A 144,179-nucleotide genomic window follows, 5' to 3' on the forward strand; every position below is an offset into this window, starting at 1 on the left:
CCTGAGGACCAAATCTATCACTTTAACACCACCTGAGAGGCTCTGAGCTTATGATCACAGATGCAGTATAGATTCATGCCTACACAAATCAAGCCATGCTTTTATATAGTAACAGTTTATGAACTTTTCTGATTTATAATTCTTTAAAACAGTGATATTTTAGTGTAATTTCTCTGTTGTATTATAGTTTTTGTAATATTTTGAATTATACTTTTTTAGACAATTGTATTAGTTTTTAATTTCGATAGAATTTTATATAGCCTTCATTTATTTTTTGTCTATATAGTTTTTATCCATTTTCATTTATCTTTTTTTATTTTATGCAGTACTTCAAGTTAAAGTAAATGAATATGACAAATGTTGCTTTGGCAACTGGCTAAAATAAGTTTTAGTTTTTAGTTTTATTTTATTTTCCATTAATGTTTATTTGGTTTCAAGTTACGACTCATCAACAAACTGTATATAATCGATGTACAATAAGAAGTCAGTGTTCATAAAGACAAAAAAGTGATCTACATTCTATGGTATTTTCTATGTTTAAATAAACCAGGTTCTAAACAAAACCAATGCTCTTCCTGGTGGGAAAACTGCATGTTAATGAGATGGTAACAGCGGAGTGTATTCCATGTTGATTTAACACCTCATAAATAGTCACAGTCGTACAGTGTAACTCCAGCAGATGTGTTCTGACTTCTCAGGATGACATTCTCCTGTCTTACAAATACAGATGGCAAGACACGTCATATTACTGCAACAGCCATCTGCCTTCAGGATATAATTAGGTCTGAGTTTGAGGCTGTGGAAATTGAAGGATTTTAAACATGTACATTAAAATACCATCTACTGATTAAAACATATCAAGAGGACGACCATCAAGATTTTATAAGTATATTTGCAATGAACACAGAGTAACAAATTTAGAAAAAATTCCCTGTAAACTGAGTTTAAAGGTTGAATAACAAAACTCAATATTAAATGAATTAATACACTAAATATGGGGGGTCTCTCACAGCAGTAAATTATGTGAATGCCTGGGTCAGGACCTGAAATGGGGTCTTTGCCAACAGAGAGATTGCATTAAGCTGTTTGGGCTACAGTTAACTAAGTCCATAGTGGATTAACCAGCTGAGATCTACTTAGAGGAATTTCACTAATATGCTTTCTCTGAGTAGACTGTCTGACTATGTGACATTTTGATTGTTTCGTTTTATTTTTTGGGGGGATTGTTCTCATCGAAAGTCAGGCCAGGTAAGCAGTGATGGACAGATTACTCACAAATTGTAGTTTAAGTAATCTAATCAAACTACTTTTAGATTACCTTTAGGTTCCTTGTGATCAGTTACATGATGTGTGTTAAGTTTTACATTGAGTCATACTTTTCCAAACTGGGGTTCTTAAAGGAACAATCATTTTAAGGTAGAAAGGATTATTTTAATAAACACAGAATAAACAATCTAAATACTACAAAATTTACATTTATAATTAACATCTCTGGTGTACTTCAAGTGTATGTGTGTGTGTGTGTGTGTGTATATATATATATATATATATATATATATATATATATATATATATATATATATATATATATATATATATATATAATTGTAAAATATTTTGCTGCTAAAGAAAAGTTTTGCTCTCCTTTTCTTAAACGCTTTCAGTTGTGGGCATTAAAATCACGCTCTTTCTTCTCATCTTTCTCCAGGGTCCTAATTATTTGTTTGACCTGGCTTTCCACAGGTGACCGCTTTTATAAAATGCCAAGTTATGATGTAGCGGCTGTATAAATAATTTATCATTTTTGCCAACCTAGCAGAAACTGCAGTGTTTTGAAATAAAATAAAAATAAATCTGTTTGGGAAAATGCATAACCATTGTATTTGACAGAAGAAAAAACTATATATAATAATTACTCAAGATTTCTGCTCTACGATATAAGTGAACAAACTGAATTGTATATCTGTATCAGTAGCTCAGTTACTTGTATTAATATTAATTATTTTTTATAAACTGTTCATTCTTGTATTTTGTATTCAACTGCAAATTAAATTCATGGTACAAATTTAAATTCTCCATTTCCAGTAATCATCTATCCCTTTCTCTCACTGCTTTAACAAACTGTAAAAATGATTAAGATTTTACCTGTAAAAAGACTGTAAATGCTAAAAACCCATTAATTGGTTAGCAGTAATTTCTCTGTATTTGTGGTCATTGTCTAGTTAAACCTAGTTAAAGGTTGGTCCATCAGTGATATCTGTATAACAGCTAATGAAATATGAAGTTTTACTGTAAATGTAAATTAAATCAATAAAATATAAAATGTTGCTACTGTATTTTTTTTATTTATTTATTTATTTATTATTATTATTATTATTATTATTATTATTATTATTATTTACAGTACATTTCTGGCAGCTTTTTCAAACTGTAGGAAGGAAATTCTACAAAAAACTATTTTAGGTGAATAATTCACACCATCCCAATGAGATCATCATCACTGAGGAAGTTCATGAAGTTCATTTGCTTGAGGCCTGTTTCACACTTCCTGTGTCTGAGAATAGCATTGTTTCACACTGACAGCGATTCAGTCATTTTCATCATTACTACTGTGACTGCACCGAGTATCTCATGGGGAGGGCAACATTTACATCCAAATGATCCAAAGAAATCAGATCCAAAAGTGAAGCTATAAACTGTTTAAAACATCTGGATTCAGTCATACTTACTGAATAGATTCTATTAGTGTCTCTCACTGTGCATTTCAACTTGCATCAATCTCAAAATATGTATGTTTTAAAACATTAGTAGAGTAGTTTGCTAAAATATATGTTGCTTCATTAAAGCATATTAACAATTATGTTGATAAATACACTAAAACAATTTTGTGTAGAATTTACTTTGAAACAGTTTCACTCTGAAATTGCTAGAAAATTTCACAAATAATTACAACAAGAAACATGAAAGTTTAAGACAGCATTTTTTTACAAACCAACTCCAGTGATATTTATTTTATTGAAAGCGATAATATTTTTTTACAGTGTAGGTCAGCAGTGCATTTTCAGTTTGTTTTTTATTGAGCTGAATATTGAAAAAAATATGCGCTGCACAAAAAACCTGCTTCTGGGACAGCGCAACACTGCTTTATATGAGTGCCCAAATATATAAGCATTGCTCACGCCTTACAGATGCAGAATATGTGGAACACACTAAAGATTTGGAGCATATGCTCAGGGCACAGAGTCATTTTACACATGCTTTTCATCCATAAAGAATAAACAGGACATTAATTGCAAGGTCAGTTCACCTGAAGCCCCTCTGGAAATCTCCTCATGTCACATCTCTGCTCAGGTCAGTGCCCTGACTGCCAGCAGAGGACAGAGGCAAATTCAGGACACACCACTGTGACTGCCTACAAACACCTTGAACAATATATAATTTCACTTATTTTAGGATGGACTTTATTAACAAAAAAATATGTTGGTGGTGATGGTCTCATAGGCAGTGTCCTGGCTTGTGGACCTTAGGGTTAGGGCTATATACATTTTTCTCCTACATGGTCACCATGATTTTGGATTATACCAATATTAGACCAGCAAGTAAAAATAGTGGCATGGCATTACAGTGTTTTCAGGTCATATGCATACATGCTCTAAAGATTTACTATTTCAGTAGCACTTTTACAGTATTCTTCTGCCCATATTGTATAAACAAATTATTATGTACAACGTTGTTTCAATCAATGACTTTTAGGTTGCTGTTTGATGAATGAAATGTGATGAGGCGGACAGGGTTATGAGGACACTGGATAAATAAATCTAATCCTAACCTTAATCCTAATGTTCCTAACCTTAACCCTAATCCTGTTAGGTGGCGCTTTGATTATCTGGGCATGATTTGAAATTTTCTGATCCAATTATTTTGTTCATATGGATCAGATTGCTTATTTCCTTTTAAAGATAATGACAAAGGATTATTTTTTTGTTATGTGTGATAAGAATTTTATAAGCATTTAAAGAGAATTGTATGAACAGATTTCAAGGTTGAATTATGCTCGCAAAAGAAGGACAAACCATATAGTTTTGTTAGCTGGACTACCTTAAAAGCACACACTAGATTTAATTTAGATCCACTCATGCATACACACAACTATAACTACAGTCACAGGCACAGAGGCGCTCTGTGAACATAAGACACAGTGAATTTGAGTGAACTGAGCTGTTGGAAGGTTGCCAGTGCTGACGAGATCCCTGAGGCCTGTGTTTGCCCTCCACATCACTCCAGGCTGCCAGAATTTCCCTGCTGTACTGCTGGAGCCCCATACTGATTAACAGCCAAACTATATAATTAAAAATGCATAATCACCTTTTGTCTCTGTGCACAAGAGAATCTCTTGCTAAATGTCTTGATGCACGTCTGTTCTCATTTATACAGACCCCCCGCTAACTAAAGGACATCAAAAGCCTGTTTGATCCCAAAAGCAAAGCTGAATGACTCACTGGCAATGTTTTGTCACAGTTAGAAAAATATATCAACTGTATTTTGGTAAAACAATTCACAATAAATTGATAACCTGCAACTATTACCGTAGCAAGCTATTTCTACCTGATTTAACTTATATTTTTACCAACATTTTTTTTTTTTTTTAATATGTATACATACTGGATGTTACAATTCTTTTCAGTGTGGCTGGTAAAATGAATACATTTGAATATATCCATGGCTACACAAGGTTCTAAAGTATTATCACACAAGCAAGAGTGCTGTTGTTCTAAATATCAGCTCTTTTGTTAATCACATGCAGCACTACATTGCAATTGATGTGTGATATTGGTAAATTCCTGAAGAATCCAGATTTTTGCATGTTATCAAGCAACAAACAGATCGGAACAGCATATGATACTGAAGTGGATCTTTAAAGTATTCTGTGCTCACTCTAAGTCGAGTTGAATCCCACTTTTTCCATTTCCATCTCTCTGCTCGCTAAGGAGAGAAACCCCAGGCCAAGTGATTTTGGAGAAAGAGGAAATGTAATCGGTTACTAACTTAACCTTGGTTTCCTTTCAGTCGGTTACGTTCGACGTTACGAACGGGATCTCGCCCGAGAGCCCAATCACCTTCAAGTGGTACAAAACGAGCCAATAGTACACAAAGTACCTTGGTCTGTGGAATTTGCATTGCGAGCTCCGCCCCGCAGAGCAGGTATATAATGAGCAACGCGAGCAACTTGCATTCAAGCTTTCGTTTCGGAGCCAAGCACATCGTTGCTGCTTCACCCGATTGCTACAAGCTAGAGTCAACTGGTGTTGATGTGACGGCACGATTCAGCGGTTTGTCTGGGTTTCCTGCGACAGCTCCCATTTTCCCCTGAGTGCTTCAACACCTCTGAAAGAGCTTATTTCCTTTCACAAAAGAGTACGGGCCTATTTGCGTCTTTTTAAAGATGTAATTTCGCCTGTATCTTTCTGGGTGCAGTCGATACATCGCTCATCATGACGGCCACGATCGCTGTGTCACGTGTCTGGGCATCCAGCACGCTGATATTGCGTTCATGGATGGCTCATGTTCTCATTGTGGGGACATGACCATCACGGCGTTGAGATCGAGACTCAATTACCTTAAAAGGCATAGAGTCCCCTCTGCCACACCCCGGTTGAGTTTCCGGATGAGTTTGCTGGACCCTCCCAGGCTCCTGACATCTCATTTGGGGCTCATGAAGAGGACCGTATGTCGATCGCCGCATCACAAGGCGGGCTTGAGTCCTCGGGAGATGAGGATTCGGCTGCGTTGGCACCCTCGGAAGTGCCAGCATTGTCCGAGTCTGATTTCAAGCTGAAGGCCGTGCTTTCCCAGGCAGCAGAGAGCATTGGGCTTGAGTGGAATCCTCCGCCCTGTCCAGAGATTGGTTCCTGGGGGCTGCTCATGCAGATCACCAGCACCCCCTTCTGGTTCCTTTCTTCCCGGAAGTGCACCAAAAAGTAACCAGTTCATGGAAGGCACCTTTAACTGCCCGAAACTGTTCTGGCACTTCCTCCACCCTCACTGCCCTCGATGGCATGGCGGCCAAGGGGTATGCTGGGATTCCTCCGGTGGAGTGTTCTGTTGCGATGCAAGTGTGTCCGCAGAGCGCCTCCACTTGGCATGGTGGTCCCAAACTGTAAGTTCTTGTAATTTACATTTACATTTACATTTATTCATTTAGCTGACGCTTTTATCCAAAGCGACTTACAATTGCTATATATGTCAGAGGTCACACGCCTCTGGAGCAACTAGGTGTTAAGTGTCTTGCTCAGGGACACATTGGTGTCTCACAGTGGATTCGAACCTGGGTCTCTCACACCACAGACATGTGTCTTATCCACTGTGCTAACACCACCCCATGTCCCAATTTCTCATCCAAACTTGTAAGTTCTCATCCACGCTTGTGGCCAAGGCTTGAAGAGCTGTGATTGGGCTCAGCTCCTCAACTCCCTGGTCTCCCAGGATGGCCTCTTTGGCGACACGGTTTTTTTGGCGACAGAGCTTTGCCCAGCAGTTTTCTGCCACCCAGAAGCAGTCTGAGGCCATCAGACACATCCTGCCCACGCAGCCACCTCAGCCTGCTCGTTGGCTGCGGCCTCCTCCACTCCCGCTCGGCCACAGCAGCAGCCTTCACCCAGGCCGCAGCGAGGAGATGGCTGCAAAAGGGTGGTGCAACCCGTCTCTGCCCCTAAGCCTGCCAAACGCCAGGCCAAGCGGCATTCCTGAGACTGGCAGCCCGGAGTTGGAGACGTCAGCTCATCAGGAGATGGTAGCAGGACCAGTCCTTCCCCCGGAGGAGGGCCGGGGGAGAATTCAGTACCGGTGGTACCCTAACCTTCACTAAAAGAGCTGTTTCCTCTACCTCCGGGTCCCAAGAGGCCACGAATGACAGTTGGCGATGTGCTTCCTCGCTGCTCTCGTTCTCCTCTCCCCTTGCCAGTTTCCATGCAAAGCTGGCTCAAGAACGCTTCGCCTTCTCATGCCCTCTTTGCTACTTGGAGTCAGAAGAGTGCCCGCACTCACCCCCGCTAAGGGACACTATGCCTCCCATGCCAGGGCTGTCTGCTCCACCGTGCTGCCCCACCGTGTTTACGCCTGTAGTCCCCTTGACCCCACTGGTGCGGTTTGGTCTGGCAGAAAGGTGTGAAGGCTCAAATATACTGCCAGTATTTCCAGGCAGTTGATGTGAAGGCGACTGGCCAGCTAAATGGCCATAATACGTTCTGGCATGACTGCCGTCCTCATTCAGGCTGACTCGATAGCTGTTCCCAGGAATGATATCCACTGGCTTGGGGACATTGTGCTCTTGGCAAAATTTAACCTGAGTCCCAGACATTCTAAGTGGCTGAGGAGGAAGGATCTGTGAGATGCTAGCTCATTCTCTGACTGGGCCAGGATGAGATTTAGAATGTGAATTTCCATCTGTCTCTGCAGGGAAAGAATAGCATCCATGCAAATTGTAAAAGTGGGAGAAGCTATGGACATTCAAAGGGGAAGGACAGTGTATTGATACACTACTCCCTTGAAGGTGGTAGGGGGCTATCTGGATGTAAAAGTAGGCATCTTTCAGATTCGGTGAAAAGAATCAGTCCCCTGGGCATACTTGCAAGAGGTTATGCTTCAGTGTATTCATCCTGAACAGCCATCTCATGAGGGCATGGTCCAGGTGACTCTGATCAAGGATTCCTTTTGGGGGAAGAGGACATATCGGCTGTAAAAGCCTGACTCACTCTGTGCTGGGGGAACCTTTTGCCAGCAAATTCATCACCTTGGCATGCCGGACATGTTTGTCCTTGGCAAAAACACACTATTTTAAAGGTTCAGTCTGAGTCCTAGACACCTCAGATGGGATAAGGGTAACATCCCATCAGTGTTGAACTGCCAAATCCTCAGACTGCACTAAAATCAGCCAGTTGTTGAGGTAATTCAGCACAGCCAGGGCTGTGTCCTTGTAAAGGTGCAAGGTCAGAAGGCTAGACCAAAAAGAAGTACCCCAAATTGGCACACTCCACCCCAAAACTTCCAGTGCATGTGAAAGTAAGTGTCCTTTAGGTTTATTGTGACAAACCAGTATAGAAGAAAGATTTGGGTTACACTTTATTATGATAGTCAACTTTATACATTCTACTAACTATAAGTAACTTTTTGAACACTACATGTCAACTAATTTTCATTAGTTTACAACTACACTTCCACTAACTCTCAGAGTAGACTGTTAGCTTAGGTTTATGGTTAGTAGAATATTTGATATACTTGCAAAGTTTCTCATAGTCAGTATGTTATACATTGTGTACCATTCAAAATAAAGTGTTAGCAGATATTAAGCAGACAGTCTACTAATACACTAGACTGCTAGTTAACATGTTGTTTCAAAGTTACTTACTGTTAGTGGAATGCCTAAAGTGGGCTATCAAATAAAGTGTTACCAGCTCTTTTGTGTGAAGTAATAGTGAAACACCCGGTAGGAAATGGTACCTGCTACCTGAAAAACAGGGTTTAGTCAAACAGACCCCTGAGGACATCCAGTAAATATGTACCGGGAAATATGTAAGGGAATTTTTAATGACCACAGGTGCATCTTTTCTGAAGGAAAGTTCCAGTATTTATAGAATAGTGTCCCCATCACTATAGTGGAGCATTAGGACTCACTCAGACTGCTGGGTAAGTACATCCTGCTGCCTCAATAACGCCTCTTCCAGCAGCAAACTAGTTTTCCCAGGAGGTCTCTCAACCAGGTTACTGGCCAAGTTCAACCCTGATTAGCTTCGGTGGATGACCAGTCTTGGGCTACAGGGTGATATGGCTAGGAAGAACAAGAAAGCTTTCTTCCTAATTTTTTATGTTTGAGTTGTTGAGCCACAAATGCCTCTTCACAGCTATCAAGCCATCTGCTTAGTAGCCTGAAGGGCTAATTCTGTGGCCCTACAAAGCTCCCTCGCCACTTTTAGGCTTTAATCCCTAGCCTTCATCCAAGTCTTTTAGCAGGTCAGCCTGGTATGCATGCAAAACAGACACTGACCAGCCACCACATAATCCTCACCAACTAAACTCAAAGTTATTCTACAAAGTTTAGTCAGCAGGGAAGGCCCCTGTCTCCAGGAGATCTAGAAAGAACCTAGGCAGCCTACAAAGAGCATGTGCTCATGTATTACTCTCCACATGTTTTTGTTTGCAATCCCAATCACCCTGTTGATGAATGGAAGAGCCAGGCCTCATAAACTCTGTTGATTTGATCTGCCAATCTACAGGTAAACCAGAGAGGGAATTATGTCTGTTATGTGTATGTGTGTGTGTGTGTGTGAGAGAGAGAGTTCTGCAGTTTAAACAAAGCTCCATCATTTACTCTGCTCACTAAAGCTTCAGTAATAATTGGGATCGAATAAATGGAGCATGATTCGTCAAACCATTCAAATATGGATCCCAGGCAAGCACAGAGCAGCTCCTGATACTAGGAAATTCAGTGACAAGGAATACAACAAAGATGAAGCAGAACTAAGAAATAATTATCTTATAGAGCTGCACATTCAACATTTAAAACCCCAAGAGAATGTGCTTGCAAAGAGATTAGATTAGATTTTTTACATTTTACAAGAAAATGTGGTCCATGCTGTGCAAAAGTATTTACCATAATGTTAGAGTTGCTGGTTTCTAGGGTATTGCCATGTTGTTTCTAAGTGGATACTGCCTATTACAGGTGAAAATGAAAATTCATATTTTGAATTTTGGTAACCAACCAGTTTTGGTGCCCATGACTCTCACTGTATGGACAAAAAACCCAAAGACATTTCCCAAAATATCTACTTTTGATCTCTATATTTTAGTATCCAGACATGGCTTGGGTCTTTCCTTCTGTGTAAATTTCTGGGATTTTTTTTAACCTGTTTAATCATCTGTCCTTTTTTTCAACAAGACACACAAGCTGATGAATCATCCATGTTTAATAATAATTGTGGTGGTTTTAATCTCAAACCTTCACCTTCTTTCCTGTTCATCTCTTTTTATCTCTTCTCCTGTCCTGCATATGATCTTGTGATGCATCCCGTTTCTCTCTGCAGTGGAGATCACTGCCAGACTCCTGCAGAGGCCCAGATGAGCAGATCCGAGCAGATCTCCACAGGAGCCTGTGCTGCAGACCCAACACATGTGGATGGCAGAAATTCACATCTCTGCATTGCTGCGTATGCTCCAAAGGACGTCTTCGGTGTGCAGTTCATTTAGCTACAGCAAATATTGGGCCTAAACACAGCTGTGTTTTGATTCACTTGCTGATAATATGAATAATTTCTTAGTATTTCACGGCTCTGTGGAATACTTGATTCTGATTGGCCAGTCACGACATTTCAAGGAATGTCATCCCTCAATAAAAAACGGTAAAAGCTGATAACACAGGCTCATCCAGGTAACTGAAGTTGCCGCTGTACTCTTGCTATGAACAGTTTTTATGCGTTTGTTTAGCTAATAAAATAGTAAAACCCGATTCAAAATGGTGGACAATTATTTAATTATGTCATTTTGGTTTTGTGGACTCGCTCTCTCGTTTCAAACAAACGCATGTGCTGCCATTTTGCTACAATTGTTTTGTACACTGTAATGTATTATAAGATAACTAACAAACTGATTTTTAAATATTTTCGTCTTAACTCTTTTATGGCCTTAATTATTCATGTGGTGAAATGTTGTGTAATAAGTGGTTTGACTGCACTGTTTCCCTTAAATTACATCTAGTTTGAACTTGCCAGTTGCTCTCAACTGCTGTTCATGAAAGCTTTGCGTTCACATATTTCAACTCAAATCAATATTTAGTATCCAATTATTTACTTATGTGGCAAGTAGTTGTGTATTTAGCTCCGCTTCACGTCGGGGTCCTGATCACCCTGTCAGGGTTTATTCTGAGATAACAACCAGCTGGATGTACATTATCCCTTACTTAGAGGAGTATGCTGAATGAAGCATCGCTATTATTATTATTAATTATATATAGGGTTAGAGATTTGGACAAACTCCTAACACTAAGTGGCATGCACCTTGTACTGCAGTCATTTAGTCTTCATACAGATGCTGAATATGTGTTTTACATCGACACAGCTATTGAGGTGAATTGAAGAAACACTGAATTGCTTGCTCATGTGTTTCATTCACTGCAGCTTCACAGTGGACATCTTGTGTTACACTGAAGTAGAACAGTACAATATGTCCATTATAATATCCATAACATTAAGTGAAATCAGAGAATATCATATTTCTGGTTTAGGAGGCATTACAGTATTTATAGTGCTGTGATCCATCAGTCAGAGACACGGGTGCGAACAAAGATACTCAGAAGCAGCTAACTGGAGAAGGGTACATATTTACTGGCTTCATAGCCAAACCATTTCTAATGTAAAAGAAACTCAGTCAATTTTTAATTAGTATTATATTTACAGGACCTTTTCATTACTTTCTTTATTACATTGTTTAAAAGAAAATGTCTAGCTTGCCTATTTGTCTTCAATGTGACAGTCAAACTAAAATAACAATATGAACTACGTGTGTGCTATATAGCAAGATTTCTGTGGACATAATGTACAGTAGCTTTGTGTGTGTCAAATCTTATTCAACAAGATTTATCATTTCAGGTTTGACGTCAGCATCGCTGATTCTCATGGGGCTGAAATGCATTTTTGAAATATGCTTTTAAGTTTTAATGCTGGTACATTCAGTAGAATTTGCCTCAGGAAATGAAGTACCCTGTTCACTAAAGATATGTGTATAAACGTTTAAAGGCAGAACAGCACAGTGTTGTGCTCTAAATAGAAGCGGTGCTGACTGGGAGCTGGTGCGATACTGCAGCTTAGATGTAGGTTCAGTAATCTGTTTTTTGGGAATGTCAGCCCGAGCTTTGGAGTTTATGAGACACATGACTCAGCAGCTTCATTGAAGGGATGAGTCAAGGAAATACATACACTGGTATGCTGCATTATGGGGATGTGATCAGGCCTCGAAAAAGCATAATTCCTTATGGTTATGACAGGAAAGAGAGGAAGTGCAGCAAGAGAACTTTTAGACGAGCAAAATATGAATACACTTGTTCAGAAGTGTGTTTTTTGATGTCAGTCTCGAGAAACCTAGCAAGTGTCATATCAACTAATTAATCAGCAAAATAAATCTGTTGAGAAAAGTCCCCAAACATCACATTATTGCACCAAATTTATACATTTCATGAAAATTATTGTAAAATTATTTGAATTGTAAAAGAGTTACTCTAATGTTATCATAATAGAAGTAATTATTAACATTAACTTTAACATTAACATTAACATTAAATTAACATTTCAATCTGGTTTTAAAGCCCTACACAGTACTGAATCTGCTCTTTTAAGAGTGTCAAGTGATATTTTCACTGAAACTGACTCTGGGAAATTAATGGCCTTAGTCTTATTAGATTTGAGTTCTGCATTTGACTTAGTTGACCATGAGGTCCTGTTGCGACATCTGGAGACATCCGTGGGTTTTAGTGTTTAGTGTTTTCCGTATTGGTCACCAATCCTCCACTAGTGTACCTCTGAACTGCGGAGTCCCACAGGGATCAATCCTCGGCCCCATGTTGTTTATTCTGTATCTGTTATCTCTGGCTTCCATCTTTAATAAATATGAAGTATCCTTCCATTTGTATGCCGACGATACTCAGATTTATTTTCCTTTAAAACATAATGATAAAAATGGTCTACAACCCTTGTTTGCCTATTTAAGTGATCTTAAACTTTGGCTTTCAAGTAACTTTCTAAACCTAAATGAAAATAAAACTGAAATAATTGTCTTCGGGCCAAAGGAAAACTGTGTGTTTGATGTTGAGCGTGGTTCTCTTGCACCGTATGAAACCCACTGCGCAGGAAATCTGGGCTTTCTGTTTGACCACAACTTAAAATTTGAGAAACAGATCAGTGCTGTTGTAAAGTCATGCTTTTTTCAGCTTCGCCAACTCTCTAAAGTGAAACCGTTTTTAACTCAGAGTAATCTTCAAATAGTGACTCACGCATTCGTAACATTACGACTAGACTACTGTAATTCACTTTACTTTGGTCTATCTCAGTCTTTTCTCTCTTGCCTACAGCTAGTGCAAAACGCAGCAGCTAGACTCCTCACTGGGACACGCAAGTATGAGTCGATCACCCCTATTTTATTCAAACTCCATTGTCTACCTGTTAAATTTAGAATTGATTTTAAAATTTTACTTTTTGTGTATAAAGCTCTTAACAATTTGGCCCCTCAGTACCTGACTGATCTGCTCTGTCCGTGCACTCCTTCTCGTACTTTGAGATCCAGCGATCACTGTCTTCTCATCTTGCCTAGGTCCAGGCTTAAAAAACGAGGTGACCGTGCTTTTGCGACTGCAGGCCCAAAACTTTGGAACAGTCTGCCTCTCTATATCAGACTGGCTCCTTCAGTTTCCATCTTCAAATCTTCTTTAAAGACTTTTTTGTTTTCTCTTAATAAATATTGTATTGTATTGTATTATAATACAGTAAAAATACCATATAGTAAAAAAATGGTAGTGTGCTTGACTAATTTCCTCAATAACAAAATGTACAGTACAACCAATTAATTAATGATCAAGTTAATTTAAATATTTACAAATTAAAAAGGCCTAACATTAAGATAATTCAAGGATATTACAGTATTGTGCTAGACTGCCTTTAATGTGTTCTGTACATAAATAAAAATAACTGTTACTGTAATTTTACATTGTAATGCAACAAAATATTACTTTTACTAAATGGTAGTGTGCTTGACTCATCAAAATTATGTTTTAAAAGTTTTAAATAGTTATGTTGTGTTTTTATGTTATTTTAATTCTCTTCTTTATTTCTTTTGTCCATTTACAGTAATAAGGGTTTTATTTGTGTCTTCACAGTCTGTTTCATTCTTGCTTCTAACAATGTCATAGAAATCAAGTCATAGTTGGTTTATTTAATAATGTAAAAGAGCTTATGCTAGTTACTGTAAGTGGACATTGAGGACGGGTCAAAGTTTCCCTGCTTTATAGAAGAGCTCCTGGAAGGACACATGACTCCTGTGGCTGTTTTCTGTCGTCGTTATATAAAAATATTCTGAATCTTTTATTTATATTCATGTATTCCATTTCAAAATAAGGTATAGTATATTGAAACATTTTTAACATTTGTGTTAAGATAATAATCATTTTTCAAAGGTAAGCAACAAAAATGACAAAAGCCAGTGATCATTTTCTCTGAAATACTCATGGTGGCTATGGCACAGATGTATGCAGGGTCCTCAGGGGAAATCCAGGCCGGAAATAATTATTTGCTTAAAAGAATGAATGTGAAAGAAGTGTTTGTGGCATCCGACACAGCGTTGGCTCAGCTCAGCTCTAGTTGAATGTGGCTGTGCTGGGCTGCTGCTGGTGATTGATAGAGGCCTGCATAAATTCTAGCCTGAAGCAGAGGAGGAGGGAGGCCTGATGGGAAATGAATCACACCATAAAACACAATCCAATACCAGAGGAGGGGAGCGCGTTCAGTGCCATAAACTGCTGTGCCAAACTGGACACCAATTAGCGTTCCTCTGAGGAAACGATTCAGCCCGGCATCATGTCTTCAAATCTTTCTGGTTTGTAAATGTGACAGTGACTGTTTTAAATGGGGTTTGTACCACTTAACCATAACCCGCCCTCAATTTTGGATTAAACATTAATATTAAACAACATGGGGGGGGGGGGTACTGTAATCAGTATTTATTCATATTTGAAGAGTTTATTTACAAAAACTTTTTCTTCTTGTTTTATTGTGTACTGTTGTGTTAGTTTTTTCAACCAAATCAAAATAACCCAACTGCAGTTTGACTAATATTAACTGGAATGCACAATGAAAAAAAACTTAACTTTTGAGAATTTTAGAAAAACTGAGTTTTCTGTTTTAACAAAATTAACTCTTTATTTATTAATATTAAATACTGTTAATAAAAATTCAACTGTTCATTGTAGTTCATGTCAGACTAGGCCCATTAAATAATATAATAACATTTTACAGTAAGGTCTCACTTGTTAACATTGATTAATGCATCGGCTAAAATAAACTAAGTATGCATTTTACAGCATTTATTAGTCTAGAATCATAAGTTAATGTTAGTTAATAAAAATGCTGTTGTTCATTGCTTGTTCACGTTAATTCAAAGTAAGTGCATAATATTAACAGATAATATTATAATATTATTATTATATAACAGATACAACTTTAATAAAAACATTTTTTTTAAAATTAAGTATTATTCATTATCAATATTTTAACTAAAAAATTACTAAATCATTTCAAAATCCACTAAGTTTTATTTCCTTATTTCTTTGCATAAGTGATGCATGCAGTCACACCCAGCGCCTCCTCTCTCACCCCTGCAGCGCTGCAGAGGACATCCCCGCTCCGTCCCACTGCAGCTGTTCCTCAGCGTCACGTGACTGCAGCCCTCGCTCTGACAGAGACCAGCTCTCAGCAAGCTGAGACTCACAGCTCAGTGCAGTTTCCATCCTCTGTGAAGCAGTGACACAGCTCAAGATCAATTATGTAATCTTCAGTTGTATGCCAAACTATTAGATTGGGAAAGCAAGAAGATCCACATTATTATCTCATTTGGAGTGTTTGATGGTCCATCTCCAGGACTGTGGGCTCTGTAGTTCTGTGTAGGAATATGACTTCTAAACATGATGTTTTAAAAACTAGAAGCTTTGTATCACGACTTAACAACCTCAGAGCTCATATGATCAGTCTGTGTCGAGAGTATTATGTGCAATTGTCTCTGTATGGAGAAAATGACTGAGATTTTTACTTCCAGAGCTTCACTTCACTTACATCTGGAATGTTGTGCTCAACTGTGATGACATCAGAATGGTTCGTTAAGGCATATACATATACACTAAGTAATAAAAAAAATTAAAAAAAAACATCAAGCTGAACACTGTGTCAATGCTAAAGAAAGAGCCCCATACAATGATGAAGAAGGCATGTTCTAGTGTTTTCATGACATCAAAACTCATTGCGAGCAAGTATGTGGAAAATAGGTGATAAATCATACAGGAAAAAGTGTAGTAGACCAAAAGATACATCTCATTGATAAGCAGAGTGCAAATGGTTAATAATTCAAAGTTTACAGCTCATGTCAGGGTATATTCTTTAGTTCGAAACATACACTTTCAATGGTGTCTGCGGGATGGTTGGCAATAGTTGTGGTGCAAATTTAATAATTCAGGGATCAAACATTGAATATTGAGTGATTAAATAATAATTATAAAGTTGAGAATTTATACCAACAAAACTATTTTTTAAATAGGTTAAATCAGGTGAATAGCTCTTTAGGGTAAAAACTGCAGAATACCTTTTTACTGTCAGTGTGACACACATTAATGTATTTAAAATGTCTCTTTAAATTATTTTTACATTTAAATTTGTTCATTTAGCAAATGCATTTATCCAAAGTGACTTACAATTGGGGAATACATCAAGCTAATCATCTTAAACAGACACATGAAGTGCTCGTAATACCAAGTTTCAAGCATTGTGCAAATAAGTACAGGCTAGACAGAGAAAGATTAAAGATTTTCCTGATAGGAGTTGGAAGATCATTCCACCAGCCAGGAACGGTGAACGAGAATGTTCTGGAAAGGGATTTTGTATAAGACTGATAACCAATGTTTTTTGTAGGATTATTTGATATATTTATGTCCATGTTTTACATCATTCAGGTGGTGTTCAGAAATGCTCTGTAAATCGGCTTTCTGGTGGGCCAGTATTACTTGTACGGATTCAACGTGCCCGTCGTGTACGAGTGTGATAGATACCCATGCAATTATATCCATTATTGGACATTACAAGATTACAGCCTTGACGAGTTTTAATCTTTTAATGTCTTTATAAAATATGGACACTCTTTGGGTCCCACTTTTATTAGGTGTCTTTACCTACGAGGCAAAAGATTGGTGGTGCGGTTGGGTTCAGGAGCTGGTTAAAGTGCAGAGGTAGGGTCAACACTGTAATTATAGATAACTACAGAAATCAGTTAAAGATGTAATTTTACATGCAGATCTTTTTTTATTATTATTACAATGTAAAAACCTGTCTACACAAAATAAGTGCATTGTATCTACTGTGTAAATTAAATGTGAGTATATAGAAGTTAAGTACTTGTAATAAAAAGTGATTCCCATTTTTGTGACACAATTCAACTCTTAACCGTAAATGAACCCTGTGTTAAACAGGGACAAACTGCCAGGCATCCTCTTCAAGCTAGCTTCCCTCTGTACAAAACAAATCCCTATATGCATTATTTCTTAACCTCTTTTCCCATTTTGTCTTCCATCTGCTTCCATTCACTTGCTCAGTCTGTTTGGCCGGCTCTAATCTTGTTAGACAGAGAACAGCTTTTTTAGTGATTAGGGTTGGTCATCCGGTGAATTTTATTGGCTGGCAATGGTGCGTATCGTATACATTTATCAGGAACAATTGGTCTGGCTAAGAGGGCTGCTCGCCTCACCTGACAGCAGAGAGAGAGAGAGAGAGAGAGATTGCTTTGGTTGACAGCAAATTAAAGATAACATCAAAGGAAATTATTGATTTGTCAGTTTGGCAGTCTCTAATTGGAAACTATCAGCTTGATTTTCAGCATTACATGCTAATTACAGCATTAGTCTGCATCTTTTACCAGTCGTTGGGTTTGATCACAATCATTAGGGCATTATGGGATTTAATTGCTCAGATGAAGATACCGCAACAGCCGACAGATAACCTATATAGTTTTCACTTAATTAAATGTTTCCATTACTACTGTAAGCCCAGACTGTGTGTGTGTGTGTGTGTGTGTGTGCGTGTGTGCGTGTGTGTGTGTGTGTGTGTGTGTGTGTGTGTGTGGACGCGTTGAAGCTCTCAGAGTAATTGCTTTCGTCACACTAGAGTCAGATGTGACCAGGTTAAGCCTTGAATCTGTGATCCTGAACCGCTCCATATAATGAAAATGTGTTTTTATCATGTCCTGACAAGGATAAAACATCCACCATCATCTTTGTGTTGCATATATTTTGTGGCCTTTGGCTTATTTTGATCATAGTGTTATCATACTATGTGTCAGTCATTTTTGGGTACTATTACATCCTATTCTCATTAATACCACTCTTAAAAATAAAGGTTACAAAAGGGTTCTCTTTTTCCACATAGATGACAAAGAACTGTTTTTGGTTCCCCAAAGTACCTTTTCCTTTCTTTAATTATTATTTTTAATTAATTATTTGTTTTATTTATTTATTTTTTAAGAAGAAGAAGAACATTTTAATTAGAAAGAACCTGTTTCCACTTTAAAGAAGCTTTTGTGGAATGGAAAGATTCCCTGGATGTTATAGGTTCTTCCCTGAACCATCAGCGAAAAACCTTTATTTTTAAGAGAAAGAAAACTTTTAACTAATAAAGTGACCAAAGGGACATTGTCATATCTGATTACACATTCATGTTATACAGTAATTTCTGTTTTTATACATGCAAAATAAATTCATAATCTACTATAACAAAATGCAGAAATACAGATCATTTTGACTGAGAAATCCAAGTAACAATTCCACTCGTGGTTCCCAGACCTTATCAATGACAAATCGAAAATACATTCAGTAATATTTTTCATTAAATACAAATGAACGATAATAAGATGGGCGTGTATTTCAAATGAGACATTTCTTTTTATTTATAGCTCTTGGGTTTTCTTAGGAAATCTATCAACATCCAACGAATTACACAATACTTTGACAAACACTAATATACACTAATAATATACGAACCCATCACCTCGGTTAACAGTCATTATATAAGATCATTCTTTGACATTTGTGCTACTTTTGTATATCCAAACTAATACACACACACACACACAAACACACACAAAGTGTACCCACTGAAGAGATTTCCAAAGCCCATGTTCAGTGATGTGCAGGTGAGAGCAGTTGTGCATTGCAGAGTTTCTGCGCAGCCCTTCCAGGACACTGCGGTTCAATGAAATCTCAGAGGAGCGGCACGAGTGTGTGTGTGTGTGTGTGTGTGTGTGCACGGCAAGAAAACAAAAGATCAGGCTCATCACTTTTATCACCATCTTTGTAAAGAAGTGGATTTAATTCACAGTATATCATCCATCTTCATTTCATTCAGTTTACACATGTACCATCCTCAAGACCACAAGGACTGGAGGCTCAGAAAGGAACAGCCCGGCGTTTTCTGCGTTCACTACATGCAAGGCCCTTTTTATCAATATGCAAATTGATCAGGATAAAATAACAATGTATATGAGGTACTGCGACATTACACACTCATACCGTCGTTTGCTCTCAGATGATGGCGCTCCGGGGAGAATCGCCTCCTTAAAACAGAAAAAAAATAACACCCTACGGATCCCCTCATTTGTGTATCTGCAGTAATGGCATCCCATGCTAACGTGTTTGATCACCTCAGGCCTGCAAACAAGATATTTTTGTTGGTTTCAACTGCAGTGGAGACATCTGAGCGTGCACAATGCATTTCAAGAGAGTCTCCGTTTGTGGGTTTGCAGCACACATGAAAGCAACTGCATCAACTGACCTCTCACATGATGTATGACACATCAGAGCATGCAGAATTACATTCATACATAACCCAATCATTTTGTCATTTAGGAGGAGCTGTAAAAACACCAGCTCAGCTCTTGCAGAAAATGCACGGGAGAGAATGAAAGACGTTGAGGGGAGGGAGGGAGGGGAGACTGCAGTACATATAAGGCAGGAGAGATACCAGTTCATGTTTTATTTAAGCTTTGCTCTGTCAGTCCAGTACAGTCTTTTGAGCTCTGGTCTTTCGTTTCTCAGTAAGGACCACAAAGTTGTAAAAATCTCAGGAGTCCTGGAATGCTTATCCAAGGAAAGAGGAATTACTGAGAGAAAAGGGAAGATTGCACTGTACAGCCAAGCCATTTTGTTCCCGTCCCCACCGCCCACCCCTTTTCATAACAGCAAATGTCCATCTTCCCAGGGGTCATCCCATCAGGTTTTTTCTGAGACGGTCGGTCACAAACTGTTCTTTATCCTCTGTGACCTTCAAGACGTGTCAGTTCTTAAGCGTCTGTAGGGTGGTGGGGTGACATATCAATACTCGAGCAAATGCCGCATAGATTTCATCCCCTGAAATTGTCTTGAATATAAGTTCTTAAGCATGCAATACTTTCCCTTCAAGCTCAGAAATGCAGAGAACATCTCCTCTCTGTGCACGCATTAGCTTGTCATAAATATATGGTGGCATAATCATAAAGAACCATTCAAAGAGGAGAAATTAAATGACATCTTAACGATCAGAAGTTAAACAATAATGCACTGGACTCTGTTTCTGAACAAAGCCTTAAACCAGTTTATAATGAAATCACACGCCTGTTTAAACACACTTACATTGTCACTGAGAGTGGAAGAGATATAGCAGGCGTGGGATTTTCACTTAACAAGTACATAACCTCCCCCAAAGAAAAAAAAAACTATTCTGCTTACAAATATTGCTGGAAGTGCTGGGTGAAAAACCAGCAACAGAGCACAAAACATTGCTGAAACACTGTTCTGTCATTTGTTAGCGAGAACAGACGGCTGCCCTATGTAGAAAAAGACCAGTACTTTATTTCCACCCGGCCGTTTTTTAAATCAGAGAGAAGGAAGAATCTATATTGCATTTACAGCAAATAGAGCCAAAGCAAATCTGGACGCAATAAGCATAATTTAAGCAATAAATCTGCTTTATGGATATGGATATATTCTTCAGAATAGATTTTATATGTATATATGCATATATTTATATACAAGTATGGCACTTGATTACACTTAAGCGCGAAAAAACACATTACAAATGAAAGCAGAGGGCGCTTTGGTGTTGAAATTAAGGAAATCATCACAGACTTTAAGCGTTTGCAGCAAATCCACCCCTGCTCACGCACACACACACACACACACACACAAGGACATGACAGCAGATTTCCAATGGAGCTCATCACAAAGCCTACGTTAAGGTCAATGGTGCGGTACAGGCAACCAAAAGGAAAGAAACCGTAGCAGATGCGATAGTGTTTAATACATGGATGGTGTGTCGAGACTCTCCCGATGTGCGATATTATGTCAGCATCATGTTCACTTTTTAGTGCAAGACGCATTTACTCCGTTCAAGTACAGTAGAGCAGCTGGTTCGGTCACACTTCACATGTCAGTGCTCATGGCACAGCAGTTGTCATGGAGCCGCTTGTTTTTTTACTGTAATGAATCATATAGCATGCATTGTGTGCAACACGGACACTGTCATGTCAAGTGTCACCGCAGCTTACAGAGAGGCAATACGCATTCAGGTATCAGCATTTGCTCTTTGTGTACATCTCAGAGTACAAACGTTTCTAAAAAGATGCATTATTCTGTAGTGAACCACTTTACAAATGTGTTTGTCGTCCACAGTTGCCAATGGAGTCTTTAAAACAGTAACAAAAAAGTCCTACCCCATGTTCTTGCAATACATGAACCTTACGTGGCGATGGGACTCATCCACAGTCTTGAACTCGGCGGTGCGTGGGCTTTGTGTTCTTGTTACGAACCCGTTACACGTAGGCGGAGTCACTGGACTGAGTGCGGCCGAAATTGGGCATACTCATCCTGGGCAAATCCTTGTTCCGGATCTCATAGATGGACTTCCTGCGGGCCCTCACGCCCCTCACAGCCGCTTTGATCTTCCTCCAGCCCAAGTGATTGAGCTCGGCCAGATTGAGGACCACGCAAAAGCCACTGACCGCAAACATGAAGACGAGAAACACGGTTTTCTCCGTTGGTCTGGACACGTAGCACTCCACCTCTTTGATGCACGGGTATCGATCACACTCGTACACGGCGGGCACGTTGAATCCGTACAAGAAATACTGGCCCACCAGAAAGCCGATTTCCAGAGCATTTCTGAATACCACCTGGATGATGTAAAACCTGGAAATGCCCTCCTGCCGTCGCATTTTGGACTTGCCCGGTTTCTTGCCCGAGCTGTCCATTTCTTTGGCCTCCAGACAGTCGGGCTCAGCTTCTTTTGTGTTGTTCTCTGTGTTATGCATTACTCCGTTCATGATGGTGTTCTTGATCTTTTGGTTCTTGGCCTCCTCTCGTTTCAGGGAATCCTGTTCCTTATTATCCAGAGAGAGGAGGACGGTGGCTGTTGAGTAACGTCGCTCCTTTTGCTTGGCTGACTGATGGACCGAGTACGTGATGAAGCACAAACTCGGCGTACAGACCATTATGATCTGGAAAACCCAATATCTGATGTGAGATATGGGGAACGCTTTGTCATAGCATGCCTGGATGCAGCCCGGCTGCAAGGCGTTACAGACAAACATGGTCTGCTCATCATCATACACTGTCTCTCCCACTATAGCTACGATTAGGATCCGGAAGATCACCACCACAGTGAGCAGGATCCTAAAGAACAAGTACACAGAAAAATAAATGTGTCAATATATGAGCTTGAGCTGCAGGGAGCTGTCCGGTGCTGAAACCGGGCTGTGCATTGTTTCGCTGTCACTGAACGCTGCATATGGATTATGCAGATAGCACTTGGGATGTCACGTTTGATACTGTAAATTTTTGTGAATTTGAGCATGGTGTTTCACAAACCATCAAACATCCCTGCATTGCCTTAACTTAAATACAAAGCAAACACAATTAAATAGGAAAAGTTGAGTTAAAACATAAGGGTAGGATGATGCCCAGTGCTGAAAATGTGGTGCATTCTCAACCCATGAATGCTTTTATTTTAGTTTCAATTAAAACATTATGCTTTACAGACACAACGTGATTGGCATATATTTCCCTTATGTAAGTGAGAGTTACTGCGCACAGTTGGCAAAAAGCATCACTTTGACTCAAAAGGTGGCTTCAGATAAAGCAATAAAATAAATTAATACAAATAAATGTATAAGTGGCAGGTTTACTCGTGGGTTATTAGGGAGCTGAATACATTCAGGTGCGTTTGCAACCAATGAACGATGCATTTCAGTCACCTTTCACTGTGGTCCAATAACACGATATTTTACAAGTGCGTTTTATTGCCTTTTTTATTTTGTTTTATTTTCTACGGCATTTGAAGAACATGTAATAGGCGGTAACCCCTTTTTTCACACCTGGCAAGAAGCATCGCTCTGCGTTCAAACGGGGCTTTAAATGAAGCAAATATTAAAATACATAGGAAAAAAATAAAGCTGTCAATAGTTCAGTGTCGTTTGAACTAAAGGGTGCTGTCCAGTGCTGAAACCAGTATATTTTTCATATTTACTACGCAAACATTTTTTGCTAGGTCAGGTTTTTTTATCCTTATGGTGTATCCTTTATTTTAAAGGGTGAAATGGGCGACTACGCCTGTTGGCAAGGATTATAACGTTTTTCCCTACCCAAAATGAGCTGAATCTCGGCGTCAGATGCACTGACATTAGCTCTTACCTTCCGATCATAGTGGAGTGCTGCTGGACAGCAGCCTCCAAGAGCCTCTCTAGTATGGTCCATTCCCCCATCGCTGCTCATCCGCAGACTCGGCTCCAAATCCAGGGAAAAGCGTGAATATTTCCTCCTACTGTCCGCCGTTATGAGCTGCGCCAGCTGTGGCAGTGCTGATGCTGGAAGATGCCACACTTCTCCTCGTCTTCCAGACTGGAGTGGAGTCATGTGAGCCCTCCTATCTTCGATCTCCACATCAGATTGATGGTGTGGGTGGAGGGCGGCGGGCTTTAATATGGCATCAGTGCCGTGGAGAGCCCTGCTGCGTCATATGGGGCTTTATCTCGAGCTGCCAAAACGCGCTGTTTTCATATGTGTGATGATGTTCATACTCTGGGAATGAAACCGGATTCGGTCCGGTGATGGTGAACTCATGTCATAGTAAGCAGGGCAGAGATGACCTCCACCTTTATTTATTTAGGGGACATGAGGCTCATACTTGTTGCTGTATATTTTGAAAGGCGACGCAGCTGTTGGAGCGCAAATGTCCTTGAATACAGAGAGGACCTTTAGCTCCGCCCTGTTCACGTGAAGCAGCAGTGTAAAACAGCGCTGGGGCTCTGGACACTGTGAGGTGAAAGTGTCAGCTGATTCTCTGTTTAAGTAAAGACACTTTTGGACCCGCCCATCGAACGCCCGTACATGCGCAGTTTCAAACCATCAAACCATCTTTTTTGCAGTTTGACTATTTTAAGGAAGGACAGTGTCCCCGAAGATATTTGTTCCCTTTGACAACCACAAATTGTCACAATATTTTATGTCTTCTTATTTTAACGCTTTATCAATTATTAACCCAAGTCTTGATATGCATATGCTTGGTATCTTTAAAATAAATATGCCCTTTGCATTGATGGGATACCTTTTGAAGACAAAATGTGTCAAATTTTATGTCTTCATTTTTTTAACACTTCATCAAATTTTCACCTCATGTCCTGATACCATGCTTGACATCTTTCAAATAGACATAATTTTCATTGATTTATTTTGTAACTGTGGTAATAGCATCTGCTAAAAAAACTGTATTGGTAGCTTTTGAGATGAAGATATTTTAGTTGGAAAAGGAGAAGTCGTGGCCTAATGGTTAGAGAGTCGGACTTGCAATCGAAGGGTTGAGTTCGAGTCGAGTCTCTGTTTTCCTAAACACTCTCCCACTATACACACAATAACATATTCCTGCTCCAAACCCACACTGTAGGCTGAACAACATTGATTTCATTGTCAATGCCAACAATGCATAAAATGTCCATAAAGAAAAAAAAAATCTTTATACAAAGCTGGCAAAACTAGACCAGTCCCAGAAAACTGGAGATTACTGTTCTTCCTAAATAAAATAAAAATTTCAGGTTTCAACACCAGCCCCATTCTGACATCAGGAAGAGGAAGAGATGAACAGCTCAGCATGAGAAGGAACAGGCTGCTCACATCATAAATCTGACTGGAATATTCAATGAAACAACTGACTGAACAAAAGATAGTGCCAAATTAGACCAATATACAGTATTGTTCAAAATAACAACGAAATAGTTAATTCATTTACATTTCTTTTTTTTTCAGAAACAGCATATTTGAAATCACCTCACAAGTTCTCAATTGGATTAAGGTCTGGGGATTGTGCTGGCCACTCCAAAACCTTAGTTTAGTTGGTTTTACTCATTTACTAGAGTGTTTAGGGTCATTGTCTTGTTGAAACAACCATTTCAAGGGCATGTCCTTTTTCAGCAGAAAGCAACATGACCTCTTCAAGTATTTTGACAAATGCAAACTGATGGATGATCCCTGGTATGCGATAAATAGGCCCAACACAATAGTAGGAGAAACATGCCCATATCATGATGCTTGCACCTCCATGCTTCACTGTCTTCACTGTGTACTGTGTCTTGAATTCAGAGTTTGGGGGTCGTCTCACAAACTGTCTGTGGTCCTTGGACCCAAAAAGAACAATTTTACTCTCATCAGTCCACAAAATGTTCCTCCATTTCTCTTTAGGCCAGTTGATGTGTTCTTTGGCAAATTGTAACCTCTTCTGCACATGCCTTTTTTTTTAACAGAGGGACTTTGCGGGGGATTCTTGAAAATAGATTAGCTTCACACAGACGTCTTCTAACTGTGACAATACTTACTAACTCCAGACCATCTTTGATCATCCTGGAGGTGATCATTGGCTGAGCCTTTGCCATTCTGGTTATTCTTCAATCCATTTTGATGGTTGTCTTCCGTTTTCTTCCACGTCTCTCTGGTTTTGCTCTCCATTTTAAGGCATTTAACAGCCTATATTTTTTGCACCTCTTTATAGGTTTTCCCCTCTCCAATCAACTTTTTAATCAAAGTACGCTGTTCTTCCTTAAATAGCGGCCACCTGATTCACACCTGTTTCTTCACAAAATTGATGAGCTCAGTGATTGAATGCCACACTGCTATTTCTTTTTCAACACACCCTTTTCAACTAATTGCCCAATTGCACAGCCTTAAGAGCGTGCATATCATGAATGCTGGGTCTCATTTGTTTTCTGAGAATCTACTGCATCTACTGGTAACTTGCTTACCACGTAGCAATAAAAAATATACTAAAAACCTGGATTATTCTGGTTAGTCACATTGTACTGCTATTATTTTTAACAATACTGTACGTCTAGCTAAGAAAAAAAGTATTACATTGTTCTTCCTTCAATTCTGAGTGATTTGCTTTGTTCATATATCAGTCAGTAAATCACATTTCACAAATACACCAAAACACTGGTCTTTTTAAAAAAACAATCATTGCTGAATAATACTGATGCAATAACAATCTTCAGAATATTTTTTAAGAAAATGGACATGAATCCACACACACTCAGTCAGGAGGGTAGTACTGTACGTGTCAGGGTTAAATGAGAAAAGCAGTGTGGGGTTCATCACATATGGCAGAAGCACAGCGAGGCATTCAGGCCTTTTTCCATCCTTGATCACACACACAAATGAAATATTTAGAGGCCGATTCCAACCACAGCGGCTGTCAAATGTGCTTCCTCCACCGCACGCTGCGAGGCAGCCCTGTGCTTATGGCTTGCATTGCCAACACAAACTTGAAATTAAAACCAGACAATTTTGGCTGGTGAAGGTTCCCCTAAGGACTGCTGGGAAGAAAAAAAGAGAAAGAAGGAGAGAGAGAGAGAGGGGGAAATAAAAAGATAGAGAGGCTTTGGACAGACAGAGGAACTGGGTCTTGTGCAGTCATCACAGTATTAACTATTATCTAAAAATTGTCTATTAACAGACCAACAGATGGAAGGATAGAACAATAGTGGATGGACAGACGGACAGGCTATTGGATGGACTGATGGATGTCCTGATGGATGGGCCGATGGATAGATGGATGGGCCGATGGATCGACTGATGGACAGATGGTTGGACTGATGGTTCGGCTGATGGATGGACAGATGGATGGGCTGATGGTTCGGCTGTTGGATGGGCTGATGGGTGTGCTGATGGGTGTGCTGATGGGTGGACTGATGGATGTCCTGATGGATGGGCCGATGGATCGACTGATGGACAAATGGATGGCCGACGGATCGACTGATGGACAGATGGTTGGACTGATGGATGGGCTGATGGGTTTGCTGATGGATGTCCTGATGGATGGGCCGATGGATGGGCTGATGGGTGTGATCATGGATGGACAGATGGATGGGCCGATGGATCGACTGATGGACAGATGGATGGGCCGACGGATCGACTGATGGACAGATGGATGGGCCGACGGATCGACTGATGGATGGGCTGATGGTTCGGCTGATGGTTGGGCTGATGGTTTGGCTGATGGATGGGCTGATGGATGGGCTGATGGTTCGGCTGATGGTTGGGCTGATGGATGGGCTGATGGTTCGGCTGATGGTTGGACTGATGGATGGGCTGATGGTTCGGCTGATGGTTGGACTGATGGGTGGACTGATGGATGGATTGGATGATGGATGGATGGATGGGCTAAAACAGGGTTCCTCAAATCTTGCCCTAGAGGGCCAATCTGCTGTAGCCTTTAGCTCCAACACTTATCAACCTCACCTACCTGTGATTTTCTAATTATCCTGAAGACAATGATTAGCATGCTCAGACGTGCTTGATTAAGGTTAGAGCTAAACTCTGCAGGAAAGTGGATCTGGTGGGCCAGATTTGAGGATCCCTGGCCTAAAAGGATGGACTGATGGATAGATGGATGGATGAATGGACAGAATGATGGATGGACTGATGAATGGGCTAATTAATGGCTGATGGATAGAAGGATGGAATGATGAATGGCTGATGGACAGATGGGCTGATGAATGGACGGATGGACGGATGGACTGATAAATGGCTGATGGATGGACGAGTTGATGGACAGACGGATGGACTGATGAATGGATAGGTTGATGGATGGACTGATGGACGGGCTGTCAAATGTGGGCACTGAATGAGCTGCTGGAGAACTGAAGGTTTCTCTGGTTACACTGCTTGGATCTGCAATTCATGATGGTTCTTGACATCTCTCTAATCTGACACTACAGTCAGTCTCCAGTTACTGCCTCCATACAAACTCAGCACAATCCCGTTTGAACTCTCATTTCCTCTCATATCCTTAATCTATGGATGAAAGTGAGCTCCGATTCTTCATAGATGAAACTTAACATGTCCTTTAACCTGCCAACAGATTTAAAAATAGAAACACTTCCACTTTAAATTTCATCAGAGATGATTATTATTCTCAACACTAATGTTCTATTTCATCATCACTCCTAAAACAACCTGCCCTCAGCGCATCACTTGGTACTTGCATATTAAACTTAAGAAAAACAAATGTCATTTTGGTAACTTTCACTAAGGGATTCTCACTATTAACTAGATCTTTAAATCTCTCCCCCATACCCAAACTTAACAACCATCTTAATAAATATTAATACGCAGTAATCGGGAGTCTATGAAGGCATAAGTCATAGTTAATAGTTTGTTAATAGTCAAGTCACCTTTATTTAGATAATGCTTTTAACATTACAAATTGTCAATGCAGATTTACAATATTAAATAGGAAAATAGTGTCAATAATGCAGAAGGACAATAGTAAACACTCAATTTTCAGTAAAGGGCAGTTCATCATTCATACAGTGACTTATTATCCAGCTCAGTTCAGTTCAAATAGTAGCTGTACAATGAAGTCGATGATATTGCTGGATATGAAGTGACCCCAACTAAGTAGGTCAGAGGTGACAGCATCAAGGAACCAAAACTCCATCAGTGACAATGGGAATTTTTTATTTTTTTGTAATTGACCCTAAACTAAAGGCAAACTATTTATTTTTTTAAAGAAAGCTTTATGCATTTTTTTCCCTCTCTTTCTCCACAGCGTTCAGAGCTTGACTTCCTATAACCACTGATATATTTATTTAATCATTAAAATCAGGGGATCTTTCAGTCTTTCTACTTTCCAGCAATCAAGAATTCAATATATATATATATATATATATATATATATATATATATAGAGAGAGAGAGAGAGAGAGAGAGAGAGAGAAAGAAAGAGAGAGAGAGAGAGAGAGAGAGAGAGAGAGAGAGACACACACACACATATATATGTAATTATAAAATAATTTTATTTCAAGTAACAAATCAGTTTTAGTATTATTCTGCAGTACATGGAGCTGAAAATCTGTTTCTTCATTAATCTGTGATAATGGGAATGTTTCAGTTCTAAATAACTATTTTACATTCAATCATATTATTGCCATATCGATTCAAAAATAATAAATGCACAATAATGCACTGACACAAACGTTTACTTCTGCACTTTCTTGTCCTGAAAAGGACTGTTTTGTGGCCTGTGTGGAGACTCGATGGATGGTTTTGAAGAACTGCATCTTGCATTTTAACAAACTCTTCTTGTAATACTCATGTGTTTCAACATTGTGAACTCAAGACACCAGTACCAGAAAATTTACATTTTTCATAGTCAAACAGCCTAAGAGAAAGAGATACAGAGAGGAAGCGAGCGAGCGATACTAAGGCTTTAAGAAAACATTATGTTGTAGTCACAGAAAATCAAAGGCACAGTAAACTGTCAAGAACAGTTCATGTTGACTATTAATACAGCTGAAGTGAAGAGACGTGGAGGCTGAGCATTCTTAGCTGTTGGTCTCAGCACAGTGCTGTGCCATGCTTCATGTTCTGGGCACACTTTCTGCCCAGATTGGCCCCCTCCATCAGCAGGTCGGCCAGCCGATCCAGACCCAGGCAGACGGTGAGAGGGGCGATGAGGCCATACAGACCCCCCAGCATAATGCTCAAGGGCCAGCCGAGAAACAGCAGCACCAGCAGCCAGAAGATGCCCCAGAAAAACGAGCCGAATGACATCCTCTGCTGCAGGAATACAAAACAGCTTTTTAACATTTCATCCACACACTACTACTCTTTTTCAAAGTCAGTGCATTCACTTCACCAAGCAGTGCTGTTCTCCAGCAAGAATTTGGGTTTTAATATTAGGATGCAAACACACTCCTGCCTTCAGAATAATAATACATTGCTACAACAGAGTTTCAGAGCTAATGAGAGCAGTGGTTAGGAGAGAGTGAGATCAGATACATCACTCCCTTAAAGGAACATTTCACCCGGAAAAATGACAATTTGCAGAAATCTACACAAACTCATCTACCTCCTCGATGGCCTGTGTTTATTCATCAGATTTGTAGAAATGTAGGATTGCATCAGTGTTTCATCAATGGATGCACTTCAGTGAATGGGTGCCGTCAGAATGAGAGTCCACACAGCTGATAAAAACATCACTATCCACACTAACATCTGTAGAAGACAAAAGCTGCATGTTTGTAGCAGACAAATCCATCCACATTTTTTTTTTTTTTTTACTTTAAACCATCACTTCTGGCTAAAATACAAATCCATAATATTGCTTCCTCCAGTGAAAAAGTGGCCTGGTGTTAATCAGGAGAGAAATCTGCACAGACCAAGCTCCATTTACAAGCCAAAACAGCTCTAAACCAATGTGGCTGGATTTTGATGTGAGAGACAACAGGATATGCACTTTCTCTCTAGAGGAAGCATTATTATGGATTATGGACTCATATTTTGTCCATAAGCAACAGATTTAAGTATAAAAAAAACAAAATGTATTGATGTCTTTGTTTCTTACAAACACGCAGCTTTTGTGCATCACTTATTGAGATGTTTTAATAACCTGTTAGATTGTGACGGCACCCATTCACTGCAGAGCATCTGTTGCTGAGTGATGCAATGCTGAGTTTCACCAAATCAGACGAAGAAACAAGCTTGAACTTCGATGGCCTGAGCTTGAGTACATCTGGATGTAAATCTCACTGTGATTTCACAGGGTATTTTTCTGCACAGGTGGCCAAATTCCTTCAGAGCATCTGAGAGAGCACTGAATGGAGAAACCAGCTCTCAAAGGTTAGGTCAGGAGCCACAGTACATCAGGACACACAACACTGATGGAGAGCAGTGCAATAGTAATGCAGTATGTCATGTTCATTTGTTGAGTAAAAACAGCCGTTAGTTCACAGTGCATTAACTAATTATACAATTTAGTTTTTTAAAAATGTGTAATTAGCATTACCTTAGATTAATAAATACTGCAGAAGCATTTTTTATTGTTCGTTCCAGTTTAACCTTATTTTAAAGCATTCATATAATGCATTGGTTTGTTGTGACGAAAATGTTTATTTTAACTATTTTTGTTAACTTTTTTCAATTTATTTATTTTTGTCATGAATTTGCAGCAAACTTCTTCACTTTGGAATCATTTCAGTTGATTACAGACACTGAAATATATTTAGGTTCAATAGGTTTACCTTCATGTGATTTGTCTTAAATGACTGAGCAAAAAGTGGCACATCTTACCCCAACCTCACTCCTCATTTTAATATTTAACTGATAGTAATGTAAATAAAAGTAATTTCCCCCATACCGTAATGCCATTGAAAATGTGGGCTTCCAAAAGAAAAGACTTTGACTCTTGTGCACTAAATGGTAGGTTTAATGGTATTTTAAATAAATGTTCATAAAATGACACAATTTTAAACCAGAAGGCATGTGATCAGCGTGCGGTCTACTACAGTAACTGACAGTAAACGCCCAGGCTGGTTTGAGGAAATCACATGCTGCTGTGTCAGTACATTCTGCTCTGGACTGTTTCAAGTGTTCAGCTTTTAATGAGACCATTTACAAAAACATTCTTCAAGCTGATAAAACACGACATATAAAACTCTCTTTAAATCCACATTGAAGGTTAAATCACATTTAGCTCACCCTGGTGTGTTACTGACCAAACCTGCTAGTCTTGAACATGAAAATGAAAGGACTTACTGGGAGCGACTGTTGAGCTGCGTAATAAGTTGTTCTTGAAAGCTCTGTAAATGTTTCCTGGAGACCCTGATGAAGACGAGTTTCCAGCAGTCTGTCACAGCTCTGGCAGCGCTCGGCTCAGGCAGCTGGAGAAAGACGTCTTTCACAAGTTACACAACCAAAGCATTCATGTGATCTAACCGCAGATATGTGCTCAAGTTCACAGGGATATCACCAGCTGCTAAAGCTAAAACCATTCAATAAAATAATTATTTCTGATTTGTTAAAGTTGAAGCACTAAAAAATTATTACTTAAAACATTAAATGAATTTTTTTTACAAGGTTTTATAAACTATGTTAAACAATACAAGTAAAACTAACATAAAAAAAAATCTTAAATAAAGAAAACTTGAGTTACACAGTGTCTAATGAAAACTGGCTATTGGGATACAAAACAATAAGACTTTAGGGGAAAACGATGGTGTGTTAAATAAAAGGCATGACAGTTCATTTGTAATGAATTTTTTATTACAAAAGATGCATGAACATTCAACACTCAATGTTCATTAACGGTAATTATCTTAAAAAAAAACAACAACAAAAACATTTGTAGGTGAATGAGGTTGTCTAGGCCTCTTCATCCTCATCACTGTCTCCGCTGTCGCTGTCTCTGCCTGGGTGTTCAGGCATTTTGGTATGATCCTGCTCTTCTTCAATCTTCGCCTCTCCCTCCTCTTCCTCCACATTCTTCGTCTGTCCCTCCTCTTTCTCCTCAATCTTCGTCTGGCCCTCCTCTTCCTCAGCGGCCGTCGGATGCTGCTCTTCACTGGGAGTCTGACTCTGAGTCTCGGGACGCTCTTCGTCGGCCTCCATGGGCTCCTCTGAATTCAGCAGCTGACGAGGAGGATCCAGGAGCTGCTGCTGCTGCAGAAAGAGAAGCAGTAAATTAATCATTAACCGTGATTCAGACACTGTACCGTTTGACAGAAATGATCCCCAGTTTGAGTTAAAATTGTTGATGCATCTTCATTTTTCCGCATCTCATTGTTAACTTACAATGCATTTGCCTGCATCTGTAATATTTTGTCCTCTTAATAAAACATGACTCAAAATTCAATTGTAACATTCTGGACCCTAAAATGAGTGTTAAAACTATTTTGAAACAACAGTGAAATTAATAAAAAATAACAAAAAAAATAAGTTTATATAAACCTCATATTTAAGCACAGTCAATGACTATGACCATGTTAATTTCATTGGTCAGAACAAAAGGAGCAGATGGGCTGAATGAAAATGCAAATTCATTCTCTGGCAGTAAGAAATGCAGAACAGTTAGTTCATTACACAAAGTTAGAAGCACTACTTTATTGAGCATCATACAACATACAAAATGCAGTTAAACCGTCTTTAACGTCACTTCCCTTCAGTTAAACTGGATTTGCACAAATCATGTGAATGGATGGTGAATTCAATGTCAGAATGGCAAATAACTTTAAAATCCCCATTAAAATCGAATGATACAAAAAATGATATTTTGTTATGAACCTTTAAATGAAAATTTAATTACACTACAAAAATAGTGGGCTCAAAACCGAAAAGTTTCCATTGGGACCTTGCTTTGTTCATGGCGGAAGCAAAGCACCAGTTTAATGTGCATGAGGTTCTGACGTTCAAAACAAGACAGTCAAACTACAACAGACAGCATTTTACAAACGCTACAAATCAGACTCAAAGCTCTTACTAAATTAAGTTATCTTTATTTTAATAATAACAATTTAATAATTTTTTTAAGTGTCATCCACAAGTGCTTAAACTTTAAAGATTGTTGTCTGATAACCTCAGGAGGAGAAACTAAATATTATATGAGCTGCTTTATTTTCTATTGCAAATTTTGCTATGTAATTACCAAAATGGGTTTTGTTTGTCAGCAGGAGTTAACTCACTGGATCATTTATAGTCAAGAGAGAAAACAAATAAATTGTTATTGCTTAGTCACATGACACCAATTTGTGCTCTATTCAAGGGTAGCTGCTCACACGTCCGAGCTGTTTAAAGCTCTGCATCATACGTTAGAAACATGAGCACACTTACTTGTCTGTGCTGCTGCATGCTCTGAATCATGTGCATATACATGTTGTAAACCAGGTTAGCCATCTCCGGCATGTCCTTGATCACCTGATCAGGCCGGGCTGAGCGCTCCTCCGTCTGGATGGATGGACGGAGAGAGAGAGAGAGAGAGAGAGAGAGAGAGAGAGAGAGAGAGGGCACAGTTCAGCACAGTTCTCCAGGAAACGCTCAGTCACAAGACTCACATTTAAAACAATGTGTCAACATGTATATGTTTTTTCCAGACAGAGAAAGAGAAACCTGACTGATACAATTCAAACCTACTGATGATATAAAGACTAACTTCACAAAAACAGATGCTTTGCCAAACACAAATAGCTTCTGCTACACGTGTTATAAAGCTGCAGGAGACTGTGTCTTAGAGATAACGTCACATGACACACACACACACACTCACAGAGCTGTAGTATTCATGGGGCCGGATGTGCAGCTGCAGGGGTCGGGCGGTCAGCTGGTTAAAGGCTGGCGTCAGCTCGTAGCAGTTCTGGAAAAGAGACACTCGAGCAAATATGTAGAGTCCGAGCCTGGCACGAGACATGGCCACAACCAGACGCCGCACATCTCTGAGAGAAGACAAAACATCAGTCACTTCATATTTTGTTTACACTTCAGTTTTAAAGTTAGTCATTTTTTATTATTTTTGTTTTAACATGTCAATATAGAATTCATAATTTTTTACCAATTTTAATATTTAGATATTGTAGTACTTGAACTTAAACTAAACAAAAATGAAAATGTTTAATTAGCTGATATAATAAAATTAATTAAACATTTTTAACATTTGAATTTCAGTTAATATTTATATTAGGTAACAATTTAGAAATGGTTAATTCATGAATTATTTAATTGTTGTTATTTAATTGCTAATATTTTAAATCAACAGCTTTAAATATGCCTTGGTCAATTTAAAAAGTGATTTGTTTTGTTCATATTTATTATAATTAAATATTTGACGCCCTATTCACGTTTGGTGTGAACGCAGCATTAAGGTTCAATTTTTCTAAGATTAAGTTTTCTAAGTTGAGATTTATACATCATCTGAAAAAATTATCTTTCCATTGATGTGTGATTTGTTAGGAGGACAATATTTGGCAGAGATACAACTATTAGAAAATCTGGAATCTGATGCAAATAAACATAAAAAAGAAAAAAAAGAAAAAGAAAAAAAGAAAATCACCTTTAAAAAGTCGTCCAAATTAAGTTCTTAGCAATGCATATTACTAATCAAAATTTAAGTTTTGATATATTCACGGTAGGACATTTACAAAGTACCTTCATGGAACATGGTCTTTACTTAATATCCTAATGATTTTTTGTTATAAAAGAAAAATCAATAATTTTGACCCATACAATGTATTGTTGTCTATTTCTACAAATATACCCCAGAGACTTAAGACTGCTTTTGTGCTCCAGGGACACAGATATAATATTGTTATACAATAATATAACATTTAATTCAAGCTATTTTCCAAGGCAAAGCACCTTTCTCATTTAGTTTAACTTAACAAAACTGAAATAAAAATTAAATATGGAGATATTTAGAAACAACAAAAACTAATAAAAATGACAAAAATAATATAACAAAATTACTAAACCTTTAAATAAAATGAACATAATAATCTAGTATTTCAATGATAGCAAGAGAACACTGATTTGCTACATTTAACCACACTGTTTTAAACCAGAATTGTCGTAAATAAGTCCCATGTGATTTTTGTGACATTAAACTATATATTTTAATAATAATTGAACAGCCACAGGAAGTGCTCACCTCAAATGTCCTACAGCTTTGGTGCGGACCAGCGAGAGGATGATGTAATCGTTCTGTTGACCCTGGAACCTGTCCACTGTGGTCACCTACAAGACAAAGGGCAGTCTGTAAACAAGCAATGAGGGTTTATTTGAGCTCCTCTGCACGGGTTTAGTGCTAGCTACTGTCTGATCAGATCTAGATCTCTGATATCATGGACTGCCACTGCATCCTGCTGAAAGCATGATGAACGAAACCGATTGAAACTCTCCCTCAGGAGAGAACGTGTGTGTGTCTCTCAGAAAGTGATCAAGGCAACAGGTCTCCTCCTCTAGCTCAGAAACTCTAACTTTTACTTACTGAATCAGCAAATATCATCAACTCACACAAACCCAGCCACCAGTCAAAAAAGTTCATTACATTTCATATATGCTCTCGGGCCTGATGGAAATTTAGGCTGCTCAGCTGAAACTGGATCTGTGGACGACGTCCCACATGAACACACACTTCTTCTGTGACAGCAAAAATGTCAAGATAGAAATAATTTAATATTTGATTTTCTCCACTGGATTCGACACATTCTCCCTTAAACCAGCCCAGCAGTGTCTGGATCTGCTCATGGCATCACGGCACACAGCCCAGTATTCGATGTCCTGTGGCTGGTGTTAAAACAGCCTGGCGTCTCATTATCATTCTGCTCTTCCTCGGTCTCTGTGTCTGGATCTGCCTCTCAGCAGATGGTGTCCGATGTGAAATTCATCAGCGAGTCTCTGTGCCCGCTCAATACATGATGTGCATACTCAAGCAAGACTGGCCCATTTCTGTCCTGAAGAAATGTTAAATGCTAATAAACGACTGAGCTGATCTCATCTTCAGCAGAGCAACCAGTTTAACCCCTGCAAAGGAAAAGGAGTCTGCTACAGGCCTTATGCACTATGCTATTACAATTAATCAGCTGCTGACACCGATTAATCAAAATACCTTCCATATCTTACAGTTCATCCAAAAATTTAAATTGTCATTTACTTAACCTGTTTGAAATTAATTGGTCTTTTGAACATGACAAAGTTCATTAAGGCTATTTAACATGCACGGTGACATTTTACCGTTTATAAACTTAAAGTCAGTTTAATAGTATTGAAATTAAAGTTGAATATGGTATTTAAAAAAAAAAAGGTTTTAATTGCTTCAATTATTTCTATGAATACGTTATCATATTTTTTTCATCATAGCATTTTTTACGAGCTGTATTCATTTAGCATTTTGCAAACCATGCACACACTTTTTTTCTTTTTTAAATCTATTAAATCGCTCACATAGCTCTAACAAGGTATTTATTTATTTTTTATTATTTATTTTTTTGAGGAATGTGCCACTTTCAGGGGAGTCACATCATCAGAGTTGCAAATTAACTCAGAAATGGAAAATAAGGGATAATTGAGATTCTCTCTTTTATCCTTTATTTATAATGATTATTTTTGTAGAAAATAAGTGTTCATTCTTTAATAAAATAAGGGACAGAATAAGGGACGATCCAAATATTTGTAATGTACATTAATACATAGGCCTATATCTGCCTGCAGTTAGTTATCATATTTGTTTTGATTCACCCATTTATGTAGGCTACAATTATTCTAAAAATAAAAATAATGTCATAAAAAATGCCATCGGCCTGAATATATTTTATCATTATAGAATTGAGGTATTAATTTAGGAGGTGAAAATACTGTGAAATTACAAATAGCATGGGATTTTAAGGTCTATGAAATATCAATCAATAAAGCAAGTTTTGAACTAAAATATTTCAACCATATAGCCTGTGAATAAATCAAATGCATACTTTTCAATGAAATAACACAGACTGTAGGTTGCTTCTGGTGTTTGGATTTGTACTTCAATATATTGAGCTCTGTCCATCATGCTTTTGAGCAGCTGACGGAGGATTACACTTGGTCTTAAAGCCTTCCTCAAACGCCTACGTTCACAAATAATGATTTTCACAAAAATAATTATCAATTGATTATTTGTTATTATTTTTGTCTTGTTAAAATAATAATATGGGCCGCGAGAAAATAATGAATAGAAAGAGTGCATACAGCATATTTCAATTTCACATATATTCATATGAATATTTAAGACACACTGCTGCTGCACAAAGAGCATATTAAATAACCCACAGTAGATCTATACAGGTGGAGCTGGGGAAGGTGTAGGGCTTCAGAGAAAATCTAAAAGCGCACGGCTAGAATCTCAAGTAAATACTAGCCAGCCGTATAAATGCAAGGATATATGCATTGATCTGCTCTTTTTACAGCAGGTTTAGTTTACAAATAACTGACAGTCAGACGATTTACATTTACAATACTTATTACTAAAAACTGCATTAACTTGTCATGCGATCAGTTCTTGGTTCATTTCGAGTCAGTCATGAACAATTTACTGATTCAATCTGATCAGAGAGAGTTCAATGAGTCGTTGATTCGAGAACAGCTGCAATTGAAACGAATCATTCAGTGTGGTTTGAGAACAGATTCAACTGGTTTACTGAAAAGAATCAGCTGGTTCACTATTTTGACATCAATAACTATTCTCAGAGCTGGTGTCGATTTCGGCAAAAGTCTGACATTATGCTTTGGAATGTGTTTTTTTTTAATCCACTGAAAACATTAAGGATATGTTAGGAGACCTACTATATCAGGCTCAAAAAATGAATCCTATGACCTCAGAAGAGTCTGAAATTGATCATAGACAAATTTTATAGTCCCATTTACTTCCAACGTATGAAGAGCAGTTTAGCATTGTTACATTTCTATACATTTTTGTGCCACAAAGTAAATGATGACACTTTTAAATTGAGTCTGTTCCAGTGAACCACAGAAGAATTGTCTTCATTACGTCTCCTAGAGGCAATGAGAGTTGTTCTGCAGTCTTGAATGCTCATAGATGACTGCCGTTCACACAGACATTTCATTTATTTTTTAGGCTTGTACTCAGCAGGACCTTAACACGCTTTAGTGAGTCTGTCTGCCAATCACCCTCAACAACAAGCTACAGCAAACCTGCCCACTGCTACAAAAGAGGCAAAATAGTGAACGCTGGGCAGAAAAAACCCAACTCATTTATAGCACAGAACAAGCTGTTCACACACATTAATCCAGTTTACTCGGCCATGCATCAGCATCCAGGGTCACCGCTTCTGAAGATAAAACATGAACTCGTGGTATCAGCTGCTCTTACTTTACTGGGCTGTCCGAAGAAGGAGTTGCTGGCACATCTCTGGTTGATGACGTCTCGTATCAGGTGTTTCTGGCCGTTGTAGGTGGTCAGTATGCTGATGCGTTCAGGAGGATATCCCAGCAGACGCATGTACATAAAGAGTGCCACCGCATACTCAGCCTCCGCTAGATTCTGCAAACAAACACACACGAGTTCATAATGAACTGACAATATATACAATATTACAAAATCAAACCTTTTCAATTAATGTAATCATGATGTCATGACACGAGTAAAAAACAGAAGTAACAATGTTTTTATTTTAGAGCTCAAGAGAAATCAAAACAGAAAGCAAGGAAAGAACGAAAGAGAATTAAACAAACTAGACTGAATGATCTTGGTTAATGTTACTGATTATCAATGTAAATTAAATTTTTTTGTGGTTGATTTTACTGCAGTATAAAGACAACGTAATAAGGACATTTACATAACAAACAGCTGTATCTGAATTAACTCCTGAAACCATGCACATTCAGCTTGTGTACATTTAGTATTGCTCTGTAAACCTGTTCACATTTGAACATGTATTAATGTAATAATGAACGAACACTGCACTTTTAAGAGCACTACACAAAGCTTCAAAACACACACACACACACACACAAAAAACATTAAATTAGTGAACCCTGAAAAAATCAAATCAAAAAAAGGCTAAACCTATGTGTTGAAATTGTAGGTGGAACTTAAACTTTACCTAACAGAGCACTGCTGACACGGCAACAGCTCCAGTAGGGCACTAATAAGGGTACAAACCTACTAATAAGAGATGCTTCTTCAGCAGCTGCAAGCACTGACTGCGCAAACAATGTCCTTTCTACTGCTCTGTGAGAGGCTAATTCATACGGCCCATTAGAGCAGCGCACGCGTGTGTGTGTGTGTGTGTGTGTGCATGGATACTGTAATGAGGACAATCCCCTCCAAGACCCCAGTAAACAGTAGCGGAGCACACTCGTGTGTCTTGCACACTGTTTGCCGTACACTCATCACTTATGAACAGAGTTTGAGGAGCTTCAACACAAACCTGCCATGATCCTCAAAAAATCCATGCCATGAAATTAGGCTTCGTCTTTCCTCAACTTAACATAAGAGGATGTCACTTTTTTGGTATATGAAGTTCATATTGACATTTTACCATGCTTTTAATTGAATCTTTGCTATTTTACAATTATATAATTTTTTTGTAATTTTGTCCCAAATCCACACCTTCCATTACAGGAATAACCCATTATAAAAATATTGTTAAACGTTAATTGTATAACATGTAATTTCCGCCACAGAATGAATGAGGATGATTTCTGAGGTGTTTTGGAAATGACATGTTTATGATGATTGAGGGCAGTGTTGATGATTCTTGTAATGCATGTGTATCACAGTCACCTGATAAAAGTAGGGGTTGGGTTCAGATTCACCCACGCCGTTGAAGTCCTCCACGTTAACGAGCTGGAAGTCGAAGGTGAATCCAGGGTTCGGTGCCTGGAACTCAGGCTGGAGCTGAACATGAGGGAGGTTCCCTAGCTGCTTATAGCGCCAGTTATACAAGTTACACAGACTGCAACACACACACACACACGCACACACACACACACACGAGAGAGAGAGAGAGAGAGAGCGTCAAAACAGGACACTTCACATCAAAAAGTGTATCTGAGGACAGAACAGCTCTGCTCTGAAGCCTAGAGAACCATCTAACTAAATTTCTTTTTTTAAAGCATTATATCTTAGTTTACACAAAACATGTATTTGCATTATTATAATTATTATTTTATATTATTGCGCTGCTTTTATCAGCTGTTTGGTCTCTACAAACACTACAAACACTAAACAAATCAGAAGTGCCATCACAAAAGCTTCAAAAGTATCTTCCAGTCTGAGAAATGGACTGACCTGGCACGTGCTCGGCCCTGGGCGTCCAAGTCTACAGTAGGGACACCCAGACGCACAAAGCGAGTAAAAAGTGACTGCTCCATGTTTGAGTACTTCTGAAAGGCCATGTTCTTGATGACAGGAGGCAACTGATGATGATCACCAATCATAATCCAGCGTTTGAGTCGACTGTAACCGTCCTCTGGATTCTGTGTAACACAGAGACAGAAACGTTTGAGGAAGCAAGGTTACGTTACGATGAGTTAAAACAACACCACGACTCTTACTAATTGTGGTTCATGTATCTAACACTCTCTCACTAAATGTGATGTGCCTTTTGTAGCATTTCTGCTTTCGACATCCTTTTGTAATGTGATGTCCTGAATCCAGAGAACAAGTCCCTTTTATTACCAGAATAACTTCTACAAGGACAAGACTGCTGTCTTCAAGTGTGTTTTCAGGCCCATTGTGACACGTATGATGGATTCTGGAGACATTTCACTCCTAGTCATGACTTCCAGCTTGCTGATTTTAACCCTTATGCGTTGTTGGGGACGTTTTCGTCCACTAGGGGGTAAAGTTGAGACTTATTTCGGCCACAACTTTCTATGTGTTTGCGCTAATGGAATGATTTTTGGTGACAAATCTTATTTTGACCCATATTTTGGGAAAATGCTTTGAAATTTTTCAAAAACTCAACGGTACACTGTGGGCAAATTCACTACCCTTTCGAGTTGTTCGTGGACGAAAACATCCACTAAATTAAACTGCTGTAAAAATGTATCAGAAAAATATTTGTTTCAATTTTTTTTGCACAAATCTATTAATCAACCTCAGTCCTGATCAAAACTACCAAACATTAAAAAAAAATCCAAGATTTGATCTAAAGGGTTAATGGTCCCACCTAGTGATCAACTGTAAAAATAACAAATTTGACCTCTTCCCAAAAGGGAAAACCACAAACAATCAAGAATGCATGATTACATGGTGTCGTTATAATGTCGTTATAATCGAAGTCAATGGGGCGAAAACAGCCACCAACAACAAATGAGGGTGAAAAAATTGAAATCTAATGCTGCACAAAAACTAAAAATGCCTTAAAGCCAATGCTGCTACTAATCTTTTACATGCCCAAGACTGTTATAAAAAGTAAAAAAAAAAAAAAAAAAAAAATCCAGCCACAATTACTTTTATATTGAAAAGAAGTAATTTTGCCCATGTTTAACAATATTTTTATTATATATTAGCTTGTATTTAATTGACAATAATGGCTGTTTGACAGTTTCCGCTGAAAAATTACAATAACATTTAACAATGCACAATTTAAAATAATGTAATTTAATAACAAGACATCATATAACACACCATAAAACACAACACAACAACACAATACAACATATAACATTATAACATAACGGCCTGGTTTCACAGACAGGGACTAGACTAAACTAACTAACCAGGCTAGACTAAATTAAGCCATAGTTCAGTTAGGACATTCAAGTTATTTTTATAAACATGCCTTAGAAAAAAAACATTGCTGGCGTTCATTTTAAGACAAAATAAAGGCACTGTTGTAATTTTAAGATCAGTCAGAGCAAATTTCTTTCAGTTGTAATAGCTCAGACTTAGATTTTAGTCTGGCATTAGGCTTTAGCCTTATCTGTAAAACCAGGGGAACATAACATAACACCCAAACAAGATTTTAGGAGAAAGAGGGTTGTACCTGTAGCAGTAGCGGGATGAAGGTCTCGATCTCCAGGATCTGAGCTGCCTCCTCCATCAGGATATTATCATACTAGAGAAAGATCGAGCATGTGAAGATTGAGGCATGTGAAGATTGAGGCATTAGTGTTAAGTGTAGACTAAAAGAGTGAATCAGTTCATGTAGTCCATTTTAAACGACCAGATAAAAACACTGATTCTCGTTTGTTGTGATGTGCACTACATCAAAGGCTTGGACATATTTCTTTCACATATTTCATAATAGTAGCAAAGCAATAAACTGATAAATGGGGAACTGCTGACGTCCTCTGTGCCACTGATACCTTGAAGCCCAGCTCCACCAGGTCGTGGCGTTTGAGGGCGGCGTGTGTGCAGGTCATGGCGATGATCTTGGCCTCTTTCACCAGCAGGTATTTGGATCTGTCCAGTCCACTGCGCAACAGCTCAAACGCCCTGAACTCCTGCAGAAGAACAGATGCATTCATGATCACCTCGCTGCTAAAACTACACAAACAAACATCGTAACCACAGCTCCTCGAACTCAAATCATTAAAAAAATTAAACCAGTCAAAGTCAATGACTCAATCAAAAAATGTGAAAGCTAATGCATTCATACAGCTGACATACTGAGTGTTTCTGACACTTCTCCCTGCAGAATGATCAACTTTAGCAGCAAGAACAAAAACAGCTCAGTTTCAATCAGACGGTCCAAACTGAGCAAAAACTTAGCATTTGGTGCAATCATTTTATATGACAAAACAGTAAGATGAAATTGTGATGCTTGTAAAGTAAATCAATGTGATATTTATAAGCAGATACTTACATAAAATTATAATTATTAGTCATCGCTCTATATCTCCAATAATAGCAAAGAAATCTGCAGACCAAATATGACACTATAGGTTTAAATGTGGTGAGTCATCACAATATTTTAAATGACTATGAATTTCACAAGGTGAGGTTGGCGTTTAAATCTCTAGCACAGGAGATTGTGTTTCTTTCTACTTCCTGTCATGTGTTAGAAACAGCATCTCTGGTTTCCTCTCAGCATGGGCGGCTCACACAGTCATTGAGTATCTGTTTCTGTTCAATCTGTGCAGTGAAGAGAGGTTAACCCAGCTGGATATTTTCAGGACCGCATCCACTGGGAAATGAATATTTGATGCCCTTCTGCATTAATATTAATCCAATCAAAGCATCAATATTGATGAGGCCACGTTTCAACCCTGAGTCTTGAGCAGTGACGCTTGAGAGACAGCGATGTCTAAACAAACCCAAACACAGCAGCACTGCGGCTCTGACGCACTTTATCACAGGAGCCGGATGAACACACAGGATGAAAGGACGAGAAATCGGCATCAAAGAAAGGGGCATGCCAGAATAATGATCTTAAAAAAGATAGGAGGGAGATTATTATTGATGGATGAACAGACGATAACAAGCTCTGATCAGAACAAACACGTGCAAACTAGAGGTCAACCGATAGTGGACTTTACCGATACTGATACCGATACTGATACCGATATCGGTAGCTGGATTGGACAACACTGGATGATACTGATTAATCAAGTGATAGATTTTTAAATAACTACTGAACAAAAATTAAAATAATGCTTTATACCGTATTTTCCGGACTATAAGTCACACTTTTTTCATAGTTTGGCTGGTCCTGCGACTTATAGTTAGGTGGGACTTATTTATCAAAATTAATTTGACATGAACCAAGAGAAATTAGCGCCCTCCAGCCGCCAGAGGGCGATCTATGCTGCTCAGTGCTCCTGTAGTCTACACTGAAAACACAGAGAGCCCTCTCGCGCCTGGAGATGGTAATGATTTCTGTAAGTTCTTGGTTCTAAATAAATGCGACTTATAGTCCAGTGCGACTTATAGTACCCCCGAACCAATCTAAAATAGTCTGAATATAAACACTTATTATAGGTGCACCCTAGTGATTCAGGACAAGCCAAAAACACGGTTTAGAAAATGGATTCATGGTGTACTCGCTTATTATATACATTTTTCTACATTTTGAACACAAAGTTACGGACCGCAGCTCTGATTGGTTGTTTTTTACCGGGAGCGGTCTGTAACTGCAAAAGGCAATAGGACACTGGGAGGAGCCAGAGGAGCTTGATTTTTTCACAGATTATCGGTCTCATATTCTACTGTCAGGACATAATGACAGGTTTAACAAATGTGTAAAAAATATATTATTTTTTTTTTACAAAAGTTCCCTACAGCACCTTTAAACATCTTTATTAGAGCCACAGAAAGACAAAGGCTTTGCTAAAAAATGCACAATACACAATTTTATAGCCAAGGGTGACGTCATAATGAACATTAATAATGATTTGGGACAAATTTAATGTAATTTAAGAGAACTATGTGAATGGCGCTCTGTGACATCTGTTCTTCCTTTTTAAATCCCACTCAATGCAGAGCAGCCTCACGTGTCAACACAAAATACATGAGTCTCTAGAGGACGCTCTCGCAATCACACTGTATAATGACACATTGTTTTTACACTGTACTATTTATTAGGCTACAACTTCTCTATTTCTAGATAAACCTGTCCCTACCTAAAAGGTGCTAAAAAAAACACTGTTTTGTTACTATGCTTTTCTTTTTCTATGCACTTCTCTTTACCAGAACAAGCTGCAAAGTGCACAAGACTTCAATGCCGATAGTAAAAGTTCTGACTGTTAGGGATGCATCGATCCAATACTCAGGATCTGTATCGGCTCTGATACTGGCATTTTCTGATGACCGGGTATCAGTCAGACGAGACTGATACAAATCTGATATTGTGTGTATACTGTTGTGTTATTGTTGAGCCGCAAGAAAGGCAAGGCAAAAAAAAAAAAAAAAAAACCCAAAGCACCAAACCGATTTTTTGCAGCTGTTCCATAGTTCAGTGTGAGGTACAGATTAATACTGAAGTCATTAAACTCTGGTTTTAAAACTGAGGTTTAAACTGTTCAAAGAAAAGGCTCAATAAACTAACACACTGATTTAATACACTACGTATCAAATATACTAGTATACTAGTTCACCGAATCAGACTGAATCGTTTGAAACTGTTCGTGTCTCCAGTAAACATTAATCCACAAATTAAGTTATTCACTTTTTAACGTGGCTGAAATAAACCAATTATATAAATTAGTAATTAACTTACTCTATATTGCTGCTTTATACTGGTGCCTTTAGTATTATAATTATTTGTCCTATCTATCACATGTTGCTGCCTTTATTACTGTGCTATACATTTAAAAGAAACGTGTTTTTGATTTCTATATAAATGTATTCGAGTTTACATGAATGTATTTTACAACAATACAAAGAGCAATGTGTAACATTTTACCAGATTGTAGACTTATTCAACTTGTGTAGATGAAATATTTCACTAGATCTTTCTAAATTGTGCGCCTTTGATTTTTCTAGAATCTAGAGTATCTTTTGCTGCTGAACTATCCACTAAACTAGTTTATGATAGTATTTTTTCATAGATTGTGATTATATATTTTTTCATTAAATCAAGTTGTGTATATGTAGTAGATCATGTTTAACACACAAAGAGTGACGATCAGGTCAACACACAGAAGTATAGAAATTCTATAGAAAAACGAATTTATTTCTGTGATGCTCCGCTGTATTTTCAGCAACATTCCTCCAGTTTCAGTGTCACATGATCCTCAGAAATCATTATTTTATACTGATTTACTGCTCAAGACATTTCTGATTATTATCAATGTTGAACACAGTTGCGCTGCTCAGTATTTTTGTGGAAACTGTGATGCATTTTATTTTTCAAGATTCACAGGTGAATAGAAAGTTCAAAAGAAATGCATTATAATAATGTGTCCTTGTTGACCCCAGACTTGAATAGTGGTCTTTATAAATGTAGAGTAGGATAAAATCCACCATAGTTAACCCAGTTTGAGCCTTACCTCCAGCTGGGTGAAGATCTTGCGGATGTGGCGGTAGCAGCCCTCGGCGATGTCCATGTCCTCCTGATAGGACTGGCCTTTGAACACCGGCTGAGGAGCGTTGGAGAAGTACTTATGGAAGGGGAAGTGTGACGCCACGTCCTCCGTCTTCACCTCTCGGCCGGGTTTTGGCTTGACTTTACTCATGTATTCCTCCCAGCGTGACATTACCTACAACACCCGAGACACACACACAGATAGATAGCATCAGCGCCTGGGGATTTCATGGGACGAACTCATTAAGAACACTTGACTGGACACACAGCCTCGTCACAATCCACACTGAATTAATCTGTGATGGTCCGTACAGATCCCCTGAGGTGCTAATATCAATCTCCAGGCCACAGCGTGATGGATCGAACCACAGCGAGAGATAAGAGCAAAACAAATGAAAGCAGACCTGTGTGAAGCTCAGCTCAGATCCACATGTCAATGCTGCGCTACAGACCAGCAGTTATCATTAGTGATGCAGAATGCCATCAAAACTGAAAAGTTTTTAATTTAACCGGAAGCTGAGACCTAAAACTTTTTTTTTTAGTTCAAAAAAGTTCTACTTCCATTCGTTGAAGTAAACATGTTCATACGGTGGTTGTAATAACTAGTTTCAATGACAGATTTATTGAAACATACAGCAATAAAGATGACAGGTCGAGTAAAAATATGAATGTGCATGAAAATGTAATACAACGCAATGAGGTTTGTTATCAAACTGACAGAATCGGAAAGCCAAGACTGTTTCATATTAGTAGCAGAATTGTAAAATGAATAGATGTGATTAAGATCATTTGATAAAATAGTTGCAGATCATTTTTTATTTTGGTGGGGGGTGTTTCATATCCTGTTACAGATGCTGCTGAATATACCTCTTTAAATGGTTTCCTGGTGCTCATTGCAACTGACATTATCAGCATCGGCAAGATAAGCTGTGGCAGAAATCTCTCCTCAGAAATATCTACCTCATGCTACCTCAAAACATCCCTATTTTACAAGACCCTGGTGGTTGAGGTGTTGAACTAAGATTCCAGTTCATGCTGTTTCTCTCTAATAAATGGGATTTATTGGCTGGTGGCTCAGATCACTGGGAACTACAACATCCAGGAGCAGCAGCTTCCCTCATGAACAAATGCTTCTCAAGGTCTCACTTTGTGCACGACTCACTCTGGTGCAATATCTTTGACTCACTCCTATTTATTCATAATCTTTAATTATTGTTATGTCTTCTTGTTGCATTTGTATGTTTGCAAATTCCTGCAAGCACACTTGGCAATAAGGCCCTTTCTGATTTTCATGTATATCATATGATGCTTTTTGTTTTATTTGCAGGAAACAAATCATGCAGTAGTGGTACAGCACAGCAAAAGAGAGGCACAACTAAATATAACATTTTTTGGTATTAAAAAAAAGTTTTTTTCAATAAGAATTATAATCATCTGCATTGTAAATTCAACTAATTAATTTAACAGACTGTCAAAAGTCACTGTACGTTACTGCAAAACTTACTACTATTACTTTTTTAATGCTACCTTAGTAAGATAATATTTTATCTACCATATGCAATCTTTTTTCTTCAAATAACATGGGATTTTTTTTTGCTTTCAGAGCAATCTGAAAGCAGATGCATGAAGCAGATTCTGTGCAGAGGCAGTGGTGTGTGATTGAGGTTGTGCACCTGGTAGAGGTAGAAGTGTCCAGCAGTCTCACAGGTGTAGGAGACGTCACCGGGAACACCCAGACTCTCCTGCAGACGGGCCACCTCCTGCAGGAGCTCCAGACGACGAGACAGAACATAGTTCACTCTTCCATACCTGACACAGACCAGAAGATCATGTTCCATGAAGATATTTTGTAAATGTCTTATTGCAAAAATATCAAAACTTCATTTTTGATTAGTAATATGCATTGCTAAGAACTTCATTTGGACATCTTTAAAGATGATTAAATGCTGAGATGCTCCCTCAGATTCCAGATTTTTAAATAGTTGTATCTCAGACAAATATTGTCCTCCTAACAAACCTTACATCAATGGAGAGAGGATTTATTGAGCTTTCAGATTATGCATAAACCTCAATTAATTTTTTTTTTTTTTACTAAAAATAATTACTGATTTTGTGGTGCAGGGCAATATACTGTATATTTATTAGGGGTGTAACGGTGCGCAAAAATCACAGTTCGGTACGTATCTTGGTTTTAAAGTCACGGTTCTGTTCATTTTCGGTACAGTACGGGAAGAAATGCAAACATTAAACTGCAGGTTGTTTATTACTATACACTTTTTTAAAAAGACTTTTTATTAAAGTTTTTTAAGTTTATTAAAGTTCTCCACTAAATAAAATACTCTCAGTCTCAAACACTGATCTATATATATATAAGTGGATCGCTCATCGCGTTCTAAACTGCCAGCAGGCAGTGAAGCCACCGGAAGTGTTCGATCCGCCATCTTACTAATCCCTACCAGCAAAGAGCACCATTGAGTTACATTCAAACCGCTGTCCTAAAATAACTCGATTAGAAGCTGATCAGTCAAACGGGACTCGTTTTTTACGTTATGTGTAATAAAGTAATGTTTACTTCAGATGTTATCTGCAGTGTTTACGGTCTTTTTGGAAAGGATAAGCGATATATTTAAACCGTTAAGGTGTGTCTGCTGCGCACTGACGACAGAGGTAACTGATCAAACACAAAAAATTGCTTATTTCTTTATCAACATAATTATTTAGGAATTATTAAACATGAACGTATTAGTATCAGAAATTGATTTTGAATAGATTACAATGAATTATACAATTATGTTGTTAGTATTGCTATATACATGAAAAGCTTAACTTACTATCTTGGAAATAAAGCTTTATAAAGTTTATGTCTTTAAATTACTGTATATAGTCAGTTATTTCTCTGAATAAATTGAGATTTCAGAACGAACACTTTGTCGTTTGTTATATGTGTTGAGGTCGTCTGTCTGATGTTTATCATGTTCATGATGCTCGCTACTGTAATGAACGTAGCTTTTTAATAAGTAGGGGAAATTCGCAACATTTTAAAAAATAACCGTTTACATGCCTAGGGTGTTAGCATTGTAATAATGTACAGAAATACTTCAAATTTATAAATTCTGACTTGTTAGGTGATGTTTTCTAATTAAAATCAAACAATTTCCTAATTCAATGGAACGTTTTCGCACACTAGGGATTACCAATATGGCGCCGCGGCGGCTTCACTTTAATGACGTCATGAGCAATCCAGTTCTATATTATAGATCAGTGGTCTCAAACCAATATCATATAATAAAATATAATGAAAAATATAAATGATTACAGTGCACCATTACCAATCCTAGATTGTAGGCCAGCTCATATTTTAAAAATATAACTTTTCCAAAGTGTAAAGTGCAGCATCAGCAGTTTCAGTTTTTAGACCTGCTCAGATTTCGTTATTGCATTGGCTCGATCGGAATTAAGAGCAAAGGTCTGTTCAAATGCTGACGGGAGCTGCGATTTGAATTACAATAGTTTTTTTTCCTAGTTGTAGTGAGTTCACACTCACGTGATGCCTTTTGAAAACCTTAGGCCGGTGGCGCACTGGCATATTGCACCTGTCAAATATAGTCAATTTTGCCGTCAATAGACCACCGCTACTTTTTGGGGGAAAACAAACAGATTCCCCTGATACAGAACTCGCTCTAATTTCTTTATAGAAAAAATACACACTCTCTTTGCGGGCCGAGGACTGTGAGAGGTATTTAATGAAGCTACTGGATACGGTGTTTACAGAGGTGTCCCTTTGAAATGGTCGAAAACTGGATTAATAACCCCACGCAGTGGCCAAATATGGACATCTAACGTTACCATTATCTCGTGGAATCACCAAGTAGTCTATTTATTTTCATTAACACACTCACAGTATGATAAACTAGACGATGAGGCCATGTCAAGAGGAGTCGGAGGTTTACTTGGATCATATTTCATTTGATTTAAGCTACTGACAGTTTTGTTGTAGTTAGAAATACGAAGCTGCTAGTAGCTATGTGATTAACGTTAGCTCTCATTAGGCATGCTACCTTGGTTGTTAACTGATTTTTGGTTTGAAATATTCACAGGCTAGGTCTAAACAATATAAATATTATACAATATCTGTTTGTAATTGTTTCTGACAGGCCTGTACACATCACAAACAATGAAAAACAAAAGGTCCCTGGAGCGAGTTCTGTATCAGGAATCCGTTTGTTTTCCCCCAAAAAGGGGCGTTACCCTTTGATGACGCAAAAGTAGCGTTGGTGTATACTGTTGACAGTGTCCTTTATCAGTAGGCTTTATATTTATGCTCAACATGAAGTATAGAATACCGAAAGCCCTGTACCGAAACGGTCCGGTACCAATACATGTACCGTTACACCCCTTAATATATACATATATAAACATTTTAGAAAATAAACTTATTGAACACTTTTATAAAATACAGGATACAAGAAGACATTTAGGGTTTGTTCACACTGCTGTGGTGGCTCTGTTTGCGTAGTTCATTTGAGGGAGTGTGAATGCCACCCTAAAAACAGCGGACAGAGACTGAGCATTATAGTTCACATTACTTTTCTGGTGTTGCATGAACATGAATGGCTAGCATCATGTTACAAACAACATACAAACAACTTGAGATACAAACAAGCCATTAATTCTTTCTCACAGCTCTGTTCAGTTCAGTCGCCCTATTCGGTTTTGGAGGATGCCTGTAAGTTTAAGCCAAATGTGGATTCATTTCTTTCGACAAGGGGACTTCATGACCTCCATCTTAACATCAGAAGCCTTCTCCCTAAAATTACAGAGATATGTCTCAGTAACAGCAATAAGGTGGGACTTATGTTTTACTGAGACATGGTTGGACGACTACATTAACCCTCTGAAGTCTAAGGGTATTTTGGGGGCCTGGGTTAGGGTTTACTCAACTACAGAAAACAATATATTAGGGCTGAAATGATTCCTCAAGTATCTCGATTGCAAAAAATGATTGAGGCAAATTCCTGTGCCTCGTAGCCTCTTTTAATTTATTTTAAATCTCATGCCAGGTTCTTTCACAATAATTTTTTTTAATGTGACAACGCGTTTATGTCACCCACAAAGCAGAAGGAGACACAAGCGCTGCGTCCAGAACTTAATTATATATGCAGGTACTGGCGGATACAAGAGGACGAGAGTCTGTACTGCACATGGGATCAAACATTAATGCTGTGTAACGTGGGAACAAGCAAAACAAACACACCATATTTATTATTAACTACATCTGATGTTCAAACATTAACACCAGAAAGCAGCATGTCTGAAGTCATCTGCTTTGACTGAATCACTCTTGTTTGTTTTCCACTGCATTCTAGTTTAGCGCTGCGCAAATAATCCAATGCGTTTATCATGTGTATTTCGTCAGCAAAGCCGGTTTCTTTGATTAGCAGTAAATCATCTGCTTTCAGATGGAGCAGCATTTGCTACACAGAACCGTAGTTCACTGACAAGCTACACGATATTGTGTACATAATCACAGGCGATTCATCGCCGATAATAAACGCGATATTACGTAACTTGTCGTTCACTTCTAGGTTTCAAGTGTAACCGACACTTGCCATCGTTGGGCTGAATTTAAGTTGGACTTGCATTACTGATAAATGCCTTTTCGTTATTGCCACTTTATTTATTTCTGTTTTATGTTGGTAACTTTTTATATGTAAATTAACTACTTTTACAGCCCTAATTATAAAACATTATAACACACACAAAAAAAAAAAAGAGTTCTAAGTCCACAGTAAATCAGAACTGATTTGGCCCATGCCACTGCGCTGGTAAGTCATACCTGCCAACCTTGAAGAAATTTTACTTCAAGTACTACACCCCCCCTCCCCCATACACACACACACACACACACACACACACACGCTCGAACCTTACGGCCCACCGCCTATGAGATACCTAACACTATAATACATATTATACACATAATATCCTTTCACCAACTAAGATTTATTAGTTACTCCATAACATATACAAGTAGACCATAAATGTTATACAATTTCTGCAATCACTCCGAACATTTTGTACAGGAGGCATAGCCCATGGAAACTTCTTCCACCTGAAAATCTTGTCAGAAATAAAAGTAAACTGAGGACATTCTTTCTAAATAAATAAATCAAAACATTAAATAAATGTGCAAAACCAGCAGTTATCAATATCAAAATCAGTTTGCTAAAAACAAACAACATTTTTTTTTATAATTTTCCATGCAAAGTGTTTAAACTTCTGCATTGTTTAACTTGTTAAAGGTTGTAGGTTTGGCTTTTTTAAGTAGTGCATCAGTGAAAGTCTCTTTGTAACAAATGCTGCCTTTGGAGGCAATCATGACTTTTCTTGTCACCAGAGAACTAAACATCTCTGTGCTCATATTAATAGATTATTATTAATGTTGAAAAGAGCTGAGAATATTTTTTTTTCAGGTTTTTTTTCAGGGGAATTAATTGAAAGAACACCATTGTTTGTTACATTTGTTACAGTTACATTTATTTGTTACATTTATATTATTTACATCAAGCTTTTGAATGGTATATTATTGCATATTGTTATTGAAACTTCATAATGTTTCACTTGATTATACATTTAGTCAGGAATTATAGTTTGGAAAAAGTCTAACTAGTAAAATGTTTATACTTTATATGAAAACTACAAGTATATAAATAAATATTAAGAGACTTACTCATGTTTATGATCTCTGCTGAATAAAGTGCTTCATTCTTTTTTTCTGAGGAAATCCAAATCTCAAATACTCAACCACATCACATTTTGGGGTGACTTATATCTTATTCCTCTCATCGCGAAGAAAACAGTAAAATATCTGAAAAAAAATCTGAATAGAGCGTTCAGCGCGGGGCGTGGTCGAATTAGAAGATAATGAAGGGAGATGTGAAAAACGGAAAAGACATAGCGTTGTTTTCATATGGATTACTTTATCACAGAATATTTGTTTTCGGCGGCACTTGTTTAGTTTAAAAGTAGACATGCCAATCTTTCTATAGATATATCTCTCATGTCTCTTCGTTGAGTATTCACTGAGTTACAGTTCATTTTAATGACGTGTTTGTAAATGAATATCACAACAGACAAAGGCTGCAGACAGCACACTTTGTTTGTTATCTTTATTTTATGTGCACAAAGTTTTGTTGTTATTATGTCTGCATACAAATGAAAGTAGACCCTTTACAGATTCGATTTTGCTCTTATCTGTACGATCAAAACTGAAAGCGTAATTTACGTTCTTTTCGGGGTTATCAGGAGAAAATGACTCATAACGCGTATACGTGTTAACCGACTCGAGAGGGTTGAACAGAACACTTCAAAACGAAAGAAAACAGACTGCTCTCTGCTTATGTAACGTTAATCCGTATGAAATGTGCATTTCACTGGCGCGTTCACTACTGCGAAGATCGCGAGACAGCATCGTCAACTTTATCTTTGCAGTCGACACGACATTGATACAGAAAACACTTGTTTATTAATAATTATATTCATTAAATATAAAATATTCATAATCAATACTTTTGCCGGTTCTTTGTGACCGCTTTTAGGTGCGTTATTGGCAGGGCCACCCTTATATGTTAGCCTACATGAACGCGTGAACTGAACTGAGCTCGTCACAGCTGGACTGCTTGTTATGATGTCATGTCAAGTAAGCAAGCAAGCAAGCAATGTCAAGGTCATTTTTAATGTCCATAAATTCAATTAGGCTAAACATAGCCTAACTGTTACCTTTATTTTACGGTAATCAGCACCTGGCCTGTCTAAAACCTTCTAGATTTCAAGCCATTCCACCACTTTTCTAACTGCCAACTAAGCTTGTGGATAGGAGGGGCAGGTGGGCGGTGGGTTAACATGCAGCGCTCTGATTGGCCGAAAGCTTTTCACTCCACTTACACGCTGTGGATCAGCAGCAGAATCAGCGTCATAGATTGCATAGAAACTGAAATCGGCGAAATGCGAGAAGCAACAAAATGCGTACCTAGAGAGCAGCGAATCGTACAAGCGTACTTATGGGTCAAAATGCGTGCAGATTACGAAAAATGCGTACATGTTGGCAGGTCTGCTAAGTGTGTGTGTGTGTGTGTGAGAGAGAGAGAAAGCTGCACCTGCTGAAATCCTTCTCAGTCTCTAGCTCTTCTTCTCCATGTCCCATACGCAGAAGGTGACGCTCATCGATGTCTAATGCCATGATCTTCTCAAACAGCTGGTTCAGAGCCTGAACGAGACAAACACACACATATTCAAAAAACGGACATACATTAGAGAACGGTAAAAGTGATGTTTTTCCCCTATAGTCCCTATAATTTCTCACAGATGTTGAGATTGGTTTAATGGTCATGATTTAGAGCTGAAGTGACAGATTTGCGATCCTAACTGAATAATTTCTTCAGTAACAGTGCTGTGTGTGTGTACCTGATTCGAGTGTGTGACGATAAGCGTCCTCTGCTCTGGGAAGTTGTGGTACAGGTTGGAGATGATCTGAACAGCCACGTCTGTTTTTCCGGTGCCGGGAGGACCAACAACCTACAGCAAAGAGAGAGAAAGATAAACCCACAGGGAGAGACTGACAGACACAGTCATTACAGACTGAAAACCAGAAACACCAGTAACTGCAGGGAGACACAAATCTCTCTCATTATTGACCGGGAGGAAAAGAAGTCATGAGGCAAAGCATAGACCAGCATTTCTCACATTATAATAGTTTAGAAAACAGTAAGAACTGCATGTTGCTCTTGATAAAATGAGAAGAACTAAGAGTTAAATTGTCAGAACAAATTCATCTTGATAATGTCAGATAACTTTAATAGAAAGGCATGTAATGAATTAGGTTGAATAGTCGTCAGCTGTTAAATTTAAGTACACTATTAGATAATAGCAATTTAGCTCAACTAAGTACCAAGCAATGCTTAATTCTGTTCAGTCTGTGGTTTACAAAGATCACATTTGAAATTAAAGAAAAAACACTTCAGCAAAACATGCTCAGCTCAAAGTGTCAGGTTTTATTTTGCTATCCTCACTTAAAGTGTCCTGCACCCACAGGCACATATCTACACACACACACACACACACACACACACACACAAATGATTGAAACACTAGTGTTTTCAGCAGTTAAAATAATGCTTTATGTCAGATATTTCTATCTTTTGCTGTAGTGTGTCAGCAGGAAATATAGTTTAGATTTCCAAACATTAATTTAGTCATTAATAGTAATAATGCAGTGAGATGTTTGTGCTGCACACAGAGATGTGATCTGATCATCATCAGTCTGTCTGGAGTGACATGAAGAAACTGAGACAGACTCAATCCAGGACAACTGTGTCTCCGAGACGCTTCAAGAAACTGGTCTTGTAAAATGAAATTGAAACACCATTTTTTTATCTGGTGAAAATACTAGTGTTCTAATACTTTTAGCCACCACTTGTATATATAAGTAAGAACCGTGTTAGGTGTAACAGAGATGTCTTACCATAGTAAGTCCTGGCTGCATCCCTGCACGAATGGCTTCAATCTGGGTTGGTGTAAACTGGATTGTGTTTCTGTTTGAAGTGGACAACAATGGACGTCATTGTTTCCATCACAGGAAATGTTTATACATATATTATATAATTCATATAATATGAAGCTGGTCACATGTTTAGAACAAATTGGATTATGCACTTTCTCCGCAGCAGCTCAGTCTGTGTCCTCCGCTATATTTTCATATGTGCTTGTATCTATATCTATATAAACCATATTCGCACATCGTTAAAACAACAGTTACGATATATATATTGTGCATCCCTAGTTGGAGTGTCTAAAAGGCTTGTCCCTGAACCAGTGACCGTGAGCATGAGCTACACACACCTCTTGGGCTGGTTGTAGGGATACGGGCCTCTGTTGGGAATCACATGAGGCTCCACCACCAGTGCGAGATCTTCCTCATCTGGCTCCTCCTCCTCATTCGCTTTACGCTTTTTACCCTTCGCATTCAGTGCAGGGAATCGAATTCTGGTAGAGAAAAGAGAAGTAATTTCAATCCTTACACAACTATTCAACATTTGGAAGGAGCGTATTGACTGGACAAACATTTCTCGGTCTTATGCCTTCCACAGAATATATATATACACATTTAAACCACTTAATGACTGCTAACGGGATGTGAAGAGACTTTAAAATCAGCAGAACAATAAATGTTTCTGAAGACAATCACCTACGGCACCTTCCTTTTATTTGAATGCATGTTAAAATGTATCTCATCGTGTGATCAAAGCTAAATCTTGCACTGTAAAGCAGGAATACGCAGCATTTGTCCAATAATGATGATTCCTGACCTGAAAGGCGGGATCTGTCGAGCGGGATCTTCCTCGGTCACCTTCACCGTGTGATTGGGGAAGCAGGACTTCAGGTGCTCGATGGACAGGAAGGTGTCGTTGAAGTCCAGAGAGGAAATCTGGTTCGGCATCTTGGAGTAATGGGCACTTCCAGGATCTCCGTAACCCAGAATGATGTCGTGAAGCCAGTCGGGCACCACACACTCGGTGTTCATCAGGTTACGGATGGTCTCCAACACGGCCTGCACACAACCAAACAGATCCATTTCTGATCCTTGGGGATGGTCCAATCAACAAACCTCTGGTGTTTTGTGTTGATTAAAAGAAAATATCTACTTCCAGTCTGATTAAGCGCTTCATTTATTAGCATCATTAATACATTTATTTTTTTAAAGCTTTATTAATATTATAACAATCTACCATTTACTCTTTAGAAAATGTTATTTTAGTGATAATCATTGAACACATTCTCACCACAGAATTTACTCACAGAACTGCAAGATATAAAAAGAATAAAGACATAATTGACAGAACAATTTACAATTGACTTCATAATTATTATTTTTCCATTGTCGGAAGTAGGGATGTCAAATTTCGATTATTTCCATGATCGATCGTCGTTTAAATTAACGATCAATTAATCGTTAACCATAATACTGCAAAATGCGTCTATTGCAGGCACGCAGTCAGCGGTATGACAGGATGTGCAAAAGCCACACACACACACACAAAACGCTTTCTCACTTGAATTAAAGAGGTTTTAGTCTGAATAAAATGCTAGTAGCAGGATTATAAAATGAATAGATGCGATTATGATCATTTGATAAAATGAAGAGATTGCGCCATACTTTTGAGGTCATTTTACTTTGTTGACAGTTTCCAATCCCGCACGGAGAAGGCTGAACGCGCCTCTTTAAACGGTTTTGTGGTGCTCGTTGTTGTATTTTAAAGCACAATTACAATGTTTTCAACTGACATTATTGTATAAAATTATCCGAAATGTGGAGCGCGTGTGACTGCGCTGCACATTAAGTGAACTACATCGGCGCTGCTGCACCAAAACACAGTTGCTCACATTAATTTGATCCTGCTGGATTCTGTCCTAGAAAATGTCAGATTTGTAAAAATCCGGCATACAGCGCATTAGATCGTGACAGTGCATGCGTGCAGACGAGGATGAGCGAGCGCGGCTTCGCTAGATTTATTTGGAGGTTATTGCTCATGTCTCATTCGGCACAAATCGAAATGTTTCCATATTCGCAATGTATTTGAATGTTAAACTATTATTTATAATGTAAACTAGGCTTGTACTTAACACGCATTCGCATATAGACGGAAAAGATGATCCTCTTCATATGAGCAAAAACGCGCCCACACTTCTGTTTTAAATCCGTTAATCTTAATTAGCCTATTTAAGTCGGATATATTTCGCATAGCCGATTTAAAAAAAACAAAAAAAAAAACATGAAAACAAATTGTTATTTTTATTTTGGGCCTATTACTTAGTAGGCTATAAATTTTCCTTAAAGCATCCCATTTTGTTCCAGGGCTTAGAACCTGTGCCCTAGTCAGGTCCATGCAGAAACTTGTGAACGATGCTCTGCGTCACCGTTTAGTGACAGCAGTGAATGCTCCAGGAATGTGTCGGTCAGAGCGCCTATTAATCGCTGTTTTGAATCCAGCAATTATTTATTTAGAAATGATAAGATCTGATTATGACAAGTGTGGTATAAAAGCTTTGTTTATTAGAGGAATAATAGGTTAACTGGAAAATGTTAGATCGCGACCATGCTTTTGGACCCCATAGTCTTCATTTACGCGGCTTGGTTCTGGTTTGCCGGTTGGTCACGAATTTCCACAAATTCAGTATATTTAGGCATTGTTTCTTTTCCTAAATCTTCATAGTCTAACCCTCTAATTTCCCAGGTTTATTTTATTATCTTTCGCTTTTAATAACTGTTTTCGCATCTCTTACTGTGGTAAACATGGGAAGGGAAATTAAAGATTTCATGAATTAAGAATTCGTTCGATTTATTAATTTGTTCCCTTATTTCACTTAAATCATGGGTTATTTAGGGAACACAATTAATGAAACATGGACACTTGCCATGTACCTGTCCTGTCACTGTGTCCCGCAGCCCTGCAAAGCGCACAATATAAAACAGTTATCTGATGAAATGATTAGTAACTACATTTCTATTGCTTTTAATGTTGAAGAACTTTTATGTTGTTTCTATTTTAATGTACTTTAAAGTTTAAATCACATTAAAAGCTTTATTTGTACATTGTGAATGAATGATGATGCTTTTATATATCGTCACCGTCACTGACAGCCGCTCGCACGTATTGAGTGCGCATGAGCCGCACGCAGTCCAACATTGAATCGGTTAACCGACCATCGATAGCCTTAATCGATTGCATCTCTTATCGACAATTAATCGATCATCGATTAATCGTTGACATCCCTAGTCGGAAGCAAAAAAAAAGAAAAAAAAAAAAAAGAAAAGGAAACCGGGTCCATATTCACAAAATATCTTAAGGCTAAGAGTAGCTCATAATTCACAGATTTAGGATACAAGTTGTAAAAATAATGGGTGTGTCAGTCCTAAATGTGGGACTCCTACATTTTTGCTCTAAGAGTACTTCACAAAACGCTTTAGTGCTTAAACTAGCTCCTAAATCTGTGAGAGTTTAGGAGCAGTGAAGAGGAGTCCTAAGTCGCTAAGACTGAACCACAGTTGCCAGCAATCTGCCTCACGACTAGTTCTGCAACAATGCGTCGACGTCATCGATTACATCGACTACAAAAATACGTCGACGTGTGAGAAATGCGTCGAACCGTCACACTGTTTGTTTACATCTCGCGTAATGGCATAATGTGAATGGAGAAAGTTGCATTCTATCACAAAAACAGAGACCACTGTTATCAAAAGTATGGGAATACTTTAAACAGAGGACAAATAAAATGGCCCTTTGTTCCCTTTGCAAAACTGATATGGTGTACCACGGCAGCACAACTGCGATGCGCGAGCACCAAAGAGGAAAACATCTTGGCACTCTCAGGTGTCGGTTTAACTGGTTACCGTGTGATCTGGTGACCAACTTCCTGGTTCAGGTCTGATATTCTTGCGGCATTCTGGAAAGTTGAGATGTTTTTAACTCGATGCGGTGCGGACGCGCCTGGAAAAAACGAGCGCGTCGCAACCGCATAGCTTCCATTATGAACGCGCTTATCGCGCGCCTACATTGGAAATAACGAACTTGAGCGTACAAAAGACGTGATACTGTATGTGAACGGCCCCTTAAAAGACAGCGCGCCGCGAGACAACAGTCACAAACCACCGAGCCACCCCGAATCAGCTCCAGATCTCTGGAAACCATGCTAAACCATAGCAGAACCCTGACTACATTTTATGGTTTGTGATGCTAAAGAACATTTCATGACGTCTCAGACTACTGTAAATTTATGGCTACTGTAGTTTAATTATAAACGCTATCATAAACTCATATTTACCATAGTAAAATAATTTTCTTTGCCTCTTTATTATTTTATACTGTAAAAACTTCAACCACATTGGTTGAAAATGAATAAAGGTTGAAATATTATATTAGAAGTTGTACTTATATATATTTTTTGTAAAGTTATCCAAAGGATTCATTAGCTAATTAAAAAAACATTGGATTAATTATTTATTGTAAATAATCGTTAGATTAGTCGACAGAAAAAAATAATCGTTAGTTGCAGCTCTACTCACGACATAAACATTTCAGAAACATTTGACCATGATGAGCTTTTAAAAATATAGCGCCTTTGGTTTTGGAGGTTATCCCAACTCCAGATTACATCCTTGTTTTCATTAACCAGCTGGACAAGAAGTAACAGCGGTTTTCTTTTACGTTTGCATGTCTTACGATCAGTCATGATTACTCTACTCTGTTAATTAAAAGGCTGTTCATTTATTTGTTTATGGCAACATAATACCAGCCAATCACTGTGTGCATAGATAATAGGCTATATTGCAATTTATTGTCACATAGATCATAGAAAGGCCAATCGAATCTTCTGCTGCCGCTCAACAGTGTGAGTGTGTGTACTGGAGGCATATACGGGGAGTCGTCTGACCTTGAAGTTGTTCTCTTTGGGTTTGCGTCTCATGATGATGTTGAAGGTCTCGTAGGGGTCTTCTGCTCCGTTCTGGATGCTGTTGGTCATGTCCTGCTGGTACTGGTTTGGGTCGAGCCATATCCGAAACGTCCTGGTGTCACCTTTTAATTTGGGCTTCGGATCGGGACCTTTGCACAAATAAAACCATAAATTAGTCACAAGATGATTGCTCATTTGTGAAATCGCTCTGGGTAAAAACCTCCAGAAACAGTGAGGACCATCCAGAGATTCAGGTTTCAACATTGAGCAGTAAATCATCCTATGAAGATCATGTGACACTGAAGACTGGAGGAATGATGCTGAAAATACAGCGGAGCATCACAGAAATACATTGCATTATCGTATATTCCCACATTCTGTTCATCACACGGTTGAGTGAACTCTGACCTTCTTCTATGACGCGGCCCTTATCATCCAGCATGCCCTGCACCTCACAGCCTCTCACGTACACCAGCCCGGCCTGATCCACAAACGGCTGCCGGCGGTCAAAGCGTGTGCCGTAGAGCAGGTTGGGCCGCACCGTGATCAGAAAACACACGTCGTGCTTCCGCAGCCCTGCAGAAACCAGCGAAGATGTGAAGAGATGCAAGGAAGAACACTTACACTGATTTAACTGATGTGATCAGCTTCACTGGTACATTAACATGTCAGATACAAATTAAACATTCAACATTATAATACATTGATTGAAGTCAATCTCAAGTCCTGATGCAAAAAGGTTGTTTCATAGGAATATAGAATTGGGCAAATACTTCAAACAGTTTGTCAAATAAACTATTATAATTTTCATTAATATTTTGAATTAACATTAAAGTTTTATATTTTCTCTTCTCATTATAATTATGGTTGCATTTTTAGCAATTGTGTTGTGTATTTCTGTCCTTTTTATTAGATTTTTTTATATTAGTTTTATTTGGTTTTAGTTATTTTAGTACTTTCAAATAAAATGAAATAACTTTAAATTAAACTTCTTCTCTATGCTTACAGAGACAGATTCCTACCAGTACGACCCAAAGCTGAAAACATTATCATAAGCTAACCGCTGTGAATCAGGCTAAGGTAAAGAGATAGTTTTGGACACTGGATGGACATGTACTTGCTCAAAAATTGATTTCGGATCATTTTTAACCAAAAAAGGTACGGACTGTTATTAATGATAATAACCATGATACTGCTGGGTGCTTTCAAGGGTGTTGTGAAAGGTTTAAATGTGCTGCTAATGCTTGCAGAGACAGGGTCAGTCAGCTTTACCCTCCCACTCGTTTTTGATGTTACTCCGGATGTTGAGGTTAATGGTGACGTCAGCTCGGACACGAGCAGGCCAGTTCTCTCCGATGTTTGGCTTGGCCACCTCCACGATAGAAAACGAGGCTATGGTCTGTGCCATCCTAGCCCATCCTCCAAACACCACTCCTCCGTACTCAGACTGCCTGCGGGACACAAGTACACACACACACACACATAAACAAGACCTTCACGCAGTTAGCATACAAGCTGTACAGGGGTTGTCAAGCTTCAAAACTGACAGTAACTTAAGCTAGAAAAAGTATCCTGTGTGTATCCACATCAAGTATCTCGACATTAAAAAAAATAGTTTGACCACTATACGTTTTTTTACCAATTAAAATATTCTTGAAAACCGCCCCTTGATGAAGTCCTGAGCCAAGTCATGGGAAATGGCCTTTAGATGTTCATTTGAAATCTAGATCTTTTGTTAAAATGCTAAAAATGTTTTGCACTGAGAACAAACCATGGCTTCATCCGTAACACGATGTCCTCGATGTCCTGCCGGATTTCATAGGTGGACTCCAGACGGAAGAGGTTGAAGTTTCTCAAGAGATAGTCATGCAGGGTCAGAAACTGCAGGTTCAGCTTGGGGAGAGCTAAACAACCTGCAGAGTCACACAAAAAAGGGCAATTATTAGCATTCTGATTGACCAATCTGAGCGTAGTGTTTACCTGAACGCTAAATAAAGTGACGGGGTTGATAAACAGGTTTATATATCACAAGATTTTGATTGGATTTACTCTTTTGACAAGCACACACTGCATGAATATACAGAGTTTCCTGCTGTTGTCGCATGCTGTTTTAAAAAGCACAGGTGATATTAATCTCCTTCGGGTTCAAATTAGGTGATGACCAGCACATGAACTGTTGTGCAGTGCTGCTCACTTTAAAAAAAAAGTGCCCTTTCCGACACAAAAAACAAGGACTCTGAGTGAAAGGGGAGATTTATAATGACATGATACTTATTCATTACACTTTATTCACCAGGAAGAACAGCTCGTACTGTGCGTCACACGTCATTACGCTAGTTACGGCACATGCGCAGTCCTTTCCAGTTTGAGTTTTCAATCCGATCGGGTGTTTACATGTGACTTTATTCTGATGTGTTTCTGGTCTTATTACAATCAGATTAGTATGGTCCATGTAAATGCAGCTAGTGTTTTGGTTAAAAGTTTTCATTAAACTAAATTAAAGTGTTACAATCAATTTCATTTAGTACATTTCTAAAATAAAAACAGATGTATAATTTTTTCTAATTGCACATAACTTTATTTTCATACTTCAATTCTTTGTTGAAACAAACATTTCACTCATTCAAAACGGCTTCAAGCCAAAAATATATTTCCAGAAGATTCCTTTCAGTTGCAAAAATGTAGATGCATCACTATTAAAATGTAATTGTCAAATATAACTACAGGATAATTCTGTCTTGATTTACCCAACCAATTTTTTCCTGTAGAACAGGCAGCTTTTTTTTAATTAATTTTTCACAATTTTGCACAAACGGACACAATCATGGCATCAGTTGAGCATGGTGTTAGGGGATAGTTCACCCAGAAATGTAAATTCTGTCATTATTTCTTCTAATTTCCTCTAATGTTATTAATGCAAATGTATATGCCATAATAGTATGATGGTTAGATGGTGAACTCCTCAGATTCCCACCTTCTCCAGAGTAGTACTCGGTGGGAACGATGTTCTGGTCCCAGATGATACTCTCGGTGGGGTACAGAGGCATCTGGTTGAGCTGCTCTATCTGGGAGATTCGTCTCTCGTGGCGGGACACCTGGACAGAAGTGAGGAGCGTTCATGGGGTTAGTTTAGTCTTGGACAGCTCCTCAGTTATCACCCAATCATCTGCCCGCTGGACAAAGCATGCTGGGTAAACCTGTATAAGTCATGTATCGCAAACCGAGTAGTTCAAATGCCACAGTCTCAAAACTTTCTTAAAAGAAATTGTTATACGCAGTGCATGCATAATAAAATGTCTGAATGAACTTTTCCTGTACATCCTGATGGCTAGAAAACCTTTCTATTAAGTTTCTGTTCAAATCCTAATTAGCTAACGCTGTGAGACTACTCTGCAGAGAAAACATTAAACATTTTCAATGAGAAAACGAGTCGGCAGGCTCACGTGGGACGCAGCTTTGAGGAAATCAAATGAATTAATCAGGAGTGTTTGGGCAGCTTATCCTGTTGAAGCTTAATTAAGTGTTTTATCTGGTTTGTGACCTGCTCTGACTCCATTGTGGGCCGCAGCACAAGCACATAACCAGATTTCAGCTGCTCAACACACAAATGAGCGCCTGACACCGGCTCCATCAACACAGCGACAGCATTAAAGAGGAAATGCTCGAGTTCTTGATGAGATTAGGAGGGAGTAATTAACACACTGAAGCAGGACCACCGATGGGCCTGAGAAAATACACTATAAGAGTCAGAATTAAAGCCATTCACAGCCTCGAGCACTTAGCAATCATCAAAAACCTTTTAAACATGTTTGTCCCTCAACAATAAATCTCTGTGAGCAACGCTAAAAAAAAACTACATGGGTGAACTATCCCTTTAAACATCTCTATCTGATTACTACTGTTAGACCCACCTGAAAAACCTAAAAGCATTGTTTACTTTGTTCTATTGCTTGCAATGTGTTCATTTTCTTTTTCTTGTTTTTTCATTAGTAGTTAGGCTAGTAGTTTTTATTTTGGGGAAACAAAACTGGAATCTAGAACTGGTATCACAAATTCTGGTTAGAATACAAGATTACATGGGTCAAAAACATCAAATATAATAACCTTTTCAGCGGGAATAAATCTGTATTTCACAAAGCATGCATGGAATAAATGCATGTTTAAAATCCCCAGAGTGCGTTTTTATAGCATGTGAGAACATATAAAAAAATCTGCTTGCAAGAATACATGATCTATTGGGAAGCAGAAATATTATCCTTTGACATCACCTCTGTGCATGTCTAAAAACTTTCATTTGGACGTCTGGTGACACACACGTGCTGGAAAACAAGGTCTGAATAGCTGTTTGTGAGAATTGTGTGAATGTGGAAAAATGTTCTCAATCAGAAGTGTGTGAAGCTATGTCGTAAGCTTTAACCCCTTACTAGTAACCCCCCTTTTTTGGCATGGAGACCGAAATTACATACCCAAAATAAAAAGGTTTCTGCTCATGATTCTTTCTGAGTAGATAAATAATCAACCTTTGTTCACAAAGCTGACACTTTAAAGTTTACTGTTCAGGAATCAGAATCACTCAGACTGTTATGATAATAGAGATATATGAGCTCAAACATAAAAACAAAAATAAAAATATTAAAAACATATGTTTTAAATGTATTTAAAAAAATGTTGATGTAGGAAATGAGTTTGAAAACACAGTGTAGCTAAGGCCACAAGTCTTCCAAGACTTCATAAAAAATTTCATAATCGAATCTGTAAAACTGTGAATTTTATGAAATATTTTCTAAGGCCATGTCATGTGTGTTTTTAGAGAAGGCTAATCAGATTGATTTATGGCCCTTGTCATCTCTGTAAGATCTCACATGTAAACACTGCTGTGCTCTTTGTGTATGTTTCACTGTTGAAAACTGCCCGAATCATGATTGTATTGTTCTCACCAAACGGTTCTTTCACACCTCCGCCAAGTATGACACATTATCCGCATTATTCTTTTATCATTATTCTTTTGTTTTTATTCCACCTTTATTAGCCTTGATTGTGGTTTTTCAGGCTTTACAAAGCAACAAAGCAGCGATCTCACTTCAGTCTCTCTTTGCATTTAGCCCTTATTTATCAAAAGTCTTACTATAAAAATACAACAAAACATTTTCTTACGACCTTACGTGAATTATTGAGACAAAAAATGCATTATGAAGAAGAAAAGCACCTGCTATTAGTAGCATTGGTGCTAACGTTAGCATCAAGCTACATCTGACAATTTATGAAATTATTAGTACACTTTTACTCAAAACTCACTTTAAACCCCGATCGAGTGTTTATAATAACTTCCTTTAGCGATCAGGGGTGGAATTTGGTCGTTTACTGTTGTAAAAATATGTTATTTGTAGCCTTTTTCATCGCTGCACAAGTTAGCATTTCCGATGTACATTTTCGATTTTTTTTATAAAAACGCCCCAGATATCAAGAAATTCTCATACCAAGCTTTACTATCGTAATCGCGGGTTTATTATTCGGATATTTTGTGTGTACAGAGGTGTTTCAGTGTTGTTTTGGCCAGATAACTACCAGGAAGTGTGCAGGAAGCATGTGACACGATGTGGCGGTGTCCAGATATGACACTCTAAGATTGATGTTTGAAAGACCCAATCAGAGTCTGAGTCACACACCGCACGAGCTGTGACTACTGCACGCACACATCGCTGGGAGAGGCTGTTTATCATCTGATCGCGTAAATCCGTGGAAAATGAATAGAAATGACGATTCTGTCTGAAGAAATATGAAGTAAACATCAGTAAATATATCCATATATCTCCGCAGATATGCATCTTTGGTCTGTAAATCCTTATTGACGCTGTTCAGTGAGTCTATGTGAACACAAATAAACCGCTCTTGACGTGACTGAATATGAGTGAGTTGTGAATTTCTATTCAAAATGTGGCATAATACGGATTTATTATTTTGCACTCCTGACATAAATCACTAAATATCTGTCACTGCAACAATGTTTTATCAAAATATTGGTCAAATATCGAAGCTTGAGTCTTTAAACTTTCCATTGATGCACAGTTTGTCCAGATGAAGTAAGACAGTGATGTTTAATGTGCTGTGAAAGTGAAACAATAATAAACTGGGGCCGTCAGCGATGTTTGCACGCAAAGGGGTTAAACAGTCACAATAATGTGCCATATGTTGCTGTTAAATTAGATAAGCCTGTTTTTAATTATTACTTGTCAGTACTGAACAAAACATATTTATGGTCTACATTTCTCTCAGGTCCCCTGAGATCTTGAATTTGTTTGGCAAGCTACATTTAATGCATTCTGGTGCTGCCTTAGAATCTGGCCACTACAAAGTACAGCAGAAAAAAAGTAAACGCTTTTATATGCTTGTGGTATTTTAAGAGATCCCTACCAGTAGCTCCAGAAGGAATTCTTTATGGTAAGATGTATCTTGTCCATCAGGAAGCTCAGGGAGGAGACACAGGTATGCGGACACCCGGTGGAGGGTATTGGGACTACAAGCAGACAGAAGAACAGACAAAACTGAGTCACAGATGAACAAAAGCACACAGAGCCAATTCAAAGCAGCACCTCTAAGCAGCTCAAGAAGGCATCTCCATGCACATGTAATTTATCTAACATGTCATAAAAATCATATACAACCAAAAAAAAAAAAATCCATTTCACAATTTAAGTGTCTATTTTCAAACTATTAGCCACTAATTTCTTGATTTGTAATGTTCTCAGTATCTTGGTTAAGGAAATATTCCGATTTTTTTTTTTTTTTTCGTATTTAGCAATTAACTGAAGAAATAATTGACAGATTAATTGATTATTAAAAGAATCATTAGTAAAACATGATTGTGGGAACCCCATGTGGAGCTAAGGGACTTTATCAGCAAGCTCTGGCAGGAGCCATTAATCTAATGGAGCGTATCTCTCTCTCTCTCTCTGAAGAGAGAACACATCATCACACTTAACTGCTGTTACTCACCTGAGATGGCCGAAGTGTTTGGTGAGGGACTCTCGCATGTCCACAGCGGCCACATTAGACAGGGCAAAATCACTGAGCTCAGGGAAATGAGCGAACGCTGCTCTCTGAAAGACAAACACCAGTCAGAGAACTTCTGAAACATCCCACAGATTCAATAATCATAGAGCAATGAATCATCACAGACCACATGACTGCTCCAGAACAGACTCGGGTGGCTACCAATACACCAAAAGTGATACAAGAACCAACTTCTCCATTACTGAACCTGAGTGTTGCACATAACTTCAGACCACTGGATTTAGATCATCTGCTTGGGGCTTCTATGCTTTAAAAATATTCATTTAGGTAAAGGGCCATACTACATATTAATACATACTAGTTATTTATAGGAGAAATACTGGTGGTCCTGTGGCTTAGTGGTAGGGCATTGCATTAGCAGCGCAAAAGGTTATGGGTTCAATTCCCAGGGAACACACATCCTGTTAAAAAGATGAATAGCCTGAATGCACTGTAAGCTGCTTTGGATAAAAGCGTCTGCAAAATCCATAAATGTAAATGTAGATCAAATACAGTGCACAATATAATAAGAGTACAATTAATTAGCAGTAAATCCCCATCAACTGCTTTCCAATGGAGCTGCAGTTAATACACAGAGCCGTAGTCCACTGACACGCTACACTATATAGAGTTCATTTATGAAGATGAATTGCAGTTGATGGGGATTTACTACTAATCAAGGAACCGACTTTACTGACGAGATGCACATGATCATATCCTTCAATATATTATCCAGCCCTATTGCTGGGCAATTCTTACATTTTTTTTTTTTTTTTTTCGCGATTAATCATGATGAAAAACTAATAATGCATTCAAAAGTAGTGAATTGTGCACTTTTTATTTTAAAAGTAGGCCTACTGCTATATGAACTAAAGTGTAATAACATTTGGTTTGCAAACGCTTTTTATAGCAGTGTTTCTTTTACATAGCAGCTAAAATATTTTATGTGGCCTGAATCTCAACTTATAACACAAATGTAGTTCAATTAAATATAAAACAAGCTATTTGTCACTATCAGGACATTAACGTTTTTATAGAAAATATTTTATAGCTTGTTATAGAATAAGTTATGCTCAGAGCCTTGATCATAACGTTTCTACAATATTTAGTAGTAGCTTACTAATAAAAAAACTGTTATCGCACAATCAAATAATTGTCGGAGTTAATCAATTAGTTCTTAAATTCAAACCATGTATAAATCCCTCAGATGAGTGTGAGGGACTGATGAGGGTGTGTGAGAGACGGTTACCTGTAGAGAGGTGATTCTGTCGTAGTGAAGTGTGGTCATCTCTTTCTGTGTGAGTGCATTTCCTGTCTGATCACTGATCTCAAAGCCGGTGTAGAACTTCAACATGTCCAGGAGCTGAACACAACAACAATCAACAGTTCAGTATCTCTACATCTAACAGACGCAGTACTCTGTGTGTCTTTATGTGCTTAGGCCTGCTGTCATAGTTTTTGTCTTACTAATGTAAAGCATTCTTACGTTTGCAGAAAGGAGCTATTGTAATACGCTTACAATAACCATAGTACGTTAAATAATGAAAGCAGTGGCAGTGGTTGAAAAGGCTTTACAATTTGGGAAAATATTTAATGATTTTTATGCAAAAAAATTGTTTGCGCCATTTAAAAACTATAAAAAGCCAAGTCTGATGTGCTTGTTTGCAGGGATGTACAATTTGACCAATCGACTAAGTACAGAGAAACAAAAGAGGAAGGCACAGTGCTGTACCTGGCAGAAGAGGTGACCCTCTTTCTCCCGGTCTGTGAGGTGAGACAGCTGGCAGTTGACCACCAGATGAGCGTCATCCAACACGGTGTTGAACCAGCGGCGGGTCGGGAGGAGAGCCTGGCCAAGACCGGCAAGGTTAGAAACATGTTCACGTCATGTAGCAACGGACAAAGTGACAGATCATGTCTTCTGTATTCTGATGCACATCCGAGTGTAATGGATTATCAGAAAAGTAGAAATGCATCAGCTGTTGATTGGATGTTAAGATGTGGGTGTGGCACTCAAAAGTTGAGGCAGATGATCACAAGGGGCAGGGTTTGGAATGCCAACTCACCTCCAGGTCAATCATGAACTCGATGAATCTCTCACAGTAGTGAACCTTCTCCACGGGGACGGCGCCTAGAGCAACATCAACCACAAAACACATCAAAGCGGCGAGGACACATCTCATTTCACACAGACAGACAAACATGGCATTCTGGGGTGGATGCTGGATCTGCGTTCAGAGGGAAATGCAGTGAAGAGAGAGTGTGACAGTATTGTGATGGTCTCATAAACAGTGTGTGCCACACCATCTCCAGACTGAACAGGTGGATGATGGGAGGGGGGCACGTGGGCCTGTGTTAGCAGAGCGGTGAGAGGAGCCCACAGGAGAGCATCAGCTGCTCTGAAGCTGGGTCATGTCACAGGACAGTGAAAACAGAGAGAAAAATAAATCACTGCCTGAGGGGCGGCAGGAAGAACGAGGCCTTATGGGTAACAGAAATCAGTCCCATCTTAACTTGTAGCACAAATGCAGGCGAGGTCTTTTAGTGTCATTGTCCAAACATCCCCTTTAGCTGCTGCTTCATCTGTCTTTTTGTGGTCAAATTCTTACTGATTTTTATCAAGCAAACTTAAGAATTCGTTTGATTTCACTAACTAAGACCATGCCACAAACCAGCTACAAAACTGGGGAAGAGTAGAAAGAGGATGAGGGGGTCGAGGGAATGGGATGATGGTCAGGATGATCAGGGCATCTTGAATTGATGGCTCAGGGAGACTCAGGGTGGGAGTACCGTCTCTAATATATATTTAGGCCAGACAATGAGGACCCCCTGATACAACCTGATAGAGACATAATGTGGGAGAAGGTTGGCTGAATGGATGAAAAGGGAGGCGTGGCCCTGCTCCTGAACTATAGTTAATATCAATTAACTCCAAATTGTTAGTAGTATTTCCAGATGAACACTGACTGAACTGAAGCAGCTTGGATTTACTTAATTCTCCATCAATCATAAACTCAAGAGCTGCTTCAAGCGTTTCTATCAGATGAGCGCATCAGGTCAATTCGTGGTTGTCTCTCCCTTTTCAAGAGAGGAATAAAAGTCTTATTCAGACTATATTTACGTCATCTGGTGCTGATGGCCCAAACCGTGTCTGTCATCCCATTGGGGCTGTTGCGATTGAGAGTTTCAGTGCTGGGTAGCAGCACAGAGCTTATGTCCAAAGCGCCACCTCAACCACAAAGAGATAATGTGATTGACATTGGCTGCGAGCTGTCCGCTGCTGGAGAGAGTGTCGCTGCATGTTGGGGTGCAATGTGCGGTAGCAGAACAGAGAAAGGAAATCAATTCATTACAGGTGACTCGTGTCCCGGGAACAATGAATGCAGGGGCAGATCTCCTGTCAAGGGGGAACGCTCTGTACAGGAAATGGACTCTCCAAACTCAGGTAGTGAACCAGTTGTTGTAGAGGTTTGGCCGAGGTGCCCTAGATTTCTTCACCTTGCTCCAAAATACTCATTGTCCTCTATTATTCTCTCTGATGGGAGACGGTGCATCTATTGCACAAAGACCTCCTATCACAAGCGCATAGAGAGACTTTTCAACCGGCAGCGGACAAAGTGGCTCTTTGGGCCTGGCCTGTGAGAGGTTGAATTCAAGTGTTACGGGTTTGCCTCTGAGGATGATTGAAACTATTCAAAATGAGAGAGCGGTTTCGATGCACTCTGCATTTGGCGGCAAATGGAATGAGTTTGAGCTTTGAGCAAACGCAAAATGTTCCTTTTCACTGTTTGGTGGCAGAGGTGTTATGTTTTCTGCAAGAACTTTTAGGTGAGGGCCTAAACATCGATGTCTTTGGTAGCGTTCAAATTAGAGAAAGTCATTTTGAAAGTAATTGAGACTTCAAATAACATTTGCATCGATTGCATTGTTCTGCCAATAGATTATTTATCATTGAATCATTCATTCAAGAGATTTATTCAAATACACGAAGAAGACAAGTGAAGTAAAACAGCAGTATTTATCCAAGAGAAGCATTTATGAGTCATTAATTCTTTCATTCAAACCACTTTTCGATAAGTTAAATGTTAAATACTGATGTATTAAATATTATATTTGAAATACATATAACAATTCAAATTAATTAAATGCTTTTACATAGACTGCAGCCATTTTTGGACACACATTATTTCGTTTATTTCAGAATCGTGATCTCTATTTGATAAAAACATATTGTTAAGTTTGGAAATGATTACATCTGTCTTTATTCAATACATTATGACTTTTGGAGTTTACAATGCTTTAGCATTATCGGAAATGTTTGGACCACACAAATCGGAAACAATGCAGCCTCTAATGAAATCTAGAATGAATAAATAGTTCTGTTATATTAGGACAGATAATAAACTCTGAATCACTCTCAGAATCAGTGTCAGACGAACTGTCAAGAGACCAAGAGACATCGCTCTCTGCTCCTCCATCAGACTCTGCATCATCAATGTTCTCAAGCAAGGATAAAACCTCAGTGACAGTCATTTTCTTTCTTGTTGACATTTTGACGGTAAAGCTAAGTTTTAGCTTAGCAAAAGCATACAAAACTGCCAGAGAAAGGTTGCTAGGCAACAGCTACGCACATCTTTAACGACGGGAAAAAGCGCTGAGGAGATACAACGCCTGTAATATGTGCGGTCAAATTGACCGCTATGGCCATTCAAGGTAGAAATACTCAGAACTCTTTTGTGTTTTGTAATTTTAATAAAATAACAATGTTAAAATAAAATTTACATTAATTTAAGAAAAGTCATGGAACTGTAGTTATATGGGTTTTATTTCAACAAAGTTATTACATTGCAAATCTTTAAAACGGTCAAAATGACTGCCTTGGTAGTTCTAGTGTTAATTTGCACTAAAATATTTTTGTGCATATCTTCAAGTATGAGCTCCATATTCCATATTGTCTATATTATCACTATGTCAGACTATAAGCCATCAAAGCCTGGTGTATTTAATATGATACTCAACAAAAAAAACACACATGCAAGATTAGATTTTTCTGACTTATTTCTAATATTAAGCTTTACGAAGTTAAAATAGAACAGCTATTTTAAATGGAAATATTTTACAATATTACAGTTTTTGTGACCAAATTAATTTAGTCTTGGTAAGCATAAAAGACTTCTTTCAGAAACAAAAAAACACATACATGCATACATAAACACACCTATATGTGTGTGTGTGTGTTTTATACTGTAGGGGAAGGCATAAATACAATCAATGATATTCAAAGCCAAATATATGTATAATCACCCTGAAACGCTGGTGTGAATAAACAGGTTTACCTGCTGCAGGGATGGACATGAGCACCACCAGGAATTTCTTGATGAGGGAAGCGAGAAAGGTGCGCTCCTTCTTAGCTCTGTGGAAACACAGTTCATGAGACTCACAGGACACAGTTTGGAGGTGTTTCAGGTTTATGGGGCGTGAGGCTGTGTCTTACTGCTCCATCTCCTGCGGCTCCATCTTCTCATAGTTCTTCTTAATGAGGTTCCAGAACTTCTGCAGTTTTGGGACCTTCTTCAGTTCCTGCTGCAGCCTCGTCTGAATAACCACAAAATCCGGAGTCACTTTCAAAAATCTCAAATCTCAAAACATCAAGTATCCATGCATGAAATATATAGTAATGCATAAAATGAAAATAATATGTAATAGTGCATGTAATAAAAAAATGTAATAAGACAAAGTTATACTGAGTATAATATTGAGTTTTTGTACTGTAACGCATTCATTTTGTAAAATATGGCTGATGTAATGGACAGCAGGATATAACGCTCATTTAGGACATGAAACGCAGTAATATTCACCGGCAGCAGACACATCCACATGGGCAGAGAGACCAGCTTCTGCACCTGCTCACGGATCAAGTCCACTTCCTGTAGTCACAAAGAAAGAGAAAAATATCTTCTGTTAGTTCTGCTTTAACAGGGATGAAGCTGAACCTCACATCACATTAGTTCAAATACAGAGCTTTTGAAGACATTTCTTTTTTTCAGTTTGTGTTGCTGATCACTGGATGCAATCTCTATATAGTTCAAATCAAACACTGTTGTATCATCAATGTCCATGTGCTCCTGCCACTTACTAATGCTACTTGTCTTCTGTATGTGGGAAAAAAACAAACAAAAAAATGCACTTACCATTTATTTCCAAATACAATCAAATTCTCAAACAGAAAAAACCGAGAGTGAAAATGCAGATTCACTACAGGTGTAATTTTCTGCACTGGACCCTGTCACAGCATCTGTACTTGCACTATAGAAAGCATTCATCAGCTCATGACTCGTTAATAATGCAGAGTTCAGTCATGACGGATGCTCTCTGACCACAGCATGATTGCACCATCCCTAACATTTAATCAGGGACATTATAGGCCTATGATGGTCTTTCTATTGATACTCAAACAGAAAACCTTCCTCCACAGTGCATGCATAAACAGAAATACACACGATTAGCATACAAACACTAGACAAACTCATCAACAATGCAAATGCACCATCTGCTTTAGAATGGGGAGACAGCATGACTTAAATTAGCAATAGGGATGTCAACGATTAATCGATGATCGATTAATTGTCGATAAGAGATGCAATCGATTAAGGCTATCGATGGTCGGTTAACCGATTCAATGTTGGGCTGCGTGCGGCTCATGCGCACTCAACACGTGCGAGCGGCTGTCAGTGACGGTGACGATATATAAAAGCATCATCATTCAAAATGTACAAATTAAGCTTTTAATGTGATTTAAACTTTAAAGTACATTCAAATAGAAACAACATAAAAGTTCTTCAACATTAAATGCAATAGAAATGTAGTTACTAATCATTTCATCAGATAACTGTTTTATATCGTGCGCTTTGCAGGGCTGCGGGACACAGTGACAGGACAGGTAGTCTATTCTAGGGCTGCAACTAACGATTATTTTGATAATCGATTAATCTGTCGATTATTTTTACGATTAATCGATTAATCAGTTTATGTACTTATATTTTAGTTTTTTTCCATTTTTTCCCCAAGTAAATTATTAATAAAGGGTCTTTATCATTCAGCATAGATTTTTAAGAGATTTTAACCATTTTGCATTGTCATATCCTCATCAAAAATATACCTGGAGTTGTTTTATTATGTTAGTAATCCTTTGTCGAACTCTTCTGCAATCAAAACACTGACCCATACTCTAGCAAAATTCACAAGGAGATTTCAAATATTGTTTTCACCATGGCAGTCCTTAGAGCTCCTAAAGTAGTTTAACATCCCAAACAAAGCTTAAGGAATCTTTGGGAACATATTTTCACGAAGTATAAGGATAAAACAGAATAAAATTGCAGTGCATTGTATTTTATTATTTACTGGGAAAAAGCTTTATAGCTTATGCTGTGAAATTGTAAACAATCCTTCGAAAAAAAGTGCCAATGGCATGAAACCTGAATGGAACTCACAATTTAAAGTAAAATCCATCAGAAGGTTGTCCAGAAAAAAAAATTGGGACACACACAAAAAACCTGCTGTGTGAAAAAGAGCAGTGAATACTTAGAAAAGAAGTGCATTTTAAATATACTCAAACATTTACCTCTCTCATTCAGTCATAATTAGTCTGCACGACTGAATTATGAACTGGTAAACGACAAACTGATCACATAACATGTTTGTAAAGCTTTAAATGTTAACTGTTAAAAAGTAATGTTATCAGCTTTTACGACTAAACATTTGCAAACAACCTTGTACTGGAGAATCTGCACAAATAAAATTCTTAGGGGCCGTTCACATATCGCACCTAAAAACGCGTGGAAAACGCTAGTCGCGCCGCTTTCTCCTTCTTTCCAAAGCGCTCGGGCAGAAGCGCCCCTGAGGCGTCTGCCTTTGCTAAGCAACCATGACGTGCTCTCCATGACGTGCCCTCTGCATTAAGACCCGGAAATTTCAGCAAAGGATAAATGGATGCGGTGTGGACGGGCCTGGAAAAACGGGCGCATCGCACCGCGTCGCTTCCATTATGAGAGTGCATACTGCGCGCCTACATAGGAAATAACGAACTTGAGCACGCAAAAGACACGATATGTGAACGGCCCCTTAAACAGTTCAGTAGTGCAGAGTTTACAGGTTACTCTTCATTTTGAAGGCTCAAAGTAAAGTACTCCCACTTCCCGCTGAATGCTGCAGAGACGCTGTTCGGGAAGCACGTGACATAAAACGAGGCCAGCTATTGGCTATTCGCTACTTCACCTGCTGTACTGGCTGAGTAAAACCTCCGGTGGCTCATTACTGCCACACTTTGGTCACCGCAGATTTGAAATATGCACGAAATGAGCCGCTTATGGCAAATAAAATTTATTTAGCGACGAATCGATTACTAAATTAGTTGACAACTATTTTAATAATCGATTTTAATCGATTAAATCGATTCGTTGTTTCAGCTCTAGTCTATTCATTCCTACAACTTGTTAATTCATTCCTACGAATTATTAATGTGGCAATTGTCCATGTTTCATTAATTTTGATTCCTAAATAACCCATGATTTAAGTGAAATAAGGGAACAAATTAATAAATCGAACGAATTCTTAATTCATGAAATCTTTAATTTCCCTTCCCATGTTTACCACAGTAAGAGATGCGAAAACAGTTATTAAAAGCGAAAGATAATAAAATAAACCTGGGAAATTAGAGGGTTAGACTATGAAGATTTAGGAAAAGAAACAATGCCTAAATATACTGAATTTGTGGAAATTCGTGACCAACCGGCAAACCAGAACAAAGCCGCGTAAATGAAGACTATGGGGTCCAAAAGCATGGTCGCGATCTAACATTTTCCAGTTAACCTATTATTCCTCTAATAAACAAAGCTTTTATACCACACTTATCATAATCAGATCTTATCATTTCTAAATAAATAATTGCTGGATTCAAAACAGCGATTAATAGGCGCTGTGACCGACACATTCCTGGAGCATTCACTGCTGTCACTAAACGATGACGCCGAGCATCGTTCACAAGTTTCTGCATGGACCTGACTAGGGCACAGGTTCTAAGCCCTGGGACAAAATGGGATGCTTTAAGGAAAATGTATAGCCTACTAAGTAATAGGCCCAACATAAAAATAACAATTTGTTTTCATGTTTTTTTTTTTTTTTTTTTTTTTTAATAGGCTATGCGAAATATATCCGACTTAAATAATTAAGATTAACGGATTTAAAACAGAAGTGTGGGCGCTCCATAAATTCACAAAAAAAAAAAAAGGATGACAACGCATTCTGTTTGTTTGCTTTATTTTACAAGAGCACAAATCTTCTGTTTTTATTGTGTGTGCACAAATGAAAGTAAACACTTTTGCGGAAAATATATAAATATTTTTAATGTCTCAGCTGTTTCGATCGCCCCGGAGCTTGCTGCACACGTAGCTATATTCTAGCGATTCAAACTTACATCGCAGTCTGTTCATTATCAAAATAAAATGTCAACTAAACATTAAAAGGTTACACTGGTCAGTTTAAATAGACCGTAGTATACCGGTCCACTCTGCTGTTATGCCAAGGACGTTTTTGCTCATATGAAGAGGATCATCTTTTCCGTCTATATGCGAATGCGTGTTAAGTACAAGCCTAGTTTACATTATAAATAATAGTTTAACATTCAAATACATTGCGAATATGGAAACATTTCGATTTGTGCCGAATGAGACATGAGCAATAACCTCCAAATAAATCTAGCCAAAGCCGCGCTCGCTCATCCTCGTGCACGCATGCACTGTCACGATCTAATGCGCTGTATGCCGGATTTTTAAAAATCTGACATTTTCTAGGACAGAATCCAGCAGGATCAAATTAATGTGAGCAACTGTGTTTTGGTGCAGCAGCGCCGATGTAGTTCACTTAATGTGCAGCGCAGTCACACGCGCTCCACATTTCGGATAATTTTATACAATAATGTCAGTTGAAAACATCGCAATTGTGCTTTAAAATACAACAACGAGCACCACAAAACCATTTAAAGAGGCGCGTTCAGCGTTCTCCGTGCGGGATTGGAAACTGTCAACAAAGTAAAATGACCTCAAAAGTATGGCGCGCTCTCTTCATTTTATCAAATGGTCATAATCGCATCTATTCATTTTATAATCCTGCTACTAGCATCATTTTATTCAGACTAAAACCTCTTTAATTCAAGTGAGAAAGCGTTTTGTGTGTGTGTGTGGCTTTTGCACATCCTGTCATACCGCTGACTGCGTGCCTGCAATAGAAGCATTTTGCAGTATTATGGTTAACGATTAATCGATTAATTGATCGTTAATTTAAACGACGATCGATCATGGAAATAATCGAAATTTGACATCCCTAATTAGCAACAACCCAAAAATAGACTAACACATCTTTGAATTTAAGTTGTCATTATAACTGCTATTTGGTGTCATTTCTAAAGTGTTTTGTACTTGTTTCTTAAGTGCAGTTAAAAAATAAATAAAATAAAACATATTTCAGTGTGTTTGCTCTGTGCAAGGCCACAGTGCCACCAAGTGATGCGCCCAGGAAACAACAGCTCATTAGCAATTGTAGCCAAAATCAACAAATGCAAACACAGGAGGTTATTAACCACTGCTAATGATTGGTAACTAACCAGACTGTTGAAGCAGTGATCGAGGAAGAGCAGCAGCACGGTTTGCTCCTTCAGCGGCAGGCCGAGCTCCTCACCGGACAGACACGACTCCATCACACACTTGAAGAAGTGAGGGAAGTGTGTGGGCGCACGCTTAAAAACCTGAAGAGACAGAAATTTGGCTCAAACTGTTACTGTGGATCTGAAATCGGTTCTGATGTTGTCGTTAAAAATGTGTCAATGCAAAAAAAGTCATGCACCGAAACAAAATTTTTACCAAAACACCAAATCCGAAAGCAGTTTTCATTTAGCCCAAATACTGAACTGAAAAGAAAATCTCAGTAATTAAATCTGAATTTGTATTTTCAATACAGTGTGTCAAAATGTGTGCACATCAGTAGTGAATGTGTTGTAATCAATGTCATTCATGTACAGAAGTGTAACTTTTATTTGACATAGCATTGCAAGTGTTTCACATGCAATCTACCCATTCATCCACGGTTTAACACAAACCTCCCACGCTGGAACATTTTCTCTAAACTTCTCATTGACGATACAGCAGATGGACATCAGGTAGCCGTTACTGGAGGCTTCAGGCGTGTAGTTGGGCCACAGGTAGTTCTCCAGATACTGGCTGTAAAACCAACAGAGCATCAGCAAACCAGCAGTCCTACAGATCCACCACACAACCAGACCTGAGCGGAAACACCAACCTGAACTCCAACAGCATGATCTTTCTGATCGCAAATCTAAAAAAACAAACAGCCAACATGCATCAAAGTTTTTCCATTTAAAACAGTTTCATATAGTACACAAGACAACAGCAGCTCTGCTTTCACTAATTTCTACAACAAGCTCTTAGTGGAAAGTCTGACAGACTATAACAATAACAACGACCACAGTATTTATAATAATAATAAAGCAAGAACTAAACATAAAAATTCTTACTTTGATTTAAGAATCTCATTCTGATAAATGTCTTCAATGACCTGAAAACAGAAAATATTCAATTGTTATAAGTCACATCCTGAATTAAGCTAGTTGATCATTCACTGCATTGAAAATGCATTTCTGGACATACACAACAATACATGAACAGAAGACAACAAACCTTTAGGATCTATATTTCGAGTAATATCTCTCTTTATATATATATATATTCTGTAAAGTCAAGTCCTGCAGACTGAGGCTAAAGGAGGATTAAAGGTCAAAGCCTCACCTGAGGATCGAATGGTAGTTTGTTCTTGACATGAGGAGCCCAGTATTTGTTTGAAAGCTGAAGAGAGAGAAACACAAAGAGGAGTTAAGTAAGTTAAGCCCGTCTGGTGCTGATCTGAGTTGATAAAGTCCTCTAACTCACCTGAGTCACATACTCCGCGTTGATCTGAGACACCGGAGGCGCAGAGGTCTTCATCACCCTCGAGTCCTTCTGCATCATTCACACGATCGGTGACAAACCAGCAAACTGAACAAATATAATAATAATCCGGTGCCTTACGATCGCTACAGGCGTCTGTTTATCTACTCGATGCCTGAAAGTTTCATTCACATCTTTCAGCATTCACTGCTGAAAACCAGAATAGATTAAATATACGCTGCGGTGTGAACTCAATCAATTCAAACTTTGTTTATAACAGAAACGTCATGAAAACGTTGCGTAGCTTTAGCTGTATGCTAACATGTGCAACTGAAAGTGGCGGCTGATGACAACTTCCGCTTTCTTCTTCTTCTTTGGCTTTACACGACCGCTTGAGTCCTTAACCTCGCATTACTGCCATCTTCAGGTTCTTGTTATTTCCAATATACATTAGTATAATGTAGTTGTCATGAGTCCCGTTTTAGTCAGAAAGCAAATCATAAAATATTTCGTTCCTTGTTCACTTCTGCTCGTAGACTGTATAAAGATCCTACTGCAGTCCAGTATACTCTTTACTCCACGTCTTATTGGTCCTATTATTTCCATGTCATTTAGCATATCCATCCTCTGTAATATATTCATATTTTTTTCTACAATTAATAAGGACATATTCTATTTGGCACCGGTCACAAAACACAGCTGGATGTTTTCCCATGATATGAAGAGTGCTTTTTAATTCTTAAACTGGTCATAATAATCTCTTCTCTCCTGTTTCCTCCCTTATTTTCCACACTGCTGACTCTTTTCTTTAATCATATAAATGTCTTCCTTTTAGTTTTTCATCCCAGCTGTGGTGTCATTCTCAGATATTTTTCCCCCACACTATACTCTTTCCTTCTGATATTGAAAGACTGATGACTGTTTCTATACTCTCTTTTTGCAGTGCTTTCTTATCTATTTTGAAGCCGTTGGATGCTTGAATCTGATTGGTTGACGAACGTTCTGAGGTGTGCAATTATTTTAATAATTCAACGGCCCAGAGTCAGTTATTCCTTACACATTCAATCCATTCTAATGTCATCAAAATATCAAACAGCTCAACATCATAAACACTTAAGTGATCTGAATTCACCTGCTCTTTTTACTCTTCTGTTTGGAAACTACAATTGCACCACCTGTAACTCATGTTTTGGGGTCTTTTGATCCATCTGTAAAAAACTTGCTAAAAATTAATGTTATTTTTGGTTCACATGTCTATAAAATCCACTCACCAAATCAACTTGATAGTTTGCTATTTTGGTCTGTAATACCTTCAGATCCACTATTGGAGTGTCAAACCATACCAGAGTTGAACAAAACCCCTTTCCATATCCTCCCAGGTCACGTGCAGCATCATCTCCTGTCCAACCAAAACTACATTTTCCCCTCTTTCCCTTTTCCCAATTGTCTTGTAACACTCTTTTGGTTGGGTGACTATCTATCTGTCCCTTCAAATCCTGCTCCCCACTCCACTCCTGTAAGACACTTCATAATGTTCAATACATTTTTTACATTTATCCTCCACTTGTTAATGTGTGATCTCCATGTTAGTCATGAATCAAACCAAACCCCCCAAAAACTCTTTCCAGATTATTCCTGTACAGTTTCAGTTTAATATCTTTATTTTTCTTTCCAGAGAGAAACATCACTTTTGAATTTCCAGCTGAAATCTTAAAACCCCATTCCATTCCCTATTTTTCAATCTGATGAATTCCTGTGTTTTCTTAACTACATATTTTATAATTTTCCCACGTTTCCGAAGTGGGTTTCCCATCGTCTGCAAACAATGATCTGGTCATGTCATTCAATACATTATTAAATATATAATTTATCATAACTGAATTTTTTTAGGACTTATAACACTCCCTTGTGGGGTTACATTTTCTGTATGCTTATTTGAAATATCTGCTCCCATTTTAACTTGAATTGATCTTCCTTTTAAGAAATCTAAAATCCAATTAAAAACTTTACCTCTTACTCCCAATTTGGGTAGTTTAAGCATTAACCCTCTCTCCATAACATAATTTTCCTTCCAACTACTTCTAATATACTTCTACCATAGATTCTTTATTTATTTGAGCTTTTCTTACATCGTCCTCTAAACACAACACTAGATCCATTGTGACCCTTCCTCTCCTAAAGCCCATTCGACATACCTTTATCAAACCCTTTTTATTTCCAAAACATACATTAATCTCTTATTTACCATTCTTTCCATTAATTTGCAAGTATGCAATGTTAATGCTATAGTTTGATGGCTTTTTCTTCTTCTTTTAATAACGTTTTATGGCGGATGGCAAACCAAATTCTGGTGCATTTACCTCCACCAACTGGACTGGAGTGTGAAATAATAAGCAACTATTATATACATTTTATTAAAACATGCTCTGTTGCTTCCGCTTTCTGAGTGCCCTTCCAAAATAAAAGCTGGAATACTTTCTTTGCAGAAGAAGAGAGATACATTTTTAGACAAAGGTCAGTGGTTCGCAACCTTTTTGATTTAAAGGCCTCAGCTGTTATCAAAACTTACTCATAATTTTTACCCGATGCTCTATGGAGCTTGGCAATGGAAAAATGTATAGTATTGATAAAAATGAACATAGAATTTTAAGATCTTATTAATTAATTAATAAGATTTACACAACTTATAACTATATATATATATATATATATATATATATATATGGATCATACTTTTCAAATTACGGCTTCCTGATATATTCAGTTTTTATTTTACTTATTTATTTTTAGACCGTGGGTCAGTTCTCGTTGTTGATCACTCTTTTTCAACATGGCAGTTACTATATACATACATACAAAGCTAACATTTAGGTATTTATGTCTGTGCTTGAAGTTTGGTGAGTTTCAGCTCTTTCATGGATGTTGGCTTTGTGAAGTTCTCTGTGGTTGGCGTGTGTGGAAACAGGATCTTCAAGGTGAATATTGAAGTTTAGCTGTCACTTTGCTGCAGTAGTTCTGTGGTGTTTGGACACAATTCTTCTTAATAGTCAATAGAATAGTCCATATCACAAAGTAGAGATAACTGGCAATGAAAAGATAAACAAAAGAAAATAACAACATTCTTTGTTTGTTTTTGTAATTGTAGTCTACACAAATTAAAACTTTATAATAATGGGCATTCGCATTATATTGTCCAACCCATGTGCACGGCATGCAGCATTTAATTCTGATTCTGAATTAAACATAAGTGATGCTTTCCTCCATTGTACAGCCTGTGACCCCGAAACTGATCATGAGAACTCAGTTCTCTAAATGCACTGTGAGAAGGAACAAGAGGTGGCAAGAAACAGTTTCCTTCTATACCCAGCGTGGCAGATTCATAATGTTAGGTGACTTTAACATACATGTTGATTCTGATCATTTTGATACTGGAAAATAATTTTTATCTGTTTTAGATTATTTTGATGTATCACAGCATATTGATTTCCCCACACATTTGCTTTGCACTGCTGGTATTGACAATGTTGGTGCTCAGGGTCTTGAATTGGGCATCTCTGACCGTAAAATTATAGTCTTTGTTTTTTCCTCTCACCATTGTAAAACCAAAAACGAAAACTACTATAGCTCACTGTAACTGAAATCTGTAAACACTGACAATTTTTCTGTTGCTATTGCTGCCTCCCTTCTCTCATCCACACTCAAACTCCTGAGCCCTGATAAGATACTCTCACCCTGAATCTATTTGTAATGTTTTGGATGACCTTGCTACACTAAAAAAATAGGACTGTCCTTTCTGCTCACTCCTCTTCTTGGTTCACCCCTGAACATAATGAAAGCTGAATGTCATATTGAATGACTGAATGATATAAAATCATCCCTTGTAGAGCATGCTATTGCTGTCTCAGATTCAGTAGTGAAATATAAAGAAACACTTAACACTGCACACTCTACCTTTCTCTGTGTCTATTAGGTTACTCACTCAACCCTCTTTCTTAACCACAAATATATCTGCGATCGAACAACTGATTATCAAATTTAACTCTGCTTCCAGCACACTTGATCCTATTCCAACATACTTTCTCAAAAACCTTTTGCCTGCACTCATTCAACCTATTATTTATATTATAAACATTGCCACTAATTATGTTCCAAAAGACCTAAAAGTAGCTGACATCACCCCAATCCTTAAGAAACCTTAATTTGATAACACATATCTGAATACTTTTAGATGAATATCAAACATCCTATTTGTTGCTAAATACTTGAGAAGGTAGTTGCAGCACAACTGCAGACTCATTTAGAAAAACATAATCTTTATGAACAGTTACAATCTGGTTTCCGTCCCTCTTACAGCACTTTTAAAAGTGGTTAATGATCTCCTTCTGGTTTCTGATTCAGGTACCCACAGTACCCACAGTGCAGCCTTTGATACTGTTTGCCACCCTGTTCTTCTCTCTCAACTATCTGCTATATGTATCAATGGTGCTGCTCTTCAGTGGCTAACTTCATATCTTTAAGATTGACATAAATTTGTTATAATAAATACGAATAGTTCGCACAGTGTCACTATTTCCCATGGTGTCCCCCAAGGTTCTGTACTTGGTCCACTTCTATTTCTCATTTACGTGAAGTCACTGGGTCAGATCATCAGACGTCATGGTCTCAATTTTCAGAGCTACGCTGATGATATTCAAATCTATTTTACAGTTCAACGTAACTCAGTTTGTCCACCCCTTTCTATTGTTTTATGTCTTCAAGAACTTTAAAACCTGGATGTCAGATAACTTTTTTAAACTAAATGCAGACAAAACGAAAGTTCTACTGGTTGGCCCGAAATCACAAAGCTCCTCCCAGCATGATGCTTTCAAAGATATTGATGGTGTCCAGATTAGGCCCTCGACAAATGTTTGAAGTTTGGGAGTGTTGTTTGACTCTGCTTTATGCTATAATTCACATATTGGTCAGACTGCTAAATCATGCTTTTACCAATTGTGAAATATTGTTCGTATACATCCCTAATTTAATTTTGTAGATGCTGAAACTATTATACATAGCTTTATAACCTCTAGATTGGATCTGCAAACATCTGCAAAAACATTCAAGCATTTAAAAAAAAAAGGCTAAATAAATAAGTAAAATAATAATAATAATAATAATAATAATAATAATAATAATAATAATAATAATAATAATAATAATAATAAAATGTGCTTGCCCTTTCTCTTTTGAGGAGTAACTGTTTTTTTTTCATATGCAAAAAATGTTATTATTTATAAAATTATTATTTTCTGCTCAATATAAAATGTTCTTAATTTTTTTCAGCATGTTTCACATGATACATGATGTAAAAAGCCAAAGTTGATCTCCAAAAATAATAATGTAATAGAGCAACAATGAAAATAACACTTTATTTTTTTTTTTTTTTAAGAACTTTTTCTCTCACCATTACGAGAACCTCAACCCGTTACAAATAACATCAAAAGAACATTCCAAAAATGTTGTTTTTAGAATGTTTTCTGTCACCGTTACAAGAACCTCAATTGTATAAATAACAAAAAAAGTTCTGAAAATGTTGTTCTAAGATCGTTTTTAAATCAACAGTTAATAACATAATTAACATCCTATAAAACTATCTTTAAGAATGTTGTCAAAACTTTTAAATACTTTTTTAAAAAAACTTTAAAGGGGTCATATGGAATTGCTAAAAAGAACATTCGTTTGTGTGTTTTTTATTATTTTCCACATAATGTACTTTATTGCTGCTCCTCTATGCCCCGCATTTCTGAAATGCGTCGGTTTTTACAAAGCTCATCGTTCTGAAGAGCTAGGTGTGCTCTGATTGGACAGCTATCCAATGCTTTGTGATTGGCAGAATACCTCAAGCATGTGATGAATTTGTGTATGAATTTTTTGCATTTTAACATACTGTGATGCCGTCTCCTGGCGCAAGACAAAACAATGAAACCCATTACAAATGAGGCATTTATTGCATCCAGTGGGGAAATAATTACTGGTTATAAAGAGTTATGCTGTGTTTTACGCGTTCCGTTGCCTCACGCAATGTAAACATAAAACCATGTCTGCATTTGTAATCGGAGAAACGACAAACAACAAGCGCTACTCAACACTGCTCAAAACTCATGTTTGAATCATCAGTGGCAAATTCTTTTGATATGAAAACGTACTTACAGGCTGTGAGTCAGAAGCGCCAGACTGACCTTGCAATGCTGGAACTGCCCCGATTTATAGAAACAGCCTTTGTCAGTGACACCCTTATTTTATCCTTAGATGTGGAGAAGGCATTCGACCGTGTGGAGTGGCCTTATTTATTTTATACTTTGCAAAGGTTTGGCTTTGGCGTTTACTATATTCTGCTCCACTCGCAGCTGTTGTCACTAACGGTCATAGGTCTGACAACTTTCCTTTGCCCCCTCTCCCCATTGCTCTTTGCTATAGCAATAGAGCCATTGGCACAGGCGGTTAGGGAGGGGTCGGCTGTGTCCGGTGTCTCGGGCGGTCTTAAACAGCACAACATCTCCCTCTACGCGGATTATATTTTGCTCTTTTTATCAGACATGGAGTCGTCGGTGCCTGCTTTAGTAGATATTGTTAATTCTTTTGAGACGTTTTCAGGGTATAAAATAAATTTCTCCAAATCTGTTGCTAAGCATTTGAGACACTCAAGTGCTCGGATAGTTAATATGGCTTACTTTCCATTCAAAGTGTTGGACTCTGGTTTTACGTATTTAGGAATCCATATTTCTCCTGTCATTAGTCAATTGGTAAAAGTGAATTTTCTCCCATTGCTTGATAAAATGCTGAACGATTTAGTTAGATGGTCTGATCTGCCGTACAGATGATACCAATTCTGTTGCCGATTAAAAGGGTAAGGAATTTACTGGTTGGCTTAGTTCCTTCATATGCAGTAAACGAAAACAAAGATTAAAATTTTTAAAGTTGCAACTCTCTAGTTCTAATGGGGGCTTGGATCTGCCAAACATTCGAAAATATCAATTGGCCTGCCAGCTCAGATTCATTGCCGAATGGTTCAGAGAGGATTCTAAGTCTACTTGGGTGGATTTAGAGGCCTTATAAGTATCATGTCCTTTACAAAATCTGCTATTTGTTAAAAGTTTCAAGGTAATTAAGGCCCTATGTGATAACACAATTGTGCTTAAAGCTGCGTTAGGGAACTTTTGACGCTCTAGTGGTTAATAAACAGAACTGCTTGTGTCTTGCAGAAGAACATCGTAGCCGGAACTACTTCTCTCTGTTTATGTCTATGAAGAATCACAAAGGTACTGGGTTACTCCGCCGCGGTACCCCCGAAGCAATCTAAAATAGTCCGAATATAAACACTTATTATAGGTGCACCCTACTGATTCAGGACAAGCCAAAAACACGGTTTGGAAAATGGATTCATGGTGTACTCGCTTATTATGTTCATTTATCTACATTTTGAACACAAACAAAGTTACGGACCGCAGCTCTGATTGGTTGTTTCTTACCGCAGTCCGTAACTGCAAATGACAATAGGACACTGGGAGGAGCCAGAGGAGCTTGATTTTTTCACAGATTATCTGTCTCATATTCTACTGTCAGGACATAATGACAGGTTTAACAAATATGTCAAAAATATATTTTTTTACAAAAAGTTCCCTACAGCACCTTTAATACGTGGAAGGCCTGGACCATCATACGTAGGATTGAGGGCAGGGCTAGCATGTCTTCTCCGATGACTCCCATTTACATTAATCCAGAGTTTATGCCTAGCCTTTCAGATTCTGGTTTTAAGGTTTGGCAGGCTCATGGGTTATGTAGGCTTGGTAATTTGTTCAACGAAGGTTCTCTATTATCTTTTGAAGATTTAGTTATAAAATACAAGCTGCCCAGATCCAAATCAGGGATTATATATTTAAAAATACTACCCTTGTCACTAACCACTCTGTGTCGGCTGTTGAGAAGATACTCTTGAATCCCCCTTTGAGAAAGCAGATATCTTGCTTCTATAACACCCTTTGCTTATATGAAGTGGCAAACACGCAAGACCTTAGAAGAATATGGGAGGGTGAGTTGCAACAGACGATAACAGAGGAGGATTGGGAGTGGGTTTGGACTCAGGCAAATAAAATCTGTTTGCAACAGGGCTAGAGCTATTCAGCTTAAGATTGTGCATAGAATGCATATCACACCACTCCTTAGAAGTAAATTTGACCCAAGCAATACTCCATTGTATCTTAAATGCAAGGTGGAATGGGGGACCATTTGCATTGTTTTTGGGACTGTTCTGTAATTAGAACTTATTGGTCAAAAGTGGTTAAATATATGAGTCAAATGTTTGGATTACGGTTACAGCTGGACCCATTGTTTTTTTAGGTCTTCCAAATAGACATTTGCCAAATAGATCCGCTAGACGTCTATTTGACATCCCAGCCTTTGCTAATAAGATTATTAGAGAACTGATTCCATTAGAATATTTAACATGTTACTCATTTAACAACTGAAGATTTCCATCAGATATGGAAATGTTCCATCAAACATTTGGGCGGCTTTATGCAAATCTTCCCACACAGTGACGTAGACATGTGGGGGCGTTTTAGAACGAGCCGTTTTAGGAGAGCGTTAATTAGTCTTAACTTTGATAAAGAATATCTTTTTGGGTTCGAGATCTATCTATTCACAAACAGCTTGTTATACTCCAAAGAGAAAGGAAAACTTGAAATTGCATCATATGACCCCTTTAATGAAAGTCGTGGGGACATTCCCTGTTAGCTGTTGCATCTGAATAACATGAAGCGTCATATTTCAACAGAACATCTTTGCTTTTTTAAAGTTTAAGTTGCCACACATAATCATGAATTCAATGTGTAAATGTTTATTTCTTCATTCAACAGAGTTATGATGGGCATTAAACAGAAAAATTATCAAAAACATAAGCAAGTCAATGACTTATTGATGGATCTTGAACAACTGTCGCAGGAAACCCTGCCAATTCCAGCTCTATCTGCTGAGACATTCCTTCATGCTGGACCAAAACAGCGTATTTCATGTCCTCGTAGATTGTCAGCAGGAAAAAAGCTAGACCAACCAATCAGGAAAAGTGTTTTTTTTTTACGTGAAAATGTTCCTTCTTTGGTATTTAGTGGTTTATGTGCCATAACCAGTTTATTTCATACATGGCATTAGTGTTAGTACATACTGTGCAATATTGTGGATACATTTTACTTACAACAATGTATCTACTAATGATGCACCGAAATTAATGTCTTACTGAAACATCGAAAGCTAAATTATTTTCCATTTAGCCCAACATGGCAAAGATACGTTTAATACTCAGTTAATTACTCAAATTTATTTACTAACACTCGAATAAAAACTGTTGTATTTAAAAATTACAATTTAACAGTTATTCAAGGCATATTTCATATCAACCTTTTAGCACTAAATTTAGTTTGTAGTTCATTGTTAAAAAATAAGTATTTTGATGCTGTAGCTAATAAAGTAAAAATATAATCAACATAATATAGTGCATTTATTTAGCACAATGCTTCTCTCAAGAGTTAATTTTTCTAGCTACCTAACAAACAAATTATGGACATTGAATGTATTTCCTGATGTAACATGACATGCTGTTTACAAGCTTTTATATGCAGCTGAACTGCTGACTGACTGATTAGATGAGACATGATTCAGTTCAGTAAGTTGTATGGTTTCTTCTGATGTTCATTCATGTTTATTTGGTGCTATAACTAGTAGTAAAGAGAAAGAGATGATTGGTTCATTTGCCATTTGAAATTAAGCTCTACAGCGATCTGTCACAACACATTAATGAGCAGCAAAACCACATTTAATGTTTAATTTTAATAGTAACAATTAAAGCGTAAGGCTAACTGGAATTCCATTAGAGAAGCACTAATTCAACATCAACGATTGCAGCCCTCAAAAAACACTTCAGCCAAAACAGTCAATTCATTTTTGGCAGAGTATTTTCGTTGCCTGATTTCAGTGCATCACTGCAGTCTACACATTCAAAATACATAAAAGCATCTCCTAATTATGGAATCAGTTTTGTTTCAACTGCATGTCCTAATACATGTTACAACAACAGCACAATAAAGACAGCTCTAGTCAATTACCTGTTAATAATCCAAACTGAACATTCACACATGAACTTAAACACAAAAATGCACACAGGGATGACACACAAAGATAAATAAGCTCTGATCTGACTGGGCCGGGAATACTGAATGCCTGAGGTCAGCGTTGATGTGGAGTTGAAGCAGCAGGTGAAGCTGGTATTTAATCATGAGGTGAGTCTCTGTACACGGCGGGTGAACATCAGTCTGAATCGACCGATGAGGCCGAGGGATTCACTGCATATGATCTATCTGGCTTGTCCAGGTTTTTCTTTGTCCGTGGCATATCTGGCACAGCTGGCGCAGCAGAAACTGGAGTAATACTGGCTGGAGCACAGACGTGCGTACACAATCAGCTTACAGTTCGCCAGTTCAGGATGATCCACGCATTCTGGTGGCAACCCCGGACTCTCAATGACTTCTGCAGATACAGTCAGACACATTAAAATACATTCACAAGCGCATGTCATCACGTTAACATGAGGGGGAAAGGCAATAGCTACCGTCAACTGTTTAGTTTCCAACATTTATTTTTAAATATCTTCTTTTGCATTCAATAGAAAAAAGAAACGTATACATTTTCATTTTTGTTTGAACAGCAGCTTTTTGCTCTCTCGTTCTCACTCCACTGACCTTGAGTGGATTTAGCCAGTCGCACTTCAGCCGCTGCGCTGACCGAGTATGTCCCAGTGTAGGCATTGCAGGTATACGTCCCCTCATCCACTGGCTGGACATTATTTAGTATTAGTGTCCCGTCTGCTGACACAAGCACATGATGTCCGTCCGGTCGCACTGGCACACCATTCCTGTCCAGAGAGACAGGCAAAGCAAGATCAGATGATCTATGAATGATTTCTTCGCACTCAAACTATGAGTTATAAAACATGTTCTCTGAACTGACCATGACCAGCCAACGTTCACATTTTCTCCGGTCACCACACAGGTCAGCTGAGCAGTTCTGCCCTGCGGCACATGGACATCTTTGGGGGCTTTAGTGATCCTGAGGTCGCCTGAAACGGGGGAGAATATTACAAACATACTGCAGAGACAGAAAACTCAAAGTGTGTTGCATTTGATTCATTTACTGGAAAGAGAGACACACCAAAAACCTTGAGCTGGATTTGGCGTTCTTCAGACTTCTTGGCATCCGTGATGGTGCAGGTATAGAGCCCTGAATCGTCTGACGTCAGCTGGTTAATCACCAGTGTCCCATCAGAGTGCTGAGAATGCCTGCATTAGGAGACATTTAACAGCTCAACATGTCAGAGAAAAGCACATGATGACAAAAAGCCAATCCCAGAATGCACTCCAATTAAAAAAAAATTATTTAGTAGCACAAATTATCAGGGTTATTATCGTTAACTAAAATTAACACCATAAAATAAAACATTCTCATACTTGAATTAGAGTTATCAAGATCAGTGAGATATATTGTCCGATCATAACAAACCAAACATCAATGGAAAGCTTATTTCTTCAGCTTTCAGATGGTATACAAATCTCAATTTTGAAAATATTACACTTATTACTGGTTTTGTGGTTTAGGGTCATGACTGACAGATGCATGAATAAACTAAGAAACAGTATTTTTGCCTGTAGTTTGAGTCTCCTTTGCTATTTACATTAAGTCATTTAGCAGACACTTTTATCCAAAGCGACTTACAATTATACAACTTACTATTTGTATGGCACACAGAGTGGCTGCTTATCTAGTGCATCCCAAATCAATCCCGCTTTAGGGTTCTATAGTGCATAGGATGAAGCTCTATGTAGACAGCATAGAGCAAGTCAGCTCACTAAGGTTTGAAAGAAAGTCACAGAAACGTGTGCAGATAAATCCACCTGAGCGAGTTGAGCGGCTGTCCGGCTCTGCTCCAGTGAATGGTCACAGCGTGCATGGAAGAGCCTGGCAGCACAGCGCACCGCAGTTTGGCCGTCTGACCTGCTCGAGCCTCCACCAGAGACGTATAGTCAATGTTGAACCTGACAAACGTGAAGGCCACGGTGAGTCATGACTGAGAACATATGCTGATAGAGAATTACACCAACATTTACTGATGGGTGGATGTACCTGGAAGATGACTGTGATGTGTATGACTGGGAAGAATCTGTCTCTGATATTCCTCCACCGTTCTGAGATCCTCCTGTATTTGAAAGATTGAAATGATTTGAAAGTTTTTTTTGCTCATGGAAATAATCATGTAAATCACATTAACCCCAAATGTCATCAATAGTGATAAGTATAAACCTGTATAATAGCAAGTAAATAAAGAGACAGGATATCACTAACCTGAGACAGACAGGTAAATGTAGCGGTGATCTCTGTCATGGTCTTTCGTGGCCACACACAGAAACCAGCCAGAATCCTGCAATGTTATAGGACCCACCCACAGAGAGCCGTCCGACTGCTGCTGATGCCTGAATGAGTAATTACTCATCAACAAATCTATCAAAGACTCGTTATAGGAATAGTTCAGCCAAACGTGCACTTACTAAGTATGTTTACAGGAACAAGGTACTATAAGGTAGCTATAAATCAAGCTACAACAGGCTTTTTGTGCAGTCGAACTTCATCTTTCTCCAAGTACACATCACAATGTAAAATGTAATATTTTTGAATGATAAAATATGTATTTCAGTGTGTGCATAGACTGTCAAAGATAACTGTAGTCCAATTAACATATGCTAGTCAAAATCAAGCTACAATCACATTAATTGGAAATCATGAGAGAAATAAAAAAAATAATTAAAAAAGGAGTATCATTATCATTAAATCATCATACTTTCTCATACAGAATCATTAAAAATAGAATTACATTTTGGATGAATTAATTATGGATGAGATTAGAGATGGACTAACATTGGAACAACATGAGTAACTGATTTTATTCCATTAAAACAAAACTATACCATCATAAAGCAGACAATTACGTAATGTAATTATTTTCCCAAGGTTTTTGAATATACAATGGGTAAAATAAGCATTGAACACATCACTATTTTTCTCAGTAAATATATTTCTAAAGGTACTTTTGACAAGACATTTTAACCAGTTGTGGGTAACAACCCAAGTAATCCATACACACAAAGAAAACGATACAAGTAATCTCAGAAATTAAATTCTGTGTAATAAAGTGGAATGACACAGAGAAATAGTACTCAACTACTGAAATGTATTTAATTGTTGTTAACGACAGCTTCAAGTGTCTCCTGTAGGAGAATCTAGTGGCATGCATTGCTCAGCTGTGATTTTGACCCTTTCTTCCACACAGTCTTCACATCTTGAAGGGTCTGTGAGCATCTTCTAAACTCTGATCTTTAGTTCTTATTTTCTCTTGGATTCAAAGCAGGTGATTGACTGGCCATTCTAGCAGCTTTACTTCCTTTCTCTGAAACCAGTTAGTTTTTGGGATCATTTTCTTGCTGAAATGTGCAGCCTTGTTTCATCTTCATCATCCTGGTACTGGAGGTGTTGGGACTGAACCCGCTAATATTCATTTCCACTGACGAGGGGCAGGATCGCTTTCTAATTACTGATACATTTCAGCTGGAGTCTTGGCTTTTCCCCTGTGTCATTCTACTTTATTACACAGAACTTTATTTTTTTATCAGAACTTTTTTTTTTTTTTGTATTTATGGATTACTTGGGTTGTTACCAATATCTGGTGAAAATTTCAAGTCAACAGCACCTTTAGAAATATAATTATTTTTAAAAATGGTGATGTGTCCAATACTTATTTATAAAGGTTTGGAATAATAAAAATGTTTAATGCCTTTGAAAAAAGTCTCTTCTGCCCACCAAGACTATTAATTTGATTAAAAAATATAGTAAAACTGTAATATTAAGAGATAAAGATGTTAAGAGATTTATATGATATTTCTATATCACACATTGTGTATAGAAGGACATAAAGTGCATTAGGTACTCACCTGGTGGGGTCAACAGGGACACCATCCCGTCTCCACTCCACCATCACAGTGGAGGAGGGCCGAGGACTGACCCTGCAGGGTAACACTACCTGCTGCCCAACCAGCCCCTCCACCGTGGAGGGATCCGACTTGTCTATACTCACACCTACAGCTGTCCAACTGAATCAGAGGAGTACAGACAGCAGGAGGAAACAGACACAGGAACAGAAACGGAAGACGAAAGGGGAGAAGACAAAAGGGAAGGGTGTACAGACAGACATGCATGAGAAAAGAAAGAGAGAAAGAAAGAAAAAAACATATGACTTTATGCTGTACTATTGGGAATGGCAAAGCATGAGCTGCAGTCACCACAGCAAGCATAAAGATCAGCCTTGACCGGCTACAGCTGGAATACAGGATCCCCAAAGAACAACACCAGACCAACACTCTGACAATTCACCCACAAGAGACCACAGGGAGAGGAGAACTCAACTAGAAGAACCTGCCATCCAGTTTTAACTTATCCAGATGATAGATCTAAATGGGTTAGAAACTGGATGGTTAATATGTATGAACTTCCATTATGGGCCACCCACAGAGTGCTGCAGGGATGACAAAGTTTTGTGGGTCAAAACTTGTAGTTTCCTTGTTAATTGCAGTTTAATTGACTTGATCATCACTGCAGCGCTCGATATTTCCATTTCTCAGATCAGTTTGTAACCGTGTTCTAGCAGTAAATTTCAATGTCCTAAATCTTCTTTCCTTACTCAAAGCAGGGAGGAAAATTTCAGGTATACACATGGTTACAAAAATTGACAGCAAAAAGTTTTTCTGACAGCATCAATCAAATATCGCTTCTTTTGTGCCTTGTTTCATTCATATTGCTTACGGCTGTTTGTCTAAAACAACATGAGAATTCATCAGGAATATTTCTCAAAGACAAACACTAGAGGAAATGAGGGATAGGCAGGCCTGGATAAATTGTTTAGTAAGTAGCATCAAGTTTTAGCCTCTTGGGATAAGATGGTCAGAAACAACAAAATTACTTCTTTAAAAGTGATTTCTGTTTGTACCACTTGACAACTTCATCAACAGCCTTTGTAAAAGAATAGCATTGTCTTCTAGAATTGCTTTTCAAGGATGAAAACATAATGAATACAATTCCTTAATCCATAGAGGAAATCCCATTTATTACTTGATGCTTTATTATTTAGGACAATGCGACGCAAGGCGCAGCACAAGTGTGTTTAAGAACAGGACTTGGGAGAGACACACAAACAGTCAGGGATGATTAGGACCCCACAGCAGATTTTATTAGTCATGGTGTAATGAATCATGTTCCACACACACACCTGGTTATGGAAGGGGGAGGTAAACTAAAACTAACTAAACAATACTAAAGCAACAGAAAGAGGAGGATAACAGTCTGCGTCAGGGGAAATAAACCAGTCCCAAAGCACAGCAATGTCCAGCACTTCACAGTGAGGAGTGTCAACTTCTACAGGGAGTGTGTGTATACCTATGCAGTAGATTAGTAAGATTAAGAAGCGAGTGGCAAGTCATAATACATGAAAATGACATTACGCTGCATTCAAATTGCAAATATGTTTTAGAGAGTGTACACAGGGTTCAAGTTTAACTTGCTAGTTGGCCAGTTACTTATTTGAGAACTTTAATATCACAACTAGTTTTAGTCTCACAAATGGTTAAACTTCATGAATGATAGTCTAAAATTCCAACCAAAAAAAAAAAAAAGAAACACTATTAGCTATTGAAATGTTAGCATTGTCTATGGGAAGTCTCATCAAGTTCTTTTGAGAAGCAAATTTTTTCCTGAGAAACCAATCTAGCCTGTATATGATGTTCTGTGTAAACTATTGTCTTAAGGGAAACATTTATTTTTTATTACAGTCAGGAAATAATGGCAAACGTGGCAAAAAGTTAATTTTGGATCCTGTGTGTACATATGCAGGACTCTGTTAGTGAAGCAATGCTCACTATCGCTAACTTTGTGAAAAGAATATGCATTTAACACACATAAGTCTCTGTGCATGGCCTGCGGCTCCTCTCTCGGCTCTTCAGCAGGGCATGAAGGGCAAACAGCAGAAGAGAACTTGCAGGGGTTTGGGCCTGGGAGAGGAGTAGAGCGATCCAGGGCAATTTGGAGAAACTTACCTGGCAGCGGGGCTGCTCTGCTGCATGGCACTGGGGTCCAGCCGGTGAGCCCGGTGCATGTTGGACGCACCACTAGAGCTGTGGTGGATCCGTGCGGGGAAGCGACGTCCACCATGCTGCAAAGACAAGACATGCGCCTGGTCCCGCTGGCTCAGTTCGGATCTCAGGCACATTCTCTGGCATTCCTCCTCTGAGGCAAAGTTGTTGCTATTGCCATGGCAGCCACCATACCAGAAATGAATGCAGCGTGAGGAAGAACGGTCGTAGTAGTAACGGGGTGTCCAATTATCACAAGGCCCGACTGTATGGGGTAGGTCACAGGACCGAGAATGCTGTGCTGAGGAGCCGAGGGGTAAGAGGAAATATGCAATCTTTTTTACACAGTTTGATTAGCCAACAACTTTTTTTTTCAATTGTCAGTATTGTAGTCGAGACTCATTTGAGTCCAAATCAAACGTGAGACCAGAACAGTGTCATCAGAATGAAGGCCAAGTGCACATGCTCCTAAGTCCATGATAAACCAAAACCATCAAAATCTGGTCATGGACTCAGCCTTGAGAATTACATTGTCTTGGTCTTGTGCATATGTGACCGTGGAGCACAAACGCAGTCTTAAGTAGCACAGGTATATTTGTACAAACCTGATTCCAAAAAAGTTGGGACACTATACAAATTGTGAATAAAAACAGAAAGCAATGATGTGGAAATTTCAAATTTCAATATTTTATTCAGAATACAACATAGATGACACATCAAATGTTTAAACTGAGAAAATGCATAATTATATGGGAAAAATAAGTTGATTTTAAATTTCATGGCATTAACACATCTCAGAAAAGTTGGGACAAGGCCATGTTTACCACTGTGTGGCATCCCCTCTTCTCTTTATAACAGTCTGCAAACGTCTGGGGACTGAGGAGACAAGTAGCTCAAGTTTAGGAATAGGAATGTTGTCCCATTCATGTCGAATACAGACTTCTAGTTGCTCAACTGTCTTAGGTCTTCTTTGTCGCATCTTCCTCTTTATGATGTGCCAAATGTTTTCAATGGGTGAAAGATCTGGACTGCAGGCTGGCCATTTCAGTACCAGGATCCTTCTTCTACGCAGCCATGATGTTGTAATTGATGCAGTATTTGGTCTGGGATTGTCATGTTGGAAAATGCAAGGTCTTCCCTGAAAGAGATGACGTCTGGATGGGAGCATATGTTGTTCTAGAACTTGGATTTACCTTTCAGCATTGATGGTGTCTTTCCAGATGTGTAAGCTGCCCACGCCACACACACTCATTCAACCCCATACCATCAGAGATGCAGGCTTCTGAACTGAGCGCTGATAACAACTTTGTCCTTTTTAGTCTGGATGACATGGCATCCCAGTTTTCATAAAAGAACTTCAAATTTTTATCCGTCTGACAACAGAACAGTTTTAAATGAGCCTTGACCCAGAGAAAACACCTGCGCTTCTGTATCATGTTAAGATATGGCTTCTTTTTTGACCTGTAGAGTTTTAGACAGCAATGGCAAATGGGACGGTGGATTGTGTTCACCGACAGTGTTTTCTTGAAGTATTCCTGAGCCCATGTTTTGATTTCCATTACAGTATCATTCCTGTATGTGATGTAGTGCCGTCTAAGCACCAGAAGATCACAGGTATCCAATATGGTTTTTAGGCATTGACCCTTAAGCACAGATGTTGTTCCAGATTCTCTGAATCTTTAGATGATATTATGCACTGTAGATGATGATAATGTCAAACTCTTTGCAATTTTACTCTGAGAAACTCCACTTTTGCTCCACTATTTTTCGCCGCAGAATTGGGGGAATTGGGGATCCTCTGCCCATCTGGACTTCTGAGAGACACTGTCACTCTGAAAGGCTCGTTTTATACCCAATCAGGTTGCCAGTTGACCTAATAAGTTGCAAATTGGTCCTCCAGCTGTTCCTTACATGTACATTTAACTTTTCTTATTGCTACCTGTCCCAACTTTTTTTGGAATGTGTTAATCTCATGAAATCCAAAGCTCTCCAAAAATCGACCCTAATGACTGATTTTGTATTCCTGGGTCACATATTTTCATGGGCTTAGTCCCTTTGGACTCAACCCTTCTCTGGGGTCCAACTCAAATACGATGGTCTTGACTACAACATTTTTCTAATGCTCTGATATATTATATTATGACTTACTATTGCTGGGGGGGTTGGAGCACCCCTCCCCATGAGTACCACCAGCGGCCGTCACACCATCATAGCAGCAACCATAGGTGGACATCTTGCAGTCTGTAGGTGCAGATGGTATGTCTGACTTCGTAGAGAAAATAAACAAAAAGGACATAAAAACAGAGATAGAAAGAGACATTAGGGCTTTCTTTCTGAGGATGTACTATGTACTAATGCAAATGAGCATTTATTTGAGACGGAATATTCCAGGAACCCAGAACAATCTGTTTCTAGTAAAATATAATTTACAACTACTTTTAAAAGTTCAGTTTCTGTGCTGTGTTGAGACATAAAAACCAACTGGAATTTAAAAAATGTATATATTATTTGACAGCAAATGGGACTGCAGCTGGGTCAACACAATTTTCTCAAGAATCGTTGAAAGAAATGGCAAGTTTGATATAGGCCTAAAATTATAAAAATTTGAAGAATCAAGATGTGGCATTTTTAATAATGGAGTTTCTGTAGCTGTTTTAGGCAGTCAGGATCAACTCCAGTAATTAGACTAGTATTCAAAATAGAAAAAAAAGATCATGTCCAACGGTATTTATTTATTTATTTATTTTTAATCTAGATGATCTTAGACATTCAACAATGCCTATACATGATTCAAAAGAAACAGGCTGAAAATCGCTCCACAGCACCAAACCACTTGATCTCTCAGGTTGAACAGAATTCCCCAAGGGCAGTTTAGATCTTAATGGAATGGATTTCTCATTAAATAATGTACGGAATTGTTCACACAGTGATTCGGAAGCATCAGAAAAAAAATTGACGGGAATTGAGCACAGAATCAATAACAGAGAAGAGGGCCTTAGTTCTGTGTAAACTGTCACCAATAAACTCAGATATTTGGACTTGGTGGCCTTAACAGCCCTCTGATACACATATAATTTTTCCACATTTCATATGAGACTTATAAGTTATACTTGCACCATTTTCACTCTGCTCTTCTGCAAGCCTTTCTAAGCAAACAAGTTGAATCATTAAGCCATTGCTGGGGTTTAGTAATAATAAGTTTGGGGTTTAACAGAGCAGTAAAACTCTAGATTAGATAAACATTTTTGATTGAAGCAATTAAAAATTCTGTTTACCACCTGCAGAGGAGAGGACAGTTCAGGTTACAGGTGGATACAGTTTTAGCATAAGAGGCAGCAAATATCTCACATGAGTGGAGAAATAACAATTCATTGAAGGCGTAGGAGCTACTGGATTGGGAAAATGAGAGGATGAAAATACCAGTCTGTGGTCAGAAAAACAAGTTTCACTTATTTCAATGTCCAATATTTGGACCAAGTCCAACATGTGATCATGAGCATTAGTAGGCTATTGCACCCACTGCACAAAACCAAATGAGTCAATAAGATTTTTAAATTCAGTTACCAGGGGTTTAGTGGGGCAACATAAATGGATTTTAAAATCACCCAGCACTAAGATGTAATCAAACCTTGGAGTAAATCAGATAATTAATAGAAAGGCATTGTTAATACACAGCAGGCGATAGATATTAACACACAGAACTTGATGTACCAAATATGTGTGAAGAAGCTGTACCACAAAACTTGAGTAGATACCAGTCGGAATGGCACGTGTAATAAACTTTCATTTGAAAACAGCTGCAAGTCCTCCTCCATGTCCAGATTCCTTGGGGCAATTATAATGGTGCAATCCCGAGGAACAAGTTCAGAAAAAGGACTAAAGTCTCCCTCTTTAACCCAAGTTTCCATCAAAAATGTAAAATCCAAATCCTTTGAAGTAAAAAAGTCATGCAAGATAAAGAAAGTTAATTTATCTCATTCTGATCAGCAAGGACTTGCTAATCAAAGGATGGCCTCCTTTCAGTAGATGGAGAATGCCGTGGTTAGCTCCACCGCAAGCCAGGGAGAGATGGGGCACACGGGCGCTTCCAGAAAGCCAGAGGCAATCGGAATAATCCACTGATAGGGCCTCTACAGCATGTCTTGCCACATAACGACCAGGATGCCAGTAGGTAAGTCCGAAGGATAAGTAAATCCAGAGAGTAAACAGGACTTGATCCTGATAGTAACACCAGGCCATGACTTCTGTGGCGCATCGAAGGGCCGTCAACACAGATTATCATTAATGTTCAAGGCGAACTGCGGTGGACATGTATAAGATCCACTCCAAATGGCATCAGGCGAGTCAGATATTAGATTTCCAAAATCAAGTAATGTTTGACAGTCATAAGTTAACAGTGTTGAGTTTACAGTAGTTAAAACGGATGTTAAATAGCCAACATCAACACATAAAATGAACAGGGGAGACAATTTGCAACACACACCGGCTCATCTTGATTGTATTGAAAGAAACATAATTGCTACACTATCATTACTGCTCTGTCCTTGTAAACTCTGGAGATAAGGTCAATTTAATTTACACCTCACTGGCGAATGGGCCCACTAAAGGGGAAGTGAACAATCTGTGGGGCTCTCCACTAAAGACTAAACTAGAACAATATTGTAATGAACTTGAAGGGTCAAACATAATATGGTGTGAATATCTTTGAGACTAGCTTATGTAGTAGGTTTTAGGTTGACAGTTGCATCCACTGTTCTGGACTGAAGACAGGCTTGAATGTGTTCCGATTTGTGTTCTGGCCAACTTCTTTTCCATGGACCAGTTGGACCAGTTGTTTGTATATTATCAGTAGTTGGCATATTATTTAGTTTTGCTCCATCTGCATTGATTAGTTTCAAATTATGACACTGAATTTGTACCCTGAAGTTTTCCTGAGGGTGGGATGTGGGAGCTCAGTAGGACAACATCTTGCATGAGCTTGCTGATGCCATTCTGGAGGAGGTTTACAACTATGACCTTTTGGCGGAATGTGATGATCTGGAGCAGGGGTGTCTAGTCCTGCTTCTGAGTGGCTAATTTCCTGCAGAGTTTAGCTCTAATACACCTGTCTGGAAGTTCCATGATCCCTAAGACCTTGTTTAGCTCATCCAGGTGTGTTAATTGGGTCAGGGAAAGCCCTGATCTAGAGAATCTTGTTATCAGGATGGCTGGCTGTGTGCTCAACATAGGCCTATTTGGAATAAAGAGTACATCAAGCTCTACCTCTTGCCCCTTCTTTTAATGAACCTGCTCCTGAGCCCAGGACCACACAGGCAATATGACTATCATTGAATTATTTGTGGTGTTCACCCCCCCCTGCATTCTTATAGTGAGGCCAAGTTTCTGATGCTCAGTCCTTGTGGACTCGGGGGCCGAGGGCAACTTCATTGACTCCTTACTGGTGGCCAAGTGGGGCCAAGAGGGGGAAATTAACAATATGTGTGGCTCTCCACCAAAGACCTGACAGATTGTAAATTGTCATGACAGATCACTGTGCCATTCCCTATTATCAAGGAGCTCAGTCTAATGTTCAGGCTTCCAGTCTCAAACCATAGAGTTTAACTTATGATTGTGAGTGAAATGTGTCTCTCCTGTTTCTTTGTCTCCTTCCATCTTGAGTGCATGATTTATAGCAACTAATTCTCACTCTCACCTTAGTATTTTCTGGGAAATACTGGGATAAACATGTCATTATAATGTGTAGCAGGATATTGTGTCATTGTTTGCATTTTCAGCATTTATTTGGTGAAATTACATTCTATAAACCTTTAAAATCTCTTTACTCATTAGACAAGCTCTGTATTATGCACCTTGATCTTAAAGTGCAAAGAAAAATCACACTTTTTCAGTGGCAGCTCTAAGATTTGAATAATTTACCACTGAAGATGAAGGCTCAGTTGATGTTTTAAAATCAATCTTTGATATATTTATTTATATTGACATTTGCATATGTTTGTCTTTTTTGTATGATTTGGATGGTTGTTTTTTAGTATGGTTTTTTATTTTTTTGGTTGATATGCACAGCACCTATTGTAGGTGTACCTTGCACTTTTGAAAGTGCTTTATAAAAGTATGACTTTGAGTCGAGTTGATTTCACAAAGAGTAAGAGTAGGTGCTTATTGTAATCATCTGAAGGTGCTTCTAAGTACTCTTATTAAATGGAAACAACATGGACTGGATTAAGCTGCTGAAATACTGTTCTGGAGCATTTCAACACACTTTGATATGTGCAAATGAAACACTCACTGCTGGAGACCAGTGTGGCCAGGAATCTGGACAGCCCTCCTTGTTGGGACCTTGGGCTATGGTCACACCATCATGACAACAGCCGTACCTGAGAGAAATACATTTGCATTACATTTCTGGTAACTTACAGTTATTCTGTAAGAAAGAAATGATATACTGTGCCATAAATAAAATGAGTGCCTGTGATTAACCAATCTTAGTCCATGTGTACCTGCTCCATGTGCACGATGGTAGGCCTTGGTCCTGGTGACAGCCTTGGCTCTGTGGTCCACTGGCTGGGGTACTTCCATCAGGACAGCAGCCATAGTAGGTCTGGCTACAGTGAGGCGTGAGAGCCGTCCCATGAGGATTGTGGACAGCATTATTTTTAGGAGTTTCTGCTGTGTTAAACAATAAAAAATAACAAGCACTTTAATGAATGTTTCAGACACACAAAGATCATCTTTAACCAGCATAAAAAGTTAACCTGGGATCTGATTAAGATCAGCCTTACATACAGCATGTGTGTACTGTACGGACTGAAAGATGGATGGATGGACAACTATGTTTAGAAACAAACCTAATGTGGGATCCTCGGTGTATGGCAGGAAGCCATGAATGGTGTTATCGTGACCGGTTGGGTCCTGCATGCTGGGCACCTCTACTCGTACCAATATAAGAAAGAAAGAAACTTCATAAATGAACTGGATCAAACCCATTTATATACTTTAGAGTTCTGTAATAAACATTTTTAAGATCATGTATCATATGTGAAGACGTTATGCATTCATGTGTAGAATATGTGTACAAATCACTCTGAAAAACCATGAATGGAAGTGTGAGGAGCACTTAAAAAGCTAAAAAACAAACTTGTGTACCCTGAGGCCTGTAGCAAGGCTGTGCATTGCATCTTTCCACGGTAGAAGGTTTGGGTTTGGACTGGCACTCCTCTACGCTGTACAGGTTTCTCTGTCTGTCTGAACAGATCACCTGCCGTTCCCGCAGCCCCGAGCCACAGCTCTTAGAGCACTTCAGAGAGAGTTTATGAGCAGGTAAGCTTCTGTCATATTTTATTAAGAGGGAGGGTGCATGCTTATCCAACGACTTGTCTGTAAATGAGGTGTGGATTCTTCCTTACCAGACCCCAGTCTCCTATATGCCAGCCAATGGGGCTCCTGCAGACGGGCATCTCACAGGCCTGGGTCCTGGGGGGCTTCGGTTGGGTCCCACATGCGTAGTCCTCCAAAGAAGCTCCGTCTGAACCCACACACACCACATCTCGCGTCTGTTTCCCAGAGTCGCACGTCACAGAGCACTACAGACATTAACAGGTTTGAATTCATACAGGAATGAAAGATAAAGTAAAGCAAATGAAACAAAATAAAAGTAAAATGCAAGAAGAATTTAGAAGAAATGTTTAAAAGACTAACAAATCTCAGAAATAAAAATAAATTCTGTTTAAAAAAAAACCTTTTTAGAACCAATAAGATGATTTGACATTAATTTTAATTTTAATTACAATTAAGTACATTTTCTACTAAATGTTATGGTGACACTTTACAATAAGTTCCCACTAGTTATCTTAAGTTAATGGGTTTACTAATATTAACAATGTTCACTACATTCGTTACAGTTTTTATTCTCATTTATTTATTATTCAACAATACTATTAATTTAATGTTATTTATTTTATGTCTACTCAGGCCAATTAAATAATACTAATAGATTCAACTTCTGGTTTTAACAATGCATTAGTTAATGTAGATTTTATCATTAACTAACATTACAACATTTTTAGATCTATTTTTCATTGTTAGTTATGTTAACTAATTCAAATAACGGAACTTTTTTGTAAAGTGAAATGGTTTATGTTTTTATTTTTGTATTTTTTTTAACTATAATTCCATTACTCTTCATTACTGTGTGTTATTCTGTAAAAAATAAATAAATTTACAAAATTACAGTATCTGTATTTAAACCAGAATACAACAAATAATACAAATAGCAGCTAAATGTGGAGTATAAACACTCTACAATTTATAATAATTTCTTTACATTACAGTATCAAGAATGACTTTCTGAATCAGATTTATTAAGAATGCTCAATTGTTATGAAAATAATATGACAATGCAAAAATATGCTTAATTTTCTTAAATGAAAACATTTTATTTAAACAAAGTTCTTTTTAATTTTAGGGTGGACAGGTTTTAAAAGATTCACACAAAAAACATTCTTACAATTTTATCTGAATTGGTTTATATTATTTTTCATAAAGTGTAGTTTATGTACCTGGCTCCAGCTGGAGACTCGGTATTGAGCGCATCTCTGCATGTTACAGTTCTGCTGGTTGAGTGGTCTGGGTGTGTAGGAAGCACACTGGGAATCCTCCACCACTCGCGATCCTGCCGAGTCGTGAGACATACACTCCACTCTCCTCACCTGAAGACCCCCGCCGCAGGTCACCGGACACGGGCTCCACTCCCCGGTCACCCAGCTGACACACGTCAACACACACGAGCAAAGCAAGCACAATCACAGTGAGTTATAGAGGATTCATTTAGCTGGCCTACCCAATACCAGCTTCCACAGCGCCAGTCTAACCCAAAGAAACATTTACATTCATGAGTATGAAAATGCTCTAGGTTAAATACAATTTAAGATCTATTAGCACAAAAATATTGTGACACATCATTCAGTTTTGCTCTTTCAATGGCAAGCAACCAAGGCATAATTCACTCCTTTTGAGGAGGGACTGCTTTTCTAGCAGATAAACTTCTGTTTATGCATTATCATATATATATATATATATATATATAAAATAAAAAACATAATATAATACAGTATAATTTGTGTATAATTTGCCTCATGTAAAAGGCACTTAAACATCCTATGATAAATGTCTCATTCTTAGAGCGAAAATTACAGAGTAATACGGTTTGTTAGTGATTTTACATATATTTATTTTAAACATTTATTCACAGTCTACTGAATTCTGTTTTAAACAGAGCAACTGTAAACATTTCAACGGTTTCCAAAACTGATGAGACAAGTCATAATGATTTGCAGTGGTAACTAATAGCATTCCACAGAAATTGGATTTAACCTAGGTTTAACGGTTTACAATTACACACCTACATTAAACATACATATAAAGGTTTTGCATTCTGGAAAATGACAAGGACAACACAAGTGTTCAGCTGAAACACTTGGCCTGTCAAAGCTGAGCAGGTGCTCCCAGAAACCTGAAGATGAGAGAATCATTCTGAAGATATCGTCACGGTGGGGACAAATGTATTCAAAAAGCAAAAGCACGTGTTCTCTGGCAGTCGACCTGCTCAGGGACCAAGACAGTTTCAGGTTTCTGTACATGAACATCAGAAGAATAACCCAGGGGTTTACCGCTAAGACAAGTGAAAGACTTTTTATTTTAACAGACAAATACTGCTTTCTACTTCACACGCAAATACACTCAGATAAACCGAAAACACCCAGACAGTGACCTCAACAGAACATCTAGATCATACATGTAGGCCATGATTTACAACAGGTTTGCATGTGAAAACTGCTGATCTACTAATGCAATATAAGAATTAACTAAAGATTGTGATTGCACACATGCCAAATAGGTTTTCATGTCATATTCATTTTCATTTGCCAGCTATTCACAGTATCTCTCTTAAAAACAGTAAAAACTGTGAAATATTACTGATATCAAATAACTTTATGTGAATGTATTGTTAAATGTTATTTATTCCTGAATTCTCAGCATCATTCCTCCAGTCTTCAATGTCACATGATCCTTCAGAAATCATTCTAATATGATAATTATATGAAATCAAGTAATATGGCATTCAACTGTGACAAATATTTGGTAAAACGGTTTAATTTCTATAATGTGTTCAACCTGCACAATTATTCATCTACAAAGCGCACATACTATACTACTACAGCATAAGTTAATTGATACTCTCTATATTGGCTCTTAGTAAATCAGGCCCATCATGTATATAAAATCTATTCATATAAAATAGATTGATATTGTCCACGAAACTATAATACACAACAACCTACCTAGAACACAGACAGCAGCTCAGCTCAGAGCTCTACGGTTCATTTATGTGAACGGCAGAAATCAGAGAAATATTTACTGAGGGGAAACTACTGCAGTCAGTGTCTTTAAAGCAGAAGAGAAACACCTCCTCTGACACACGAGGCAGGATCAAAGAGACGAGTGAAGCTCTGAGCTGAACAGTTGCCCTGGTTCATCTTCACATGTGAAGGAACGAGTGCTTGTAAGACATAAACATCGCACTAAACATGTAAAACACTGGTGCGAACTGAACTCAAACACACTAATGATCTGAACAATCTCTTAGATGAGCCAGACAGTATTACATTATGTTATGCACTTAAATAGAATAAACATTTACTGAAAGGAAATATATAAAAACTTATTTGATTTGAGCTAGGCGCAAAGCAAGAGTTCTCATTTCATTTAGATTAATTTGACGGATAAAGAAACTAAAAAGAGATAAAAACAAAAATATAGAAGTATTAATATATGTACAGTACATACCAAAAGTTTGGACACACCGTCTCATTGAAAGAGTTTTCTTTATTTTCATGACAATGAAAATTGTAGAGTCACACAGAAGGCATCAAGGGCTATTTGACCAAGAAGGAGAGTGATGGGGTGCTGCTCCAGATGACCTGGCCTCCACAGTCACCGGACCTGAACCCAATCGAGATGGTTTAGGGGTGAGCTGGACCGCAGACAGAAGGCAAAAGGGCCAACAAGTGCTAAGCATCTCTCAGGGAACTCCTTCAAGACTGTTGAAGACCATTTCAGGTGACTACCTCTTGAAGCTCATCAAGAGAATGCCAAGAGTGTGCAAAGCAGTAATCAAAGCAAAAGGTGGCTACTTTGAAGAACCTACAATATGACATATTTTCAGTTGTTTCACACTTTTTTGTTATGTATATAATTCCATATATAATTCCACATGTGTTAATTCATAGTTTTGATGCCTTCAGTGTGAATCTACAATTTTCATAGTCATGAAAATAAAGAAAACTCTTTGAATGAGAAGGTGTGTCCAAAATTTGGTCTGTACTTTATATGTATGTAATGGTAATGTAACTAAGATTACTAATTTTAGGTAATTTATTCTGACTACATATGAATTAATTTAGATTACTTTTGACTCGTTTATAGATTTAAATGGAATTATTTATGACCATTAACCAACAGCAGAGAACATGCAAATGCATTGTTTAAGTTAATATTGTAGGACAGAGGGATTTGATTGACTTTTTTTTTTTTTTTTTGATCACTTTAATAAAACAAACATTAATAAACATGAAATCCGCAATGACATGGCCAAAGTCTTCCAGGTTTTTTTTTTTTTTTTTTTTTTTTTTCAGATTAGTTTAGTAACTGTAATCTAAATTGTCATTCATTTACTACCCAGCTCATTCTCAAAGGGCATAAAGATCTAAAAGACACTGTTATACTGATGGACTGTTTTTAATAAAATTTGGTGCTGTACGTACCAGGAAATCAGTTACACATAGATGCTTAAAATTCTTTCGAAAATCTCATAATGTAGTCCAGAGGCACATGAAACATGTGAGATTCCTGAGAGGTTGCATAGTCTAGACACATATGTGTGTTTGAGGTCATGCGCTGCAGTATTTCAGCCTCTGAAGGCTGTTACCTGTACACTTGTACATAGACTCGTGGTGCTTCCATGGGCCTCCACAAGCGTGGCTCGTACACATACGCCATCCTTACAGAACAGGAACAGTACAGCCAAAGCTGTGAGACCCAGCGGTTCTCAACAAGTCAGACCGCAATTTACAACAAAACATTAAAACACATTTGTGGGGAGAAATCGGTTTATGATACTACATAAACACTCTAAAGAGACATTCCAGATATTAAAGGTGCCATATGCAGAAATTGAGGTAAACATATCCATAACATGACCTACACGCATCAAAAGAATGAGAAGAAATAAAGGCGATGATGTCATTAAAAAAATGTCAAGTTATAGTGCTGCAGAGATATCAACCTTAATTAGCATTAGCATTACTAGCCCCGGCCCGACAGGTGTCGTAATACCAGTTTCGGCCGTGGGAGGCGGTATGCGGGCAACATAACAACCAGCCAACCTGCAACGAATACACGAATAACTCGCAGGGCGTACCTGGACCTGATGTCAATCGTGTGGAAAGTACAGCCCACTACTTTCAGTTCAGAGAAGAGAGCGGAAGGATAGCTGAAGCCCTTGGCAAAAGACCAACACCCGCTACAGGGAAACAACCGCGCTCGGAATCACAAATCAAATCTGATAAGAATACCAGAGTAAACATCGGCACTGCTTTTAATCGCTGGAGACAACTGATGGACCTGAAAGAAATGAGGTTTGACTCCGAACTTGCAAGTTAGATGCTGTTAGTATTTCGCTAGAAGTTTGTTTTATATGTTTGTGTATTTGTTTTCGGGAAGTTATAACATAGAAATGTATCGAAGGCTGTTCGATAAACGCGCTAATGTTAGCGATGGCTAACCGTTGCTGCGTTTGATAATTAGCTAGCTATAACTTAATGTTACCCATTTATTATATAGGGCTGTGCTTGTCTTTACTCATGCGCATCTCATCAGTAAAGACGCTCCTGTAATTAGGAGTATATCTCCAGTACGTGTGTTCAGATCAGGATTGCCAGGCTTTCACAACAAATCCTGCCCAGTTGCTTCTCAAAACTAGCCCAATCTCGCTTCCAGAAGGTTCCCCGATAAAACATTGCTTCCCGGGGTTAAAATATAGTTTTTTTTAGCAGGGTTGCCTTGGTATAATTAGCATTTTAGGGGCTAAATATCACGTTATTTGTATTGGGGTCGCTGTGACCAGCAGACATGAAAAACAACCACCACAGACTTGGCAACACTGGTTGGCATTTACTACACGGAGCCGTAATTCACTGACAATCTACACAACATCGATGTTAAAATCGCAGGCGATTCTTTGTCGATTTTGAAAGCAATTTTGTGTTAGTTGTCGGTAGACTAAGGCTCTGTGCAGTTACTGCCGCTCCACCTGAAGCAGTGTTGCCAAGTCTGCGGTTGTTTTTCATGTCCGCGGTTTGAAGCAATCCCAATCCCAATAACGTGATATTTAGCCCCTAAAATGCTAATTTTACCAGGGAAACCCTTCCCAAAAATTTATATTTTAACCCCGGGAAGCAATTTTTATCGGGGAACCTCCCGGAAACGCATTTGGGCTAGTTTTGGACTAGTTTTAAGAAGCAACTGGGCAGGATTTGTTGTGAAAACCTGGCAACCCTGATCTGAATGCACATGCTGTAGATATACTTCTAATTACAGGAGCGTCTTTACTGATGAGAGGTGCATGAAAATCGCATTCGATTGTTTGCACAGCCCTATGTATCATAACTAACCTGCTCTGTCTAGTCTGTTGGTCTCCGTGTCCTCTTTGCTTCGTGGTTTTTCTGTGCGTGAAAAAATTGATGTGTGGCGTGAAAGCGTGTGAAAAGAGTCAACTGCGTGTGTCTCACGGTGAATGCTTGAGAGTTGGCACATTCGTTCTCAAGCAGAATAAAGGACAGGTTGATTATTGCTGTTTAGCGTTTGTATTAATCTATGATGTGTCCCTGTTTGCCTACAGGGACATAAAAAAATAAATTAAAAGTGATACGTGGACCAAGGTGTCTGAGATTGTTCATTTTAAGTAAAGGATCCTAATATTTCGTCCACAACAATATTTAATGAGGTTATAACTCCTTGTGGTTAGTCTGCATGAGATCAACAAGCTTGTTTGCTTTGCTGCCACTTTAAATACAAAATAAACATTCGATCTACGTTAGAGCGTCTGAGCGCTCACAAATCTTTCTGCAGCGTCGTGAGCAGAGCGGCAAGAGCGATTTTTGACGCTCTAGACGCCGGTGGTGTGAACGCACAGTTAGGCTTCAGCTATGGCTGTAGTGTTGTTGTGAAAGTAGGGGCGGAGCACAGAGACTATGCCGTTTCTCGTTTGTTACTCTAGAGTAGACCAATTCACTTTATTGAGGCATACTGCCCCCATCTGGTATGGAATGTGGAGTATGATTTGTTTTTTTTTGCCAAACATTACAGATGGCACCTTTAATGCACCAAACAAACTACAAACTAAACTTTGAGCTGAAAATGCTGTACCTGCGGGTTTGTGGGCACTGCTGTTCATTGCATGTGCGGTTACTGAGGGGTCGAGGGACGGAAGCACACAGGTAATCAGAATACGCTTCATCATCAAAAGTACAGAAGACCAGACGTGACTGGTAACCTAGAATATATGGAAAAAGGATTGCAAAATTACAGAAAAATATAAACCCTTTTTCAGTACAGATATGCCAACCATGAATAAATGCATAACAAATACATAAGAAAATCCCAACCACAACAATTGCATGCAGGGCATAATATTATCAGCCTACAAACACAATAGTTCTCAACCAGAAAAATGCACCTGTAAAAAATATTTTACAGGCGCATCTCAATTAAATATTATGTCGTGGAAAAGTTAATTTATTTCAGTAATTCAACTCAAATTGTGAAACTTGTGTATTAAATCAATTAATAAAGTTGTTTAAGTCTTTGGTTATTTTAATTGTGATGATTTTGGTTCACATTTAACAAAAACCCACCAATTCACTCTCAACAAATTAGAATACTTAAGACCAATAAATAAATATATATATTTTTAGTGAATTATAGTGAATGTTCGTTTACTTTACATGTACTCAATACTTGGTAGGTGCTCCTTTTACTTTAATTACCTACTCAATTTGGCGTGTAATGGAGGTGATCAGTTTGTGGCACTGCTGAGGTGGTATGGAAGCTCAGCATCTTCAAATAGCTGGTAAACAAAAGGAAGCATGAAGTGCTCCAAGATTTCTTGGTAAACGGGTGCAGTGACTTTGGTTTTCAAAAATCACAATGGACAAACACCAGCAGATGACATTGCACCCCGAATCATCATAGACTGTGGAAACTTAACACTGGACTTCAAGCAGCTTGGGCTGTGAGCTTTTCCACACTTCCTTCAGACTCTAGGACCTTGGTTTCCAAATGAAATACAAAACTTGCTCTCATCTGAAAAAAGGACTTTGGACCACTGGGCAATAGTCAAGTTTTTCTTCTCCTTAGCCCAGGTAAGAAACCTCTAACTTTGTCTGTGCTTCAGGACTGGCTTAATTAACAAGAGGAATATGATATCTGTAGCCAAATTCCTTGCATGTCTGTATGCCTTGACTCAGTCCATTCCTTGTGAAGTTCACTCAAGTTCTTGAATGGATTTTGCTTGACAATCCTCATAAGACTGTGGTTCTATCGTTAGATGTGTATCTTTTTCTTCCACACTTTTTCCTTCCACTCAACTTTCTGTTAACATGCTTGGATACAGCACTCTGGGAACAGCCAGCTTCTTTGGCAATGAATGTTTGTGGCTTACCCTCCTTGTGGCTCAGCAGTCTTCCCCATGATTGTGTAGCCTAGTGAACCAAACTGAGAAACCATTTTAAATGTTCAGGAAACCTTTGCAGGTGTTTTGATATGATTTGCTGACTGACATGTCACCATATTCTGATTTGTTGAGAGTGAATTGGTGTGTTTTTGTTAAAAGTGAGCCAAAATCATCACAATTAAAAGAACCAAAGACTTAAACTACTTCAGTCTGTGTGCATTTAATTTATTTAATACACATATTTCACAATTTGAGTTGAATTTCTGAAATGAACTTTTCCACAACGTTCTAATTTTTTGAGATGCACCTGGACATAAGACAAAACAAGCATTAAGGCTTCAAAAAAAAAAAGTATATATATATATATATATATATATATATTCAAGATTCAAGCTGTATTTTTTTTATAATTAGTTCCCTCTAAACCTGTAATTTTTATTTGTGATCCAGGGGCTCCCACAGTATTGGAAAGCCTAGATATATGGATGCATAGATGGAAATAAGCTCTAAAATTTAAATTGCTCAGAAATGGCTTATTGAGCAAACATGGGAAAAGTACACATTTATTGGTGATAAAAAGTTGTTACATTTTTTGTTTGTTTAAAGTTTGTTTTTGATTAGTTTTTATGTCTTTTATTTTTTCAGTTTCATGATTGATTTTAACTAACCTGTTAATTAGTTCAGCTCTCCTTTATTTGTTCCCTGATTATTTGTTTCTTTTGTTATGGATTAAGAATGTTCTGTTCTGGTGTGCCTCACTGGTCTGGGCCCATGTCTGCTTATTGTTTAAGCCCTCAGTTTCCTGTTCCCCTTTGTCCTGTATTGATTTGATTTGTTTGTGTTATAGTGGTTGTATTTTCCTACTGTTTCATGTTTTTAAGAGATATTAAAACATCTTCCTAAGGATCTTTTGGTTGCACTTTATTTTACAGTACGTGTACTAACATGTACTTATAGTGTACTTACAGTGTATTTATCTAAGAAAGTTTTGGTAATACAAGGTAACTACATGGGGTAGGGTTAGGTTTAGGGGTAGGTTCAGGGTTAGTACCTAGTTATTACATAGTTATTGTAATTACTATAATAAGTACATAGTATGTACATGGGGAACAGGACTGTAAAATAAAGTGCTACCGATCTTTTTCATTGTGTGCTTCACTGCACCTAAAAACCCATGAGAGAATGCAGAAACAAAACAAGGATTTAATAAACCGGGCTGAAGATTAACTCCTCACCAACAGCACGGATGACCTCTGGAGTGGTATGTGGAGGAGTTCTTGGAAAACTCCCATCTGGTGAGTTGAAGCAATACATTTCTCAATGCCTGCTTTTGGATGGGACTGAAGTTATAAATATGAGTTATGTCAGTTCCTTTCTCCCGTTGATTGTAATAGGCCCTTAGTGAACTTCATTGCTTATGTCCTCTGTCTGAACAATTCAAATGTTGTAGTTGATGCAGTTTATGAGTGCAATCATTATCATCATTCAGTCTCCATCCGAAAGCATGTGGGCACTCCAGCTCACCTAAGCCTGCACCCTCCATATACCTTAGCACTGGGACCATGTCACCCAGTCCACCTGTCTTTCCCCAAGACTGAAAGATGATTTCTAACAGAGCTGACCTGATACCTAAAGTGGCAGATCCAGCCTTTACTTTCTTCTGGGTAGTTCTGAAGAAGACGACTTCTTCTATCCAGTCTTCAGCCCAGAGTCTGTTCTTGAATTCTCTCCAGAGTGTCAGCCCAGTCCTAAGATTGCTAAATCTCCTGACTCCAGCCCATGAGTACAGCTAGTGATGGCTCCAGCCCTTGAGCACAGCCCAGTGATGGCTCTAGCTCTTAAGTACAACCCAGTGAAGGCTCCAGGCCATGAGCACAGCTCAGTAGTGGCTTCAGCCCTGGAATTCAGCCCAGTGTTGGCTCCAGCCCCAGAGTACAGGCCGGTTATGGCTCCAGCCCCTTGGTACAGCTCAGTTATGGCTCCAGCTGTGGAATTCAGCCCAGTGTTGGCTACAGCCTGAGTATAGCCCAGTGATGGCTTCAGCCCCTGAGCACAGCCAAGTGGTGGCTCCAGCCCCTGACCAGAGTTCAGTGATGGCTCCAGCACCAGCGTACAACCCAGTCTCAGCTTCAGCCCCTGAGCACAACCCAGTGATGTCTCCAGTCCATGAGCACAGCTCATTTATTTTTGCCAGCCCCTGAGTATAGCCCAGTGTTGGCTCCAGCCCCTGAACACAGCCCAGTGTCGGCTCCAGCCCCGGAGTACAACCCAGTGATGGCTCCAGCTTTACAATTCAGCCCAGTGATGGCTCCAGCCACAGAATACAGCCCAGTTATGGTGCAAGCCCCTGAGTATAGCCCAGTGTTGGCTCCAGCCCCTGAGCACAGCCCAGTGTCGGCTCCAGCCTCGGAGTACAACCCAGTGATGGCTCCAGCCTTTGAGTACAACCCAGTGATGGCTCCAGCCTTTGAGTACAACCCAGTGATGGCTCCAGCTCTCAAGTACAACCCAGTGATGGCTCCAGCTCTCGAGTACAACCCAGTGATGGCTCCAGCTCTCGAGTACAACCCAGTGATGGCTCCAGCCTTTGAGTACAACCCAGTGATGGCTCCACCTCTCAAGTACAATCCAGTGATGGCTCCAGCTATCGAGTACAACCCAGTGATGGCTCCAGCCTTTGAGTACAACCCAGTGATGGCTCCACCTCTCGAGTACAACCCAGTGATGGCTCCAGCTCTCGAGTACAACCCAGTGATGGCTCCAGCTCTCGAGTACAACCCAGTGATGGCTCCAGCTCTCGAGTACAACCCAGTGATGGCTCCAGCTCTCGAGTACAACCCAGTGATGGCTCCAGCTCTCGAGTACAACCCAGTGATGGCTCCAGCTCTCGAGTACAACCCAGTGATGGCTCCAGCTCTCGAGTACAACCCAGTGATGGCTCCAGCCTTTGAGTACAACCCAGTGATGGCTCCACCTCTCAAGTACAATCCAGTGATGGCTCCAGCTCTCGAGTACAACCCAGTGATGGCTCCAGCTCTCGAGTACAACCCAGTGATGGCTCCAGCTCTCGAGTACAACCCAGTGATGGCTCCAGCCTTTGAGTACAACCCAGTGATGGCTCCACCTCTCAAGTACAATCCAGTGATGGCTCCAGCTATCGAGTACAACCCAGTGATGGCTCCAGCCTTTGAGTACAACCCAGTGATGGCTCCACCTCTCGAGTACAACCCAGTGATGGCTCCAGCTCTCGAGTACAACCCAGTGATGGCTCCAGCTCTCGAGTACAACCCAGTGATGGCTCCAGCTCTCGAGTACAACCCAGTGATGGCTCCAGCTCTCGAGTACAACCCAGTGATGGCTCCAGCTCTCGAGTACAACCCAGTGATGGCTCCAGCTCTCGAGTACAACCCAGTGATGGCTCCAGCCTTTGAGTACAACCCAGTGATGGCTCCACCTCTCAAGTACAATCCAGTGATGGCTCCAGCTATCGAGTACAACCCAGTGATGGCTCCAGCCTTTGAGTACAACCCAGTGATGGCTCCACCTCTCAAGTACAACCCAGTGATGGCTCCAGCTCTCGAGTACAACCCAGTGATGGCTCCAGCCTTTGAGTACAACCCAGTGATGGCTCCACCTCTCAAGTACAATCCAGTGATAGCTCCAGCTATCGAGTACAACCCAGTGATGGCTCCAGCCTTTGAGTACAACCCAGTGATGGCTCCAGCCTTCGAGTACAACCCAGTGATGGCTCCAGCTCTCGAGTACAACCCAGTGATGGCCCCAGCCTTTGAGTACAACCCAGTGATGGCTCCAGATCTTGAGTACAACCCAGTGATGGCTCCAGCTCTCGAGTACAACCCATTGATGGCCCCAGCCTTTGAGGACAACCCAGTGATGGCTCCAGCTCTCAAGTACAATCCAGTGATGGCTCCAGCTCTCAAGTACAATCCAGTGATGGCTCCAGCCTTTGAGTACAACCCAGTGATGGCTCCAGCCTTTGAGTACAACCCAGTGATGGCTCCAGCTCTTGAGTACAACCCAGTGATGGCTCCAGCTCTTGACTACAACCCAGTGATGGCTCCAGCCCTCGAGTACAACCCAGTGATGGCTCCAGCTCTCGAGTACAACCCAGTGATGGCTCCAGCCTTTGAGTACAACCCAGTGATGGCTCCAGCTCTCGAGTACAACCCAGTGATGGCCCCAGCCTTTGAGTACAACCCAGTGATGGCTCCAGCTCTCGAGTACAACCCATTGATGGCTCCAGCTCTCGAGTACAACCCAGTGATGGCCCCAGCCTTTGAGGACAACCCAGTGATGGCTCCAGCTCTCAAGTACAATCCAGTGATGGCTCCAGCCTTTGAGTACAACCCAGTGATGGCTCCAGCTCTTGACTACAACCCAGTGATGGCTCCAGCTCTCGAGTACAACCCAGTGATGGCTCCAGCCTTTGAGTACAACCCAGTGATGGCTCCATCTCTTGAGTACAACCCAGTGATGGCTCCAGCTCTTGATTACAACCCAGTGATGGCTCCAGCTCTTGATTACAACCTAGTGATGGCTCCAGCCCTTGAGTACAACCCAGTGATGGCCCCAGCCCATAACCACAGCTCAGTAATGGCTCCAGCCCTAGCATTTAGCCCAGTGATGGCTCCAGCTCCAGAGTCAGCCCAGTGATAGCCCTGGCCCCAGAGGATAGCCCGGTGTCATCTCCATCCCCTGAGCACAGCCCAGTGTCGGCTTCAGCCCCGGAGTACAGCCCAGTGATGGCTCCAGCCCCTGGCCAGAGTTCAGTGATGGATCTAGAATCTGATAATCACTGTCTGATTAAATTATTTTAATTATTCAGAATATGTTGCCAATAGTTTCTTTACATAGACAAGGTTTGAAATTAGCATAAACCTCCAGAATGTTTTTATTTAAATATTTTAATTATTTTACAGAATTTTAACATATTGTCACTCCTATTGTCTGTAAATAAAAAACTTTTGTCATCACAGCAGAAATATCAGAAATACCTCTGAATATCATTTTTGAGTCAAAAAGGTTGCGATACACTGTACTAATAGTGACATTAGCTGGCTTTACCCTTGTTAAAAATGTGAGAATTTGGTCCTTATTTTGCTTTAATGACAACATGAACAGGCTGGGGTGATCAGTGTAAGTTAGTGCATATGCAATGATCCTGTTCTACAGAAGAGTAGATTTCAGTACTTACAAATTGAAGTCTGTTACTGATTACAAATTACATATTGAAAACTGTAGTTAGTTACATAATGTTGGTTACTTGTTTAAGGTAATACATTCATACTACTTTTGAGATTACTTTCAGATTACTTTTTATCAAATTTGTTTTAAACTTACCATCAAAGTACAATACTGATATAAAAAAGTAAAGAAAAACACATTCTATATTTATGTCAATATCATACACCAGGGTTTCTCAAACTGGGCTTAATGTAATAACTGCAGCAGGGTTAATAATTAGTAAAATCATAAAATGTTTAAATAATAATAATTTAAACACTTGAACGCTAAAAATATAATACATTTTATTTGTTCTTCTGCAAGTCAATGTGACCATTAACCAGCATCAAAGAACTGTAAAAATGCAAATGTATTGTTAAATTACTGAAATTTAAGAAACCTTTCTGAGTTATTTCAAGTAAATACTTTTAAGGGATCTGGCTGACAAAAAAAATAGGGAATACCTGCATTATATGAAAAAAATATTAATAAACATGAAAACAACAATGACATTATAGGCCCAAAGTCTTCCAGGTTTGAAATATTTTTGTTCAGATTTCCATAATCACCAGTTACAACATAAACAGCTGTATTCTGGCACCCAACCCCCGTTCTGCTTTCCTTCTTACTAGATATTGATAAAGATTGTTATTATGCATCATCATGTGCATCTCACCAACAGCAGCCCTCCCAAGCTTTGATGATAAGTGTCTTAACTGCAACTGCTCCTGATGTACTTCAGTGAAAACAACATCCAAACTGCCTCAAGATTTCTGCTGCAGCTAGTCTTTAATCAGAGATTAAATAAACCAGAAATTAAACATCCCCTTCATACTCTTCAAACAGTGCCACTTTAGAGCTTTCCTTCCACAGGATATGCCACTGGAGCCGGTTGGCTTGATACACACCTTATCTGTCCTGATCAGTACAGGGTGTTTGTGACACAAATCTATGCATTTTTAACAGAATCCACAAAATGCCCGTGTAAAAAGCCTGGTTAGCTGTTTATGGCAGTAAACCGAATTTGAACTAAACTGAGCTGAGTGATTACACTACAGTCTTAAGAGCTGCTTTAAATCCTAAAATAGTTTCATAATTTGACATTGTTATTTTACAGTACATCGTTAACATTGTTATTTTCCTGTTTATTTATGTGAAGCTGCATTAAATAATGTAGATGTTACCATTATCATATTGCTAATTTTTCAGTGTATACAAATGAGACTAAATATGCACTCATTTGCAAAAACATCCAAAACAGAAATCTGAACACTGGATAAAGCCAGGTTCAAAGTTTCTCTTGTTACCACTCTGTAAATAAATACTGTCAGAATCATATTAAAGGCAGCAAAAAAGCATCATGTTTTTATGGATATAGTGTTACATATATCAGCTTACATAACACTATTATCTAAACAAACCTCTCTGTAAAGCCCTTAAGAAAACAGACAGGAATGAAACTTTCAGTCAAACTTGCCTGTTGTATCTTGCCTTAAATGTACAGACACTCTTCCCGTGTCCTTCTACAAAACCCAGCGGCTGAGCCTGGCATATTTCCTCAGTGCAAACTGCTTATTGGTGCTCATACTGACCTGAGCTGCACTCCTTGCTGCAGGCAGACCAGGAGCCATAGCTCCAGTAATATCCCTCCATTGAGCGTCCGTTCGGCAGATAATACTCATACTCCACTCCCTCATTGTCCTCTTGAGTGATTAGCTGTAGAGAAACAGACACTGGTGGTCATAGTGTTCTGTGGAAAATATGTCTCAAACAGGTGAAGGCAAGCAGCACGTTTTTGTTTACATTTTGCAGGCTCTCCTTCATTGCAGTGCCTCACTATGAAACATGCAGCTCATACATTTATTCAATTAAATTGCACTAGCCACTTCCAGTTTTGTTTTGATTAATTGTGAATTCTACTTCCAACATTAATTAACACACTCAAATCTAATAGGAATCCTTAAATGTGCTCTCACCTCTATCACTAGGGGCTCAGTGGTCGGGCCGCGGCCTGTGATTATCTCAGGAGTATTTTCCCCCTCGGCTCCTCTCTGGTAATACAGCACAGTGCCAGCAATAGGTGTGGAACGAGAGAAGTCGATCACCCAATGTCCGTTAAGGTAGTACTCACCACGCAGGTTTTTGATTGCTGTCAGAGGAAAAATGCAAGGATACAAAGGTCAATGATGCTGATGAATGGATTAGGATCTTACTCCCATACAGTGGCGTCTCGTTGAGGGAGGCACAAATGGGACGAGGATGATTTAATGTTAATAAAATTTAGAATTCATTTTAGTTCATGTCTTAGCCAATCACCATTGAGTGTTCACTTTAGCGCTGAGGAGTGTTGAGAAAAGAAACCTCACAGAGGAGCTTAGCCTCCCTTCTGGTACAGTATATCAACCAATCAACATAGAGAATTATGTGATATTAGTTTGAACATCTCCAGCTGCACTGATAATTTACGATGTACTTATGATGAGTAGTGATATTTAATGTTGAATCACCAAAAGATTTATCAAGCTGTCATTCAAACAGTATATATACACAAATTAAAAATAAAGAGTGAACACGTCTGAGCTGGATATAGGCTACAGCAGTCGTCTTAATTATACAGCACACCCGACTTTTAAGAAGGGATATTATTTTCTGGTTACACTTTATTTCGATAGTCCACTTTAGATATTCTACCATCTATAAGTAACTTTGTAACTACATGTCAACTACATATCAACTAAATTTGCAACTACATGTCTACTAACTCTCAGAGTACACTGTTATGGTAGGTTTAGGGTTAGTGTTAGGGGTAGGGGTAGGTTTAGGCTTAGTATAAGTTGACAATAAGTTGACAAAGAAAGTGTTAGAAGATATTAAGCAGACAGTCTACTAATACTCTGCTAACTGCTAGTTGACATGTAGTTGCAAAGTTACTTACTGCTTGTAGAGTGTCTAAAGTGGACTATCAAAATAAAGTGTTTCCTATTTTCTTTATGTTTTCTGACTAAAATCAACCAAAACACCATTTTAAAAAAAGTTAAGCAAATAATAATTATTATCAGTAGGGATCCATAAACCAATACAATTAGTGCCTCCTCTATTTTAAAACCCACGAGCCACCGCTGCTCACATACACTCACCAAGGTAATTACGCGTTGGTACTGTTTCCTTAATGCTGATTGTGGTCGCCCCAACAGGGATGATGAACATCTGATTGTAACCTGTAAGCAAGAGATAAAACGATTTTTTCAGGCACAGGAACATGCATCTAAAATGTAAATGTGGTTATATTTTGGGCGCATTTACCTTTGGGCAGGTTTCGCATTGAGAAATTGTTTTTGACTAGACTGCATGACTGTCCGTTTCCTCCACACTGTAGACAGGGATCCTCCTCCTGGAGCGAATCCAGCATGTTATCACAGCCGAGACGCTGTGAGCAGACAAAGAACAGACACAGTGCTGTAGTTCTCTAAACACCATACAAGTTCAAGGTAAAAGACTTCCTGTGGCTGCACGATTTAACAAAGATGCTGTTGTTCAACTCCACACTGAGAGATTCTTAACGTCCACTGAGAAACCTCAAACAGCCAATTAAAGGCTCTTAGAAAGCTCACTGTTTTCACTCTCTTCCTACTTTTAAAATGTCAACTTTAAAGCAATTGTGAATATGATAATTATTCTAAATAGACCTCATTAAAAAACCAAGAACAAATGACTAAATGTTAAAATGAATTCCAAGAATTTAAAGCTCTTAGGCACGCAAAATATTTACTAAACCACAGCAGGCAAGAAAGCACCTGCAGAAGGGATGTGCAAAACTGCATATTTCCATAATTGACCAGTGAGTTGGGTGGGATTTCTTGATAAGAGTCGGATTTAAAGGGTTGGATGACTGAAAAAGAAAATGATATCATAAATTTCTCACGCTTCATGTTTCATAACATTTGATGTGCTCTGTGTACATGTGCTGATTAAAGATTATATGTGTATCAGTGTTATTTTAGTATCACTAATAGACTATTATGTTTTATTTTAAGTGCTATTTTCTTAACTTTTGTTAAAGTTTCACCAATTTATTAATTTTTTTGTCATTTTTATTAATAATATTTACATTTTTCATCTCTTTATGAACCTTTTGAAGCATCAAAGTTTTGATTGTTTGGACTTTCAATGGCGGGACAGAAATCTCTCAGGTTTCTTTAAAAATGTCCTCTGTTTGTGTTCTGAAGATGAACCAGAGTCTGGGTCAGGGCTGGGAAGGTTACTTTTAAAAAGTATTTCATTACAGATAATACAAAATACATGCTTTAAAAAGTAGATTACTCAGGTTTAGTAACTTAATCTAAATACTTTTGAATACTTTGAAATACTTCAGCTTTGTAACACAAAGTAACATATTAACTTGATGTCTTGTTTTTATGCTTACTGACATCTACCACCCATAGGATTTGTGTTTTCTTTGCATTTTATTTTTAAGAACATCAATTTTCCACAGAATTTCTATGGACAACATTTTTTTTTTTTTTTATGAATAGGATTCTGTGCTGTTTCATGCTGCATTCCAAGCTTCAAAACAAATCCAGGCACACCAAACACATAATAAAAGTAGACAAAACAAGTTATACAATAGATTTGTTTAATGAATGGACCGAACTTTAAAGGGGGGGGGGGGTACAATAGTGTTTTGTGTATGCAAAGTTGTTCACAGTGTTAAAGAGATGGATTCTCATGCTAAACAAGGCCAAAGTAGTAAAATCATACTTCCGGGTTGCTACATGTTTCGGCTGGATTTTTTTGTTCATGGATCTAATGACGTAGACGATGGTGGAACTTCTTATATGAGCATTTCTCTCTGAAAAGCGCGTCTGCACACACACATTGACCAGAGTAGAGCGAGACCGTGCATGTCAACGTACTTCATCAGGAAATCGTTGTCAACGCTGCATGGGATATGTTCGAGAAGGTCTCCAAATAAGTGTCTTTTTGGATGTGAGTTATGGACAAATTATGGAGCACATGGCCTCCCGGCAAGGGGCAACCGAACGGGAGCTGGCCGCGCTCCGTATGGCTGCCGGTGCACGTACTCCGCTGCCTGACCCCCGTGTCCAGGCCACGCAGCTGCTGCCGAGGATGACATGCCACGATGACGTTACCACATACCTCCAGATCACCCGGGAGGTGTGGCCCAAGGTGGAGTGGGCCCGAATCATCGCCCCGCTGCTGACGGGAGAGGCCCAACGGGCTTATTTCACTCTTCCCCCAGAGCTCAACGAGTCTTACGAGGAGTTAAAAAAGGAAATCCTGGGCCAGATGCGGAGGTTCACCTAAACGGCCGCCCCTTCCTCGCTCTTCTGGACTCCGGCAATGTGGTCAGCCTCGTGAAGACAGTGGTGTTGCCCCCACGGCCTGAAGCCAAAACGAAGCTCTCCATCACCTGTGTGCACGGCGACACCAGGGACATCGTCGACGTGGTAATGCACTCAGAGACTGCGGAGGGTGCTACTGGAACTGCGCCGGGCTGGCCTGACTGCCAACCCCCAGAAGTGTCACCTGGCCCTCTCGGAAGCAAAGTATCTGTGGTACCAGGTGGGTCGCGGCCTGATCAGACCTCAGGAGAAGAAGGTGTTAGCAATCCTCTCCGCGCCGCGGCCCACCTCCAAGACGGAGGGCCTTTTTGGGGTTGGCAGGATATTACCGCTGCTTTATCCCTAACTTCTCCTCCTTAGCCTCTCTCCGTGGACCCCCGAGAAGGAGGCGGCGTTCCACCGGATAAAGGCAGCCCTCACAATGGAGCCGGTACTCTGAGCGACCGACTTTAACTGTCCCTTCCTGGTGCAGACGGACGCATCCGACACCAGGTCCACGACGGCGAGGAACACCTGGTGATCTAAATAAGCCGAAAGCTGACCCCCACGGAACAACGGTATGCTACGGTGGAGAGGGAGGCGCTGGCCGTCAAGTAGGCAGTCCTGGAGCTCAGATATTACCTCCTCGGCAGCCCCTTCACTCTCATTACAGATCACCCCCCCCCTGCAGTGGATGGCCCAGGCAAAGGAGACGAACGCGAGGGTGACACGGTGGTTCCTGGCGCTCCAGGACTTCAACTTCACCGTGCAACACTGAGCGAACGAACACAGAGGTGAGAGATGTCTCCAGGAGAGCCAGCTTATCCTAACTGTCTGTCTTGCTTTCAGAGAGCAGTGTGTGACCGCCAGCCCCACCGCACGCGGGAGAGCACAACGGACCCACACCGCCACAGCACACAGATCACAGAGGAAGCTGAGCACCCCACACCAGACCACCTCACCTCACCGCCTTCTGCCACACTATTTATTAATAAAATCCACCCTTCGGGGAACTCACCTGTACTTACTCGTCGTGTCTTTTTTCACCCCGCCATAATATATATATATATTATTTTTTTATAAAATGAGTTTAAGATAAATTATAAATGAAAATGTGTCCTTTTATTATTAGACAAAAGACAAAATGTTACATATTTCTCTGTTAAGTTGTTCAATAATAAAACTAACTTTACATTTTAAAACAAATCCTAAATCAAAATTTAAAAAAAAATCATACAATCAAAAGAAATTTTAATTTAAACACAAAATGTGTATGTGCCCTATTTTAAATCAGAGGAAACCATTTGAATTACTATATAAAAAAAAGTTAAATACATGTTACTTGGATTGTATAATAATGTTTTTTTTTTTAAGTAAAACAGAATAGTCCGATTTTAACTTTGTGAATGTGACGCAGATGTCACTCTCTGACAGCAGGTGGCACTAATGGAACAGCAGGTATTTAAAGGCTGCTGACCCTTTAAGACCAAGTGCACAGATCCAATATAATAATGCACAGGAGATGTCTTTCCCCACTGTATAAGTTCACTTAAGACATAACCGACTGTGTTTACCAGAATACTTGCAGCGACAATTATTTTGAGATAATTTTGTGTCTATGTTTTCATTTAGAAGCAAGGATACATGAAAGAGGAATCAATTCTTTTTAAGTGCATTCTCTGAAATGCTGCTCTCAGCGCGTGCTTTGAACGAGTGCGTGCAAGATCCGAATGTGCGCGAATAGTTTTAAATGTTTGAATCGGCAAGATTTAGAAACAAGTTCAAACGATCCGCTTCGATCTGTTTCTGGAGACTGGAAACATAGTTGCCCTGGGACGTCGGGCTAGCGATTTTGCATACCCTGCATCTCAGATCTATCCAGTTTGTGAACCATTGGTTTCCACACTTGGTTTCATTAAACAAAATAAAAAAGAGAGTATTTTGAAAGATTGACTCAAAAGAATCATCCGTTCACGAATCAGATCATGAGCTTGCATTACTGAGTCAAAGATGATCTATTATTAAACATTTCGAATGAATGAAAACTTCAAGTTAATCTGTAAAGGACAAAGAGCTATCGTTTGACTTTATACACTTTTATTTCATGCATGGTTCATATGGATCTGTTAACTGAATGCAAAGTGTGAGTTCTAGGAGAATTGATGTGTCGTGATGATGAGCATGTATCGCTCACTTGGAGTTGCTAATTGAACAGACAGCTGCACATAGTTTTTTTGTTTGTTTCAACAGAAAATCAGTCGTAGTGTTGGTTGAAATCCCCAAACTGTTTACTTAAATATTAAATTAATAAATGACATAAAAATACAAGTAATCACTGGTAATCTAAAATACTTTTCAGATGTAACTGTAATCTGATTACCCCTTATTTAAAATGTAATTATAACGAAATACAGCTACTCATAATTTGTATTTGTACAGCCCTGGTCTGGGTTTGGAACAACATTGAGTAAACGTTGACAGGATTTTCGAGTTGAGGTCTGCCAGAACCTGTTCTGAAATGTGTTCCTGTGGGCAGGGGATCTGTTACACAGCCAGTGTTTTGATAGCTTTAGCAGCAGAGCAGAAATAGGGAATGAAACTAGAACCCACTCAAAGAGAGTTCACCAAGAGTGGTTCTGTCTCCAAATTCATCTGCTTTGAAGAAGAAAGAAAATCTAAAGATAAATAAAATGTAAATACACTACTGGGCCTCAATTATCCACTAGCTGACTGACCGACCATCTGGATCATCATTGAAAAACTCGATGAGATTTATTCCACACTCAGGTAAGTTGTGCTAACCTTACAGAGCCCGTCCACACAGATGTCCTTTCCTCCGGGGTGGCAGCGTGTGCCGTCCACCACCGAAGACTTGTGCCGAAAGTAGAAGTTCTCTCCTCTGGGAATGCAGTTGAGCTCACAGGGGTTTTCTCCTGAACGGAAGAGAGAAGATACAGCATAACATTGGTACTGTCACCTGCACAGAACCTCTAGTATACCATGCTAAATATTTCATTTTGTGTTGAATCAGCCGAAGTGCAGTGCAGAATCACTTCCTGTCTGTACATACCACCATAGTACGGCAGCCATTTGTAGCGCTTTCCTTGGAAATCAGAGCCATCAAACTGAGAGCACTGCTCCTCTCTGAAATCCCTTGATCCCTCGGGACAGTCCTGATAAGGTTTGGGGTCCGAAGATTAATACTTTTATTCAGCAAGGATGCATCAAATGGATTAAAAGTGACAGTAAAAGCATTTATAAAATTGCAAGAAGTTTCAGTGTGGAATAAATGCTGTTCTGTGACACTGGAGACTGGAGAAATGGTGCTGAAAATTCAGCTTTACGTCACATGATTAAATTACAGTTTAATACATATTCACATAGAAAAAACAGCTGTTCTAAATTGCAATAGTTTTTTTTACAATATTACTTTTTTTTTTTTTACTGTATTTTTGATCAATAAAGTGCAGTCTTAGTGAGCTTCTTGCAAAAACGTTCATGACCACAAACTTTTGAATGATAATGTAGATATTAATAATGTCAAAGCAAAATACAATATACAATCAACTTTAGTATGGTACTAATGGATCAGATATCCAATTTCATTTCTAGCATGCACATGGGTCAGGTTTCCAGTGTGTACCTGGATATTACACGAGCGATAGGACTTCTCTGGACCCACACAGCTATGACCTCCATCAGTTCTGTGGAGGACACATGAACTAAAGGTAAGATTTTCACAAAATACACTATTGCAAGGTGATCTGGAAAACCATCTGGAAAACCAAGTTCATATTTGCAGCTGACAATGTTATTAACATTAAATACTGTCAACTCAGTGTTGTTGTGTAACGTTACTGTAGTGTAGCATGGTAACTAGCAATCTTTGCTATGCAAACGTGAAAGTAAAAAGTGTTCAATCATGCACGTATAAGACACAATTGAATGCAATTCCCATTTATTTGTATAGCACTTATCACAATACAACTAATTTAAATGCCTCTTAGAGCCCCCCCAAAAAGTTTGAAAACACCTTCAAATCAAGCGTCTCCTATTATAGACATGTCTAAGGATGCATACAAATGCACACCCTTGCTAAAGAAACACACCCACAAGTGTTCTCTGCTTATAGGTGTGTACCGAGACACAACACGTTCTGCACTACTTCATATGTTTACTCATCTGGTCCAAAGTCGTCATCCTGTTCTCCTGTCCTCATACAGCAGTAACATCATTAATGAACAGATACAGCTGCGTGGAGTTTCCAGTATTTCCAAATGTTATGTCAGCACATGACAGACAGTAATATTGCGACAGTAATAATTTGTGTGAGTCACCCGGCGAGACAAAAAGACACAGGAGTACACAGGTACGAACACTCGCACCAAGCTGGAAGAGAGATGTCTGAAAGTCCCAGAAACGTCGCCTCAGGGGAACATTCTAGTCTTGAGCGATAAGTGTGTTCAAAAGCTCAAATTACTCACATGTTCACTTGTAAAACTCAGTTTCTGGGAAGTTTTGACACACATGCACGTTTATGTTTCTCAAAGCATCGTGCATGCAAACAAAGACAGAAGAGATTCCAACTGGTAGAAGCCTACCTTTTCTTATGGGAAAGTATTATTTAACTTAATTTGGGCTGGGCAAATAATTTAAAGAGGAGTGGTACATTTATAGAAAATCTGCCTCCTTTTCATACTCGCCGTTCACTGAGTAAAATGCAAGACTAAACACGCAGACCAGATTCCAACACCCAGATTTATGACCGAAGCTCTCAATGTCAAGTCCCTATCACTGAAACTCACACTTATACAATGCACCACGGTCCTCTTAGAGTGCGTACTTGACCTTGACCTTGCATACTTGACTAGAAACATTGCAGATGATACACTTTTAAAAATAAAGGTTCCAAAAAGGGTTTGCAGTGATGCCATATGAGAACCATTTTTGGTTCCTCAAATAACCTTTCAGTGATCAGTTCTTAAAAGAACAATTTTTTTCTTAGTGTGAAGAAGATTTTTAAATTCTCACTATGAAGAACCAATGGAAAGCTTTCATGGATGGTAAAGGTTCTGCATGGAACAAAAAAATATTTCTACTTTTCACATTTTTAGTCTAGAGTGCTCAAACGATTAATCACCTCCGAAAATAAACGTTTTATTTACATAATACATCCATGTGTACTGTGTATATTTATGATATGGGTCTCATTCATGAAACACGAGCAGAACGCATTTTTGTGTAAATCGTGTGTAAAGTGGTTCTGGCGTAAATTTTCGGATTCATTAAAATGTTTGTATTCTCCAAATGTTAGTTATGACGAAATAAATCTACACCTGCTCCCAGCCACGCGTAAATAGTGCGTTTAACGTCTTAACGTTTTGCTCATTAATACGGCTGCATTTTAATTCATACTCGGGTACATATTTACACAGCATTTTGAAAAAAATATTATATATATAGTAATTAAATACGGTTTTTCTTTTCACTTCTGGGACTGTTCGATTAACAGATGAAACTCCATTAACAGCATATGTAATATGCTGTGAAGCTTCCTTTCTTTTTTAGGACCTGATATGCCACTATGTACGCTTGAAAATAAAACGTGCCGTTTTGAAAGAACTTCTGATAATAAAACTTCAATTTCTGCAGCTGAGAATTTTTTATTTTTCATTCGCTTTTGAGAAGACATGTTGAAATCCTTTGTTTGGTGTCATAATATGATGCCCATATATAGTTGTCAGTCGGGTTTAATAGGCGGGATTTATGGTAATTGAGAATGAGCTTTTAGGCGCGTCCCATTCACGACTGATTGGAATTCATTAACACACACACACATTTCACTATCACATCTGACGTTTACGAAGTTTTTGTGAATCAGGAAAAGAGTTTTCGGGAAGTTCTCTTTACGCGCAAATCACTCACATATTAACTCGTATATTTACGAATGTTTCATGAATGAGACCCAATAAAACTACACACAGTACACACACAAAACTTTTATCACGATTAATCGTTTTATGGCATACATTTTCACATTTAATTCACTTGCCGTTTCTTTGTAAAATTTACTAGCGATTTCTATACTAAAATAGTTTCTACATAATTTTTTTCAGTGTAGTTGCCAATACAGAACCTTTATATTTAAGAGTGTAAATAACATCTTAAGGACAGGAATAGAGAATAGGGTTTCTTTAACTGAACACCTGGAGGCCAGGCCTGTTTCTAAAAAGCTAAAGATGTAAACAAGGATGATGACTGGTGCTTTCAACCGTGGGCTCTTCTCCACACTGAATAATGACACAGCTGTCTTGACCTGCCTTGACTAGGTTCACGTCTCAGTTTACCGTCTTCTTTTAAACTGGATATTCTCCTTTCAGCTAGAGAAGAATAGCTCTCTCTCTTGTGCATTCAAAGCACTATTCAATATCTAGTGTTTTAGCTCTGACGGACCTCTTGACACCGGTTTCATCGCTGAACTAACTCAAGTGAACGTGATGACAGTCTGCCACTCACCGCTGGGTTACACATCGTCTGGTCCTCATCGTAACCCCACCGCCACAGCTGCGACTGCATTCACTGTACGGACCCCACTCATCCCAGAAATCACCCGTGGGTTGCTATAAACATGGTTAGCACATCATCAGTTTTTATCAAATCACATACTGTATGAAGATAGTTCAAGTCATGAGGAAATTATGTTTTCTGCCACATTACGATATACATCCTATAAGATTATCTGAAAAGAAAAAAAACCAAGGCAGGACTTGGTTCAGTGCAGCAGGTGCTGATTGGATGTTGAGATGTGGGCGTGGCTCTCGAAAGTGGAGGTGAGCTTGAAGGGGCGGAGTTTAAGATAATGATGAGAAAAGCAGTGATAAATGATTGGAGAAGAAATGCATATGATGTCACTGGAGATCAATCTGTCATTTTCACTGGAAGGTCCAGTAATGACACTACATCAAGCATTTGCCAAACACAAAGGGTGAATTTTCCTGTCATGCCGTCTGCAAGCTTTAATCACTCTGTGGTATTTTAAGATAACTGAAATATTGTGCTCCTATCAATTACAATTAATCTCTGGGATGCTTGATTTGGATTGGTCAATCTTGCTATTCTGTGTTCTTCAAATAATAATGCTAATCTGCCTTTCCACTATCCAGACAAGCGATTTTTTATTCATAGCTGCCATAAATGTTGCAAGTGTCACTCCACACCTTTTCTACTCGCGTGAAAAAAAAATCCAGCTCAATTAAATAATCATTTTATGTGTGTGTCCATTCACTGATTTGGCAAGTAGCTGTGTGATTATGTTGTTAATGTGATGAAGTACAACTGTAGTTTAAAACAACTGTGTGATGTGAAAAAAATGATAATACAAACATCGAGATAAGTGGAGCTTTAGTGCAGATCGCATTTGAGGATATTTGGAAACATCCAAACACTTAATCTGAAAGTCGGTGTGTAGTATTTCCTGAATGCAGCACTAATACTGTAACATTCACACAGTTATAAAGCTGCCATGAAATAAAAATTATATTTTCTAATCTTTTTTGTTATGTGTTAGCAATTCATCCATGTACATGTTTCATGTTTAAATTTTTATTTAACCTATGCAGCCAGGACTTCTGCATTAATTTAGTTAGATTAAACAACTGATGTATAGAAAGATGTACATTATAATAACCGAAGAAAAAGTCAATTTCATTGTGACTTAAGTGTGACTTAAGTGCTCAGATGTCTCCAAATAGAGCCACTTTTGTATTTTCTAAAATTCCTAAACGAACAGTTCTGTATTTCTGTACTATGTCTCAGAGTATATGAAACGTGGCTAGCTTTTAGATATAAATTGTAAAGCAGATGAGGTTTGTCCTCTCACACCATGTGTTGGGATGTTTTGTTTAACAGTTACATGTCTCTGTTTCAGATTTCCTAGTTTTCTACATTACATGATGATGTAAGTGTAATTTATTGACCGGAACTGTCATCTGTTACAGACTACTGAAATATTTCACTCACCATGAAAGCAGAGGCCAGTAACAGCTGTAGACAGGCCACAACCGACAGCATCCTGATGCTCGACGTCAATCCTGTCTGGATACAGCACACAGCACACATGCTTAAACCACAACACCTGCGCCACACAATATAACGTGTGCAGATGACACGTGGACAATATACCTGATGTCTTCTGCCAATTCAGTGTTCACACCCCCAACGTCCGTCCTGTGACAGACAAAGGTGTGTGTTAGATTTCTGTTCATTTGGCAATGCCCTGAGGCTGTGCATGCTCAAACAGACAAGACACATCACCTCGGCTCAAAACATGAATTATGAAGAAAAAAAAAACATTAGATTGGCAACGCAGGAACACATGCCAAACAGCCCCCGAAAAAGGGTACTAGAAATGTTACATTTGCAATTGTAGCCAAGCAAATCCAAACTTTCCATTATTTGGTAGCCTAGAATGGCCAATGCACAGCCCTGAACCAAACAAGAGATTTTAGCTGAGGAAAAGAAAACAGTGCATCATACACTGTCATTCGGAAGAAAAAAAAAGTTTGCACAGAAACAAATGTAATCGATATGTGCTCTTAAACTAACCCAAACATATTCAATATCCTCTGACTCCATTAACTCATAGTCTGAAGCTAAAAATCCAAGTACAAGATCATACACTGCACTTTCTGTAAAACAGACTTCAGAATTACTATAAAATTATAAATTATGTTTTTGAAGGGAAAAATTATTGTAATATGAAATCAGTGGATGCACTGATTGTTTTGACTGAACTGAAACAGGTTTTTTATGTTAGAGGCTAAGATTCAGTGCCATTACAATTCACTGGTGCTCACCAAGTGCCAAAACTGCAGATTTTGCATGAGCAACGACCTGTCAGTCTCAAATGGCCATATAAAATTATACTTCAGATAGATTAATTATTATTTAGTCCTCAGTTGTGTGACATTAGTTTCTCTTCCCATCATCCCATCTTTGTTTCTGAAGCTGCCTGAGGTTGCAGTGATCTGAGGGCACTGAGGTTTGTTTGCTGTGTGTGTGGCACTATTGTTTGAAGCAGATCAGCGTAACTGTGATTTGGGGCAGCCAACGGTGAACCGCTTCAGCTCAGTGATGTCAGTAGCCTATGCACTGGACTTCTGGGTAGTCAGGCAACACTCTCAGAAATCATGTTCAAACAGCCTGAAACAAGCTACTAAAGATCTTTAATATAGTAAATGACTGCTTTGCTGCTAGTCTGAGCATGCTTTTTCCTGCAAACGCCGACGCAAGTTGTGTTTTTCTGAACCGCAGGAGAACCTGTGTGGTTTCAGATTTTGTTCAGATGTGAAATACATTGTATACCTTTCATAAATTCATAGCGATGTGTGATGTAAACTTTACTTGTATATGTAATCTCTCCTATTAAAACACACCTAATAGTCATCGAAATGGACAAACAGCTAAAATATACTACGATCCAAAGACTAACAATTTAACAGCAGCAGCTTTGCTGTATGAAACTTTAATGTATCTAAAACTAATCATCATGTTGTTAAACATAATGTTGACTGAGAGACTATAGGTAATATTTGTACTTTTGAAAATTAATTTCACACCACTTTACACCTTTTTTACATTAAATGTGATAATACATGTTAAAGGATATTTTAAACTTATTTTGATTAATCTGAACTTGCTTTGTTTCAATTACATCAAATACTTTCTCACTGTTTACTTTCAGTTCAGTGTTTCTAAGTGTTTTCTCTTTTTTCCGTTTTAACCAATAATCCAGCCAGAGTGAAACAGGATTCCCACATCAATCCCCGACAGAGACTTTGATGAACTGCTCGTGTTTCAGCGAGAACCTTACAAACTCTCTTCTTTTCCTCACACAGAAACACACTGAAAGAGAAATGAACAATAGCTCGTAAACATATAACTCACTCTGTCTTGTTCCGGATGTCGAAAGCAAGCAGAATTGATGATTGCATCTCACGCGGAGGATCTGCTCTCTGAACTCTCTCTCTCTCTGAGGAGCGCGAGGGAAGACTGCGCTTAAATGTCCAGAGTGAGTCACACGCGCACACACACGCACGCGCGCGCACGCAGCACTGAGAATTTAAGAAGCATTCAATTCTAACGTTTTAATAGTGGGAAAACTCCCCTTACAAAAATAGCCTATAACAATCGTTTCCGCCAATTAACAATTGCCCAACCTTACAAATGCCACAGTACTGTTGTATAATTGTGATAATGTTTTGTCACGAATATCATAAATAATACTAATAATTAAACGAAACGATGGAAAAATGACGTTTGTTACAAATCCTATTTCATCAGAAACAACAAAGTGCAGATGAGTGTACGAATCTATAATTAAGATATTGATTTCACAGTGTTAACAGTTTCAGTGATTTTAATGGCAGTTTCTGAGAGTGATTGAACTCCAGACTGTCAGTGAAAATGATCTTTAATAATGTAAATGTTATTTGCTCTCTTTCTGAACAATGAAAGATTAGTAGCAATATTTATATCACATTAACTTTCAATGTTGAATTCAAATTTAATATAAAGTCATACATACATTTTATCTATATATCTAAATAAATACAGGCTCAGTATATATGACCCAAAGTAACTAGTAACTAACTACTTGAGTAGATTTTTTATCCGATACTCTTTTACTCTTACTCAAGTAACTATTCAGACTAGTACTTTTACTTTTACTTGAGTAAATATTTCTAGAAGTACTTACTTTTACTTGAGTACAGTTTTTGGGTACTCTACCCACCTCTGCTTGTTTGTCATTTTTATCCTGTCGTGAACCACTTGTTGTATTGGAAATAAGGTTTTTGCAGGGCTTTTAAATATATATAACTGACTATTTAATTTATTGATAGTGGTAATTCTAATTCATTAATAAAAGTTGGAAACCTTTTACAAAATTCCATCTCTGCATAAAATGTAACTAATGTCACTAATAATTAATTTCAGGATTTTGGGAAACATAAATTCCTGAACATGATGAATGATGGGATACACTAAGCCTGAGTCATTGTATTATTCACTTAAGCCATTCATTTAAAAACACTGAAGCTTTTGTGTGCTGCCTGAACATAAAATAACTATGTCAAATCAAAAATGGACAATATTTAGTGCACATTAATATTCTTGAGATGCACAATTAATCCCTACTTTAAACCCTAAATTAACCCACTTAACTCTCTTTTTTACATAAGAGTTTGCAGTTTAATACACTGCATCAAGAAGATGATTCCAAACAGAATTTAAGAATAGTTTTATAGATTATTTTATGTTTTATACTCTTTACTACAATTTACAGTTGTTGATTTTTGTAGGCAGAGTAAAAATACCCAGAGTAACTCAGTATTAACTAATGGTGTTTTGAACTGTTGTATAAAAGCAATATCGCACACTCACAATCAGCTATTGGTCTGAATATCAGCATGGTTTTATTCCTTAGGAAGAATAATCTCTGAAATCTGTATTAAATCATAGATTATTTGGAATAACTCACTCAAAAGTTGGTAATGCTGCTACAAAATGAAGCATTACACCTCGGTGTGCATACATTTTCAACAATGTCTGGAATCAATTATTCTGCTCTTTTTTTCTGTAATACATAACCAAAGATTTATATTTAAGCTCTATTTAAATAAAGATGGAGGTGATCTAATAAATAATGATAAATATTCTGTGTAATCAAGAGCTCAAAAGACATGCATTGGTCTGCTGAGGCAAAACAAGCTGTGCCCTCTAGCATCAGGAGCTGGTATTGACAGGATTTATCCACTCCTTACAGATAGATCATCTTCATCAGAGTGATGTCTGGCGGTCATCATACTGGTCATCTCATTTACACTCTCATTGACTCCAAGACAAACCACTGAGGCAAAAAAAAAAAAAAAGTATCCATGTATGTTTCCATCCTCAATAGTCCTGGACTCATAAGGAAGGGATTTGTATTTATTCTTTCACAGCACCTCACTCTAATTTTAAACATAATCCAGTGTTAAATGTAGTTGTGTAGCAACTTTACGGCCACTGGGAAACCACATTTCACATTTCAGGGTAATGTTTTATATTAAAGGACCTTCATCAGTTTTGTTGAAATGGCAATCAAAATTAAACATATATTAAACATTAAAATTAATTTGTTAAAATTTAAATAAATGTAAATACATGTTTATTTAATTAAATATATATATATATATATATATATATATATATATATATATATATATATATATCTATATCTATATATATATATATATATATATATATATATATAGATATATATATATATATATATAGGGAAATAACTTTTTCACAATGCTATATGAACTCAGTGAATTAAACTTCAGGTAAGCCGACTGAATCAGCAGAGAAGTACTATAGATATAATAACATTGCAGAATAATACATAACAACATTATATAGTGGTGACAGATAGCACCATACATTCAGGGTGCTATGCAACTGTTTTCCCCACAGTGCACTATAGCATAATTACTTATTTTGCCAGTTTTAAAATATTTAATGTATGGGAAATATTAAGGTATGGATCTTCTAAAAGATACAAGGATAAAATCACTGATTTTAATCTGGAATTATAATTTATACCAATATTTTGCAGATTTCTCATTCAAATTAGAAGGCATTTTAATGTGAAACCACTGCACCAATAGTGGACATTGCACTGAAGACAGTACCATTAATTTCCCAAACTGGATAGTTTCCTTGACTTTAAAGGATGTAGGGACTGGGAACAGGCTAATTGCTGGAACTGTTTTATCAGCTTTAGGTGAACTAACAGTGTACCCATTTTTCCCTTAAATAGCTGGCTTTGCATATTGTGACAGGAACCAAAAATGCATCATAGAGGCCTCTAATTTGAGTGATTAGGTCTGAGTGATTATAGATTGTGTAATGTTGAGGGAACAATATTTCAAGGTTAAAGTCTAAATTTAAATGCATTTTGTAAATCCATGCATACAGCAAAGCTTGATCTAGTCCTCTTTCTAAACCGATTACCTGGAAAAGGGTAGACTTGGATATAAACTTTGCAACTACATGGCACCAAAACCCATGTTGGCGCGATCTATAACCTAACCACCACCCTTTGGATTTAGTGTCCAAAAGAGTGAGAGAAACAGATTGCTTTAAAACTACTCATTCACATGTACAGTCGCCAGCAGGATTCAGCCATTTCCATTTGATCAGATAATCCTCTGTAGGTCAACCATGTTTACAGGCATTACATTAACCAGAGTGTGATTTTACTTTGTTCAATGACAGGGGTTCACTTCACAAAATGCTTTGTCATTGCCACAGTTTTACAACTACCTCATATTTCAAATACTGGGAGCTTAACGATTCTAGTAACGTTGCTTTGTCTCTTCTTCAACCATAATCTAGAATATTCTGTTAGCAAAAAATTGCAGATTGCCATTCTTTCGTTACACAGAAACCAAACATTTAAGGAGTGAACTAAGGTACATTTAAATCAACATCAGCATATTTTACATTGGACCACTCCTCGACCTAAAACACACCAGCAGGAGAACACAGTGTGTAATCATTAAATATGTTTCCAAGTCCATGTAGTTTCCTTCTCTTCTTTGTAACAAGTCTCTGTAATCAAAAATATTCCCAACATGTAGCTAGTGAACATTAGGTTGTCAGTCCGATTGTGGTTTCTCAAAGTTGTCGGCTGAGCTTCTGGGCTTGCCTTTCCTTTGCGTCAAAAGCATACTTGGTGTCCTGCAACTGCTCGATGATCTCCTTAGCCTCCTTCATGTCCTGGGCCAGCTGGTTGTACTTCTCAGCGAGCTCCTGGTTCTCCCTGCGGAGCTCCACCACCAGCTGGCTCAGCTCCTCGCTCTGCCGGCCACAGTGCTGCTTCAGCTGCTCCATCTCCACGAGGGTCACCTCCATGCGGTTCACCAGGCCTTCCAGTTTTTCCTTCGACATGGCGTCTAGTTGAAGTTGTAGGACTGGGTTGCAGAGTGTAAGAGTGAATGATAAGAGAGTGGCTGTGTCCTTGGTGGCAGTGGTGTGACTAAACTAATCACTAATGGCCTAATCCTTGAGCGCTGGCTTGTCTTGTATGTCATAGGACACTCCCTCACAGTTCTAGTAATCCCATTAGAAGAGCTATCCTTAGCCACATCTCCTGTAGTCTCGGTGGTCTAGATGCTCAAGACTCGCCTCCAGAGATTAGAGAGTCTTGTATGGCCTCAAGTAAACCAGCTTAATACCGTACCGGGAATTGAATGGACCTGGGGTAAACAGACTATCAAGAAAAGGTGTAACCAAATTTAGCTCTGCTTCCTCACACTGCCACAAATAAGTTTTAAAGACCAAACCGAACTGAACCCAACTTGACATTAGGTATTTTGGGTGGTTATTCATTAACCCAACTCAAAAGAGTCCATCCCCAATCTCTGTGATGTTTTGCCCTCTCAACTGATATCTTTCTATTTCATTTGCCATAACATTTTACACTGCATACCGTACATCTTTTTGGGAATGAAGCCCACAACCTTATCGCTACTACAATTGTGCTCTACTGCAGGGACGTGCGATGCTGGTTCTGGTGGTCCACTCTTGCACAGTTTAGCTACATTTCTAATCAAACACACCTGAAAAAACTATTCAAGATTGCTCAAAAATTCCAGGCAGGTGTGTTTGATTGGGGATGGAACCAAACTCTGCAGATTAGAACAACAACACTTCCAGGACTGAAGTTTCACAACCCCTTTGTCCAGTCCCTGAACAATGAACAGCACTCTCTTCCACCCTCAATACCCATGTCTGAAGTGCCCTTGAGCAAGGCACTGAACCCCCAGTTGGTCCCTGTGTGCTGGGTATATACTGCTCCAGGGGTGTGTTCACTTCTGACTGCTGTGTTTGTGCACTGTGATGGTTTAAATTCAGAGCACCAATTTTGAGCATGGGTCACCATACTTGGCAAATGTCATGACTTTCTCTTTCAAGAAAGTGGCATTTTAGAAGCAGGAATGGACACCTATAGGACCTCTAGAACAGTGGTTTTCAAACTTGTTCCAGGGGACCCACAGCTCTGCACATTTTGCATGTCTCCCTAAATTATACACCTGAATCCGAGGAACAGGATTAAAAACCACTCCTCCAGAAACCCATAGGAACATATATTGTAGTGGTGGTCAACATCGGACCTGGATAGCCACAGTCCTGCAGAGTTCGGTTCCAAACCTAATCAAACACACCTGGACAAGCTAATCAAGTTCTAATGCTGTGTTCCATTTAAACTTGGAAGCTGGAACCTTCGAGTTGGTAGTAGGAATTTTAAAGGCTATAATTACAGTCTTGTTCAAAATAATAGCAGTACAATGTGACTAACCAGAATAATCAAGGTTTTTAGTATATTTTTTATTGCTACGTGGCAAACAAGTTACCAGTAGGTTCAGTAGATTGTCAGAAAACAAACAAGACCCAGCATTCATGATATGCACGCTCTTAAGGCTGTGCAATTGGGCAATTAGTTGAAAGGGGTGTGTTCAAAAAAATAGCAGTGTCCACCTTTGACTGTACAAACTCAAAACTATTTTGTACAAACATTTTTTTTTTCTGGGATTTAGCAATCCTGTGAATCACTAAACTAATATTTAGTTGTATGACCACAGTTTTTTAAAACTGCTTGACATCTGTGTGGCATGGAGTCAACCAACTTGTGGCACCTCTCAGCTGTTATTCCACTCCATGATTCTTTAACAACATTCCACAATTCATTCACATTTCTTGGTTTTGCTTCAGAAACAGCATTTTTGATATCACCCCACAAGTTCTCAATTGGATTAAGGTCTGGAGATTGGGCTGGCCACTCCATAACATTAATTTTGTTGGTTTGGAACCAAGACTTTGCCCGTTTACTAGTGTGTTTTGGGTCATTGTCTTGTTGAAACAACCATTTCAAGGGCATGTCCTCTTCAGCATAGGGCAACATGACCTCTTCAAGTATTTTAACATATGCAAACTGATCCATGATCCCTGGTATGCGATAAATAGGCCCAACACCATAGTAGGAGAAACATGCCCATATCATGATGCTTGCACCTCCATGCTTCACTGTCTTCACTGTGTACTGTGGCTTGAATTCAGAGTTTGGGGGTCGTCTCACAAACTGCCTGTGGCCCTTGGACCCAAAAAGAACAATTTTACTCTCATCAGTCCACAAAATGTTCCTCCATTTCTCTTTAGGCCAGTTGATGTGTTCTTTGGCAAATTGTAACCTCTTCTGCACATGCCTTTTTTTTAACAGAGGGACTTTGCGGGGGATTCTTGAAAATAGATTAGCTTCACACAGACGTCTTCTAACTGTCACAGTACTTACAGGTAACTCCAGACTGTCTTTGATCATCCTGGAGGTGATCATTGGCTGAGCCTTTGCCATTCTGGTTATTCTTCTATCCATTTTGATGGTTGTCTTCCGTTTTCTTCCACGTCTCTCTGGTTTTGCTCTCCATTTTAAGGCATTGGAGATCATTTTAGCTGAACAGCCTATCATTTTTTGCACCTCTTTATAGGTTTTCCCCTCTCTAATCAACTTTTTAATCAAGGTACGCTGTTCTTCTGAACAATGTCTTGAACGACCCATTTTCCTCAGCTTTCAAATGCATGTTCAACAAGTGTTGGCTTCATCCTTAAATAGGGGCCACCTGATTCACACCTGTTTCTTCACAAAATTGATGATCTCAGTGATTGAATGCCACACTGCTATTTTTTTGAACACACCCCTTTCAACTAATTCAACTAATTGCCCAATTGCACAGCCTTAAGAGCGTGCATATCATGAATGCTGGGTCTCATTTGTTTTCTGAGAATCTACTGAACCTACTGGTAACTTGTTTGCCACGTAGCAATAAAAAATATACGAAAAACCTTGATTATTCTGGTTAGTCACATTGTACTGCTATTATTTTGAACAACACTGTACACTGTATACACAAACTTGATTATTTTTAAAAACATAGCTTTTTCTACACGGTTTGGCCATTCATCCACACGAAACCAAAGCCCCATGCTCTTTAAAGTTCATCCTAGCGTTCATTTGAGTTTTTATGTGGACAGAGATTTAAAAAAAACAAAACAAAAAAAAAAAAAGGTTAAACTCAGTTTATAAAAATAACTGTGTACAGTCTTGTTCAAAATAATAGCAGTACAATGTGACTAACCAGAATAATCAAGGTTTTTAGTATATTTTTTATTGCTAGGTGGCAAACAAGTTACCAGTAGGTTCAGTAGATTCTCAGAAAACAAACAAGACCCAGCATTCATGATATGCACGCTCTTAAGGCTGTGCAATTGGGCAATTAGTTGAAAGGGGTGTGTTCAAAAAAATAGCAGTGTCTACCTTTGACTGTACAAACTCAAAACTATTTTGTACAAACATTTTTTTTTTCTGGGATTTAGCAATCCTGTGAATCACTAAACTAATATTTAGTTGTATGACCACAGTTTTTTAAAACTGCTTGACATCTGTGTGGCATGGAGTCAACCAACTTGTGGCACCTCTCAGCTGTTATTCCACTCCATCATTCTTTAACAACATTCCACAATTCATTCACATTTCTTGGTTTTGCTTCAGAAACAGCATTTTTGATATCACCCCACAAGTTCTCAATTGGATTAAGGTCTGGAGATTGGGCTGGCCACTCCATAACATTAATTTTGTTGGTTTGGAACCAAGACTTTGCCCGTTTACTAGTGTGTTTTGGGTCATTGTCTTGTTGAAACAACCATTTCAAGGGCATGTCCTCTTCAGCATAGGGCAACATGACCTCTTCAAGTATTTTAACATATGCAAACTGATCCATGATCCCTGGTATGCGATAAATAGGCCCAACACCATAGTAGGAGAAACATGCCCATATCATGATGCTTGCACCTCCATGCTTCACTGTCTTCACTGTGTACTGTGGCTTGAATTCAGAGTTTGGGGGTCGTCTCACAAACTGCCTGTGGCCCTTGGACCCAAAAAGAACAATTTTACTCTCATCAGTCCACAAAATGTTCCTCCATTTCTCTTTAGGCCAGTTGATGTGTTCTTTGGCAAATTGTAACCTCTTCTGCACATGCCTTTTTTTTAACAGAGGGACTTTGCGGGGGATTCTTGAAAATAGATTAGCTTCACACAGACGTCTTCTAACTGTCACAGTACTTACAGGTAACTCCAGACTGTCTTTGATCATCCTGGAGGTGATCATTGGCTGAGCCTTTGCCATTCTGGTTATTCTTCTATCCATTTTGATGGTTGTCTTCCGTTTTCTTCCACGTCTCTCTGGTTTTGCTCTCCATTTTAAGGCATTGGAGATCATTTTAGCTGAACAGCCTATCATTTTTTGCACCTCTTTATAGGTTTTCCCCTCTCTAATCAACTTTTTAATCAAAGTACGCTGTTCTTCTGAACAATGTCTTGAACGACCCATTTTCCTCAGCTTTCAAATGCATGTTCAACAAGTGTTGGCTTCATCCTTAAATAGGGGCCACCTGATTCACACCTGTTTCTTCACAAAATTGATGACCTCAGTGATTGAATGCCACACTGCTATTTTTTTGAACACACCCCTTTCAACTAATTCAACTAATTGCCCAATTGCACAGCCTTAAGAGCGTGCATATCATGAATGCTGGGTCTCATTTGTTTTCTGAGAATCTACTGAACCTACTGGTAACTTGTTTGCCACGTAGCAATAAAAAAATATACGAAAAACCTTGATTATTCTGGTTAGTCACATTGTACTGCTATTATTTTGAACAAGACTGTACGTGTGGACATGGCCTTAGTGTGTTTTCATTTTAAAATGCATAACTTTTTTTACATTTACTCCTGTCATTTACACTACTCCGGCATTTTCAACCCTCGAAAATTACGACTTTTTAAAATGCTGCAGACCAAATTTATTTTGAAAACTTGTTGCATTTCAGTGTAAACGGAGCAAAACAGAGACTTCTAAAATGATGGTATGGCTGCCCACATTTACTCTGCATATCCTTGATGACCGTATAAACAATAGCATCATGATCATTGTGCCCAAAGATATGAATAGGTGGATGCTCCATTCGACCGCTCAAAGCATGTTAAGGCGCCCACCATCTATATAACAGGCCATCTACCTACATTTCTATGGTGGTATCTGCATGAATGGTTATGTGACATGAGTTTTCTCTTGTGAAGTGTAGACAGAGATTGTTTCTGAGATACAGTGAAAACCCCTTTTAAAATGAAAACGCACAAGAGTAAACAGGGCCTAAGTGGAACGCACTCCCAAGTTGGAGTTCTGACTCGAAATCCCTGAGAAATCACTGAAACTTCAGAATCCAATAAGGCCGTTCAGTGTATCAAAAGAAGAGAAACAGTGTTAACATATTGTTTACTAGAACTCATGTTTGTCCAAGTCTCAATAAACTTAATAAGTGGTGCACACAGTACTATCCAACCTTAATTTGTGGACAGGATACTTTGGCGTAATCTGTGCAAAATACCACTTTTTATGTGTTTTTAATCGACTGGTTTAACGACGGAATCATCCATCACTTAGGTGTGATGTCATTCCCAGCTCCAACATCCAATTTCCGAGGTAAATGTAATGCAGCAAAAGGGTTACTAGAATTTGACCGGCAGGTTAGTTCTTATGAAGGTTGGAGCAAAACTCGAGACGATGTTGGTGACCCTTGATATATGGCTTAGGTCAGGGCTCTTCAACTCCAACCCAGTTAAGCTTAGCTTTAACCCTAACAAATGGACTGGAATCAGCTAATATAGAGCTGGGTTTGACTTCATTTGAAACTGCACAGGCCGACTGGCATCTGCTTTGAAGCAGTGCATGCAAGTTAGAAATTTTCCCTGACTTGACTTTGTACAACATCACGTCACTGTTGCGTGTGCTATCAAAATTCACAGGATGGATTAACCAATGACAAAGATCATGTGTTTTGTTTTTATTCCGACACCTTCAGGGGCCTGTACCATGAAGCTGGATTAGTTGGCTAGCCAGGTAAGTTTCAGTTTAGTTTGCAGACTTTGCACCAATCCGGGGTTTTAGGTACCATGTAAGTGGCTTGGCTTTTAGCTGCATTTGAGAAGTTTGGTTTTGTCAACTCAAAACTAATCCTGTAACTCTGAATTTGTTCAGCTACCATCATGGTACAGGCCCCAGTTCTACTAAAGCTCACAAAATCTGATCTTTTAATAGTACAAATATTAGAGTAATCCTAATGCTATAATATTAAATGTATTTAAAAACAAATGGTTAAAATATAGAAACTACTTTACTTGTATTTAAAAAGTATAGCCTTTTCTTTTTTTTTTTTTCTTTTTTTTTGTAATTTTTTATTTTCAATTTTCAAGGGGAAATACAGAAAGCAAACCTTCAATATATTCCTAAATCAAAGACACTTGAAAGTTTATGCAATTACATATAAATCAAAACAGTAATAATAATAATGAAAAATAAACATATACCTATACTGTACATCCATACTCATATACACATAAAAACAATTATCAATATAGTGTATCTTCTCTCAGGCCTGGAAAGAAGTTTTTACAAGTGTCACCAGTGCTTTGTTTCCTCCTCTTAACAATAACTATATACAATAAAACATGGGGAGCTATTACTTACAGAAGATTCCAAAAATTGCCATATTCCAATATTGAAAAAAAAAAAAAAAAAAAAAAAAAAAAAAAAAAAAAATGAACCTTTCAAAAGAGGTCTGGGCGTACTGGTTTAATGTAGTCAATCCATTTACTCCATATTTGTAGGAAGTCTTCCCTTAATGCTCTTAAGGAGAAAGATAATTTTTCCATCACATGTATATTATGTGTTATATCAATCCACTCCTTCACCGTGGGTGACTCTGGTTTTAACCATTTTCTGGTAATTACTTTTTTACTAGCTGCTAAGAGAATTAATAATAACTTCTTATCATTTCTGTTCCACCTCTCTGGGGGGATATTACCCAAGTATAAAAATTCACAGGTATAGTCAATCTCTACCCCAAAGACAGCCGTCAGAGCTCCTTTAATCTCATGCCAGTATTGATTCAATTTCTGACACCCCCAAAAAATGTGATAATGGTTCGCTTCCATTTCCCCACATGATCTCCAGCAGCTAGTACCCTTCCCTTGATGTTTTTTCTGTGATGGTGTAGTGAAAAACCTGATAACGTTTTTCCAACAGAATTCTCTCCATGTGGCGGAACTTGTGGATTGCCACTGTGCTCTACAAATTCTGCCCCAGTCTTCATTTGAAATATTTAAGTCTCCTTCCCTTATCCACTTATCCCTTATATACAGAGTATTTTCAGGTACATTTTGGAAAAAACCCTTATACAACTT

The 144,179-nt window shown here is 38.6% G+C and overlaps 3 protein-coding genes and 1 long non-coding RNA gene across 7 annotated transcripts; all 4 read right to left on the reverse strand.

Annotated features, from left to right (window-relative positions):
- Nucleotides 1–19,802: 19,802 nt before the first annotated feature.
- LOC113116955 (gap junction delta-2 protein) lies at nucleotides 19,803–24,115 on the reverse strand. The gene is made up of 2 exons (XM_026285266.1): nucleotides 23,507–24,115; nucleotides 19,803–22,489 (listed from the first exon to the last, which is right to left on the reverse strand). The coding sequence occupies exons 1-2, from the start codon at nucleotides 23,575–23,577 to the stop codon at nucleotides 21,631–21,633; spliced, it is 930 nt and encodes a 309-aa protein (XP_026141051.1). The 5' UTR covers nucleotides 23,578–24,115; the 3' UTR covers nucleotides 19,803–21,630.
- Nucleotides 24,116–29,140: 5,025 nt separating this feature from the next.
- Nucleotides 29,141–30,394, reverse strand: LOC113116957 (uncharacterized). The gene is made up of 2 exons (XR_003294108.1): nucleotides 30,213–30,394; nucleotides 29,141–29,917 (listed from the first exon to the last, which is right to left on the reverse strand). It is a non-coding gene; the product is annotated as an uncharacterized LOC113116957 (long non-coding RNA).
- A 1,988-nt stretch (nucleotides 30,395–32,382) lies between these two features.
- Nucleotides 32,383–80,517, reverse strand: aqr (aquarius intron-binding spliceosomal factor). 2 transcript variants are annotated; one of them, XM_026285267.1, is made up of 35 exons: nucleotides 80,151–80,517; nucleotides 80,010–80,066; nucleotides 79,739–79,779; nucleotides 79,504–79,539; nucleotides 79,304–79,424; nucleotides 78,812–78,952; nucleotides 74,013–74,081; nucleotides 73,649–73,749; nucleotides 73,491–73,567; nucleotides 70,221–70,285; nucleotides 69,887–70,003; nucleotides 69,404–69,517; nucleotides 68,098–68,201; nucleotides 67,516–67,618; nucleotides 64,079–64,199; nucleotides 62,876–63,017; nucleotides 62,377–62,555; nucleotides 61,513–61,680; nucleotides 61,084–61,253; nucleotides 56,961–57,202; nucleotides 56,494–56,637; nucleotides 56,117–56,186; nucleotides 55,060–55,170; nucleotides 54,753–54,862; nucleotides 48,270–48,405; nucleotides 46,562–46,771; nucleotides 42,938–43,075; nucleotides 42,616–42,687; nucleotides 40,914–41,101; nucleotides 40,407–40,578; nucleotides 38,991–39,161; nucleotides 35,775–35,860; nucleotides 34,401–34,566; nucleotides 33,968–34,081; nucleotides 32,383–32,803 (listed from the first exon to the last, which is right to left on the reverse strand). In XM_026285267.1, exons 1-35 carry the CDS (start codon nucleotides 80,226–80,228, stop codon nucleotides 32,504–32,506), a joined length of 4,434 nt encoding a protein of 1,477 aa, XP_026141052.1. In that variant the 5' UTR covers nucleotides 80,229–80,517; the 3' UTR covers nucleotides 32,383–32,503. The 2 variants fall into 2 exon arrangements, with proteins under 2 accessions (XP_026141052.1, XP_026141053.1); XM_026285268.1 differs by having other exon boundaries at nucleotides 32,383–32,800; nucleotides 80,151–80,516.
- An 8,486-nt stretch (nucleotides 80,518–89,003) lies between these two features.
- On the reverse strand, nucleotides 89,004–132,853 carry paplna (papilin a, proteoglycan-like sulfated glycoprotein). 3 transcript variants are annotated; one of them, XM_026285271.1, is made up of 29 exons: nucleotides 132,722–132,853; nucleotides 130,958–131,002; nucleotides 130,796–130,870; nucleotides 129,293–129,396; nucleotides 126,420–126,480; nucleotides 125,847–125,949; nucleotides 125,579–125,709; nucleotides 120,738–120,861; nucleotides 120,572–120,652; nucleotides 119,411–119,583; nucleotides 119,027–119,150; nucleotides 110,885–111,011; nucleotides 108,387–108,458; nucleotides 104,959–105,163; nucleotides 103,807–103,983; nucleotides 103,547–103,697; nucleotides 103,249–103,329; nucleotides 102,901–103,066; nucleotides 102,690–102,777; nucleotides 98,552–98,669; nucleotides 96,368–96,704; nucleotides 94,214–94,372; nucleotides 92,574–92,701; nucleotides 92,355–92,427; nucleotides 92,126–92,266; nucleotides 91,386–91,513; nucleotides 91,185–91,293; nucleotides 90,917–91,089; nucleotides 89,004–90,704 (listed from the first exon to the last, which is right to left on the reverse strand). In XM_026285271.1, the coding sequence occupies exons 3-29, from the start codon at nucleotides 130,844–130,846 to the stop codon at nucleotides 90,532–90,534; spliced, it is 3,558 nt and encodes a 1,185-aa protein (XP_026141056.1). In that variant the 5' UTR covers nucleotides 130,847–130,870; nucleotides 130,958–131,002; nucleotides 132,722–132,853; the 3' UTR covers nucleotides 89,004–90,531. The 3 variants fall into 3 exon arrangements, with proteins under 3 accessions (XP_026141056.1, XP_026141055.1, XP_026141057.1); XM_026285270.1 differs by having other exon boundaries at nucleotides 102,901–103,069; XM_026285272.1 differs by lacking the exon at nucleotides 108,387–108,458 and having other exon boundaries at nucleotides 102,901–103,069.
- Between the last annotated feature and the right edge of the window lie 11,326 nt (nucleotides 132,854–144,179).

This window comes from Carassius auratus, chromosome 17 (genome assembly GCF_003368295.1).
Source record: "Carassius auratus strain Wakin chromosome 17, ASM336829v1, whole genome shotgun sequence".
Taxonomy (NCBI): Eukaryota; Metazoa; Chordata; class Actinopteri; order Cypriniformes; family Cyprinidae; genus Carassius; species Carassius auratus.

Bases quoted from the DNA above. Each gene is read 5' to 3' on its own strand.
- LOC113116955 (XM_026285266.1), bottom strand. From the start codon at position 23,577: ATGGGGGAATGGACCATACTAGAGAGGCTCTTGGAGGCTGCTGTCCAG. The intron at 22,490-23,506 runs GTAAGAGCTAAT...CTTGTTCTTTAG, and splicing joins CACTCCACTATGATCGGAAG to GATCCTGCTCACTGTGGTGG.
- aqr (XM_026285267.1), bottom strand. From the start codon at position 80,228: ATGATGCAGAAGGACTCGAGGGTGATGAAGACCTCTGCGCCTCCGGTG. The intron at 79,540-79,738 runs GTAAGAATTTTT...TTGTTTTTTTAG, and splicing joins AATGAGATTCTTAAATCAAA to ATTTGCGATCAGAAAGATCA. The intron at 74,082-78,811 runs GTTAGTTACCAA...TTGTGACTACAG, and splicing joins ATCACTGCTTCAACAGTCTG to GAAGTGGACTTGATCCGTGA.
- paplna (XM_026285270.1), bottom strand. From the start codon at position 130,846: ATGCTGTCGGTTGTGGCCTGTCTACAGCTGTTACTGGCCTCTGCTTTC. The intron at 120,653-120,737 runs GTAAATGCGCCC...TCTTGCTTACAG, and splicing joins AATGCGAAACCTGCCCAAAG to GTTACAATCAGATGTTCATC. The intron at 98,670-102,689 runs GTGAGTGTTTCA...TTCTCTACGAAG, and splicing joins GGCCACACTGGTCTCCAGCA to TCAGACATACCATCTGCACC.